The following is a 103,343-nucleotide window of genomic DNA, read 5'->3' as shown; positions in this document are numbered from 1 at the left end:
ATGATCTTGCTCCAATGATGGTAATTGCTGACTGATTGAGGAGGTAATTCCTAAAGATTGGGGTGGCTGTGGAAATTTCTTAAAATAAGACAACAATGAAGTTTATCAAATGAATTAATCCTTCCTTTTACTTGAACACTTAGAGACCATTGTGGGGTTCTTAGTTGGCTTAATTTCAATATTGTGTCTGAGTTAAGGGAGGCCCAAAGAGATAAGCTGAAATTGGATTGAGCCTTCTAAACACAGAGTTTATAACTTTTCCCTTGGCTTAGACCTTGGCATAATATGGAAAGTCATTTAGTCAGTGCCAGGTGATAGAACTACCTAGAGCAGGACTGTCCAACCTTACTTTTATTAAAACAATTATATAATATATTTTGATTTGCCATTTTAGTGAGAGTTCTGCAGTAGCTCTACTTCAGTTTACTAAAGCATTTAGTAAATCCACAGGGGGCAGCATAAAATCGCACTGTGTATGTCATCCAGCCCTCAGGCTGCATTTTGGACAGCCCTGATCTAGAGCACCAAAAGGTTAAGTTACTAGTTTAGTATGTGTAATAACAGAACTTAAACATAGATCTTCCTGGCTTTAAGGCCTAGTCTCTGTTCATTTTAGCAATTAGAATTAATGGATCTCTGAGGAAAGGTTTCAAATTTAAATGAAGACTAAAGAAGCCTAAGGAATTAGTGGGTCATAATTAGAACAAATTACAGAAAATTGAATAATTTCATGAAAGAAAATTACAATTAGTGAAATAGTATGCACAAACTTTTGGAATCAGCTAAAGTAGTCCTTAGGGGAAAATAAGAACTCTGTAAATGTTTTCATCAATAAAAGTTAAAACAGATGAATTGGACATGCAAATAAAACAATTAAAAAAGAAAAATTCTAAACACTAAAATATTGAAAATCAAATTATAATTTAAAGAAATTAATATATTTTTAAAATTAAAGGAAAATATTAAGTTGATAAATAAAAGTAGGAACCTTCTTTTTCTTTTTTTAATTTATTTTTATTAAAGATATTATTTGAGTTTTACAATTCCCCCCCCCCCCCCCACGGAAAGCACTCTGTCAGTCTTTACTTTGCTTCCATGTTGTACCTTGATCCAAATTGGGTGTGATGAGAGAGAAATCATATCCTTTAAAGAAGAGAAGTCTCAGAGGTAACAAGATCAGACAGTAAGATATCTTTTTTTTTTTCTAAATTAAAGGGAATAGTCTTTGCACTTTGTTCAAATTCCACAGCTCCTTATCTGGATACAGATGTCACTCTTCTTTGCAGACAGCCCAATATTGGAACCTTCTTTTTCAAGGCAATGGAGTTAAGTGGCTTGCCCAAGGCCACACAACTAGGTAATTAGTAAGTATCCGAGGTCTGATTTGAACTCAGGTACTCCTGACTCCAGGGCCGGTGCTCTATCCACCTTGCCACCTAGCTGCCCCCTCTTTTTCACTTTTAATAGTTATTTTTTCCAATTACATGTAAAGATAGTTTCCAACATTCATTTTTGTAAGATTTTGATTTCCATATTTTCCCCCTCCCCAAGACAGCAAGCAATCTGATATAGGTTATTACATTATATAATCATGTTAAATTTCCTTATAAATCAATTTGTGAAAGAAGAATCAGAACAAAAGAGGAAAACTACAAGAAAGAAAAAAAAAGAAAATAGTGTGCTTTGATCTACATTCAGACTCCATTGTTCTTTCTCCAGATGTGGATGGCATTATTCATCATGAGTCTTACTATTTCCTTTGATCACTAGATTGCTAAGAAGAGCTAATCATAGATGAGCATCACACAATGTTGCTATTACTTTGTATAATGTTCTCTTGATTCTGCTCACTTCACCCCCAGTGTAGTTAAAAATTAAAAGGAAAACTAAACTGGAAAAAAATCTTCGCAGAACTTTTTCTGATAAAAGTTTTTCATATATAAGGAATTGATTCAAATTTATAAAAATCAAAGCCAAGTCTTAAGTTAACAATTATCTGAAAAAATGCTCTGAATCACTAATAACTAGGTAAATGAAAATTAAAAGAATTTTGAAGTTCACCTTAAATCATTCTAGCAAAGTATAAAAATAAAAAATTCTAGATGTTGGAAAGACTTCTGGGTGGGGAGAAATGGTAAGATAGTACACAGATGGTAAACTTGTGAAATGATTCAGCTATCCTGAAAAGCAACTTAGAATTAAACCCCAAAAGTTATAAAAATGTGCATACCTTTGGACTGAACAATGCCATTATTAGACCTGTATTACATGAAAATCAAAGAAAGGGAAAGGACATGTACAAAAAAAAAATAGTTCACAAACAAAAATTGGAAACTAAAGAGGTATTCTTTTATGGAAAAGCTAAATCATGGTACATGAATAGAATACCATGCCAAAATATATTAGGCCATAAGAAATGTTAGGAAGAGTTTCTGAAGAAATTTGGAAGATCACTATGAGCAGATGCAGAGTAAAGTGAACTAAACTAGGAGAAAAATTTCTACAATAATATTATGATGACAAACAACTTTTTTTTTGTTTTGTTAGGTATTTGCTAGGCAAATGGGGTTAAGTGGCTTGCCCAAGGCCACACAGTTATGTAATTATTAAGTGTCTGAGAATGGATTTGAACCCAGGTACTCCTGATTCCAAGGCCGGTGCTTTATCCACTGCGTCATCTAGCCACCTAGCCACCCCTACAAACAACTTTCAAAATCTTTATGTAACCCTAGTCCCAAAGACCATGTCTTTGTGAGGGGCAGAGCAGTATTGGGGAAGACAAGTGGAGAAGAAGAGAGGAGAGCTCTTGAATTTTCATCAAATTTTATTCCAATGCTTTTCAAATTTTAAATCAGAGAAGACTCCTTTCCCTTCTAAAAATGTTGTCCTTCATCAAGCTGAAGTGGGGATGGCCTTCTCTCTCCTTTCTTCCCTTCCTACTTTCATTTTGCCCCTCTCCCAAACACAACCACATACACTTCACAGGAGCTTGGGACATTGATCCCCACCAATAAGGTGGAGAATAATTTGGAACTATGCCCAAAAGGCATAGTTTATGTGTTTATGCCCTCTGGCACAAAAATATTTATAATAGCTCTTTTTGTGGTGGCAAGGAATTGGAAACTGAGGAAATGCCTATGAATTAGGAAATGACTGAACAAGTTGTGGTATATGACTGTGATGCAACATTATTGTGCTATAAGAGATTATAAAATGTGTTTTTTCCTACCTTTTGTTCTGATTCTTCTTTCACAAAATAACTAATGAAAATATCTTTAATATGATTGTACATGAATAACCTATATAAGATTGCCCTTTGTCAAGGAGTGGTAAGAGGGAAATAGAAAAATGTGGAACTCAAAATCTTACCAAAAAATGAATGCTGAAAACTATCTTTACATGTGAAGGGTGAACAGTTAAATTGAGATCTTCTCTATCAGCCTTCATGGTTCAAGGAGAAGGAACCTCCTGAGCACACTGATCAAAACATGTTCTGGGATAGGGAGTGCTGGGGATCATTCCTAATAAATGTGTTTTGGGGTCCTTACCTGGGGACTTGGCTCATCCCTAGATGTTTACCACAAGACATCTGGAGAAAGTGATTGTAATCAGGATCTGAGGGTGTTTTGGCCAAAACTCACAGATCATTGAGTTCAGTCCAGAGCCCATTGATCACTGAGTTCAGTTCTATAAACCCTTAGATCTGTGCCACTTTTGTGTGAGCATTGTAAAGGTCTTACTTGGGAAAGTGGGTTTTGGAAGTCCATTCCTTCAGTCCATCCCCTCTACAGAGGGGACTTTCCTAGTAGAGACCCTGGAGTCTGTGTCTTGACATCTAGGGATGTCCCCAACCAGATTTCCAGGTTTGGCAGAGCCTCCTCAGCTGGGTGACTATTCTTTCTCCTTTATCTATGCTGATGTCTTACATTTATGTAAGTGTGTTTAATCTTGGATTATAAGTATATATATTAATCATTAAAATCTGATTTAAAGACTTAAAAGAGAAAGCATGTCATTGTGGGACAGATTTGGACTGATTAAATTAAAAATCTGTATACCACATAACCCTTTCCATTACAACATGTAATTAGAAAAATAAAATAGAAATTTTAAAAAAGAAATAATGAAGTGGATGGTTTCAGAAAAATTTATATAAGTTGAGCAGAACTAGGACAACAGTAACAGCAATCTTGTAATGACAGTTAATTGTAAAAGCTGCTCTAATCTTACAAAAATCTAAGACAATTAGAGAATTGTCTGTAATTGTAGTCAGTCTCTGAAATTAAAAAGGTAACCATAAGCAAGAGTTAACATTAGAAACATCAGGGCTTCGGCAAAGATGATGATTGTCTCTAGAGAATTCTCTCTCCAGAACTATTGAACAAGGAGTGCAGATTGAAGCATTTTCTTTCATCTTTATTTTTTTTTGCTTTTATTCCCCCATTCTGCAAGATAATTAATGACAAAATATATTTTGTCTGACTTTATATGGGCTATCAATTTTTACTTTCTCAGTGGGTAGAGCAGGGGTGGAAAAGGAGAAAAATTAGAAATTGAAAATAAAAATTTTTCATTAAATTTAAAAATAAAATATTAAATATTATAGGAACAAAGGTATATTTCTGTAATTTGATAAACAGTATCTATTAGAAACTTAGAACTAGCATTATCTGTACTGTAGAAAGAGCAGAAAACTTTATAATCAAAATGGATAAAACAAGGTTGTTCAATGATACCACTATTACTTGATATAATTCTAGAAATGTGAATGAAAAGAAATGAAAAGATTAAACAGCAAAAAAACAAAATGTTTGCTTTTTTACAGATGATATAATAGTTTATTTAGAACACCCTTAGAAATGGAACTCAACTAAAATTAACAGAAACAAGCAACAACTTCAGTCAAGTGGAGGATAGAAAATAACCTATAAAAACCATAAGCTTCTTTGTATATTATCAACATAATTCATTGGGAAAAGATTTTTAAAATTCCACTAAAATAACTATAAAATGTATAAAATATCTGAGAGTTCACCTACCAAAGCACACACAGGAAGTACAAATATAACTACAAACCACTCTTTACATAAATAAAAAAAGACAAGTAATTAGAGAGATTTTAATTGTTCATGCTTTGTCAGCACAAATACAATAAAAATCATAATACTACATTATTTTATTTAATATGTACCATATCACTCAATCTGTCAAAGAGCTCCATGAAAAAATGAAGAGTACTTCTTTATCTGGAAGAGAAAAGTTCAGGAATCTCAAAATAAAATAACAAAATAGGAAGAAAAAGGGTCTCACAGTACCAGAATTCAAACTATACCACAAAACAACAGTCAACAATTACAGGTACTGGCTAAAAAGTAGAAAAGTTGAACCCTGGACCAAATTAGATATGCAAAACCCAGATTAGATGAGATGATATTCCAATATAATAAATTAGATTAATTAGCATAATATTTGATAAATATGTAGAACTCCCAACTATTGGAGTCAAGACCTGCTATTGGACAGAATCTTCTGAAAAATTTGGACTGTTTGTTTTAGAAGAATTTAGATTTGGCCTACCTTCTCACCAGAACAAATTCCAAATAGAGAAATGGTCTTGTTTTGTGCTGTACCCAACTTAGGTCAGTACCAAGATAGTTTAGGTTGGATATTAGAACAAAATGATCATTCACTATTTAGCAAAAGAAGATTTTATTTAACCATAGAAGAATTTTATTAAACAAGGAGAGTGATTGAGGACACTTCAAATTGAGCTGCCCATTTTTTTCTACCAGCCAAACAAGAGAGAGAACTCCTAGAACTCCTTGTGTTTGTTCCCCAATATCCAAGAAGGATGTCAATAGTCTGAATCAACCAAGTCTCCAGAATGTAATACCTTAATATATTTCAGGAAAAACTAGCCTAATTTAAGTGGGGGGGGGGGGGGAGCAGGGAAAAGAGGTACTGCTCTTACTATACTCCTTCCTTTAATGGAAGTTTTTTTTTTTAGGCTTTTTTTGCAAGGCAAATGGGGTTAAGTGGCTTGCCCAAGGCCACACAGCTAGGTAATTATTAAGTGTTTGAGACCAGATTTGAACCCAGGTACTCCTGACTCTAGGGCCAGTGCTTTATCCATTGCACCACCTAGCCGCCCCCAATGGAAGTTCTTTAATATCTTCTAGATGGCCTTCTAATTTAAATTACTTTAGGGCTGTCAGGGTCAACTCTGATCTCCAATATTTAATAAGCCTGATATAGATAGTACTAAAGGAAGAAAAGAAAAGCTAAAACCGAAACATAGCAAAAACAAAATGAAATAACAGATCCCCAAAGAAGTGACTAAATCCAGGAAAGTCCTAGGAAGAACTGAATCTTGGGTTTAAACAATTAGATCTATATGGCAGGTGATGCCATATCTAACAGTTTGTAGTCAGTCTCTGAAAGTAAAAAAGTAACCATAGGCTAGACTTAACCCCAGAAACATCAGGGCTACAGCAAAGATGATATTTCCTGAATAATCAATCGTTGATTCTTTTTCGAAGATCATGGAGAATTGTCCTCTTCTACCACCAATGTAGTTTCTCTGACTCAGTAGCCAGGAACTCCCTCTTCATTCCAGAACAAACCCCCTCCTAACAACCGGACCCTATGGGTCTTTCTGGCCCTCTCTGAGTGTTCTACTGGAAGCAATGTGGAGGGGTCAATCATTTATACATTAAATTAAGCAACAGGAAAGCTTATGAGTGCTGCTACCGATTGAGACCTGATCATCATTTCCCTCTATGATGGGCCAAGCACCCCTGACTGTTCCCCTATAATAGATGAGATCAGGAACTGCCAAATGGGATGACTCAGGGACTTTCAAAAGTTTCTGAGTAGTCATGCCAGGGCTTGGTTTCCTTTTCCTGTCAATGAACATACTCTGAATGAAAGAAATTCCTTCAGCTTCCAGTTGATTGCCACTGAAAGACCCAGAAGTTCCTGACTGCCACCAAGTTTAGGGAAAGACAAAACAAACAAAAGATACAAAGATACTCACCTAGACTAGTATATAAACTGTATCTGCCATTTGAAATTATTTGAGGGAGGATACTTGCTTGTGAGTTATAGTTCATAATTCACAGTTCACAAATGGAAACTTCCAGTTGATGCGGCTTCCTCCCTGTCCTCAGCAAATTGGTGGTATGTCATTGTCAAATCCCCAATTTCAGAAATGTCTCAAAGCTCTGAAATAAGTATTGTCTTTTCATATTTCCCCCAACGGCTTGCACCAAAACAAATTCCATATGGTACAATTCCAGCTGACCTCTCAAATACCAAATTAAAAAAACAATCAAAACTCAAACATTTTATTCAGCACAGTCTAAATTTCAGAAATCTATCTTGTTTTGCATTCTAAGTTGAAATTCTTCTTATCATCCCTAAACTTGCTGACTATGTCCAGGACTGCTTATTTAGCTGTCTTGTCATTTCCAAAAAAGTCAAGTTCATTCGATTTGCAAATTACTCAACTTCTCCTTCCCCAGAATGACATCTTTGTTCCTGCTTCAGATTTTCTGTCCATCTATTTTTCTGTCTACCTACTTATCTACCTAACTTTTGGCAATGAGGATATTTTTATTTTTTAGGGGTTTTTTTGCAAAGCAAATGGGGTTAAGTGGCTTGCCCAAGGCCACACAGCTAGGTAATTATTAATATCTGAGGCCCTATTTGAACTCAGGCACTCTTGACTCCAGGGCCAGTGCTCTATCTACTGCCCCACTTAACCACCCCACCCTTTTTTTTTTTTAAATAGACCTAGCAGTGACATTTCTGGATCAAAGGGTATGTTCTTTGGTCACTGTTACAAATTGTTCTCCAGAATTGTTGGATCAGGTTATATGTCTACTAAGAATGCATTACTGGGGCAGCTAGGTGGAATAGTGGATAAAGCACCGGCCTTGGAGTCAGGAGAACCTGGGTTCAAATCCGGTCTCAGACACTTAATAATTACCTAGCTGTGTGGCCTTGGGCAAGACAACCCCATTTGCCTTGCGAAAACCTAAAAAAAAAAAAAAAAAAATGCATTACTGTCCCAGTTTTCAAAAATCCCTTCTAAAATCCACAATTATCTTTTTTTATTATATTAATTAATCTGACAAGTGTGGTATCTCAGAATTGTTTTAATTACCATTTCTTTCATCAATAGGGATTTAGAAGAGCTTTTCCTATAACTTTAGATAGCTTTGATTTCTTCATCTGAATTCCCTGTTCATATCCTTTGACCATTTATCATTTGGAGAATGAATTGTACTTTTATCAATTTGACTCAGTAGTCTATATATTTTAGAAATGAGGTCTTAGAGATCTTGTTGAAAACATTTTTCTTACTTTTCTGCTTTCCTTTTAATTTTGGTTGCAAAGTTTGTGCACAAACTTTTTAATTTTATATAATGAAAATTATTTTACATTTTGTAATGTACTCAGATCTGACAAATAAACTATTCCATATTTTCTTTATTTGCTTATGTATCACCCTTTAATGTCTAAATCGTGTACCATTTTGACCATATCTTGATACATAGTGTGAGAGGTTGATCTATACTTAGTTTCTGTCATACTGTTTTCCAGTTTTTTCCCAGCAGTTTTCATCAAATAATGAGTTTTAATTTCAAAAGCTTGGATCTTTGAATTTATCATAGACTAGATTACTATGGTCATTTATTATAATACAATATGCACCTAATCTATTCCACTGATCCACCATTATATTTCTTAGCTAGTATCAGATTGTTTTGAGTCTTACTGCTTTAAAATATTTTGAGATCACATATTTTTTCATTGATTCCCTTGATATAATTGAATTTTTTCTCTTCAAGAAAAATTTTTAATGTTATTTTTTCTATCTCCATAAAATAATTTTTGATAGTTTGATTAGTATCGTATTGAATAAACAGATTAATGTACATAGAATTGTCATTTTTATTATATTGGTTCAACCAGTCCTAAGCAATTGATATTTTTCCAGTTGTTTAGATCTGACTTTATTTGTGTGAAAGATGTTTTATAAATATGTTCATATAGATTTCTCTTGGCAATTAGACTCCTAAGTATTAGCTACAGTATATTGGCTACAGGTATTTTAACTGACACTTCTCTTTCTATCTCTTGCTGCTGGACTTTATTGGTAATATATAAAAATGCCAAAGATTGACATGGGTTTATTTTGTATCCTGAATTTACTAAAGTTGTTAATAATTTCAAGTAATTTTTAAGGTGACTCTAGGATTTTTCAAGTGTACCATCATATCATCTGCAAAGACTGATAATTTTGTTTCTTCATTAACTGTTCTAATTCCTTTAATTTCTTTTTCTTCTTATGCTAGAGCTAACATTTCACAGTACAATATTAAATAATAGAGATAACAATGGCATCCTAGCTTCACCCCTGATTGAACGGTGAAGACTTCTAGCTTATCCCCATTACAGATAATGCTTGCTTGCTGATGGTTTTAGACAAATATGATTTATCATTTTAAGGTAATAGCTGGGTGGCTAGGTGGATAAAGCACCAGCCGGGAGTCAGGAGTACCTGGGTTCAAATTCAGTCTCAGACACTTAATAATTACCTAGCTGTGTGGCCTTGGGCAAGCCACTTAACCCCATTTGCCTTTCGGAAAAAAAAAAAAAACACCTTACAGTAATAGCCATTTATTTCTGTTTTCTAGTGCTTTTAATAGTGCTGCATTTTGTCAGAGACTTTTTCTGCAGCTGTTAAGATAATTACATGATTTCTATTGGTTCTGTTATTGATATGGTCAATTATTCTGAGAGTTTTCCTAACACTGAACCAGTGTTCCTATATTCCTTGTATAAATTCCACTTAGTCATGGTGTATGATCTTTGTGATATATCAGTATCTCTTTGATACTGTTATATTTAAAATTTTTGCATCAATATTCATTAGGGAAATTGGTCTATATTTTTCTTTCTCTGTTTTGGCTTTTCCTGATTTGGGTATCAGCATTATATAGGTTTGTGTCATGAAAAAAATTTGATAGGATTTCTTCTTTTTCTGTTTTTCTGAATAGTTTATATAGTATTGTGATTAATTGTTCCTTACAGGGATTGTGGGTAAGAGAAGTTTAGTTAAATAATTTTTAAAACGCAATTTGATGCTGTTAAAAAAATCCCTAATACCCTAAATATATAAAAGAAATTAGGAAAGTGCCCGTATATGAAAAATCATTTACAGTAGTACTTCTTATTAAAGCAAAATTTTAGAACCAAAGTAAACAGGGAAAAGTGAACAAATGATGGTATGTGGATATAATTGTGCCATAGGTATTGATAAAAGGGACAGTTTTGGGGAAATCTGTAGGACTTGAATGAATTGATGCAGAATGTAATCAACAGAAGCAAAAAGAACAATTTATACAATAACTACAACAGTAAAGAAAAACAACTGTGAAAGAGTTAAGAACTATTACTAATTGAATGATCAATAATGACTGCAAAAGAAATGACAAATCATGTTGCCCTCTTCTTTAATATCTTTTTTGTTGTTGTTGCTTTCTGGTCAGGCAGCTAAGTATTTAATGTCTGGGACCAGTTTTGAATTTAGGTCCACCTGACACCAGGGCTGGTACTCTATCAACTGTACCTTTGCCTATTATCTCTTGACAACTGATGATGAACTAGAAGTACAGAAAGACATAGTTCTGTGAAATGACCAATGGGCAAAGTGACTACACATATTTGTTACAAGGGAAGATTTTTATTTATTTTTGATGGTGGAGAATTATAGAAAAGATTGAAGGTTATTGAGAGACATAAGGGGGGGTGACAGGGAGAGGAGAAAGACAGACAAAGAAACAGAGACAGGGACACAGAAAGGGAGATAGAGAAAAGCTGAAGGAGGTTCAGTAGGGGATATAGACAAGTAAAGCAATGCTTGAATAATGTTGGAATAGTGTTGAACTAAATATATAATTTAAAAGAACTAGTCATAGGTACTGGAGCTTTATGGTGTTGTATACTATCCTCTTTTCTTTTTTTATGTAAGGAAGTGTTTGTGTTTCATGATAATTGTGAAAAATAAAGGCCATAATGACAAAGTTATTGTCATTAAAATTATATAATTCTATTAAAAATTTTTCTAAATTTTTTTAGGTTGTTTTTTTTTTTTTTTTTTGCAAGGCAGTGGGGTTAAGTAGCTTGCCCAAGGCCACACAGCTAGATAATTATTGTGTCTGAGGCCGGATTTGAACTCAGATACTTCTGACTCCAGGGCTGGTGCTCTATCTACTGTGCCACCTAGTCTCCCCGACTCTATTAAATTTAATAAATTTCAAAATAGAGTGATAACTCAATCAACAAAAGAGAGCAAATATTTAATCAACAAGATTACTATTTAATAAATCTAAAGAAAATAAAAATTATAGAAAAAAACATATCTTATTGTCTGATCTTGTCACCTCTTAGACTTCTCTTGTCTTCTTTAAGGATATGATTTCTCTCTTATCACACCCAATTTGGATCAAGGTGCAACATGGAAACAAAAGTAAAGAGTGCTTTCTGTGGGGGGGGGTGGGGGGAGGGAAGCAAGATGGGGGGAAATTGTAAAACTCAAATAATATCATTAATAAAAATTAATTAAAAAAAGAAAATAAAAATTAGAGAAAGGATTCATTGCTTAACAAATGTTCTTGGGGGGAAATTGATAAGCAATTCATCAAGAAAGAAATATAGAGCCTTTCCCCATATTTCAGTGAATTACTGTTGGATAAAAACTTAGAAAATAAAAATGATGGAAGGTAGAACAATGGATTTACTTCAAATGTGGAAAGGGAGATAACTTCTATTAAAATTATTAGTTGCAAGATAAATTGACTTAATTACATTAAATGTAAATTTTCAATACGATAAACATAAAATCAAAAGAAAAATAGCAAATTGGGGAAAATGTGATAAAAATGAGAAACTTGACATCTAAAATAAATATTTACTTTTCAGGAATCACAAAAGAACTAAAAATTGCTCCAAGATATGCAAATTAAATAACTGAAATATCACCTTATATCCACTAAGAAATTAAAAGAAATTAATTCTGGAAAGATTGTGGAGAAACAGATACCTTCATTTATCTTTTTTTGTTGTTTTAGTTTTTGCAAGGCAAAGGGGTTGAATGACTCGCTCAAGGTCATACAGCTAAGTGAGCATTATGTGTCTGAGGTCGAATTTGAACTCAGATCTTCATGGTCATTTTTTAATGGTGGAATTTCAAAATTTTTTTGAAGAGTTAAGAGACAATATATACCAAAGTTAGGATTAATAATCTTTGTTCTTTATTTTTTTTTTAGATTTTTGCAAGGCAAATAGGGTTAAGTGGCTTGCCCAAGGCCACACAGCTAGGTAATTATTGTCTGAGACCAGATTTGAACCCAGGTACTCCTGACTCCAAGGCTGGTGCTTTATCCACTAAGCCACCTAGCCGCCCCTTGTTCTTTATTGTTGAAAAGGACCATGACATCAGGAAAATGATGCCATAACATATATGTCAAATGGATTTGATTGAGGAGGTGCTAAGCTATTTTTCTCCTCCAGAGCAATCTGGGTCCAATGGCCAGATGGATCAAGATGAAGCAGGACCATTGAAGATGGCCCTGAATAAGAGGTCACACAGCTAAGTAAGCTTTAAGTATTTGGGGATGGATTTGAACTCAGGTTTTCCTGACTCCAGGGTTAGTGCTCTATCCACTGCACTATTTAGCTGCCCCAAGAATTAGGATTAGGGTTGGGTTAAAGTTAGGGTTTTGGAGCCAATTAATAGAATAGTACTATGAAAGATAACCAGGGCAGCTAGATGGCACAGTGGATAGAGCATGGCCCTGTCGTTAAGAGGACCTGAGTTCAAATTCCACCTCAGACACTTAACAATTACCTAGTTGTGTGACCTTGGGCAAGTCACTTAATCACACTGCCTTGCCAAAAAAAAAAATGAAGGAAAGATAACTGATATGTCTTTAGGCAATTTACTAATATCTAAACATTTCTGCTTAAAAAGGAGAAATCCAATCAGACAGAATTTCCCCTAAAATACTGATTTTGCTGACCCAAAGTATTGTTCATATTACATAATAAACATGAAAAAGACAAAATTCATTAAGATAAAACAAAGCTACAAAGTTTAGATTTGAGTTTTTTAATTTATTAAGAAGAACTTTAATAATATTAATGTCCAAGTGCTCCCTAGAAGATGATCCATTTATTTGGGATATTTCCTTTATTTAATATTAATTTAAGGATTAGGATTATTTACTCAACCTATTTACTATTAAAAAAACAGATTAAATATTTGATTCTAGTGAGAGCAAGAATTTAAGACAGGGAGACAGTCACAATATTTTACAACATAATTGAGGCAGGCCTCAGAGGATATACTTTCAAAGTACAGTACATTTAAAATCAGCAAGTATGAGGAATATAAAGAAAAATGGAAAGATTTTTTTGGAAAATGCAAAATTGAAAACGTGAAGAGAATACACATTATTTAAGGACATAAGTAAGAATGATTGGATAAATAATTTCCATAGATACTCACAGGGCAAAGTTGCAAGTTTTGTGCATCAAAATTCATTGATTAAAATATAATAATGTAAATCAGGTTTAATTAGTTATAGTATATGTTTAATACTAGATTGATAATAAAATAATCTTAAAATAATTCATAACTCATCTTAGGAAATACAAGACCCATAGCTGAGAACATTTTATTTCAATAAAATGAACAGAGGCAGAAATAGAAGTAATATTATCAAAGTACAACATAGAAGAGATATATCAAATATTTAGTTAGCAGGCCTCATTGGACCCACAACTCTCCTGAGTGCAAACTGAAGTAGATTAAAATTTAATTGGGAAAAAGTTAATAAAATAAATACAAATACCATAAAATACATAATATTGCATTTTTAAGACTAAGTCAATTTACAATACACAAAACTCCTTATGGATGACTTAGTGGTCCCCAGTTTGTGTTTGAGTTTGACATTGCAGCTATTTGGCCCCAAGGAGAAAAGAGACAAGAGTTTGAGAAACAGATCATAAGCCTCCCATGAAAGTATGATATAGTAATGATTATCTGGACATCTTCTGGCAGCCTCTGCCTAAAGTAGAACAACCTAAGATTTCTTTGGACTTGTCTTATATAAATTACAGGAAGGTAAGAGAACTTAATTTTTTCATTGTTTTAAAAAATTATCAATAAATTTTGTTTCAAATTTTATATTCACCCCCAGTGAGCTCTAAATTTAATGTTCTTTGAAGTACAATCTTCCCTAACAGTTAAGTAAAACAAAATAAACAAAAAATTGTGTATATGTCTCATCCAAAGGGAAACTACTAGCAGGAATGCCTGCTAGGCTGCTCTTGACAACTGCCCCTTCTCTCACTCAGGGCATCTCTACTGATAAGGAAAAAGTATTATACAACTGGTTAGGAGTTATACATGAAATTTTAATAATTTTCTGTTTGTTAAAATCTAGGTTTGTTTTGTAAATTAGCCCCACAATATCTAATATTTTTAAAATATGAATTTTCTTGCCATTTATCATCATTTACAAAGTTTCAGAATTTGTGAGTATTATTCTATTGGTTTTGTTTAGTTCAGTCTGCTTTACAAACCTTCCTATATTGCTTTGAATTTTTCATATTATTTCTTATGGTGCTATAATGGGGATCACAATAGATTGAGTGCTCTAGTATCTTTAACAAGAAAACCCCCAAATGGGGTCACAAAGAGTCTGATACAACTCTAACATTTTATTCACATAACACAATTTGTTTAGTCATTCTCCAGTTATTGGATCTAATTGTTTAAAAATATTTTTATTATATGTAGAGTCACTATAAATAGTTTCATGAATATAGGTTCTCTTTGTTGTTGACAATTTCCTTAGGTATATAAATGCAACAGCGAAAATACCACATCAAGATATATGAATAATTTTCTCATTTTCCTTGCATAATTCAAATTTTTTCCTAAAACATGTTCATTTTTCAATAGCTTCACTCACCTTAAATTTTCCCGTCTTTTACTATTTTTGTTAGGTGTTGCGTTAGTTTACATTTTTTCTAGTTATTAGTAATTTTCAGAATTTTATTGATGGTTGTTGGGAGTTTGCATTTTCTCTTTCGAGAGCTGTTCTTTGTCTTTTGAGTTTTTCTCACGGAAAAGAATTTATTAAAGAATGGTTCTTAAATCTTAATAAATTTGTGTCAGTTACCTATACATTTTGCTTTCAGACTTCTATCATTTTTTGTGCAAAGATTTTCTTCAATTTCTAACTTTTTTCTTACCTCAGCTATTATTTGTGCAAATTTTTTTCTTTTAATATAATCAAAGTAGCCTGGAATGTCTTTTATAATATTCCCTTTGTTGGCTATAAATTCAGCAGTTCAATTTAGGAGCACTTCTAGCCTTTAGGAAAGAAGGGGACTTTTCACTCAGTCACATTGGGATCTTGCCACTGAAACACAAATGGTTATAGTAGAGATGTGAGGTTTACATGCAACCTGAGAGGAAAAATTAAGGAGGTGACTTCCTGAGAAGAGAGGATCAAGAAGAGACAGAATATCTGGTCAGGAGATTCTACCATACTCTTCAGGAGCAGAACTAGAGCTTTCCACTAGGGTAAGAGCTCTAGTTCTTTCTGAAATAAGCCTAGCATCTCCTTAGTCAAGAGCTTCAGCTTGGCCAAAAGGGTTAAGTTTCAGAAGTTAAGAACAATCCAACAGGTCAAGTGAGCCCAGAGGAGCTACATGCTCTGCAGAAAGCAGGTCCAATGAGACTGACTGGACATGTGTAGCCCATATGTCTTGCGCAGTGAGGAGGATGGTAGGGATATCAGCAGAGGACATCAAGGGCCTGGAAACATTAATGTGTAAGTTGCCTCTCCTTGAATTTTAAGCCCTTGTGGTCCATTCCTGAATGATCTCAGTATTTGCTTATTCATCCCAATGATGGTGTCTATGTTTCCCAGGAGCATATTACTTGAAGATGAATGCTCCACTCTCATTCTAGTAAATGTCCTATTTCCTCCAGGACCAAATATAAAATCATCTGGCTTAAGAACTTGGCAACCTGATCCCTTCATATCTTTCCAGACTTTACTCTCTTTATAACTCCCAATTCTGGACTCCAAGCCTTTTTCTTGACTGCCACCATAAGTGCAATATTCTCTCTCTCTCCTTATCACCACCTTCCTTCAATGCAAATTCTAGTTTCTGTATGAATCCTTTGTTTCATCCACTGTTAGTGGCTGATCAGAGATTATTACCTTCCATTTATATTACATGTAAATTGCATATATATATATATTTTTTTCTCCCTCTAAAAATGTTCCTACTGGTTCCCCTGGGAACTCATCTCAAATCTGATCTTTGTGTGGAGGCTTTTCCTAGTTTTCAATTACTGTTCTGAGATTACAAATCTTTTCCATACTTAGTAGTTTGTTTTTTTTATTTAAGGCAATAAGGTCATACAGGCTGGAGTTGAACTCACATCCTCCTGATCCTAGGTTCAGTGCTCTATCCACTGCACCACCTAGCTGACACCCTCCCCCCACTTAATAGTTTTATATCTTAAGTCTTCCAATATATCAGGAGCTCCTTGAAGGCTGGGACTATGTTTTGTCTTTTATCCCTAGAGTTCAATACAGCCCTTCCAACATAGCAAGCTCTTCTTTTTTGTGGGGCAATGGGATTAAGTGACTTGCCCAAGGTCACACAACTAGTATTGTGTCTGGAGCTGAATTTGAACTGAGGTCCTCCTATCTCCAGGGCTAGTACGCTATTCCACTGCTCCACCTAGCTGCCCCATAGTAAATTTTTAGATGACTGCCAGCCACAGAAACTTTGCTATTTTTTTGAAACACATTTTTATTCTTACTAGTATATATTTGAGTGTGGTTTAGGAATCTCTCTACCCTCCCCATCTTCTCGATTTTAAGAAATATTTTACTTCTCTACCTCTTCCCATCTCTGTTCTTTTCCTTTTCAAAAATATCTTTTTTTTTCAAATTCTACACCTTAGTTATTTCATCTTCTAGTAGATGAAATATTACACTATCTCCTGGGTGTATCTCAGAAGCTCCAATATTCTTAATTGCCTCCTTGCAGCTAGTTAACTGATTTTTATATCTTAATTGCATTCAATCTAGATTACCTTTAAGTTTCCGGGGGTGGCTAGGTGGTACAGTGGGTAAAGCACCGGCCCTGGAGTCAAGAGTACCTGAGTTCAAATCCGGCCTCAGATACTTAATAATTACTTAGCTGTGTGGCCTTGGGCAAGCCACTTAACCCCATTTGCCTTGCAAAAACCTAAAAAAAAAAAGTTTCTGAACTCAGTGGAGCTCATTTTTTTTCATAAAAAATAAAGCTATTTTGCAGGATAAGTTACCTAAGGTAAACCTTTGCTATTCTGTATATTTCATTAAATCCTATTTTTGAGACACTGGTGGTATAGGGATTAGAGCTCTCAACTTTGAATGTCAATCTTTCCATTCTGTCTTTAATATTTTAGTAGCTGTCTGACACTAGGCAAGTCACTCACCTAGGGCATCATTTACTCATTTGTAGAAAGGGGATAACAGAGTTGTGAGGATCAAGTCACTTAGTATTGTTAATTTTTTTCCCCTAAAGGAGTAGTCTTATTCTATGAACTCGAGAGAGGGATGAGAGTGGGGGGGGGTAGGGCTGAGGTGAGATAAGTCTTGGTCTTCAAGGAGTTCACATTTCAGTCTGAGTGTGGGGAAAAACAGTATTGCATTGGTTAGTGCATAATAAAGTAGCACCTGATATCATGGGATCCAACATTTAGAACTGAAGAAAAAGTAGGCTTGCCCAAGGTCACAAAAACATAATAATATTCAGCAGCCGCTCTGTGCAAGGCACAAATTGGAAAACTTAAAACCATCTAACAAGTAGCGGTGGAGCAGGGAGTCAAAGCCATGGCCCCCGACTCATCCAACTTTCTGGAGACGGCGGCATGTGCCTGGGACTTGTGAGCGAGAAAACCCCCAAGAGCTAGAGCCGGATTTTTATTTGTTTACTTGTGTACCCGTTAAGGAAAGCCGGGGGGCTGGGTTTTTAATTGTCCCTGCGGCCTTCCACTTGGGCTCTGCCACGTTCCCACTGCACTCACACAAGTTTCCTGTCCCCCAGAAGCGAGGCTTTCAAGGATGACGTGTCGTTGAGGCCAAAGCCGGCGACGAGGCCGCTGGGCCCCCCGTTGGGGCCGGCGCCGCGCCGCGCCGCGCGGCTCCCTCCGGTGGCTTTCGTCCGCCCGAAATGCACCACTCCCCCGGGACGACCCCAAAGCAAGCAGCAGCCAGGCAGCGGCGCCCCTTCTCGTCGGCCCGCGCCTGACGGGAAGGGGCGGGACGGCCGGCGCGGAGTGACGGGGCCCCGGCCCAATGGACTGCCGGAGGCCGCGGGAGGGCGCTCCGGGACGTGACCGAGAGGCACCAACCAGGAAGCAGGGAGGGCGGGGCGGGGCCGCGGGGCAGAGACGCGCCCGGCCGTGTCACACTCTCGCCCGGGCCGGAGTCCGGCCGCCAGCTGCGTCGCCGTGCCGCCGGCCGGGAGGGGGCTGCGCGAGGATGCGCGCGGAAGGGGCGCGGGCTGCCTGGCGCCGCGGCGGGGCAGCGGGCCGGGGGCACTGAGGCTGCAGCACGCTCCTTCCTGCGCCGCATGGCGAGGGCGCGGGGCGCCGACCGCCGGCTCCGCTAGCGGCTCAGCCGCCGCCGCCGCCGCCGGGGGGGAGCCATGGGCCGCGCCGAGGCGGCGTGCGGCCGCTGAGCGGGCCTCCGGACGGCCCAGCCCCCAGCGCCCGCCGGGCGGGCATGAGCTAGCCCGGGGCGCTGCGGGGGGCCTGGCCGCTGCTGCGGGCGGGCACCGGCGCGGCCCAGCGCCGCCGGCCAGCCGCTCCCTGCGTCCCGCCGCGGCCCGGCCACCATGAGGCTGCGCATCTACAAGCGGAAGGTGCTGGTGCTGGCGCTGGCGGCGGCCGCCTGCGGCGTGGTCTTCTGGAGCAGCAACGGGCGGCCACGGAAGAATGAGGCCTTCTCCGGCTCGGCGCCCGCCCCGGCGCGGGCCGCGGGCCCCGGCGACCTCCGCAGGTTCCCCAACGGCACGGCCGCCGCGCCGCCCGAGGTGGACAACATGACGCTGGTGTACCGCTCGCTCGTGTACCAGCTCAACTTTGACCAGACGCTGAGGAACGCGGCGGCGGGGGCGGCGGGGGCGGCGGGGGCCGCAGGCGCCGCCGCGGGCCCCGCGCCGCCCGAGCCGGAGCTCGTGCTGGTGGTCCAGGTGCACAACCGGCCCGACTACCTCAAGCTGCTGCTGGACTCGCTGCGCAGGGTCCAGGGCGTCGGGGACCTCCTAGTCATCTTCAGCCACGATTTTTGGTCGGCCGAAATCAATCAGCTGATCGCCGGGGTAGATTTCTGCCCCGTTCTGCAGGTCTTCTTCCCCTTCAGCATCCAGCTGTACCCCAACGAGTTCCCCGGCAACGACCCCAAAGATTGCCCCCGAGACCTGCAGAAGAAAGCCGCCTTGAAAATGGGCTGCATTAACGCCGAGTACCCGGACTCCTTCGGCCATTACCGAGAGGCCAAGTTTTCCCAGACCAAGCACCACTGGTGGTGGAAGCTGCATTTCGTGTGGGAGAGGGTCAAGATCCTCCGGGACTACGCCAGCCTCATGGTCTTCCTGGAGGAGGATCACTACCTAGCCCCAGACTTTTTTCACGTGCTCAAAAAAATGTGGAAACTGAAACAGCAGGAGTGCCCCGAGTGTGACGTGCTCTCCCTGGGCTCCTATTCTGTCAGTCGCAGCTTCTTTGGCAAAGCAGACAAGGTAGAAGTGAAAACTTGGAAATCCACAGAGCACAATATGGGCCTAGTGTTGACTCGAGATACATATCAGAAACTGATTGAGTGCACGGACACTTTCTGTACTTATGATGATTATAACTGGGACTGGACTCTTCAGTATTTGACTACAACTTGTCTTAAAAATTTCTGGAAAGTCATGGTTCCTGAAGTTCCTAGGATTTATCACGCTGGAGACTGTGGTATGCACCACAAAGATCCCTGTAGACCATCCACCCAGAGTGCCCAAATTGAATTGCTCTTAAACAAAAACAAACAGTATCTGTTTCCTAAGACTTTAAGTATTGTTAAAAAGTACTCTATGGCTCCTCTCCTCCCACATGGGAAGAATGGAGGGTGGGGAGATATTAGGGACCATGAACTCTGTAAAAGTTATAGAAGACTGCAGTGAAAACTGCACAAATCAAAATGACAAGTTTTTTTTTTTAATTGGATCTTACTGGTCTAAAGGACACAAACTGTATAAAATGATTTAGGAACTGGTTTCTGCTTTAATACAAATAAACATTCTTGTCAAAAGTGTTAAAAAAATAGTAATTTTTTTAATCATATCTTCTACATTTTCAAATGAAACGGATTCTATTTTTGAGGGTAGTTACTACAAGGTCTAAAATCCCAACTGCAAAAGGTAACAATCAAAAATTAGAAGGTCTGGGGAATAGAGAACACATTAAAATTCATCTGTTGCAATTTTTTTATCTGTGAATTTGTGAATAATTTTAACACTTTCTTTTAAATACTGAAGCTTAAATTTTTTAAATTATAAAATAACCATCGCTTCACTGGTTTTATAATCCACACATTTATTAAATACCTTGTCAAAGAACATTTATTTTTCAGAATGGCAGATAACAATGGCAGGTAATGTTACCCAAAGACCTGCCTGTTCAGAACATCTTTTCTTTTGTATTGTATCTGATATTGTTTCTACTTTAATGTAGAGATACCAGGTTTTTTAAATGCTGCCAAAAAAGGACCATTTTTCCTTAACCATTTTTAGGTTAGTTATAACCTCAGTGCCAAAATTTAGTTGATAAAGATGTTTTGAAAAAAATCATTGTATTTAAAAAAATCTGATGTTAATCAGCTCTTTAAAAAAAATGGGAAATTAGAGGACTTGGCCTCTGTGTAACCTCTCCTAAGCCTCAATTTCTTCATCTGAAAATGAGGAAATGTATATTACCTACCTCATGGGGTGGTTAAGATCAAAATGAGCATGTGCATGTGAGTTTGAATTGTTAGCTATTAAAAAAAATTTTTTTAATGTGTAATTAAATTTTAAATTTCAAATAATACATCCCTCCCCAACAAGAGTACCAATGAATCAGTACCTTTTGGAAGAAAACATTTATCTTCCAAATTACTCAGTCACAGAAAATGAACAGTAAAAAGACTTTAATGGAAAAGAAACATAATTTTGATCACAAAGCCATGAGGCAAAAGTTTAACATTTGTTTAACACTTAAAGCTGGAATTTCATTTTTAAAAATTACACATCAAAAAGACTAGGAAACAGAAGCTTACTTAAAATAATCATATATAAAGATTGTTTACAAAGAAAATGCTAGCAACCTTAATAAACAAATTACACAAATTTTAAATCTTAATCACATATCCAGCTTGGGAGAATTTATGTTCCATTTTGTCTACCATCCCCACACCTCATTGCCTGTAGCTATCATAAGAGATCTGATTTGCCAGTTTTTGTAGATCGAACCTGAATTCTTATTTCAACAAGTTTTGAATAGTCCAGATCAGTTTTCTGGGTTTTTAGACTGCTCAAGGGGTCTTCAGCCACTATGTAGAATTCAAAAAGTAGACTTGGACTTGGGGACAGCCAACAACTTCTTTCCTGCTGTTCCATTATTTTTTCATTAAGGCAGGGTGTGCCTTGCTTCTCAGTCTTGTTCAAAGTTTTTACTAGCCTTTTTGAATGACACCAGACTATACTGCAGGAGATTGAAGAGTATTCAATTTCTTGGAAATAGAAAAAAAAATTTACTTTAAATTGTTAATTAAAAAAATACAAACTGAATTTTGTATAATTAATTACCCAAGCTACATAGTTTGTTTTGTTTTTGTCTCTAGGATACCAAAATTTTTCCAAATTTTTAAGACTTCTTGAAAAAAGTTAAACGAATCCAAAAGACACATTCTAATACTTCCATAATGCATTCTAAGAAACACTGATAAGTTCTTGAAATAACTGTTAATTAGAAACAATGTCTCTGATATCTATGGAAAGGAAAAGAACAAATATTTTCAGAGCTAAAGGAAAAACACTATTTTGCTCAGAAATAGATGATACTTCTTTATAGAGCTTGAGTGGCTGCCAGAGGGGTTCATTTTAATCCCTTCTGAGGTTCTAGAGCAGAAATTCTTGAGAATATAATGCAAGTCCAGAACAATTAGATAAAATCTGGTTTAAAACATCTAACAGAACTCTGCCCTATGTATTGCTAGTTGATGCTTACCCTTGAGTACTCTTTAATGGATAAACATTCCAATTTTATGAATATTTCAAGACAAAGCAATGGTCAACAAAATGTGCTATGAAGAGGAAAAAATATATAGTATTAAACTTTACTTTTAAAATTCAAAACAGTCAATTTAGGAAAAAAACAGGAAAATTGGTAAATCCATTTCCTCAGTGTTTATTGGTATTTGCTTTCAAAATATTGAAAAATTAAAAAAAGAATAATGTAACTATAGGTTCAAACTGCTCAGCTATATAATTAATTTAAAAAAAATCATCTCTGAAAGTACAGGTTTCTGCCAAACTGTGAATTCAATGCTTTTCTAAGTGAATCTAGATGTTCTAGAGACACCATCTCTATTTTAAATCTAAGAACTTTATAAATAACTCAAATCTCTTAAATTGAAATCTCCAAATTAATCCAAGTCATATAACAAGGAATTTTGAAAAGTAAATGCACATTTAGTCGCATGTTCTTTAATAATCTGTACACTTCCATCCTTCATATTGGTTTCTTTTATATTTTGAAGTCTGTGATCTACATTCAGTTCTTTCTCTTCCATCAGGGCTGGTTGTTTTAAATTTTGTTTTTCATCATTTGAATTGAAAGCAATTTTTTCTTCCGTGAAAAAAGATTTGGACACTGAGTCAGGTTGTTGAGATTTTCCAGTAACCTCTGTAGAAGCACTAGGAGGGTCATGTTGCAGGCAGGGGACTGACCCACAACTGTTCTTTTCTAGTGCTTTAACTGCAAGTTTGACGTCTCCTTTTGTATGTTTTTTTTCAACATCAGTTGTACTGTTGTTGTTTGAAGTATTTGCTTGAAGTATATTTTCTTTTTCAGTTAGATGGTTTCTTATATTAATTCTTTGTTCATTTTCATTAAGCTGATCGTGGACATCTACGTCATGTGACTGTCAAGAGAAATAAATGGATTGTTCTTTGAAACAAAAAGTTTAATGGTAGAGCTTTGTAAAAATGACCAAATATTAAAACATGTAAAATTATCTCTAAAAGAATACATTAGGGACGGCTAGGTGGCGCAGTGGATAGAGCACCAGCCCTGGAGTCAGGGGTAGGGGGGGGTTCAAATCCGGCCTCAGACACTTAATTACATAGCTGTGTGGCCTTGGGCAAGCCACTTAACCCCATTTGCCTTGCGGGAAAAAAAAACCTAAAAAAAAAATAAAAATAAAAAAATAAAAGAATACATTACTATAAATTCTGTGAGTCAAATCAAAAGATTTAGACCTGGATTGGCAATAATATTTCTCTAATAATCTATTAGACGTGTAATCTAATTGCCTCCAAATATGAAGATGCCAGCCTGTCAATCCTCTTTGGTACTTTTGATTATATCCTCTCATATATTTGCAATATAGGGTATTCTTAAGTGCTGTGAGATTTTCTTGATGATATAATACCAAAGGGAACACAAAGGCTATTTAAATAAAACTGCAGCAAAATGTGTGATAGTTAAGGAAATAAGAGGCTCCAGTTTCAGCAGCCTTGGTTTTTATCACTCCTAGGTTCCCATCAGTTATCTCTTCTAAATCTCCTCCAGGCTACAGAGATGGTTTAAATTTTACTGCCTTAAGTGTACTATTTTTCAACTACTGAATATTATTTTCCTATTTCTTCCCTTGTCTTTTTTTTTAAAGTTATAATCTTTTACTCTATTTAAACATGTAAATCTGAAAATAAGAATTTTTCTTACTGGTTAGTAAGGAAATAAAACCAAAAACAACCCCCCCCCCCCAAACAAATAGGATCTAGTCATGATGAAAAATGAATGTAGATATAACAAACTGAAGTCAGTTTGGAAAGTAGTTTATGCCTATGTCTTCACTTAAACATTTAAAGAGGATAACTGGGCAGGTAGGTGTCAAAGTGGATAGAGCATCGGCCCTAGAGTAAGGAGAACCTGAATTCAAATTTGATCTCATACACTTAATAATTACCTACTTATGTGACCTTGGGCAAGTCACAACGGCATTGCCTTGCAAAAACAAACAAAAGAGAACAAAAAAAGTAAATCAAAGCAAGGAAGAAAGCTTACAATGTGAGATTAATTCAGTTAAGACAATTTTTAATAAACACAAGTTTTTAAATTGATTGGATTCTAAACACAGAATTCCAGCATGAGGTAGATATAGGTTTCACCACTTCCAAGATGAGTAGAATCTTGAGGCTTTCCCAGAAGATATCTCCTGTTGTTATTTCCAGGTGTAGTCCACACCAGGGTCAATATCACTAAGTATTAGTTCTGTTGTACTTACATTCTTTGACTACCCTTGACCTTTATGAATTATTGTTTTTGTTCTTTGGAAGCTGGATGAAATAATCTTTATAAATACTTTCCTATCTGGCTTCTAAAAGTTTCTTCCTCTATGAATAGATGGAACTCTATCAGTCTTGGAAAGGTCTACAGAGTCTAACCCCGAGGACCCTTAATTTTTCCCATTTTTCTTTATGCCATGTTTACATATTTTCTCTGGTAGCCACATTAAAAAGAAGCCAACAATCCATGGTTACCTCTTTGTGCTGCTCACTATTTGCTGTTTGAGAGATATTTCTGGCTCTCAGCTAATTTTCAGAAATGTCAGATATATCCTAGGCTCAATAAATGAATGATAGAGTTAGATCCGATTACCAGCCTCATCCACTTCAACCAGTTCACTTTAATAACTCATTTTTTTTGGAACCTTTATTATTGTAGCCATAATTTTACAACATCAACAATACTTTTGAGAGATAATAGTGACAGATAGAATTTTCATAAATGAGAGTAAAGAGTTTTGCAGTACAGCAACAAAAATGTTTTTTTTGTGATTAATCAAGAGGTCAACAAAAGGTTTTATTCATAATTCTTTTTTTTTTGTTTTTTGCAAGGCAGTGGGGTTAAGTGGCTTGCCCAAGGCCACATAGCTAAGTAATTATTAAATATCTGAGGCCGGATTTGAACTCAGGTATTCCTGACTCCAGGGCCGGTGCTCTATCCACTGGGCCACCTAGCTGCCCTTTATTCATTCTTGAAAAAAGGTGCTAAACAGATCTCAAATGGGTTTAAGTGTCTAATTCTTAAAAATTAAAACAAAAATAGCAAAATATAATAATTGTCTAAATGATTACTTTCATTTCACAATGTCCAGACTACTTGTTCAAGACCTCTGTGATGCTGGCACCTTTATGGGTAAGGAGTGCCCTGTTATTGTTTATTTTATATGAATAGGCTTTGTAGTTATAAACCCTTATTAGAGGAAAATTAATCAATCACTTCCCCAATAGGAGGTTGTGAATTCATCAACCTAATTATAGTAAAGTGTGATGGAACAGAGAAAGATGCCAATTGTCTACTGACCCCAGAAGTGGCTGTTATCTCAGTTCTTCTGACAAGTTAGGAATAGGTAGCAGAGATTTACAACCAGATTGGAGAAGTTAGGAAAGTTTAGACTAGGATGAGGAGAATCCACCCCTAACAGTACAGTGGCTTGAAGCTCAGGGAAGCTGGAATCCTAAAGGCAACAATTCTTCCTTCTAGATCACAAACTCTCCGGAGAAGAGGGGGATCATTACAGTTTTATCAGTTAAGAAAAACAGTTGAAGAAGTCAACACTTTGCTGTTAGGATGGAGGCAGTCTTTATGTCAGACTAATAAATCTACTTCAGGCAAATCATTCAGGAAAGAGATTCCAGGTCAATATAAGAGAAAAATTCCTGATCATAGAGATATTGAGATTTCAAGTACAAGAAAAGTCTAAAGTCTAGAGGAATAATTTTTGGAGGACAAATAGGGAAGGTGCTTTGCCATCATATAGCAAGGGAAAAAGGACATGGCTTTCATGGCTCATCATCAATGATATGATGTTTGAGAGAGGTGACTGAAAAATCTTTGCAGATTGGAAACCCAGGAAAGGACTCACTGGTGAAGCAAAAGAACAAGAAAATAGGTACCTCCTAAACCTGAGAGGGGCCATAACCTGTAGAAAGGATAATACTAGAATATAAAAGGAATGTCTATGTCTTATCTAACTTGGTGCTACACATAGCAAATATGTTTATTGTATTTTATTAGACACTAAGGTCAAAATGAAAGCAGATAATATTAACTCTAATAACAAAATCTAGAATTCAGTCGAGAAGAAAAGCTAAGAAAAATCTGAGTCTCTTAAAAGTTTGATTATCTTTGTTTTAGATGTGAAAGACCATCAACTAAGTATTAAAATCTGTGTAGAGACCATAGGATTTTGATTAATTTGTTTAACATCAGTTAAATACATCATCTTCTCCCCTGACCTCCCTGGTATGAAAAGCTAAATGGGTTCACATGGCATGTGGATAAAATGCCTGAGGACATTTCTCAGGATAAGTTCTTCACCTGAAATTTCAACTGTAAAATGGAGATAACTATAATCTCCATCTCACAATGGGTCTTCAGAGTTTCAAATGAGATATGTGTAAAGCTCAATGCAAATAGACATACATGTACATTATAATTTGTGGACAATTATAAGGAACTTATTTAACACCTGTCACATGTTTTTCCTAGAGGAAACTATAAGAAAGATTTTCTAATTGCTTCTTAACATTGGAAGTCAACATGGGAGTGGAATGAGAAACTGGACTGAAAGGTTAGAGCCCTGGTTTGGGACCTAACACTAATTTTCTAATTTCTACTCCTTGGGCCTCAGTTTCTTAATCTGCAAAATAAGGGAAATATACTAGATGACTTAAGTCCCTTTCAAGTTCCAAAATTCTACGTCCCAGGAACCTGAGTTCTGGGTCAAGTTCTAGCTTCTTTTTTTTCCTTTATTTTTATTAAAGATAGTGAGTTTTACAATTTCCCCCCAATCTTACTTCCCTCCCCCCACCCCCCACTGAAAGCAATTTGTCAGTCTTTACTTTGTCAAGTTCTAGCTTCTATTGTATACCAGTGCCAAATTCTATTGAAAGATTTAAATTGTATGAAACTCAGGAATAATTTCTACTTTAAGATTGATAATCAATCAAAGAGCATTTATTAGGTGTCTGCTGTGTTCTGGTGCACTATGCTAAGCAAGTTACTCAAAAATAAATATTAATAATTATTAAAACAAAGAATTTTATAACTTAGTAGGACAAGATTCAGGATTAGAAAAAAAAACCTAGGTAGTTATAGCATCAAGGACTATGCATTTTTCTTATAACTGATATTTAAGTGCAATTTTTATTTCGTTATTGTTTAGATGTTGCATACATTAAGAGACATTAAAAGGATAAGAATGAGATTGTTAGACTTTAAATATTTCACAAATCTTTCCTCTAGAGAGTTCAATAAAATTTTACCTTTAACTGAATTTGGGTCTTCTTATCACTAACTTCAAGTACTTCAATTAAGGGCTGGGTTTTAGGGGCTGACTTTTTAAAATTCAAGATGCCTTCAAGAAATTCATCAACATTTTCTTCAATGACAAAAGACTTTTCCTAAAAAAAAAAAAAAAAAAAAAAAAAGGAAGAAAAGCAACCTGTTTAAATGTCCCTTCAGTGTCACACATTTCATTTATCGTTTAATTTGATTTGGGTTCCTCATCTGTAAAATGAAATAATAAAAGCACTTCTTTTCCATAGTTGTTATAAATATAATATGAAATAATATGCATATAACCTTTGCAAACCTTAAAATATTACCTATTATTTGAAAAAACCTGCATCTAAAAGCTCATGAAAAGACAAATTTTAAGATTCAGAGTCAAGGACAACTTTTTTTTTTTTTTTTTAGTTTTTGAAAGGCAATGGGGTTAAGTGGCTTGCCCAAGGCCACACAGCTAAGTAATTATCAAGTGACTGAGGTCACATTTGAACTCAGGTACTCCTGACTCCAGGGCCTGTGCTCTATCCACTTCACTTACCTAGGGACCCTTCGAGGCCAACTTTTAAAAAAAAATAAATATTTTTGCTATATTTTTGTTTTTATGTCATAAAAAATTCTCAATATATTTATCTCCCTCCTCCCCCCAGAAGCTCATCCTTTATAATGAAGAATAAAAAAAAGAGAAACAAAGAGCAGTAAAGCTATACTTTTAGACTGGACTGATATTTTGGTTAGTCTGGCCAAATTGTTCCTTTTTTTGTTCCTTGTTGGCTCCTGAGGAAGGGAAATAAACACAAAAAGTTTAAAACAAAAAAATGTTCCTGGGTGGGGGGTGAAGAGAAGGCATCAATAAAAATTAAGTAGAATAAATTTTATTCCAAACTTTTGAACTGAACATCTTACTACCACCTTCCCTCCACCTTACCTATGGCAACAAACAATTCGATTAAAGGCTGTAAATGTGTTTAACATGATTCCAAACCAGTCATGCTGTGAAAGAGGAACAAGAACCAAGAAAGAATATAAAAGAAATTTTAAAAAGTGAAAATAGTATGCTTTGGTCTTCATTCAGACACACTAACTCTCTTTAAGCTTCTAAACAGAAGATTTTCCAAGTGGTCCTGGGCATAATGAGTCACTAGAGTTATTCAAGTGTGGGACATGGTTAGAACAACACTTTAGAAAAAACTCTCTGGAAGCTGTGAAAAGGATGGATTGGAATGGAGAAAGTCCTCAGGCAAAAAAGAGCAATAGTCAAGTGCTGGGGATACAAAGAGGAAAAAGAAAGATAGTTTCTGCCCAATATAATATAATGGAGAAAGACAAATCACTAAAGAATGCTGAAAAAGGAGACCATGGGCAGCAGATGGTAAATGTAGTAAGCTGGAAAAGTTCCAAGTCCTCTATAATGGACTTGAGAGTTCATTGCTCAACCCTCCAATCAGAAGAGAGAGGTTAGCCAGCCACTAGTGGATAGAACTCTAATGTAGAATCAGACCTGAATTCACATCCAGCTTCAGACACTTACTGGAAGTCATTTAACCTCTGTCTGCCTGCGTTTCCTCACCTGTAAGATGGGAATAATAATTGTACCTACCTGGAAGGGTTGCTGAAAGGTTTAAATAAGCTAATAAAATTGTTTACCTGTAATTGGGGAAAAATACATGTAAAAAAATTTTATTAGCTTATTTAAATTTTAAAATTTAAGTAAATTAAAAATTTTTTAAAGGAAGAAAAAACAGCTAATAATTGTAAAGTGGTTCCTGAATACTGTCAGGGCTATAAATATTAGTTGTTATTTATTATTATTATTAACTGAGAGTGCATCAAACCTGAGTCAATCTCCAAGATAATGAAATTTCAGGTGAAGAACTTATCCTGAGAAATGTCCTCTGATCTTCCTTCTCTTCCTTTACTTCCCTCCACAAATTCTAGTCATTGAATCATTAACATCTCAACTTTTCAAGGCAAGTCATCCAATAGTCTTGAATCAACCCAAAGTTCCGAATCCATTTGACTGTATTATCTAATTCTTATCTTCACATTTTTTCCACTAGAATAGCCTTATCAAAAACTTTGTTAAATTCTATGCAAACTTTACTTCTTCAATTAGTTCAATAATCCTATTAAGAGAATGAAGGGGGGGGTGGCTAGGTGGCTAAGTGGCTAAAGCACAGGCCCTGGAGTCAGGAGTACCTGGGTTCAAATCTGACCCTCAGACACTTGATAATTACCTAGCTGTGTGGCCTTGGGCAAGCCACTTAACCCCATTGCCTTGCCAAAAAAAAAAAAAAAAGGAGAATGAGTTTAGTCAGTGAAGGTGTTTTCTTGATGCTGAGTCTTTCTAATCACTATTTGCCTTTCTAAGTGATCTTCTAATCCTTTTTTTTTTCAGTTTTTATTTATTTAAGGCAATGGGATTTGAGTAACTTGCTCCAAGGCCACACAGCTAGGTGATTATTAAGTATCTGGGCTGAATTTGAGTCCTCCTGACTCCAGGGCTGGTGCTCTATCCACTGCACCCCCACCACTTGTTTTTTAGTTTTTTTGCAAGGCAAATGGAGTTAAGTGGCTTGCCCAAGGCCACAGGGCTAGGTAATTATTAAGTGTCTAAGACCCAATTTGAACCCAGGTACTCCTGACTCCAAGGCCAGTGCTTTATCCACTATGCCACCTAGCCGCCCCACCACTTGTTTTTAATGATACATTTTAGACTTTTTCTAAATGTCAAAGGCAAATTCACTTGCCTATAGGCAACAGCTTATGTTCTCCTGTGCCTTTTTCCTTTCATGTGATATGCTCCTTCTATTTTTCATGACTTTTCCAATATTACTGGTAATAACTACGCAGTCACAGCAGCCAGTCCTTCCATGACCCAAGAAAGTCACTGGGGTCACTCAAATTTAACAAGGGCATCAAAAAGCTTCCTTACAAACTCCTCACTTATCCTTAGCATCAGCTTATTAGTCATTTTTGTTTTATTGTTTCCAAAATAAAGACCATTGTTCTTTGTCAAGAAAATAGAAACTAGACTTGCTTCTCTCTTTCTTTTGTAGTTGGTCATCACAGTCTGATCTGTTCCCAGTAGGGCAAAGGTCTATCTATCTATTCTGAGCCCTTCTCCCAGTAAAGCAAAAAACAACAAAAACTCTTTATCCTAAACTTTCCCCACTAGACTTAGGCCCTCATCTGAGGATTAGGAATGTGATTTTTTATATTCAGGTTCGGTTTCTTGTCCTTGCTTCCATTTTCTGTATATTTCTTTTTAAAAACCTAAGCAGACACTATTTGCTGTTCTTGTTTCAATGTAGAGACACCATACATTCTCACCATTGGGAAATATAACCTTTCTGCAACCTCCAATCTGCATTGGTACTTTTTTTTACTTCTTTGTTAGCCCTTCTGATTGGATGATGGAGCAATGAACTCTTCCTCCTCTCTTTAAGGTATCAAGGAGGGTACAGATCATTTCCCCTCCAGCTGATTAAATAAAAGTTTGAAGCTTGGTATTCAATAATACAGTTCACATATAGATGGGGGGGGGTTTAAGGTCCACAAAATACTTTATAAACATTAGATCTTCTTGGATCTTTTTCAACCTACATCTAGAGATTCACTTGTCACTAATTTAAATGTAGGGGACAAATTTTCTAGTCAAATCCATTATACTATCACTTAAGGATTTCCAAAGTATAGTATTTTTTCAGCTTTTCCTATATCATTTCCTACCATGATCAAGTTAGACCAGACTACTCTCTGGGCCATTCAACCATTTTCATGCCTTTGTTCCTTTTTCTTTTTTTTTAAATTAACTTAATTTATCCAATTACATGCAAAAGTAATTTTTTTTGCAAGGCAAATGAGGCTAAGTGGCTTGTCCAAGGTTAGGTGATTATTAAGTGTCTGAGGCTGAATTTGAACTCAGGTACTCCTGAGATTTGAACTCAGGGGCGGTGCTCTATCCACTGTGCCACCTAGCCACCCTTCAAAGGTAGTTTTAAACATTCATTTATTTGCAAGTTTATGGGTTTCACATATTTCTACTACCCTCCCCAATCCCTTTAATGATGAACAGTCTGGTAAAAGTTATACATATACAATCATGTTTTAACACATCCTTTGCTTCTTTAGGTTTGGAATGTCCTTCCTTTTCTTTTTCCTTTAAAACTCAAATGCCAAATCCTCCACAAAAATTCACTTAGATCTCCCAATCAGCAATAATTATAAACTCTTAAAAGTCTGACATAAATGTAGGCCAGATGTTTACATACATAATTAGTTCATTTGATACTTTTGATGAATTTCTGACTTTGGGCACCCTTTCTAAGAGTACAGATTACAATTCATCCTCCTGTATGCTTCCTGTCCATGTTCTCCAAAAAATCCTCCCCAGGAGGTTTACCAGACATGCTGGAGACTTTCTCTAGAGCCTTTACTGACTGCACTGACAACAATGGAACTCTTGTTTCATAACCAGTCAATCTCCTTTCCAGTTACAATAGGATTCTTTTCCACTTTCTCTTGCACAATTCTTCACCCAGGGCCTCAGTTGGTGTCACTCTTCTAATTTCTAAGCATCTAATCTTGACTCCTCATGCTTGTTCACCCTACATATACAAAGGCTGGTTTCTACTCTCACATTTCTCTTTCAGGCACTCATCATTTTTTGTTTGAAGTATTCTTTCAATAGCCTTCTAACAGGTATCCTCACTCAAGTCTCTCTTCATTCTAATCCATTCTGTCAGCAGCCAAAAGGATTTTTCTAAAGCCTGGGTCACTTCCCTAATTCAATTAACTCCAGTGGCTGCCTATTTATCTCCAGATCCAAAGTCTTCTGTTTGGCATTTAAATCTTTTCAAAAATCTGGATCCTTCTACCTTTCCAGTCTTCTGACCTTTCCCCACTTTCCAATACTCTATGATTTTAAGCTTCACTGGCCTAATTGCTGGTCCAGTGTATAGGATGCTGGGCTTGAAGTCAGGAAGGACAAGTCTTCTGATTTCAAATCCAGACTCTTAAACTTGCTAGCTGTATGACCCTTGGTAAATCAGTCAATCCTATTTGCCTCAGTTTTCTCATGGTAAAGCACTCCAGTATCTTTGCCAGAAATCCCCAAAAAGGGATCATAAAGAATGGGACATGGTTGAAAAAAATGAAGCTTTTTTCCCTTTCCTTGGATCAACATATATTAATGGCTGTGGATATCATATAACAAGTACTTAATAATTAATCATATATTGTAGCCTACTTATGCCACCCATTTTAATTGTTTAGAGACTATTAATTTTCTGTCTTTAGAATGCATTGCTAGTTCTCTATCTCCTCTGGTTTTTAAAACCCTTTACAACCTGACCCTTCTTACTTTTAGAGTTTTTTAAAACATTACTATTTCCTACATATTCTGCAATCTTGTGACACTGGTCATTTTATTGTCACATAACACACTTCACCCAACTCCACATATTTTCAGTAACTCTCCTCCTCATTTCAGCTTCCTGACTTCAAGTACCAGCTAAAATCCCACCTTCTAGGAAAAGCCTTTTCTGATCTTCCTTAATCCCTGTCTCTTTTCTCTGTTATCTCAAATTTATCCCATATAAATATAAATGTGTATAATGTTTGAAAATAATTGTTTTCATTTTGTCTCCCCTGTTGAGGCAGCTAGTTGGTGAAATGGATAGAAGTCTGAGTTTAAGATGATCTGAGTTCAAATCCAACCTCACTAGCTGTGAGACTTAAATTCTGCCTCAGTTTCCTCAACTGGAAAATGGGAATGATTACAGTAGCACCTACTTCACAAGGTTTTTATTAGGATCAAGTGAGATATTTGGTTCATAGTAGGCACTTAAAAAGGACTTATTCCCCTTTTTTTCCCATTAGGGAATAGGGGAAGGCTAGCTCTGAGATCTTTGTTTTTGCCTTTCTTTGTATTTCCAGTGCCTAGAATCCATTAGGCACTTAAATGTTTGTTGACTCTACTCCATCTACCTAGGCAGGGGTGCTCTCAAATTAAGTTTTCTTATTCTTATGTTTATAGAATAGCTTTAAGTTATAGCATTAATTGTAAAAAAATGGAATATTTTACCATTCTCTCTAAAAATATTGAAATTGATTACTATAAAGGATAGAGCTCTGGATGTGGAGTTGGAGGATCTGGCTTTGAATTCCAGCTATTGGTTACTATTCTATATTATACCTTGGGTAAGGGCAAGTCAGAACTTCCCTAGGCCTTAGTTTTCTTATTTGTAAATTTTGACCTCAGACTACAGTTGTAAACAGGATGACTCAATAAAAGATAGTAAGGCGGGCAGCTAGGTGGTGCAGTGAATAGAGCACCGGCCTTGGAGTCAGGAGTACCTGGGTTCAAATCCCACCCCAGACACTTAATAATTACCTAGCTGTGTGGCCTTGGGCAAACCACTTAATGCCACTGCCTTGAAAAATCTTAAAAAAAGGATAGCAAGGCTGATGATTTTTTGGAAAACTGCCACACTTAAATCTAAATCACTTGCAAGTCAAGACATCCCTTGTGATGTTACTGGTCCTCTTGGAAAGGAAAGCTTGAAGAACAACAACAAAGGACTGTCAATTAACTGATTTATCTCCAGGAAAAGGTCATTTATGTACTTAATATATGAGATGCAAAGATTCCAAACCAGGTTTAAGCTTAAAAAGACTAGACTCCTCAAATTTAAAAAAAAGTACCATTCCCCAATTGACAAATGGTCAAAGGATATGCAAAGGCAATTCGCAGATGAGGAGATCAAAGCAATCCATAGTCATATGAAAAATTGCTCTAAATCATTACTTATTAGAGAAATGCAAATTAAAGCATCTCTGAGGTACCACCTCACACCTCTCAGACTGGCCAACATGACCAGAAAAGACAATGATCATTGTTGGAAGGGTTGCAGGAAATCTGGAACACTAATACATTGTTGGTGGAGCTGTGAACTCATCCAACATTTCTGGAGAGAAATTTGGAATTATGCCCAAAAGGCAACAAAAATGTGCATACCCTTTGATCCAGCAATACCACTACTGGGTCTATACCCTGAAGAGATGATGAAAAAGGTAAAAACATCACTTGTACAAAAATATTCATAGCAGCCCTGTTTGTGGTCGCAAAGAATCGTAAATTAAGTAAATGTCCTTCAATTGGGGGATGGCTTAGCAAACTGTGGTATATGTATGTCAGGGAACACTATTGTTCTATTAGAAACCAGGAGGGATGGGAATTCAGGGAAGCCTGGAGGGATTTGCATGAACTGATGCTGAGTGAGATGAGCAGAACCAGAAACACTGTACACCCTAACAGCAACATGGGGGTAATGTTCAACCTTGATGGACTTGCTCATTCATCAGTACAACAATCAGGGACAATTTTGAGGTATCTGTGATGGAGAATTACCATCTGTATCCAGAGAAAGAACTGTGGAGTTGGAACAAAGACCAAGGACTATTAACTTTAATTAAAAAAAAAAACCTGATGTCTTATTGTCTGATCTTGCTATCTCTTATACTTTATGTTTCTTCCTTAATGATGTGATGGAAGCAATGTAAAGACTGGCAAATTGCCTTCTGTGGGAGGTGGGGGAGGAAGCAAGATTGGGGGAAAATTGTGAAACTCAAAATAAATAAAATATTAAAAGAACAAAAATAGTATAAAAGACTAGACTCCTTTCCTTGCAATTAACTCTGGAGATGAAATTTTCAAAAAATAGGTACACAGAAACTTAAACAAAAAATTCAATTTATCCTCTCCTGCTTTAAGGGATATATTCTTTGCTTTCAGTTCTCTATTTGCTTCAGGTTTTTTTCATGCTGGATAGACAGTTAAATAAACCATGTAAAATACACATATAAAAATAGATACATTGCATTTCCTCATAACTTGTATAAAATATTTCAGAATGAACTGGGAATGCATGCTAATTTTGAAAAAGGCATTATTTTTAAAGTTATAAAGTAGAAAAGACGCTTGTTACCTGCATACAGTTGTTGCTTAAACCAAAATACCACTTTCTCCAGTGGCCATAACTCTCTGGAGATTTGGCCAATTCTATCACTGTATTGAATGAAGATATATTAATTTTTGGTTCTTTGGTGCTCAACTTATTTTCAGGAACAAATTGCAAAATGAATGAATAAGAAAGCAAATTTTGTGTGGAGAAGCAGAGTGTGTATTGATGGGGCCTCAAATCACCCTGAAGGCTTTGCGGGTGGACTTGAGGTACTTGGATTAACAAAATAAGAGATTCTTCATCTTGACTACACTGCAAAGGAGGGCACAAGGGTTCCCCTCTCGTAGTCTCTGTGATGCTAACTGTTTGGGCTTTATTCGGGCTCTCTGGGAGGCTTTCGTTTCCAGAAGTTTTCTCTTTGGGTTCCCCCGGAGAACCTGCATTTCCGGGGGCTGGTCCTTCGCTGCGGCCCCCGGCCCCGGCCCCGGCCCCGGCCCCGGCCCCGGCCCCGGCCGGCTCCTCTGCTCCGGGGCCACGGCGAGGGCCGGCTGTCCTGACCCCCGCGGGACCAGCATTCCCAGAGCGCGGCGTCTCTCCGCCGCCCCCGGCCGAGGGGCCACGCGGCCGGCCGGACGCTGTGCTCATGGCAGAGCCCCGAAGGGCCCGCTCCGGGCCGGCTCTTATTTCTTCCCCAGCCCGGGCCCAGGAGTGCTCGGGGCGAGGCTGCAAAGGAGCGAAGGCTTCCGATGAGACTCCTCGGCTCCAATCCTTACATGTCCTCGCATCCCTTAAGGGCTCCAACGACGGGCTTCCTAGTCCCTCCGGAGCGCAAGCGGGCCCAGACACATCCGCTTCCGGCAGGTCTTTAGACGCTAAAGGTCCCTCCAACTCCTCCCCCTGCTCTGGCTGCAGGAGCCCGGCTCCCGCCCGTATTTCCTCTTCTTTCTCCTCCTCCTATTTTCTCCTCTTTCTCCTTTGTTTTCTCCTCCTTCTGCTTTACTTTCTCCTCCTTTATTTTCTCCTCTTTCTCCTTTGTTTTCTCCTCCTTCTGCTTTACTTTCTCCTCCTTTATTTTCTCCTCCTCCTTTCCTTTCTCCTCCTTTTTCTCCTCCTTGTCCTTTACTTTCTCCTCCTTTATTTTCTCCTCTTTCTCTTCCTCTATTTTCTCCTCCTCTCTTTTCTCCTCTTTCTTCTTTGCTTTCTCCTCTATTTTCTCCTCTTTCCCCGCCTCCTTTCCTTTCTCCTCCTCCCGTATTTTCTCCTCTTTCTCCTTTGCTTTCTCCTCCTTCTCCTTTCCTTCCTCCTCTTTCTCTTCCTTTCCTTTCTCCTCCTCCCGTATTTTCTCCTCTTTCTCCTTTGCTTTCTCCTCCTCCTTTCCTTCCTCCTCCTCCTTTCCTTCCTCCTCCTCTATGTCCTGTTGCTCCGGCGGGCCGCCCGGGTGCGCCACGCCGTGCTTCGGGGGCACCACGGGCAAGGTGACGACCAGCTGCCGCTTGGCCTTGTTGAACCGCGCGCTGCCTCGGCTCTCGTCCACGGCGTAGGGAAGCGGGAGGCGGAGCCTGTAGTCGGGTTTGCGGGAATCGAGCGACAGCCGCTTCCCCGTCACCTCCAAGGCGGCCCGCGCGGTGGAGCGCAGCAGCGGCAGCTCAACGGTGAGCACCAGCTCCCGCGGCACGGTGCTCGGGCCGGAGTCCCGGGAGCGGCGGTAGTCCTGCAGGTCCACGTGGTGCCGCTGCACTAGGCGGTGCCGCGGCACGGTGGGGGCCGGGGCTGCGGGCTCCTCCCGGGGGGGCGTGGGGCCCTGGGGCTGCGGGGCGGGAGGCTTCTTCGCCGCCGGGTCGGGATAGGGGGAAGGATAGGGGAAGGCGGGCAGAGGGCCGTCCCCAGACGCCTCCTCCCCCTCGGGCACGGGCGGCCGGCCTCCGGGGAGGGGCGTCCGCAGCACGGCGGCCTCCGGCGTCCCCTTGTACTTGGTCTTGAGCGTCCTGGCGTTGCGGCGGTCCAGCTTCACCCCGAATTGCTTCTCCACCGCCTCCAGGGCCGTGGAGTCCACCATGCTGCGGAACCTCGCGTGCCGCTCGCCCCACGACAGCGTGTCCGGGTGGAAGATGACGTCGTAGACCTTGTAGCGGGCGCCGCGGCGGCCCAGGTACTCGCGGCCCGGGGCCAGGCTGTAGGGCAGGGACCAGAGCTGCCCCCGCGAGGTGCCCTGCGGCCCCCCCGTGCCCGGCTGGCTGCTGGGCCGGCCCACCAGCGGGTTGCCGCACACGTTGACGAAGCATGGCTGGGCCCCGTTGAGGCTGGTGCGCAGCACGTGGCCCGGCTCCGGGTGCACGAACCGCACCTGCACGCCGCGCTCCCGCTCCAGGGCCGTGATCTCCTCTTCGTAGCGCCTGCGGTTCTCCGGGTCCGACAGCTCTGCGGCATACTCGCCGAAAAGCCGCCGGAACTCGGGGTCCTCGAAGGCGTGGGTGAGCTTCTTCACCTCCTCGGAGCTAAGGTCCAGGTCCCGGAGCATGGAAGCGGGGTCCTCCGAGGCCATGCTCTTTGTGTCGGAGCAGGGGCAGCCCCCCTTGCCTGCGGGCCCAGCGGGTCCTGTCCGCGGCGGAGAGAAGGGGCTGGGGAGACTGCCCGAGTAACCGCCGGGGGGGCGTGGCTGTTGTCCTGTTGTCATGGGGATGAGCGACAGCCGCGGCCGCGCTTTGTGGGCGGGGAGAGCAGGCAGGCGGAGCCAGAAGGCGGGCGGCGCCGGACCGTTAGCTCGTCCCCGGGAGTGGCTCTGCCGGCATCTCTGCCCAGCCACTCATTTATTGTGATTATATTTTAATTCTACAAACCATCACCTTTGGGCTCCACCAGAGATTCTCCACCAAATCATCTATTATTTTGCAATTTAAAAAAATTTGTGTAGAAAACTTAGCTAACTTCCTGTGTTTAAAAGAAAAATCAGTCTCTTTTGTACATTTGCATACCAGTCAGTCTGTCAATAAGTATTAAATGCCTATTGTCCTAGACACAATGCTAAGTATGCCTTGTGGGTACCATTAAAGTCGAAAAATAATCAATTCCTTCTAGGAGTTAACAAAATAATGAAGAGAAGAAAGCATATAAAAAGCTGAAAAGGGTAGGGAGGATGCCCTCTAAGAGAGCCATAAGAAGCACAACAGGCTGGTGGGCAATGAGGACATGATTCTTTTTTCTTCTTTCATTTCTTTATTAATTTATTTTCTCAATTGCCTGTAAATGTAATTTTCAACATTCATCCATTTGCAAGTTTTGAGTTCCAGATTTTTCTACCACTCTCCCTTCCCTCCCCAATCTGGTAAAAGTTGTCCTTGTAAATTTTGTGTTAACATTTCCAAATTAGGTTGTGAAAGAGGAATTGGAGCTAAAGGTGGAAAACATGTGAAAGAAAAAACAAAAAAAGTTTTAAAACTTGAACAGAGGGGCAGCTAGGTGGCCAAGTGGTTAGAGCACTGGCCCTGGAGTCAGGAGAATCTGAGTTCAAATTCAGCCTCAGACACTTAAATAATGCCCTAACTGTGTGACCTTGGGCAAGTCACTTAACCCCATTGCCTTGCAGAAAACAAAAAAAAAAAGTTAAAAAACTTGAACAGAGTGTGCTTTGCTCTGCATTTATAGCCTCCGTGGCTTTTTCTCCAGATGTGGATGGCATTTTCCATACCAGGTTTCTCAGCATTTCCTTTGAACACTGATCAAAGACAGCTGCATGCATTGGTCAACTTTCAGTATTGTCCATGTTAACAGAGCACTGGTCTTTCCCGGCCCTTCTGAAGTCAAGCTGCTCAGGACTTCTGCCAGAATAACAGTATTCCAATAGTATTCAGGTACCATAACTTGTTTAGCCATTCCCAATTGATGGGAATGTCCAATTCTTTGCCACTACAAAAAGAGCTCCTATAAATAAACATTTGTACATGTGAGTTTTTTTACCCTTTTTCATGTTCTCTTCAGTGGTAGTGGTAGTGTTGGATCAAAGGGTATGCACAGTTTTATTGCCTTTGGACATAATTCCAAATTGCTCTCCCAAACGGTTGGATCACAATGCCAGTGCATTAGTGTCCCAGTTTTCCCACATCCCCTACAACATTTACCATTTTCTCTTTGTCATAAGTCAATCCAGCAGGTGTGAGGTGGTACCTCTGGGTTGCTTTAATTTTCATTTCTCTGAGTAATGATTTAGAGCATTTTTTCATATGACTGCAGAAAGCTTTAATTTATCCAAAAACTGCCTGATCATATTCTTTTATCATTTATCAATTGGAGAATGACTTACGATCTTATAATTTTTTTTTATTTAAAAATTTTATTTGAGTTTTACAATTTTTCTCTAATCTTACTTCCCTCCCCCACCCCCCACTCATAGAAGTTAATTTGCCAGTCTTTACTTTGTTTCCATGGTATACATTGATCCAAATTGAATGTGATGAGAGAAATCATATCCTTAAGGAAGAAACATAAAGTATAAGAGATAGCAAGATCAGACAATAAGATATCAGTTTTTTCTAAATTAAAGTCCTTGGTCTTTCTTCAAACTCCACAGTTCTTTCTCTGCATACAGATGGTATTCTCTATTGTAGACAGCCCCAAATTGTCTCTGATTGTTGTACTAATGGAATAAGCGAGTCCATCAAGTAGCTATTAGTGTGTACAATGTTCTTCTGCTTCTGCTCATCTCGCTCAGCATCAGTTCATGCAAATCCCTCCAGGTTTCCCTGAATTCCCATCCCTCCTGGTTTCTAATAGAACAATAGTTTTCCATGACATACATATACCACAGTTTGCTAAGCCATTCCCCAGTTGAAGGACATTTACTTGATTTCCAATTCTTTGCCACCATCATCAGGGCTGCTACGAATATTTTTGCACAAGTGATGTTTTTACCCTTTTTCACCATCTATTCAGGGTATAGACCCAGTATTCACCCTATACTTTTTTTTATATTTATTTTTTTATTCTCATTTTGTACAAATGTTTTTTTTACATTAATAAAATATTCTTGTTTAAGAGTAAACGAAACACCCCCTCCCCCCCATAAATATAGACTTGCTTGAGCAATAAAGGGAAGAGAAAAAAAATAAAATTAAAAAATAATACTAATAATTGTAGGTATGGCCAGGTGGCACAATGGATGAAGCACCAGCCCTGGAGCCACAAGCACCCAAGCCCACATCCAGCCCCATAGACCCTATAATCACCCAGCCGTGTGATATGTCAGCCACCCGATCCCCACTGCCCTGCAAAAAACAAAAAGAAGAAAAAAAAAGACCCAAAATAAAACAGTAATAATAGTAGGGGTGGCTGGGTTAATCTTATAAATTTGATTCAGTTCTCCTTCATTGGGGAATGGCTTAGCAAACTGTAGTATACTTATGTCATGGAACACTATTGTTCTATTAGAAACCAGGAGGGATGGGAATTCAGGGAAGCCTGAAAGGATTTGCATGAACTGAAGCTGAGTGAGATGAGCAGAACCCCCCAAAAAACACTGAATACCCTAACAGCAACATGGGGGTAATGACCAACCTTGATGAACTTGCTCATTCTGAAATGGAGAATGCCATCTGTATCCAGAGAAACAACTGTGGAGCTGGAAGAAAGACCAAGGACTAGTACCTTTAATTTAGAAAAAAAAACTGTTATCTTATAGTCTGATCTTGTTATCTCTTTTACTTTATGTTTTTTCCTTAAGGATGTGATTTCTCATCACATTCAGTTTGGATCAGTGTATACATGGAAACAATGTAAAGACTGGAAAATTGCCTTCTGTAGGTCATGGGGGGAGGGAAGCAAGAATAGGAGGAAAAATTGTAAAACTCACAATAAATAAAATCTTTCTTTAAAAATTTGATTCAAGGGGTGGCTAGGTGGTGCAGTGGATAGAGCACTGGCCCTGGAGTCAGGAGTACCTGAATTCAAATCCGACCTCAGACACTTATTACCTAGCTGTGTGGCCTTGGGCAAGCAACTTAATCCCATTGCCTTGTAAAAACTAAAATAAAAAAAATTTTTTTTGATTCAGTTCTCTACGTAGTTTGGAAATGGATCTTTTTGCTTTTGCCGCGCGGCCCCGGGACCAGCTGGTTGTGCTTCTGGAAAAGACGCAGAGGCCCAGAGGGTTAAAGTGATGGCCATTAAGTAGTCCCTGACCCTACCTGCAGTCAAGTAAATTTCCTGCTTTATCCCAGATTTAGTGTAGCCATGGCTCGTGGTCCCAAGAAACATCTGAAACATGTAGCAGCTCCAAAGCACTGGATGCTGGATAAGTTAACAGGAGTATTTGCTCCAAGACCATCTACAGGTCCCCACAAGTTGAGAGAATGTCTCCCCCTCATCATCTTCCTGAGAAACAGGCTCAAGTATGCCCTTCCTGGAGATGAAGTAAAGAAGATCTGCATGCAGCGATTAGTCAAGATTGATGGCAAGGTCCACACTATCACATATCCTGCTGGTTTTATGGATGTCATTAGCATTGAGAAGAACATTTCCGTTTGGTATATGACACAAAGGGATGCTTTTCTGTTCATCGTATCACAGCTGAGGAGGCTAAATATAAATTATGCAAAGTGAGAAAAATCTTTGTGGGTACAAAGGGTATTCCCCATCTGGTGACTCATGATGCCCGTACTATCCGTTATCCAGATCCCCTCATCAAAGTGCTCAGATTGATTTAGAAGCTGGCAAAATCACTGATTTCATCAAGTTTGATACTGGAAACCTATGTATGGAGACCGGTGGAGCCAACTTGGGTCGAATTGGTACGAGTACAAATAAGGAGAAACATACTGGCTCTTTTGATGTTGTTGTTCATGTAAAAGATGCCAATGGCAATAGTTTTGCCACTAGGCTTTCAAACATTTTTTGTTATTGGCAAAGGTAATAAGCCTTGGATCTCTCTTCCCAGAGGAAAGGGTATCTGTCTTACAATTGCTGAGGAAAGAGATAAGAGATGGGCAGCTAAGCAGAGCAGTGGCTACATGATTGTAAATCATGAGAGAATTTGTAGATTTTCAATCAAATTAAGATTTTAAATTCAGGTTTTTAAAATGATTATCCTGCAAGTATATAAATTACACCAAAAAAATAAGAATCTTAAACAGTTCATTTTTATAAAGCAAAATTGAACAAGCCATAATGCTTTTCTCTTCTTTCCTTGAATTAAGAGTATATGACTTGCATAAAATGGTGTGGAAGATGTACCTCTATTGGTTTTGCTTAACTTCTTTGTTACATGGGAAGTCTCACTGTGATTGGAGGATGGGGAGAGGAATATTAGAAAATGGCTGATGTTAAAACAAAAGATATTAATAAAACTTAAAGAAAAAAGAAATGAATCTTTTTTCAGAAACACTATGAAAATCGTTCCCCAACTTTCTGCATTCCTTCTAATCTTGGCTGCATTGTTTTATCTGTGCAAAAACCTTAATATAGTCAAAATCATCCATTTTGCAGTTTATAATATTCTCTATCCTGGGTCACCTTCTTAAATGGAGTATCTGGTATTTTTAAATTATCTTACTCTTAGGTAGTTTCATTTTTTAATTATCTTATTCTTACATCTTAACTATCTTACATGGGCAATTAATCCCTCTCCAATTTTTGTCAGTCTTTGCTTTTGAACAATATTTTACAATTGTGTTCATTATTTCTGTATATTTCTTAGTAAATGAACTCCCCAATTTTTTATATATGTTATTTTGAAACAATTATCTTTCCTATCATTATTTCATTTTAGTGGCAATAATATAGAGACTGATTTTGTGTTTATTTTATATTGTGCTACCATGCTGATGTTTCAGTTAATTGGCTCTTTCAGTGGTATCTTTACATTAAATTGTGAGAATCTGTTTGCCTACTTTTAAAGATGTCAGTTTTAGTCTATCTAGCAAGACTACTTGGATCTTTTCAAAAAGATTAAAAAAATAGTATGAAATCTATAATAATAAAGAAGCTGAAGACTGTGGAAATAAAGTGAAGACATCTCTAGAAGAAATGATAATCTCGTGGCTTTTTGAAAATAAAACCTTATTTTAAAGGGATTTTTTTGTATTTTTTTGTTATTAAATTTTAAATTTATGCATGTTATTAAAAGTATAGTTTTGAATCCTGTCTGGAGATAATGAAGCTATTGAAACCACTAAAAAACTGTTTCATTAATTTGAACCCAGAACAGTAATGACTTTATTATTTTCAAATATAAAGTACAAGATAGCTCACTAGTGACTTAAATATTTGGATTCTATTAATATTGTATATACTTATTTCAGCTATTTCATGAAAAACATTACATTCACCATTTTAACCATAAAATTATAATGCTTTATATTTGTTGATAAAGAGTTCAGGATTTTCAAAATAACTACATTTTCCATCAGCTGCTCCACTTGGTTTCAACTCCATGGAATAATATGGTACTCCTTCCAGCTCCCTTTTGGATGTTGTCTTCCTCCATCAGATTGTCCTTGAGGGCAAGGACTGACTTTCTTATTTGGATCCCCAGAGTTTATCAGTGTCTGACACATGGTTGGCACTTATATGCTTATTGCTGAAAACGTTTCTCCCATAAGATTTCCTTCTAATGTTAATATAATTCTTATTGCATTTTAAATAAATATAGCATTTTGAATTAAGCTGTTAAGCAAAGTTCCAAGTAAATTTAATTTCTTCTTAGAGAATCCCAGAAACCTTAAAGTTTGCTGAAAAATAGAGAAAAAAGTCACTTCATTCAATAAAATTAAGTATTTGATAACTGAAATAAACTATATCCTTTGTCTTTGTGATCCTGACTGTAATACTTTTCTTCCTCCCAAATTTCAATTCTTATAAATCCAGGCTTCCTTTGAGACTCAGCTCAACATTTGACTATATTTATAAAAGGTGTTTTGTTTTCTAAAAGACAAGGTTGATCTTTATTTCAAGCTCCACCTCCTCCAGGAGGCCTTTCATGGCCTGCTAGTGCCTTTCTTTCTAAACCTCTTTCATGCACTCTATATAGTTTGTATGAAACTATAGGTATGCATGTCATCTCTCTCCTTAGGATGAAAGCTTCTGGAAGAAAGGGACTTCTTTGTATTACTAATGCTTTACATAAAGCCTGGCACACAGAATAGGTACTTATTAAATACTATTTTCTTCAATTTATTTCTGTTCTTTATAATCTCTTTTAAAATTTAACTTTATTTTCACTAACTTCCCATTCCATTCATTGAAAAGGCAAGAAAAATAAAGCCTGTTACAAATTTTAAAAATACTTAATTGACCTACTCTACAAATATTAAGGACTACTTTGTAAGACATATATAGACTCTGTATAAGATACTATGCATGGAAGATCCAAAAACAACAGTTACTTGCTCCATTCTGAGAGCTCTACTCCATCCTAAAAAAAATGTAAACCAATATGGTAAAGTAGATAGACAACTGGGTTTGGAGCCAGAGGATCTGGGGTCAGATTCCATTGTGGTCACTTACTACTGGAGGAACCTTGGGGAAAAGTAGTTTCACCTCTTGACTTTAGTATCCTTATCTGTAAAATGAAGGGGTGGGCCTTCCAGCTCTAAACCTATGATACTATGAATATATATATACAATATAATATAAAGTAAAGAGAAAAAGGAAGAAGAAAATGAAAGAAAAGTTACTTATAGGACATTACTAACTAACCGGACCACTAAAGGAAGAAAAAGATTCCAGAAAGAAGAAACAGGGAGATAGTGCATTCTGGACAGGGAATAACTGGTATGAATGTAAGTAGTTGCAAATGCAGTATTGGCTGAAATGTAGATTTTACAAAAATAAAATGATTGAAACAAAGTTCAGGCAAATTTGAGCTAGTATTTAAACCTAGAAGTGTTAAGGAATCATCAAGAATATAAAGGAATTCATGAAAAAAGGGACAAAAAGTGATATACATAACTAGAATTAGAAAGTTTAGAAATAGTTCATTTCAAAGGATCATAGAATTAGAGAATCTCAGAGATCTTTGAGTTCAACCTCTTCATTTTACAGTTGAGGGAAAATGAGGCTCTGGGAGGATTAAGTGATAAGCCTAAGGGTATAGAGCTAGTATCAGAGGCAGGTTCTGAACTCTTGGGTTTTTCCTCCTTGGGCTCCACTGGCCAGTGTCCCAGCTACAGTACTACATAGTGACAGTTGGAAATGCACCATCTGATTAAAGTTATTTTTCACCTTTTCCCTTTGAAAAAGATTGCTATTACATGCCCCAAAGATAGCTGATGCCCTAAACTAATTGGTAACAGAATCCTAAGTACACTCACCTGTCTTCTACTGTCTTATTAGAAGGATAGAAAACCTTGAATGAAAATCCACTTCTTGGAAAAGAACCCTTTAAAAAATTTAAGTGAACATTATTACATTTAATTAACTGAAACAAATTTCATTTTGTAAAATAAATACTTAAGGTCAAACACAATCAAGTAGTTAGGCTTTTGCTAACAATTATTTTGAAGAAAAATCTATATTATTTTGCATCAGCATAAATATGTGGCCATTATTTAGAGGAAAAATCAGATTTTATGTGAAATTAAATCTGCAAGTGACACTTGATATTTTAATTGAATTGAAAAGTATCAAGAGCTGTTTCTAGGGGCAGCTAGGTGGTGCAGTGGGTAGAGCAACGGCCTTGGAGTCAGGAGTACCTGGGTTCAAATCCGACCTCAGACACTTAATAATTACCTAGCCGTGTGGCCTTGGGTAAGCCACTTAACCCCATTGCCTTGAAAAATCTTAAAAAAAAAAAAGCTGTTTCTGATTGACACAAGAGGTCTAAAAAAGGAAGGGAAGCTGTTATGTTTATGATGAATAAAGTGAGTTTTTATTCATACTAAAGCATGTGGAAAAGACAAAAAATTTAGTTCATTTAAGAACTAAGGATAACGGATTTATCTATTATCCTAGATACAAAATCATTAAGTTTTTAAACTATGCTAGGAAATGTTTTTTAAAATGTTATTTTATTTTTTCAATTACATGCAAAGATAGTTTTCAATATTCATCCTTTTGCAAGCTTTTGAATTCCACATTTTTCAACCTCTCCCCTCCTCCTGACATTGAGTAATCTGATATGGATTATACATGTACAATCATTTTTAATATATTTTCATATTAATCATGTTGTGAAAGAAGAATCAGAACTAAAAGGGGGCAAAAACTATGAGAAAAAGAAAAAACATAAAGCAAGTTTTAAAAAGTGAAAAAAGTATTCTTTGGTCTACATTCAGAGTTTATAGTTTTTTTCTCTGGATATAGATGGTATTTTCCATCAAAAGTCTTTTAGAATTGTCCTTGATCGTGGTGGCAAATAGGAAATCAAATAAATGTCCTTCATTTGGGGAATGGCTTAGCAAACTGTGGTATATGTATGTCATGGAACATTATTGTTCTATTAGAAACCAGGAGGGATGAGAATTCAGGGAAGCCTGGAGGGATTTGCATGAACCGATTATGAGTGAGATGAGCAGAACCAGAATAACACTGTACACCCTAACAGCAACATGGGGGTGATGATCAACTTTGATGGACTTGCTCATTCTATCAGTGCAATAATCAGGGACAATTTGGGGCTGTCTGCAATGGAGAATACCATCTGTATTCAGAGAAAGAACTGTGGAGTTGGAACAAAGACCAAGGACTATTACCTTTAATTTAGAAAAAAAAAAAACACTGATTATCTTACTGTCTGATCTTGCTATCTCTTTTACTTTATGTTTCTTCCTTAAGGATTTAAGAATGTGATTTCTCTCTCATTCATTTTGGATCAATGTATACAATGGAAACAATGTAAAGACTGGCAAACTGCCTTCTGTGGGGGGGGGGGGGAGAGGGAAGTAAGATTAGGGGAAAAATTGTAAAACTCTAAAAAATATAAAATCTTTAAGTTAAAAAAAAATTGGCCTTGATCACTGAACTGCTAAGAGAGCAATGTCCATCATAGTTGATCATCACACAGGGTGGCTGTTAATGTATCCAATGTTCTTCTGGTTCTGCTAACTTTCCTCAGCATTAATTCATGCAAGTCTTTACAGGCTTTTCTGAAGTTAGCACAGAATAATAGCCCTCCATCACATTCATATACCATGACTTGTTCAGCCATTCCCTAAATGATGGGCATCCCCTCAATTTCCAATTCTTTGCCACTACAAAAAGAGCTCTCCTAAATAGTTTTGTATATGTGGATCTTTTCCCCTTTTATACAATCTCTTTGGGATGCAGAACAGGCATTGTTATTAACTTTAGAGGTATAAATATAAGCAAGCAAGGAAATCTCTCCCCTTGGAATTTAGGTTTTAATGAGGGAAGGCAACAAAATGTTTTCAGTCAACACAAAATTCATAGCAGTGGTTGGAAAGGCAGGTTTATGCATCTGTTGAGACAACATTTATTTTCATGTCAAAAGGTCAGCTATTACTAAAAAGTTAATTTAAAAGTATATTCATTCTGAAAGAAAATTTGAATACAGAGAAGTTTCTCAAAGTCTGCGTTACTTATGTAGGAGATAAGCAACCAAAAAAAAGGAGATAGAGAAACATTTGAAATTCTTTTTCAAATGAAACTGAACAAAATTCTTTCTGAAAAGAATTTATGATGGATTTTTTGATCATATGAATAAAAAATCAAAGTCTACAATGGAAAAAACATAAAGGATTTCACTGACTTATTTCTCTGACATTAAAGGACAATGCTTATTTGATATTCATCTCCTGAAGTCAGAATTAAATCAAATCTGAAGCATTTGTGAGATGCTGTGCTATAAAGGAAAATTAGTCCAATATATTACCCCATATTTGGCTCACATGTTTTATCAGGTTTTTAAGATTTTTTATTTTCCAGATGTTATCCAATTTATCTTCAGATGATTTCTGACAATTTTAAAAAATTAAATATACTCTACAGAGTTTAAGAATACTTTTTATAAAGTGCTGGGAAAAACTCTGGAAAGTCTTACATGAGTTAATACAAGTGAAATGTACTGTATACAAAGTAATAGCAATATTGTGGAATGATTAGCTGTGAATGACTTTGCTTTTCTCAGCAATAATGTGACCAAGACAACTCTGAAAGACTTATGATAAAGAATTGCTATCCATCCCCAGAGAAAGAGCTAATGGTGTCTGAATACAGATCGAAGCATACTTTTTCTTTACTTTTTTTTTTAATAATATGACTATTATATCAAATTACTAAATTACTTGCTTTCTCAGTGGGGGCTTAGAAGAGGAGGGGTTGGGTTTGGGTAAGAACTCAAAGTTTTAAAATGAATGTTCTTACATGTAATTTGGGAAAAATATTAAATAAATTAAAAAAGAAAAATAATCCTACAGACAAATTTCTAAATAAAAATATTTTTAAAAATATAAAAGTTTTGCTATGTTTGTAAAAATGTGGGGTGGATATCATGATTTAAAAGCCATACCTGAAAAACATATTCTTAAATGGGTCATATTTTTAATTTTTAAAATTAAAGATTTTTAAAAATATTTCTAATGGTAGCAGATAATGTAATGTTAAATGAATTCTTACAGGGTTTATGCAAAGGCAATCTGTATTAGTAATAGTAAAAGGATCATATTTGTCTGCAATAACAAGAAGATCAGGAACAGGATACACTCTCAAAGTATGATCATATGCCCAGTACACTGGACAGACGTAAAGTGGTAAAGGAGTCAGATGACCTTGTGATAAGAGAGTCTTTACAAACTGCAAAAGAAGCAGAAAAAAGTATGATGTAAGAATAAAGGACTTCTGTTTTTTTGCTTGAAAAATCTAATCTAGACAAGTTATTTCAAATCAAATAAGAAACAAGTAATATAAAGAACCAAAGGGACTAATGCTATTAAAAAAATACTGGTTGAGGGCAGCTAGGTGGTACAATGGTTAGAGCACCAGCCCTGGAGTCAGGAGTACCTGGGTTCAAATCCAGCCTCAGACACATAATAATTGCCTAGCTGTGTGACCTTGGGCAAGTCACTTAACCCCATTGCTTTATATAATTTTTTTTTTAAAAAGTACTGCTTACCATCTGTATCCCAACAAAGAACCGTGGAGTTTTGACAAAGTTCAAGGACTATTCCCTTTAATTTAGAAAAAAAACAACCTGCTATCTTATTGTCTGATCTTGTTATCTCTTATACTTTGTATTTCTTCTTTAAGGATGTGATTTCTCATCACACTCATTTCAGGTCAATGTACAACATGGAAACAATGTAAAGACTGACAAATTGCTTTCTCTGGGGGGGGGGAAGTGAGACTGGGGGAAAAAATTGTAAAACTCAAAATAAATAAAATCTTTAATTAAAAATTAAAAAGTAGGGGCGGCTAGGTGGCACAGTGGATAAAGCACCAGCCCTGGAGTCAGGAGTATCTGGGTTCAAATCCAGTCTCAGACACTTAATAATTACCTAGCTGTGTGGCCTTGGGCAAGCCACTCAACCCCATTTGCCTTGCAAAAACCTAAAAAAAATAAAAAAATAAAAATAAAAAAAAGTGCTGCTAAGGATAGAGACAAGACACTCTTCTTATAAACTTCTTATATCTGGTAGGTAGTATACAATCCTCTCAACAAAAAACACAACTGACTAAGAATTGAAAATATACTTAGTAGCTTTAAATATCTAAGTTCTTAAGTTTCTCATTTTACACTGAAGATTTAGCAATAAAAAATATATAACTTTTTTTAAAGCAGTTCTCAGGAACCCATGTTTGAATTTGTGACAAAGAAATATTTAAAAAAGGTAAGAATTATATGAGTGTGGTACAGTCATTTTTATTTAATTCAATATAACATAGCTTAAGAAAAAATATGTTTACTTACATGATGAGGAATATCCACATTGCTGCTAGGAAAATGGACACAATTTCTGCACATTTTATTCACCAAGTCTTCACGAAAGATAATGATTTCTTGTGTACAATATTGAATTCTAGGAAGAAAATATGGGTTGAATTTTGGATACTTAAAAAGGCTTTTATTTATTTAGTTAGTTTTTGTCTAGGGCTAAGAAATATACCTAATTTTATTGGTTTAGGAAATTCCCAACTGAAGAAATGTTTTCTACTACCATCACTCACACCTCCACATTTTATAGTCTTTGAAAGCCTGCAAAAGGAAGGGCTTGAACCAGTCTTCCTGGCTTCAAGACTGACTTTCTACCCATCACATGCTTTCTTTCTTTGATTTTTTTATTTCAAAGAAAATTTCATTTTGCAACAGTAAGTCACCCCTTGCATTAATCTTGTAGAAAATTATACTATAAAACACAATTACAGTCAGTAATATAGACAGCAAATGTTTTGTAATATTTCCATTATATATATATATATATATATATATTTTTTTTTTTTATTTAGATTTTTGCAAGGCAAATGGAACAGTTAAGTGGCTTGCCCAAGGCCATACGATTAGGTAATTATTAAGTGTCTGAGGCCGGATTTGAACCCAGGTACAGATCCTGACTCCAGGGCCGGTGCTCAATCCACTTCATCACCTAGCTGCCCCAATATTTCCATTCTTAATAAGCTTTGTAAAAGAGTAGGTTAAAAGAACAATTAATTTGTGCACACATAGGCAATAATACCAGATATTTTCAATAATTTATATCATATATAAAATGCTACTCTTCACGAGAATAAGTTTTAGAACTAGAACAGACCTCAGAAACACACCTCAGAAACAAATTCAATCCCCACATCATACAGATGAAGAAATTGAGGTTTAGAATGATTACAAGTGATTTAGCCAAGGTCACATGTGTAATACTTGAACCCAGTAACTCTGATTCAAAAGTTCTGCTATTTTTACTGTACTATATACTTCCTCACAACTCTGTTTTGAATTCTATTAATAGTACCCTTTCTTCTTCACTTATGATGAAGACATTTTGATTCAGCCACTTAAAGTCAAATATATGATAAACATTTTAATGAGGTCATATATTTCAACAAGGGAAAAAGAACTGCAACAAAACACACAATAGTAAAGTTTACCTGCAGGGATTTGTAGTGAAAACTGAAAATGGTATCCGTTGCCTAAATTCATTAGTGATACTTTCAGCAAGTGGTGGCCTATAAAAACAATTTGCACGGTACAGATTACATGTTAAAAGTTCCTCAAATTTCCTTTAAAGTTTTTAGAAATATGGCTTTAATTTACCTTGGTAATATAGAGCCAGGTCCAGGATCCTCTGGCCCAGGTACGAACACAAAACGACTGCTGTAAACATGACATGATATCATATGTTATTTTTACAATTACTAAACAATGTCAATAACATAAAAACAATCTATTTTGTGTCTGTAATGATTTAAATTTAAACTTACAATTAAAAAAAATATTGCCAAGTCTGCTTTTGTCATAAAAGAAACAAAGTAATTTTGGAAAACATGTCCCTTAATATGTAGAGAATAATGTAGAGATTATTGCACATCAATAGATTATTGGATGATTGGATTATCAAATAAGATATCTTTTGTTTTGAAGGATTTTTTTACAAAGCTAACATTTAAATTAAATTCATATATCTGTGACAGGTGACACACTCTGGAAAAACCAACATTCTCTAGCAATGGCTGTTAAAGTCAAAGAACTGGCCCCTTTTGCTATTAACCTTTGAATGAATGAATGAATGAATGAGCATTTTTTTGCTCACTAGTTCTTTAAAAGGGTGAATCCTTCAAGAATGAATAAATTTCAGACTTCACCTATTTGTAGCATATAAAGCATTTGCAAGATGGTTTAATATGATCTCAGTTACATATCCTAGTTCAAAATCAGAAAATGATAGGATTTTATGAGTAGAGATAGCATTAAAGCAGTATTATCATTTACTTTGCTGTAGCACCTAAAGGATAATGGGACCTTTCCATTTGACTTGCAGGTAGCAATCTTCCATCTATATATATGTTGTCTTTCCTTTTATATGGGAGATCCTTGAGAGCAGAGATTCCTTGTTTTGCTATTCATAACCACCTTGGTACTTTGTAAAAGGGGGCACTTATTTAATGCTTCATTCTTTGATTCATTTATCCCAACTGCACTCCTCGATGTTTTCCAACTCATGGTCTTCCTAAAATGTAGTATCCAGAACTGTATCAGTGCTATAAATGTGGTCTCATGAAGACAAACTAACCTTGGACAATTACCTCCTTATTCCTGGAAACTATGACTTTCTTGGCAGTCTTTGCTTGCTATCTCACACACTCATGTTGAACATATAGTACACTAAACTTTCTACATCTTTTTTCACATGAAATCCTGTAAGTAAGGCTTTATCTGTACAAAGTACAACAAATTTTACCTCATTTGATACTTATAGCATTATCTAATGAATTACACAATACAAGCTTTATAATCCCTGTTTTACAGATAGGGAAATTTGAAATAGTTGTCCATGTCATGTCAGAAGATCTTAGACTTTTCCCAAATTATGGTGGTTACAGTTTGCAGACCCTTTGGTCATTCATTCTTCCTCAACCAGGTTCAGACTTCACTCACTTTCTTTTTTTCCCAATCCTCAACTTCTGTCCTTATATTAGGAGATATTAATAGTCACAATATATTCTCTCAAGCTCCATAATTTCCTTAAACTCCTTCATTTCCCTGTGGGCACACCCAGGGTCAGTCATACAATAGGTCTCACCATTACCCATTAATGTTCCAATTCCCTAATTAGAAAGTCTGGATGTCCCCTTCCAGATTAGTTTCAGCCTTCTCTATGCCCCACTCCTCCCTTCTCTCAGCAGCTTCTCTAATCTTTACTTCTGCTCCAACTCCCTCCCTCCTTTTCCAATCTCTAATTGTTAATCACTTGAACTCTCAACTGTTCTCTGCTCTTGAATCTCTTTCCCCCTTCTCTTATTGCTATTTATCTACTACTTATCTCTTGAGAAACCTCAGCCCTGGATCCACCCTTGGCAGTCCTGGAGGAAGTCTCACAACTGTACTGACCCAGTACATTACAAATTCATGCTGTCCCACTTCAACTGGACCTGTGCTGCAATAAAGTAGTCCTTTAATTCCTTTCTAATAGAGTCCATGTCACTGCTCACAGAAGTTATTCCAAACCTTCCCTTGCTTCAAGCCTCCTCTACCTCTCCCTTTGCTCCTCTTAGCTGAGTACTTTGGCTTCAATTTTTTCCATAAAGAGGCATTCTATGTGATCTTTCTTTTCCCATTTTCATCTCAAAGTCCTTTGATCTCATCTCCTATTCAGACAGAGAAGTGGCCCTTTTCCTAACAAAGTTAATCTTTCTACAGTACACTTGAGCCCATGTATTCCCATTTTCAGCAGTTGGCATCTGCAGGGATGCTCTCTCTTACTCTCAAATCTCTAACCTCTTCCTAGTTACTGGTTTCTTCCATACTGCTTTCAAACCAAAACCTCACCCATCCTTAAAAATTTTCCCTAGAGGGGGGCAGCTAGGTGGTGCAATGTGTAGATTCAGGAGGACCTGAGTTCAAATCCAACCTCAGACACTTAATAATTACCTAGCTGTGTGACCTTGGGCAAGTCACTTAACCCCATTTGCTTTGTAAAAACACAAAAAACAAAAAAAAATTTCCCTAGACCACAGTCACTTAAAGAATATTAATGATTAACTGCTTGTTATAGATATTCAAAGGATCACAGATCTAGAGCTTAGAAGGGACCTTAAGAGGCCATCTAGTCCAATTTTCTCACATTACAAAGTTTAGGAAACTAAGGCTCAGAGAAATTAAGTAATCTGGAAAAGGTCACATAGCTAAGTGGACTTAGGTGTCAATGGATAGAATGTTGGACCTGGAGTCAAAAGATCTGAGTTTAAATCTTGCCTGTATGGCCCTTGGGCAAGTCACTTAACCTTATTTGTCTCAGTTTCCTCATCTGTAAAATGAGCTGGAGAAGGAAATGGCAATTTGCACCAGTATGTCTTCCAAGAAAATCCCAAATGGGGTCACAAACAATTGAACATGACTGAAAACAAGTTGCTTTTAAATATATTTATCTCATTTGGTCCTTATAACTGCTTTGTGAGGTAGAGACAGGGCATGCAATGTTATTTCTATTTTATTGATGTGGAAACTTTGTATCAAATGACTGAGCTGTGGTTTGTTTCAAAATGAAACATATTTCCAAACACCATTATCATACAGTGACTATAGTTAGAAGGGAAGGTATTTATTTGTCAAGGGGTGAAGGGGAGAGATTGCTAGGGGGAAGTGGAGTGCAATAATAATGATTAAAGAAAAGCACATGAGTTACACATTAAAAAAGCAGAGCCTAGAGGAGTTCAAAGGGCAATGTTTGTTCTATTACTTTAAATTATGGTATGTAAAAGGAACATATACATATGTAGATTTGCAGTTGCATGTATAATCAATCCTAACTTTTAGGCCTTTCTTGTGTTTAGAAATGTTCATGTTTGTTGATGATTTTCTAATTTGTATAAAATCTAGTACTAACTAGATTATGGGAAACAGCTACATTATTACATAGGTGTAGGCAATACAAATTAATGCTATGAAACTGATATATTTTGACATGATAAAGGAAATAAAAAGAGAAAAGCTATTTGTATGCAGATGTTACAACTGAGTTACATATACAGTAATAAAAATCAAACAACCTAAATGTTCAATTATTAGAGAAATGATGATGGGACCATGGTGCAACAATAAAATAGATATACCACCTTAAAAATGACAAAAAACAAATTATGCTATTATTCAAAAATAAGGTCTGTGAAATAATGACAAGTTTAAAAAAATTATAAATATTAGATACATAATAACAGCTCTATAAAAATGTATATCATGTACATTAAAAGGGTATACTTTTAAATGTGCAATCAAAGATAATAGAAGTCATGCTATTTCTTTTTGCAAGGCAATGGGGTTAAGTGGCTTTACCAAGGCCACACAGCTAGGGAATTATTAAGTGTCTGAGGCCGAATTTGAACCCAGGTACTCCTGACTTCAGGGACAGTGCTCTATCCACTGTGCCACCTAACTGCCCCCATTTCTTTTTTCATAATATACTTTCATTAGTTTTTAATTTTAGTTTAAACCATCACTAATAAAATTGTTTTGTTGAAAAACAAGAAAGACTACCAAAGTGGTAGAGTATGGAAGAGTATGTCATTACCTTTGGTGAATATTAGGGTATTCACATATTATATCTGCGAGAGCCTTCAGGGAATCTAAAATTGTAAAAGAATATTAAAATCAATTTTGTATGCTTCAAAATATGAAATGAAATCACATCAAATTCTGCAATGGCCTAAAGCTTTTAAATTAATGATTCAAATTAAAGTAATTTACAATTAAATTTAACATAAAAAGGGTTTTATCTGTCAATTAGCTATTTGGAATCTGGAACGTTTTTTCCCATGTTACAAAACTGATAGTTGCTCAAACTAATTCACAAAAATCCGTTTAACTCATAATCAAGCTCAAGTGTGGTACTTTTCTTTGTCACAACTCTGGCCCTCAGCTTATTATATTTGAGCTCCTGTCTCTAAAGCAAAAACCAGTGTAATATTTTTTATATTATTATAATAATGACATTGTTGTGAGAGTAAACATAACCCCCCCCCCAAAGATGAGAAATCACAAGAATAGTAAGAGAAAGAAAAATATACTTCAGTCTGTGTTCAGATTCCAACAGCTTTGTCTCTGGGATGAGTTGCCTTCTTTATCATTAAGTCCACCAAAGAAGCTGCTTCACTATTTTTCCCATAGTTGCTATTACGAGCTGCATTTCCCTCCATTCTAATCTTCCCCACTCTCATTTGTTCTGTTCACTCTCTCCTTTTGTTCTGTCCCTGATCAGAAGTGTGCTGTTTCTGAGTACCCTCTCCCATGATCTTCCCTCTCTTCTATCACCTATTTCCCCCCTTCACTCCTCCCATTCCCCCTTATCCCATCCCTTTCCTCTCATTTCTCTCTGGGGTAAGATAGATTTCCATATCCTATTAAGTGTGTATGTTATTTCCTTTCTGAGCCATTTCTGATGAGAATGAAGGTTCATTCATTCCCCCTCGCCTTCCTCGGTTCCATTCCATTGAAAAAGCTTTTTCTTGACTCTTTTATGGGAAATATCTTAGCCCCTTTCTTCCTCTCCTTTCCCTTCCTCCCAGTACTTTTCCTTTAATCACCCATTGATTCCATCTTTAAATCATATTCAGAATAATACTTTTTAAGGGATTTTATGTATATTAACAAAAAAGGAAAGAGACAAGGGATAAAATACAGGGGCTAAGTGAAAGTCCTATGTAAGTATTAATGTGGTAAAAATACTGTAAAAGGAAGATAATAAAATTGTCATTTTTTTTGTTGTAAGGCAGTAGGGGTAAGTGATTTGCCTAAGGTCAGCTAGGTAATTATTAAGGGTCTGAAGTCACATTTGAACTTAGGTCCTTCTGACTCTAGGGCCGGTGCTCTATCCACTGTGCTACCCAGCTGCCCCCCCATTATCATTTTTATATTTCATTAAGATTTACAAAACAATTTACATGTTATCTCATTTGATCACCACAGCAACTTTATGTGGTAGGTGCTACTATTATTCACATTAGAAAAATGAGGCTGAGGGGCAGCTAAGTTGCATAGCGGATAGAGCACTGGACCTGGAATCAGGTGGACCTGAGTTCAGATTTGACTTCAGACCCTTAATAATTACTTGGGCAAATTACATAACCCCAATGCCTTGCAAAAGCCCTCCCCCCCAAAAAATGAAGCTGAGAGAGGTTGCTGCCCAAAATCAAACAGATTTTTAAGTATGAGCCAGAATTTGAATTTGAGTCTTCTTGATTCCAAGTCTAACATTCAAACCACTGTACCACCTAACTGCTCAAGATATCCAAACTTTTTTGACTTTGCATTCCATCAGTAAAATATATATGGCTATAATCTTACAATATGTGTATATTTATTTTAGAACCATATATAGTATACTAATATTTATTGTACTTTGTAAGCTGTATACATGACAAGAAGAAATTAAAGAACAGCTAGGTGGTGCAGTAGATAGAGCACCCACCCTGAGTAAGGAGGACCTGAGTTCAAATCTTGCCTCAGACACTTAATAATGACCAACTTGGGTCACACACTTAACCTCAATGTCTTGCAAAAACTAAAAAAAAATAAAGAAATTAGAGGATGAGGTAAAGATGAAATAATATTTCATTTAAGAGTCAGTAGGAGCTACTGATATCTACTGAGTAAGGGGATGAAATGATCAGATCTCTCCTTTAGGAAAACCACATTGGCAGCTCCGTGGAGAACAGGCTTGGAGGTAAAAGGCTAGAGGCAAGGGGGTAAAAGAGTACGCTATTGTAATAGTTCAGGTCAGAGTGAATGCTGGCTTGAAATAGGGTAATGGTGTTGTAGAGATAGAAAAGCCAGGATTTGGTGATCAGACATATAGGAAGACTAAGAGTAAGGAATTAAGGATGATAGTATAGTCACAAACCTAGACAGTGTCACCATTAATTATGAGAAATTTTAGAAGAAAGATTAGTTTGGGCGGGGGGGGGGGATAATAAGCCGGTGATATGTTTCAAAACCATCTTGTGAGGCATATCACATGGAAATCAAAAAGGGGAGTTGAATGGTCCTCTACTTGACTGCTACTACCCAGAGCACAGAGCATCAAGGTACCTGTCACAGACAGCCACAAGGTGATCTAGGGGATCAGTGAACAGGAAGGGATGGGAATGGAGGACTCAAAGAAACAAAAACAATAAAGGTTTCCAGATGGTAACTTCTTAGTTGGTGCTTTTGGTAACTTGGTAGTTAAAATGCCTGATATACAAATGTATCAAAAAGAGTTTCATGAGGGGCAAAATGGGTGGATGAATGTAGGTAAGGTTGGGTAAGGTCATGGTTCCCTTGCATTTAGGCCATGGCTCCCTTTATGGAAACCACTGAGATAGAGAGAAAAGATCATTCATTCATTATTTGTCCTTCATTCTCAAAGAAGAAAAGTGACACCAGGAAGGTGATGACAATACTTGCAAGTAAATGGAATTATGTGAGGCAGAGTTCTTTAAATCTCAGCCTCTTTCTCCTCCAGAGTCATCTGGGTCCAGCAGCAAGATATATATACAAGATATATATATGGGGGAGGGGGGGCGTGCAGAGTCAAGATGGCAGAGTGAAGACAGGAATCCCCATAAGCTCTTCCCCAGACCACTGCTAATAGCTTTAAATTATGACTAACCAAATTCTAGAGAGGCAGAACCCACAGAAAGGATTTTCCGGCTCAAGACAACTTGGAAAATCTGCAGAAGGGTCTATTCCACCAGGTTTGGAAAGGGCCATAGCCCACAGCCCAGGCCATAAAGAAACAAACTGGCTCCAGCCATCCAGAAACAGCCCACAGGGTACCTGGGTCAGGGGGTGGTTTCTAGACCTCTCAGCCTAGTGATTGCTAATGATAACTTGGAAGGTCAGTGGAAAAACTCTGCTGCAACAGAGTGAGCATGGAGCTTAGTCCACTGCAGGCCTCAGCACAGATCCAGACCCCAGGAACCAGAAGCAGGTCACCAGAACCACCCAGCAGCTGCTTCAAGAGCACTTGGATGAAAAATGATTAAATGGGTCAGGAGAGACTGCAGAGGTCTCTCTGCTATCCCTGGGGCAGGACTCTGTTGCTTTGCCTATACTCAGAACCTGGTCACATACTGCCATAGCAAAGCAGGGATCCTCCTCACAGCTCTAGGACAGAGTGCTTGTGGTCATCCACAGACCAAAGCACAGGCCAGGAGAGCACACTGAGCCTCTCCTAAGACCTTGAAAGAATTGAGGTCCCAGAAAACAGCTAAAAAACTCTCAAAAACTTGGGAAAGTGAATCCTCCACTCTGGAAGCAGGACCCAACCTTTAAAAAAATTTTTTTAAATTTATTTAAGGCACTGGTGTGAAGTGACTTGCCCAAGGTCACAAAGATAGGCAATTATTAAGTGTCTGAGACTGGATTTGAATTCAGGTCCTCCTGATTCTAGGGTCAGTGCTCTATCCACGGCACCACCTATCTGCCCCAAGCCCCACCTTAACAAAGAGTTAAAATATAGGCTGGGGAAATGAGCAAAATACAGAAGAAAAAAGAATCTGATCATAGAAAATTATTTTGGTTCCATGGAGGATCAAAATACACACTCAGAAGATGACAAAGTCAAAGCTTCTATACCCAAAGCCTCCAAGAAAAATATGACTTGGTCTCGGGTTATGGAAGTGCTCAAAAAAAGAGTTTGACAATCAAGTAAGGGAGATAGAAGAAAAACTGGAAAGAGAAGTAAGAGCAATGCAGGAAAATCATGAAAACCAAGTCAGCAGTTTGGTGAAAGAGAGATACAAAAAACTGGGAGGAGAAATGAGAACAATGCAGAAAAATCATGAAATCAGCAGCTTGGTGAAAGAAATACAAAAAAATACTGAAGAAAATAATATGCTAAAAACTAGTTTAGGCCTAATGGAAAAAGCAAAACAAAAGGCAAATGAGGAGAAGAATGCCTTAAAAAGCAGAACTGGCCAGCTAGAAAAGGAGATAAAAAGCTCTCTGAAGAAAATAACTCCTTTAAATGCAGAATGGAACTAAAGGAAGCTGATGACTTTGCAAGAAATCAGGAAAAAATAAAACTTTTCCAAAAAATTAGAAGAAAATGTGAAATATCTCATTGGAAAAACAACCAACCTCAAAAACAGATCCAGAAGAAATAATTTAAAAATTATTCGGCTATCTGAAAGCCATGACCAGGAGAAGAGCCCAGACTTCATTTTTCAAGAAATAATAATACAGCAAAATTGCCCTGAGATCCTAGAAGCAGAGGGTAAAAGAGAAATCAAAGGAATTCACTGGTCACCTCCGGAAAGAGATCCCAAAAGGAAAAACTTCCAGGAATACTATAGCCAAATTCCAAAACTCCCAAATCAAAAAGAAAATTCTAAAAGCTGCCGGAAATAAACAATTCAACTACTGAGGCTCCATAGTCAGGATTACACAGGATCTGACAGTATCTACATTAAGGGCTCTTCAGGATTGGAATATGATATTCCAGAAGGCAAAAGATCTTGGTTTAAAACCAAGAATCGACTACTCAGCAAAACTGAACATTCTCTGGGTGAGGAGAACTAACTATGTGGAACTTAATGATATTGAACTGTTTGTATTCCTTCATGGGAAGAAGATATTGATAACTCATATGAACTTTCTCATTTATAAGAGCTATTAGAAGGAGCATATATAGACAGGACACAGGAAGGAGCAGAAATTTTACAAGAGTCAAGAAATAGCTTTTTCAATGAAATGGAAATGGGGAAGGTAAGGGGGAATGAGTGAGTCTTCATTCTCATCAGAAATGACTCAGAGAGGGAATAATATACACACTTAATATGGTGAGGAAATCTATCTAACCCTAGAGAAAAATGAGAAGAGATGGGATGAGGGGAATGGGGGGAGGGAAGGGGAATAGGTGATAGAAGAGAGGGAAGATTGAGCGAGAGGGTACTCAGATATGACACACTTTTGGACAGAGCCAAGATGAAAGGAGAGAGAATAGAATAAATGAGAGTGGGGAGGAACTGAGTGGAGGTACAGCTAGAAATAGCAACTGTGGGAAAAATATTGAAGTAACTTCTCTGGTGGACTTATGATAAAGAAAGCAACTCACCCCAGAGACAGAGCCATTAGAATCTGAACACAGAGGGAAGTACATTTTTTTTCTCTTTATTCTTGAGGTTTCTTCATCTCCCTGGGGAGGGGGAAAGAGGGATTTATGTTCACTCTTATAACACATTCAATTTCAATCAATGTATAGCCTGGAAACAATGTAAAGACTATCAGACTGCCTTCTATGGTGGGGGGGGAGGGAAGGGAAGGTGGGTAAAAATTGTAAAATTCAAAACCTTACAAAAAAAATGATAGGTAGATACTATATCTATATCTATATCTATATATATATATATATATATATATATAGAGAGAGAGAGAGAGAGAGACAAGGCACAGGAGGGAGATGACTATGAAGTATAATATAAAGATAGAGTTAATGGGTGAAAAAGAAATGTACTGGGAGAAGGGAAAGGAGAGGTAGAATGGGCTAAGATATTTCATATAAAAGAGGCAGGAAAAAGCTTTTGCAAAGGAGTAGAAGGGGGAAGGTAAGGGGAAATGAGTGAACTTTTCTCATTTGAAGTGGTTCAGAGAGGAAGTAACATACATACTTAAGAGGGTATAGAAATCTATAAAAAAGGAGAGGAAAGGGATAGGAGAAAGGGGACAGGGGAGGGGGTTGTAGGTGATAGAAGAGAGGAAATAAAGATTGAGGGAGAGTGGTAGTTAGTTATAATATACTTTTCAGAAGGGATAGCGTGAAAAGAGAAAGAACAGAATAAATGGGTGTGGGCAAGAATAAGATGGAAGGAAATTCAGTTAGCAATAGCAACTATGGGGGAAAAAATATTGAAGCAACTTCTCTGATGGACTTGGAATGTGATCCATCCCAAAGACTGACTGATGCAAACTTTTCTCTCTCACTTTATTTTTCTTGAGTTTTCTCAGTCTTCATGGGGGAAGGGGGGGATTATGTTTACTTTTACAACAAGATTATTGGAGTAATGTGAAAAAGTAAATGAACAGAAGAAGTGATTACAACAACAAAAAAGAGATATACATCAGGATGACTGCCATTGGCCCCCAGAGGGAAAGAAAGAAGGCTAGGCATGGTGAAAAAAAGTAGTGGTATCGGAAATTTATTATTTTTGTTTCCAACAAAAATTATCCTGATAACACAAACTATATGGAGATACTAGATAGCTGTCTGAAGGGGGAGGGGGGGAGTGAACTACTAGGTACTGCAGTAGGAAATGAAAGATTTCTATAACCATCAGCCATCCTTAGGTTCAGAGTTGAAAGGGATCTTCATTACCAGCTATTTTGCAGATAAGGAAACTCAGAACAAGGAGGTCAGTAAAATATAAGCCCCTTGAGGGAAAGCACTATGTATCCTTATGTGGCAGTCACCCTCTAGTCCTAAACATTTTGAAGTACATTGTAGGTGTTTAATGCTTACCTTGATGTACAAGGTAAAAAAGATGATGAGTAGAAGAACTCGAATTTGAAACTAGGAACTTTGACTTCAAATCCTAGGGCTTTATCTATTATACAGCTGAAAGTCAGGGACAAGTTACCACATGTCACCAATTTGATTTATAAAAAAAAATGCATCTAGTCTTTAAAAAGATTTTCAATACCTTTCAATGACTGAACATGATTTTTTCCATATGGTGCAGATGAAAAATTTCCACAGAAAATGAAACAGGTTGGAGGTACAGAAGAATAACCTAAGAAGTATAAGAACAGATAAAGATTACTTCTCAATGCAAGAATTCTATTTATAAATAAATGAGCATATATATCATGAAGTTATTTATAGCATTAGGTAAAAATATTTTTCAAATCTAATAAAATTTATAAACTAAAATATGAAAAACTTATCCAAACTGCTATTTTTTAAGGACATTAACAACTATACTTTGCTAAAATCTGGAAAAATAAACGTCAGTACTTTGACACAATAATCCATCATTTCAACAATGCCAGTAGGCATTTCTTTTATCAACAGATATTAATCCTTTTATACTTCGACAGTAGCTTTCATAAGCTGCCTAAATAAAGCTAATAAAAATCTCCAATTTCTGGCCAACCTAAGGCTACTGAATCTCTCTAACTCCAGAAAGGCTATTTCCTAAAGAAGTGACATACACAACAATGCTGTCACTTTCCAGTTTGACAGAACCTGCTTGTCCTCTGATGTAAAAACCCATATCACCATCACTCCATGATGAGACATTACTGCACAACTTTGGGAGAAATTTCTATTATTAGCTTAAAAAAAAGTATTTTTAAAAAATGTTTTATTGGGGCAGCTAGGTGGTGGAGTCGGAACAAAGACAAAGGACTATTAACTTTAATTTAGGGGGGGAAAAAGATATCTTATTGTCTGATCTTGCTATCTCTTATACTTATGTTTCTTCCTTTAGGATATGATAGAGTACCAGCCCTGGAGTCAGGAGGACCTGAGACCTCAGACAAATAATACTAACCTAGCTGTATAACCTTAGGCAAGTCACTTAACCCCACTGCCTTGCAAAAAAACAAAAATAAAGTTTTATTGCTAAATCACTATAAAATGGAATGCTCAAAGAATATATTTTCTAAGGGTTTACAGACTTAAGAAATTAAGCATCAAGATAAGCATTTGTGAATTAAGAACAATGAAAAATACATACCAGAAAACATAACGTGAAGCTTTTCTAATACTTCTACTTGATCCAGCCAAACATCAGACACCAATACAAACATGGTGCCTTCATTCTCTTCTTCCAACTGTTTTAGTTTTGCAGATGCTTTTACAGATGTAGCAGTTGGTCCACCAAAAAAATTTACATTTCCATAGTATGCCCTATGTAATAGAAATAGTATCATCATTTTCTTATTCTTCCCTACTACACTCTAGATCTATTACTTCTTCCCTACTACACCGCTTCATTTAATACTTCACTCTTATTCCAAATGGGGGCTTTCCCAACAATGTATTTCAAGAAAATGTATAGTCTGTAGAAATACAAAGATAAACTAATTTACTGCCTGTACAATTTAAAGGTGCGAAACATTAGAACATTAAAAGTATATATATTTTGTTAAAATGGTGTTCATTTTAAACAATCCTAGGATTACTTTTTTTTAATGCAGTTTTTACTTTGTTGTTACTCTATGCTAGTTTCAAAAGGAATAAAATAATTTTGAAATATAAGAGTATACATTTAAGTTGAGAGATAAAAGAGAAAAGTATCATTTAAAAAGTGGCATGAACATGGGGGCAATGATCAACCTTGATGGACTTGCTCATTCCATCAGTGCAACAATCAGGGACAATTTGGGGCTGTCTGCAATGGGGAATATCATCTGTATACTTAGATAAAGAACTGTGGAGTTGGAACAAAGACAAAGGGCTATTAACTTTAATTTAGGGGGAAAAAAGATATCTTATTGTTTGATCTTTCTATCTCTTATACTTTGTTTCTTCCTTTAGGATACAATTTTTCTCTCATCACATTCATTTTGGATCAATGTATATCATGGAAACAATGTAAAGATGGGCAAATTGCCTTCTGTGGGGGTGGGGGGAAGGAAGTAAGATTAGGAGAAAAATTCTAAAACTCAAAATAAATAAAATCTTTAAGCAAAAAAAAAAAGTGGCAAGCATGAGTTTTGTTTCTTCCTCTATTCTGTATTGCAAAACTTCTCTAGATCAAACCCTAAACTTTTCTCTGCTCTTGTCTCAGGAAGATGAGGCCACCCCTCTTTCTAACAGCTTATTTAACAGCTTGACTCATTAACCTTGCACTTCCTTTTTTTAAATTATCATTTATTTATTCTTATTTTGTACAAATAATGTTTTCGGGTTTTTTTAGGTTTTTGCAAGGCAAATGGGGTTAAGTGGCTTGCCCAAGGCCACCAAATAATGTTTTTTATACATTACTAAAATATTCTTGTGTAAGAGTAAACATAATACCCCCCCAAAAAATATAGACCCACATGAGTGATAAAGGGGAGAGAAAAAAATTCAAATTCAAATTAAGGGGCAGCTAGGTGGCGCAGTGGATAAAGCACCGACCCCAGAGTCAGGAGTACCTGGGTTCAAATCCAGTCTCAGACACTTAATAATTACCTAGCTGTGTGGTCTTGGGCAAGCCACTTAACCCCATTTGCCTTGCAAAAAAAAATTAAAATTAAAAATATAACAATAATAATTGTAGGTATGGCCAGGTGGCACAGTGGATGGAGCACCGGCCCTGGAGCCAGGAGCATCTGAGCCCAAATCCAGCCCAAGACACCCAACAATCACCCAGCTGTGTGACCCTGTGCAAGTCACCCCAACCCCATTGCCCTGCAAAAAAACCACTAAAAACCAAAAAAAGACCCAAAATAAAATAAAATAAAATAGTAATAGTAATAACAATAACAATGATAATAATAACAATGATAATAATAATAATAATAATAGTAGTAGTAGTAGTAGTAGTAGTAGGGGCGGGTGGCTGGGTGGCAGACAAGAGCACTGGCCCTTGGGCCAGGAGCACCTGGGTCCAAATCCGGCCTCAGACACCCAACAATCACCCAGCTGTGTGGCCCCAGGCAAGCCACCCAGCCCCATTTGCCTTGCCACCCACCCCAAAATAATAAAAAATTGTGCTTCAGTCTGTGTTCCAACACCACCAACTTTGTCGTGGGTGGATCACATTCTTTATGATAAGTCTATCAAAAGTTACTTCCATATTTTCCCACTGTTGCCACTGCTGATTGCAACTCCCTCCATTCATACTTCTCCACTACCATGTACTATAGCTTCTATCTCCTTTCACTGTCTCTGCTGTAGGGTAGCTGAGTGGCACAGCAGACAGATCCTCGGCCCTGGGGCCAAGAGGCCCCGAGCCCACATAACACCCCTTAGGCCCAGCATGTACCTGGCCCTATGGTCATAGGCCATACAACCCCAGCCCCTTGCAAAAAGCAAAAAAGAAAATGTGTTATATCTAACCACTCTCCCCCCCATGGTCCATCCTCTCCTCCATCACTCACATCCCCCCCTTCCCCCGTCTCCCTTGTCTCCTTACTACAGATGTCTATACCCTGTTGAGTATATATGCTGTTTCCTCTCTGAGCCACCTCTGATGAGAGCAAGGATTCCCTCACTCCCCCTTGCCCTTTCCATATCATTGCAATAGCTCATTGTAATAAAGAAAAATCTTATTATATGAAATATCTTGGCCTATTCCTCCTCTCCTTTTTCTTTCTCCCATTACATTTCCTTTTTGACATGTTTAGTTTCTCTTTTTCTCTTAGCTCCTTTCTAATGCCTACAAATATGATCAGGCTTCTCCTCTAATTTAAAAATCTTTTTGATTCTGCTATTCCTTTAACTTTTCATGATTAAGGAGAGAACTTATGCCTTATCTTCAATCTTTCATTACTTACTCTTTTTTGGTTTGTTTTGCAAGGAAATGGGGTTAAATGACCTGCCCAAGGTCACACAGCTAGATAATTAAGTCTGAGGCTGGATTTGGACTTAGGTCCTCCTGACTCCAGGGCCCATGATCTACCCACTGTGCCACCTAGTTGCCCCCTTGCTTATTTAACTCTTCAACCGTTTAAAATCTAACTTTTGACTCTACTATTCTAATGAACCTGGTTCTCAAAGGTGGCCAAAGATCTTTTAATGATAGCTTTTTCTTAGTAATCTTTATCATTCATAGTTCACATAGTATATAATGCCACACTTCAAAAATTACAAACCACTTTCCTCACAATAATCCTTTCCTTTTGCAGGGAAGGAAAGTCAGTATATGAAAGATGACTAGCCCAGTCATAAAGATAGTAAATATCTCAAGCAGGCTACCAACATAATTCTCTTGATGACTTTTCCAACTGTACTATATTGCCTTTCAATTTCCCTTATTTGTTATCATCCTCTTCAGTTTTATGCAACTTTTAGTACAGTTGCTCACATTCTACTCCTCAACACTTTCCCTTCATGTGATTTCTCTGAAATTGCTGTCCACCATTCTTTCTTAAGTCTCATTCTTTGGTTCATTATCTGTTTATTGATATAATCTCCCACAATTGGGATATACGCCCTCTTCATTTCAAATTTTTCCTCACCTCTGTTACCAAATACTCTATGAAATGTCTTCCTGGGTGTTATTCTCTATCCCCACTCTTAAATGAAAGCATTCTCTCCCTGCTCAAATTTTCACAGATCATTTTGTCTGGATGTTTCCTTTACTCCATTAGTCTCCACTTTATATTTATCTATGCTTGTCACAATGCTTATCTATGCTTCAGGTTTTCTGAATGCATAGTATTCTCCCCAATGCAAGTACTTTCTTTTTAAATGCCTCTCTACCACTCTAACCACTAAAAGACTACAAGAAACCTCCTATAAAGGTTACATCTGACTTCCTCTGAGTAAAATGAGGGCTCTGGCTGTAAATATATACTATTTTTAAAAAAATTTTATTTAATGGGGTTAAGTGACTTGCCTAAGGTCACACAGCTAGGTAATCAATACAATAATAATTTCAATAATGTTAAAAGTAGACACTTCTATAACACTTAAAAGTCAGCAAAGCACTTGGTATTTATTTTCTCATTTTATCCTCACAACTACCCTCTGAGATAAATGCCACAATAATAATGATACTACTTTACCTTTTCGTAACAACTTATACTTTTCAAGGCTATATTCACATTTATCACCTCATTTGATCCTCTCAATCCCCTAAAGTATGTAGGATAAGTATTTTTATGTCCCTTTTACAAATAAAAAAAAACAAAGCTGGGGTCCAGAAGTTTTTAGGAATTATCTCTGAAACGAAACTAAGTAAGTTTAACTTCCTTTTCTCAAAGATGCAGAAACAGGCCCAAAGGCATTAAATGACTACCCAAGATGACAAAGTTAGGAGGCAGAAATAATGCTAGAACTCAAGTTCACTGGATCCAAAGACTTTTGTACCAGGTGCTAACCTTACATACCTACTACAAAGGTAATGGTAATATGTCTGATAATATCGTGCCTCACATTTGCTAGTGCCAAATTTATAAAATCCACATAGTTGCAGATGGGTCAAAAAATAAATTATTACCTGGTAGTGCTGGAAGGTTCAATGGGAGGAAATCCAAAGGCATTAACATGAAAAATCTGATCTTCAAACCAACCTGAAAAAGGTTATATTAAGCAGACACAATCAGCTGTATTCAAATTGGAAAAAAATAAAATTAAAATAAAGCTGGTCTACATGCTTAAGATCCAAGCCAACTAGGTTTTCCTTCCTCTCCAGGCTGTACTTTCCCCCACAGAGCCTGGTATACCCAGCTTAGCAACCTCTCCCTTCCTTATTTCAGGTTCTTTTTAGGTGTCTTCCCCCATTAGAATGTACATTCCTGGGGCAGCTAGGTGGCACAGTGGATAGAGCACTAGCCCTGGATTCAGGAGGAGCTGAGTTCAAATCTGGTCTCAGACACTTAATAATTACCTAGCTGTGTGACCATAGGCATGTCACTTAACCCCCACTGCCTTGTAGAAAACAAAAAACAAACAAAAAGAATGTATGTTCCTTGAGGGAAGGCTTCCTATTTCACTCTGCTTGTTTTTGCATTCCTAGTGCTTCTCACTATGCCTAATACATATGGAGTGTCAGAAAAACAAACATAAATGTTTGTTGGCTTGTCTTCAACGTAAAAGAGGATTCAGGCAGCTGAGTGGCACAGTGTATAGGATGCTGGACCAGAGTCAGGAAGACCTGATTTGAGATCCAGCGTCAAAGACTGAAATACACAGCTGTATGAGCTTGGGCAAACTGTTTGCTTCAGTTTCCTCATTGGCTAATAAAAGCACTATCTTTCAAATTTGTTCAGAGGAGCAAATGAGAGGATATTTGGTATATGGTAAGTTCTATGTAAGTGTTAGCTCTCATTCTAATAATAATTATTATTTCCCTCCAGAAATACAATGTAACATTTTTAAGGGGAAAAGCTCTTTATCTTATCCTGCAATCTTTTCAAGTTATTATCCTATATCTATTTTCTTTTTCATAGACACACTTCTAAAAAAATCTATATGCACTCTATCTCTATTTCTCAACTCCTACTCACTTCTCAGTCTTTTAGAATCTGCTCTCAAATCCCATACCTCATTTGAAACTGCCCTATCAAAGATTACTGCAATTTGATTCTTCTGTCACTGCTGACTAACCCCATCTTGGTTATTCTTCTCTTGGTTTTTAATGGCACTGATTTTTTTTTTGGTCTTCCTACAATTTGACAGTTCCTACTTAGTATTTTTTGTTCAATCAATCAATTAATCAATAAGCATTTGCTGAGAACCTGCTGTGTCAGGCACTGAAAATATAAAGAAAAAAATGAAACAATCTTTACTTTAAAGGAGTTTGTAATCTACTGGGGGGAAAAGACAACATGGTACATATGTAAAGATTCACACACATATGTACACACATAAACAGTACAAATTTAATAAATAAATGGGAATAAAATACAGAATAGTTAGGGGAGGCACTAGCAATTCAGAAGATCAAGGAAGGCTTAGAGTAGAAGGTGGTGCTTAAACTATATCTTGAAGGAAGTCAGGAATTCTGTGAGTGAAGTTGCAGAATTAGTCCATTCTAGGCATGGAAGAACAGCCACTGCAAAGGCACCAATTTGTGTTGTGTCTTCTTTCTTCAGGCTTTCTCCATGATCTCATAGTCTCCCATCAGTTCAATAATCATTTTTATGCAGATGACACCCCACAAATCTATACATCTAGCCCTAATAGTTCTGCTGAGCTCCAGCCCTATATCACTGACTGCTGAATCCTACCTGCATGTCTCAATGACATTTCATATTCAATATATTCAAAATAGAACCTGTCACCCGCCCCTCAAGTTCCATCCTCTTCCAAATTTCTTTAAAAGGAACCAACATCCTTCTGGTCATATGCAAAAACAATCTTAAAAAAGTCACCATCAGCTCTTTTCTTTACTACTGACCAAAAATCAATCACCAAGTATTGTCAATTTTCTACCTTCACAATTTGTCTCACAGCTTTTATCAGACCACCATTCTAAGTTCAGGTTCTCATCAAATCTCATATGAACTACTGCAACTGCCTCCCAGTTTGGCATTCTCACCTATTCTCCATATAGTTGCCAAAATAACCTTCCTAAAGCACTAGGTCACTCCCTGGCTAGAAAAATCTTGAGTAGTTTCTTATATTCCACCAAGGCAGTTTTATGAACCAGAAGCCTTTTTTGATCTTCTTATTTATTAGTCTTCTTAAATCATCCTACACTGACTTATCTCCCACCCCTAATTAACAGTTAGATTTTCTTTCTTTAGGCTTATTCAGGATTATTTTTCATTTGTTTTTGCAGCTCTGATGCCTGGCACAGTGACTTGTAATAAAGTCTGCACTTAAATGCCTATTGTCTAGACAATGGAACAGAGTTGGAAGGTCAGTCCATTGATCTAATACATCAATACATATAGAGTAAGAACTGCAGATGGCCAATGAGAGGGTCTAGTATATATCAGAAGTTGGAGACCAGTCTGTGAATTCATTGGTTTGGGAATACCTTTCACCAAGGCAGCTGATATGACAGCAGTTCTGAAGAAAGTAACTGAAACTTAGAAGTCAAATAACTTGCCCCTCAACAGTGGGCTGAACATAAGTGAAACTGAACTCAGATCTTTCTGATTCCACATCTAGCACTCAATCCATTAGAGAATCGATTTCTTTGATTTTGGTAAAATTTGCCTGCAAATATTGCTCCTAGGGTTTTCTTCTTTTGGAGTTCATCTACGGCTCAATAAGTTTGTTTTTCTTAGATTGTTATTTAAATTCTCTTTCTTGTTCTGATATTCTGGTAATTTTAGATATTTGCAATGATTCACCATTTAAGTTGATAGTTTTATTAGCAGTGTTGGAGAAAACAGTTTCTAAAAATTTCTTCTAATTCTGTCTCCATTTGTTGTGAATTCTTTTTCATTTCTGATACTGGCAATTTCTTTTTACTTTTTAAAAATCATATCAGCTCATGGTTTTACCTATTTCATTGATTTCCAAAAAAGGTTTAGTTTTATTTATTAATTCAATGATTTTTTTGTTTTTAGCTTTATTCTCTTCTTTTTCAGAATAACTTTGTTTTTAAATTTTATAGGTTTATTTTTTTAGAAAACCAAGAGGGTATTTGTTAATTTTTTTTAAAATTTAGAACAGTTTTATTTAGAGTTTTACAATTTTCCCCCCAATCTTACTTCCCTCCCCTCACCCCCCCACAGAAGGTAGTTTGTTAGTCTTTACATCATTGCCATAGTATGCATGCATTGATCTAAGTTGAATGTGATGAAAGAGAAATCATATCCTTAAGGAAGAAACATAGTATGAGATATAGCAGAATTACATTATAAGACAAAAAGTTTTTTTTTAAATTAAGGGTAATAGTCTTTGGTCTTTGTTCAAACTTCACAATTCTTCCTCAAGGATACAGATGGCATTCTCCATCACAGATAACTCAGAATTGTGCCTGAGTGTTGCCCTGTTGGTATGAGCCAAGTCCATTAAGGCTGATCATTACTCCCATGTTGCTGTTAGGGTGTACAATGTTCTTCTGGTTCTGCTCATCTCACTCAGCATCAGTTCATGCAAATCCCTCCAGGCTTCCCTGAATTCCTATCCCTCCTGATTTCTAATAGAACAATAGTGTTCCATCACATACATATACTACAGTTTGTTAAGCGATTCCCCAATTGATGGACATTCCCTCAGTTTCTATTTCTTTGCCACTACAAAAGAGTTCAGAATAACTTTGAATCCTTTCAATGGACCTTTACTGGATATATTTTTATTGTACTGTGGTCAATAAAGGAGGCACTTAATATTTTTGCATTCCTGCACTAATTATGAGGTTTTTATGCCCTAATACTTGATCAGTTTTTTTTAAATTGTTTTGTGAATTTTACAATTTACAATTACATTGTTTCCATGCTATACATTGTTGATCAGGTTTTTAAAAGATGTCACATGCAGCTTGAGAAATGTGTTTCCTTTCTATTTCCTCTGTAACAGTCAATGACATCAGGGTTCTGAGGGGACAATTGTTTCTATTCCCCTTGTTAGAATATAAAACTTCATCCTTGTAAAATATAGTCCCTTCCAACTGTTCAAATTGGTAAATTATGCTGAAATTATGCCTCTTCTGAATCCTTCAAAGTTTTCATTCAATTCTAGATTTTTATCAGAGTGCCTGGAAGTTCTACATTCTATTAAAGACCCATTTTACCCTCACAGGATTATATAGATTTTGCTGGGTAAATCACCCAGTTGACAGAATAATAGGAGCAGTCTACTGCTTCAACTAGGGAACTTCAACTAGGGACAAACCTGTACTTTTGTTACCCAGGCCCAAACCAGCCTTGGAAGTTGTAAAGACCAGAACAAGCAGGTAAGCAACCAGAAGTCATACTAGATCCAGCTTCTCAGAGGATGCTGAACATTTACATGAAAGAAAACTGGAATGTGAAAGAGAGTGAAATCCAATTAATAGTTCCTTTTTTCCCCTGGATCTTTCCAGATTTTAAACCCTTTAAGAAACCCCTCTCAGGGTGGCAGAGCCAAGATGGCAGCATGAAGGCAGCATTTCCCAGAACCTCTTCCCCCCCAAACTCCAGGAAGTCAACAAATTATGACTCTAGCTGAAATTCAGAAGGGCAGAACCCAGAGAGGGGCTCAGTGATACATTTTCCCAATCCAAGATAACTTAGAAGCTCTGCAGAAAAGGTGTGTTTCACCAGGACCAGGGTTGGAAAAAACTCATGGCTGCAGCTCAGCTCAGCCCAGCTCAGGGATCACTGGCAACAGCTTGACCAGGTTGTGAGAGAACTCTGCTACACCAGAATGAGTGTGGAATGAGGAGCACCAGCCTCAGAGCAGCCCCATGGCAAGAAACTGCAGCGGGAATCTGGGGAAACCAGCCTGCACCTTCAGAGTATAGCCCACAGAGGGTAAGGTGGTCAGGGGAGACAGAGTAAAAATCTCTCTGCTCTCCCTGGGGCAGTACTCTGCTATTTGCCCACACTCAGATCCAGGTTGTAGTTTGGCCTTCCATAGGATAGCAGGGCCCCTCCTCATAGCTCCAGGGCAGAAGAGAGTGATTGTTGTCATCTACATATCAAAGCACAGACAAGAGAGCATATGCCCTTGGAGCAATGGAAGTTTGAATAAGTTAAATTTTGGAAGAAACAGATGGGGCAGTGGATAAAATACTGGCCCAGGAAGTTGGAAGTTCAAATATGGCCTTAGACACTTGACACTTAATAGCTGTGTGACCCTGGATAAGTCACTTAATGCCGATTGCCTCATCCCTCACCCCCCCCCCCCAAAACTGGAGAAAAATATAGTATACATACTATATGTATGTATACACTCTATATATATACTTATATTCAGACCAACAAAATATTATCAATATTTTGTGATATGACCCTAATGAAATCAAAATTTACACATTATTTACTTGAGTTCAAGTTCCCCAGATTCTTATTTTTTCTTATTCAAACTATTTTATGATGCTTTCTTAATTTAATCCACCTAGAATAGTCAGGAGAAAAAAAGTACACTTTTTACTTACCTTCTGCCAAGACAAAGCAGGAGTCTGTATATAAACCACTATGAAACTGGTATTCATTAGTTCAGAAAAATAACCAAATCTCTCTTTGGGGTGATGGTGAATCAGAACTTATGATTTTCCCAGGGAACTTCCAATGTGAAAAATTATCATTAGAGATGTAAATGAACTGTGCAGGTGTCCCTTGCTCCAAAGCCAGTCTATTATGCCATGTCTTCTCAACTAATAAAGGCATCACTAATGGAGATATAACTATGGTCTCAACACAAGTGTAATCAAACTAATTTCAGATACATGTCAAATTCATAATTGTGGATAAACCACAGTCAAAGAAAATTATATGTGTGCATTTGGTACCACATCCTAAGAAGTCTTGCCTTTTCAGGATGATAAATAGAATTCATTTCAGATTAACTTGTTCAGTTTCCCCAGAAAAATTATAGGGTTATAAAGCATATAATATGATATCTTGCTATATCTGTGGACAAAATGATTTTATTCTCTTTTTCTATAGAACTTATACTGATTATCCAGAGAGGTCTTTCTGTGGAAGAAATATATAATTAATTTTCGCAATTCATCAATAAGTTCCTCTGAAAAAATATTGCTTCTTTATACATAAAGGATATGGCTTTACTAAGATTCAGTTGCACTGTTCCTGTAGGATCTTCCAAGAAATATTTCCCCTAAAAATATTAAAAGAAAAAAGTAAAAGTATATGCAAAGATGAATATATAACTGCTTTCTAATAAAAAGTAATAATTATCATCATGTAGTATAAGGGAAATGACATTGGACTAGTAATCCAAACATCTAAGTTAAAATTCCAGATCTGCTACTTTATAAGCCATGAGAGCATGGAAAATTTATTTGATGCTCAATTTCCACATCAATAAAAGAGATAACACTATATTGTCCTGTCTTTACCTCACAAGGCACAAATGAAATAATATATGCAGAAACAACTTGTTCAGTTAATTGTGGCCACCTCTTGATGACCCCATCTGAGGTTTTCTTGGGAGAGAAACTGAACTGGTTTAGATCATTTTACAAATGAGGAATTGAGGTAAACAGGATGAAGTGACTTGTCCAGGGTCATACAGTTAAGTAAGTGTCTGAGACTGGATTTGGACTCAGATAGTTTTCCTGACTGAAGGCCTGGCATTCTATCCCCTGTACCACGTACCTACTAGAAACAACTATAAAGGTAGTATTATTCTTATAATTAATCAAACAAAATTAGCATGCAAAAGCCTATTTTTTACACTTACTGCAATGTCCAATTCATCTCCCCTCAGTACTCTTTGAGGTCATCACCCTCCTTCTTTCCCAATCCTTACCATGTGCTTAACTAATTCAATTCCATTCTGTTCTCTACTCTCAAATCCCTTGGCCCTCTATCAAGATCATGTTTTGTCAAAATCCAAACCTGATGTCCTTTCACTGATCATGTTGTAATTTCACCACTGACTACTTGCTGAAAGTCACTCAAATGGATACACTAAAAATGTATGTTACTTCTATACTATATGTATATATGAAAGATACAAATGTATGCATGTTTATGTATATCCACATATGTAGCGAGAGAGAGAGAGAGAGAGAGAGAGAGAGAGAGAGAGAGAGAGAGAGTGAGTTAGTTCACTGGGTCCACTAAAATGTAGGTTAGGTTATCTACAGTGACCATATACAATTCCAGAGTTGATTCTGATCCTGGATACACTCTCTTTTCTGAACTTTCATGGCACTTTCTCCTAATTGTCCTCCTATACATCTGAAAAGATCTGTTATTTTGTAGGTTCATGATCCATACATCACACACTCTAACCATAGAAATATTGCTAAAATTCTGTCCTGGAGGCCCCCTCTAACTACACTATGTCATTTGGTAACCTCACCAATCAGTTAAAAAGCATTTATTTTAACTATATGCCAGACATTTTGCTAGCCTTGAGGCTACAAAGAGCTCCTACTAGTGTAATTATCACCTCTCTGAAGATGATTCTTAGATCTGTATATCTAGACCTAGTTCCTCTCCTGTTCACTATTTCCAGTTGCCTACTAAGTATTTCAAAGTGCATGTTCTGTAGGCAACATCAAACTAAACATTCCTAAAACTGAATTCATTACCTTCTCCACCCTCAACCCAACCTAGCCCTCTTCTCCCAAACTCTCCCAATTCTATTGAAGACACTACCTTCTTTCCAGTCTCTCATGCTAATAACCTCATTATCCGACTCTTCACTACACATCTCCAAATGTTATTTTTATCTCAACAAACTCTCACATTTGCCCTCTTATCATTACTCATACAAGCTTCTATCCTAGCTTGTATCTCTTAACTGAACTTATGCAACAGCCTTCTAATTTGTCTCTCTACCTCAAGTCTCTTACCATTCCTATCAATTTTCCATCAGGAGCCAAGGGGATTTTCATTGCAAAGTAAGTGAAAATCAAAAATCACATTTACTGCTACCTTACTGCCTTAGGATTAAATACAAACTTTTCCACTTAGCATTTCTTTAACATAACCTCAACCTACTTTTGCAGTGTCTTAATCTCTTTCTCACTCTCTATAGCTTGCCAAATTCTCTTTCTTGTGGTTTGTTGTAGACAATACCCACCACCATTCCACATACTTCTGTATTCACTATTCCTAGTACTTAGAGCATGTTCTCTCCTCATCTCAGTCTTTCTGAATCTCTTCCTTCAGTTAAGACTCAGCTCAAGCACTGCCTTATATATGAAGTTGTTCTGATTCTCTAAACTCTACTACCCTCCCTTCCTAAACTACCTTGTATTTTAAAAACAGATTTCTATATTTTTAAAGATGTGCATTTTGTCTTCTCTAATAGAATATAAGCTCCTTGAGGGCAGGAACTATTTCATTTTTGTCTTTCTATTCTCAGGGCTTTAGGGCAGTGCCTGGCCCAAAGTCAGTAAAATGTGTTTATTATCAATGACTGCAATGAAGGCTGCTTATCATATCTGTAGATGGTATGAAGTTGGATGCAATAGTTAAGAGATATGGTTATAATTAGGATAAAAAAAGTCAGAGTGGCTAGGTGGCACAGTGGATAGAGCACTGGCCCTGGAGTCAGGAGTACCTGGGTTCAAATCTGATTTCAAGACACTTAATAATTACCTAGCTGTGTGGCCTTGGGCAAGCCACTTAACCCCCTGCCTTACCAAAAAAAAAAACAAATAAAAAATCATAATCTTGCAAGAATGATGCGACAGATAATCTTATGGATAAACAGAAGTAAATATCCCAACTACAATTTCCTCAGCCATAAATGAGGATAATGACTGTAGTACTTAATTCATAGCACTGTTAAAAGAATTAAACTAAAATAATAAATGAAAGCTTTGTAAATCCTAAAAAACAACAGATGTTATCTACTATATGGAGCCATCACAATATAGTAGAAAAATGGTAAATCCAAGAGTTATGAGCAACCTATATTAAATCCTACTTCTGACACTATTAGCTAAGTGACCATGGGCAAATTACCTAATTTTACCTGAGTCTCAGAAAATAATATCTGTAATGCCAACCTCACAAAACTTTGGGAGGGTCAAATGGGATTCACAGATTCACTGATCAAGAGCTGGAAGGGATCTCAGAAGGTAAAATATTATTATTAACTATCAGTTACTATTATAGACTGTAAAGTCCATAAGTTCAATGATCATGTCTTATCTAACTTCATTCCACAAGGACCCATATGCTTAATAATATCTGTAGACTAAGTGAGATGAAATTGGACAGAGATAAATGTAAAATCCTACATTAACTTTTAAAAAATCAGTTGTGTAAGTTAAGAATAGGAGGAAGTGATTAGACAATAGTTTATATGAAAAAGGCTTAGGTTTTTAGTGAACTGAAAGTTAAAGAATCAATCAAAATAACCAATAAAATCTCATGCACTCTTAGGTTGCCCTGATAGAAATATAATAGTCAAAACCTAAAGCAAAGCAAGTAGCAGTTTCACCAAACTCCACCTTGAAAATATTCAATATTACCCATCCCTACACCAGATAACAAGAAGCCATGTCCAGCTGTCCATCCATTGGAAATTCATGCTTTTACCCAGTCTTGTCCAATTCATGCTGCTGTGTTACAAGCCCAGAGGTAGTTTGCAGGGGGGGCCGGGGTGGGTGGGGGGAAAGTAATTTAAAAAACTAAATCTTTGAAAAGAAAAAAATCCTTAGGAACATCCATCATTTTGTAATGTTATTTATGTTGGGGGGTGGGGTGGGAGGGAGGGATTGAGACAAGGAAAATCAGTGATGTACAACATCTGAACCATTTATATTTTGATCACAAAATGAGTCTATGTTCTACTGATTTTTTTGTTCACTGTATTACCCATCTCGGAAAAAAAGGTCCAAGTGGAAATTCTCTCTTTCTCTGAGGCCTTCTGACCTAATGCTACTACTCCAAGTGAGCTGCCTAGAACTGTTCAAATCTGAATCAAGCTTTTCCCTTTGGTTTGGAGAGGACCAGACCAGAGCCTCCAGACTATTTGAAATCTACAGGGGCGCATACTGAGAACAAAAATAAAAGCTGTCTATGAGAAAAAAAAAAAATCAATATCTAGAATATATTGTTCTAGATAATTTTTGAAATAACAATTTCAAGTCAAACACACAAGATTGTAGCCTATGAAAATAAGTTAAAGGGACTATTTAAATGACTGTAACTTGTAGAACAATTTATCTTATTTTGCTTGGTCCAAGAAGGCAATAAAAATTAGCAAATACAAGTATTAGAAAGAAATATTTCAGCTCAACATAAGAAAAACCATTCTAGCCATATTAAGTAGTGAGTTTCCTCATACTGAAGGTTTTAAGTCTGGATATATGACTACTTTTTGAGGGTGTTATAAAAGTGATTAATGCCTCAAGTAGGAATTGGACTATATGATCTCTCAGGCCCTTTTCATCTTTTAATAGTCCATGATCTGAAACTTCAAGGATCATAGAAGGTTTTTAAGGAAATTCTTTTTATATTTTTCTTGAATTAAAAACTTGCACATTTCATTTTCTCCTCAAATTCACCTTGGAAGGAAGGTACCATTTATTATTCAGTTTTATAGTTGAGGGTCACAATGATTAAGCGACTGAACCACAGACCCACAGGAAAGTATTTGTAATGGAATTTGAAATGGAATCTTCCTGACTTCAAATCCAATATACTATCTTTTACACCAGAGATGTAAAAAGGGTCAATGATCAAAGGTGTAAAAAGATCAGAGATCAAACTCAGTCAGCAAAGTTCTCTAGTGCTGTCCTAACCAGATTAAAACATCACTGGGAAAGGTTTAACAGAATAAACAAAAATAGAACATATTTAATGTTAATTTATGGTTTTCTAAGTCATTATGCAACCCACAGGGATCCTTTTCTAGTTGAATTTACTTTACACTGCTTTATAAAAATTGCCTTTTATCCAGATAGATAATATTGAATGCATATCCTGACTGATTCCTATATTTCCTAGATTCAAGTATATGTATATTTTCCTTTTCATAATTTAGGCAGCAAGAACTACATGGGGAAAGATGACAGCACTATATGTCTAGAGAACTAGGTTCAACAACTAACCTCTTTGGGCTTCCTTTTCCTTTCATATAAAATTAAAGAATTGGTCCAGATGTCAGGTTCCTTTTGTCTTTGACTTACTATATAATGATAATAATATAATTCTAGTTTCAGTTTTTCAAGATTCTGGTCATGCCTCTCAATATGAGAGGTAAGATAATTTAAAGCCTTATGATTTATGGTACACATTTATTTAATGGCTAATTCTAGCAACATTTAAGATTATGCTTTCATAGTAGCTCAATTAGGATCTTGCAGTATCTCAGGTCTGGATACTTTATAATCAATTTTAAGAAGAAAAGGTTAAGTAAAAGACATCTAAGAAAAAAAGAAGTATGAGCTATGAGGAAGATTTGTACAACTGACATTTAATTCTACCAATATTTAAGATTATTCTTCCATATCAGTAATTGGCTCAATTAGGATCTTTTATCTTAGTTCTGGATGTAACAGATATGTGAGAGACAGAAAAGGAGGAATTATGAGTTATGCAGAAGGGTTCTGTACAACTGACATTTAAAAAAAAAGTTTCTCTAAATCAGAATGTTAACTGTAAAGCAGTTTAAGTTTAACCTACCTCTTTCATTTGGGTTATCATCCCAAGAACAATCACTTCTCCAATTTTGGCTGTACTTCCCAATAAGGTTTCAATTGTTTTAAGCTAAAAGAAAAAAAATTTCTCAGATTTACAAATGAACACAGTCCAGAAATTTTCTTCTAAAAGCTAAATATTTTGTACAATGTTGATAAATAATTATTAAAATTATATGATGATCTATTTTTTAAAAATCCTAAACCTCCACTTAGGCTTTTAGGACACTGTCTGTTAAAAAGTTTTTATAATAGTCAAAAGCTAAAGCAAAGCAAGTAGCAGTTTCACCAAACTCCACTTTGAAAATATTCAATATGCCTTCAAAAATCTTTTAGTCCAATGTTTCAACATCATATGAATGTGATCTTGATTTCGTAAAAACTATTTTTCAAGGCCTAGTAGGTCTTACCATATTGTAAAGTCTTCTGCTACAATCTCAGCCACAGAATGTGTTTTTTGGGTGAGGACTGGCATAGCTAGTGCAAAGAATCAGGCTGGTCACTGGTGAAAATTTTTTGGCTATAAAATAGTTCTCAAGTTTGTGCTTCTCTACTAATATAGGCATTAGAAGAAAAGAGTCTACCTAAATGTGAAATCTTTGCCCAATGACCAATACATGTATATGCTACTGAAAGAATTTATCTGAATCAGTCTTGAAATTCTTAATATAAATGAAATGTGAAAACAAAAATAGGTTGCAGTTTAATGGTTCTTCTTGAGAAGGCAAATAAAAGCATCAAAGAAGTTAATTTAATCACGTGCTCAAAGGCATTAAGAAAAATAAACTCTTGGGACATTTGGTCTCACATTGTAGAGATCATTATGTGAATTTGCAAAAAAAGTCAAACATAAAAAAAGAATTACTGCAGACGTATTATAATGCTTGCTGAAATAGATGAAGAGTTGGATAAATTCTATGAAAAATTTGATAAGATCCTCCAAGTTAAATCAACAATTACTTTGATATTTAGTAAATTTGATGCAAAGAAGGTATTAAGTAAATATGACTAAAAATGCTGGGAAATATATCAGAATAAGGAATGAGTAAAATCAAGGACTCGTAGTACCACATTCAAGTCTCATGTGGATATCACAATGAGTAAAATCAATAACATTTTAACAGACATGAACTGATTTGTTATTGACACTAAAAATTAAGAGGTAGCTAGAAGAAAGGACATTGATAATTACATACATACACACCACATGTGCACACACACACATCTAATGTGTACAAATATAAATCAATTGCCATAATGAAGAAGCCAAAAGAACCTAAAAATCACCTTAATCACATGATTTATTTGCTCAAGAGAGAGAGATGGTAGCAAATATATTGGCTTAGAACATAAACTCAATGATAAAATCTTATGAAAAGGACAAACAGAAAATAACTTGCTGTATCACCAAGCTTAAAACTGCATTAAGACTTTTGGAATACTATGAGATAATTCTTGAAATGATAGTTAATAGCATAAAGCATGAAAACAAAAATCAAAGGCTTAAAATTTAGCAAAAAAGTAGATAAAACTACTTATGTATTGATTTTTTTCTCTAATTTTTTTTCCAGTTTCAATTTGATTCTTCTTTCACATCATGATTAATATGGACATATTTAGCATAGATTTATACATATAACCTATATTAGATTGCTTTCCATGGTGGGGGAGGGGAGTAAGGGGAAGAGAAAAGGGAGAGAAAACTGTGAAACACAAAACATTACCAAAAAACGAATGTTGAAAACTATCTTTGCATGTAGCCAGAAAAATAATTAATATATTGAAAAGTAGACAAAATTATCCCTAATTAGAAGACAAAATATTGGTGTGGTTAGAAAGCCCTAGAAAATCAGCAAAGAAACTAAGATAATAACCATAAAAAGGTTAACAATGAACAATAAATTCATAAAATCATTAGCATTTCTATATAGTACTAAAATTAGTTGGAAGGAAAAATTACATTCAAAATAACTATAAAATGCATAAATTACTGGAGTTTACTACCAAGTAATACACAAGATTAATTTCAATAAGCTATAAAATACTTTGACAAAAATAGAAACAAATAACTTGGAGATACATGTGATTTGGGGATCTTTCCAAAGTATAGCAATTGATAGTTTGGATTTTTTCTTTAAAAACTGCCAGTTCATATTTGTTGATCATATTTATCTTTAAAATAAGACCCCTATCAGAGAAATACCACAGATTCCCCACCTCTACCCCAAGTAATGTTTTCCCTCTAATTTTAACTGCTTTAATTTTGTTTGCCCAAAACATTTTGGACTTTATGTAATTAAAAATTGCCCATTTTATATTCTGTGAGTTTCTCAATTGTCATTGTTTAGTCATAAACTCTTCCCCTATCTGAAAGACATTTTTTTACTAGCTCCTCTAATTGTTTAGATTGTTTATGATGTCATTTTTTATGGCTCTCTTTCTGACAAGAGTTGATTGGAAAACTATAAAGCAGTTTGGTAGATGTTATTCTACAAAAATCACAACACAAATACATGACCTGAATTACAAGGTTATACCATAAAGTACATAAAGTAAATTAGAAGATAATAGAATCAGCTATCTTTTACAGCTACAGTTAGGAAGAAAAGACTAAAAAGATAAGCTAGGTAGTTTTGACCACATATTAGCTTGAAATAAAATTATTTGAAGCATTAGTGTAAGTTAAAAAAAAAACAAGAATGCCTGATAGTTTATATACATGTATGTATACATGTATATATGAACATATATATACATTCCATGCATATATGTATTAACATAAGACAGAAGGAACAGAAATAATTAAGACCAAGAACAAAAATCCGGTAGACAAGTGGTCAAAAAAATGTGTCTTTTCAAAAGATTTGTGAACTATAAAATGTCTCCCTGAAAACATGCTCATTTTTGGTATATGTTACGTATGTTAAAAAGATGAACTTAGGGACTGGGCATGTAATTTCATTGGTAAACTCTAACAATGCATATTGCTATTTTTTTCTACAACTTAAAAACACTGATTTGTCCAGGGATATGTCAGGGGAAGGACTTGTACCCTAGTCTTTAGGAGCATTAAGACTACTATCTATTTACCCCTGAGATTTCACCTTAGAAGCAAATTGGCAAAGATTTAAAAAAAAAAGATGTTTGAAGAGAATTTGGGAAGAAAGGTACACTGATATGCTTGTTGGAACTATGAAGTTGCTCAACTGTTCTTGATTACAATTTGGAATTATGAAACAAAAACCAAATTGTTCAAATTCTTTGACGCAGGAATCCCACTACTAGACAGATGAAAAACAAACAAAACAGCAACACTTTGTGGCAATTAAGAAATTGGGGTGAGTGGAATATTCTCAATAAAACTATTTCAGCGTTGATATTCCTAATGAAGAGTCCTCTCAGGATTAAGAAATATTAAAGAAAGAACAAATTATATTCTAAATTATTTCTAGAAGAAAGCCCCTTGTATTCCAAACAGGTGGCACCCTCTCCTAACTTCTGATAAGACTACTTTTACTAACTACTAGAAAGATAGTAGCCTTTTTCCCATGAGAAAAACCTTGCATTCCAAAGAAGCTCATAAGACTTCTCTTGTCTGATGATAAGAAGACTGTTCAAAGACAAGTTACATTACTTCAATAAGATAGTTATAATACTGAAGGTTATTCTCACCATCTGGATGGTGAGGTAATATATTATGAAAACCTTTCATTCTTTTCTTTGTTTCTGGGGTGGATGCTCACAAATAGAATGTAACTCTGAAGACTAACCAATGAGTTGACAGAGAGGAATGATAGGGAGGAGGAGGAGATTGCATTAGGCCATATAATCTTGCTTGACTGTCAATTCGGGACAGCTCCTTGATCTTCACTACCTTTGTGAGACTTGAAGTGTGCCCTCTTCTCAAGAAAGGCCAAAATAAACTTTTTCATTTAAATTGATTTAAAACTGCCATGCAATGTCTTGGATAAGGCAAAGAGGACTCCAAAGTGTTTCAGGACTCAACATTCAATTTCCATAGACATATAATTGCACTCAAATATATGATACATACACACACACACACACACACACACACACACATTTTCTAAAACTTCACAAATGAATTTGGTCTCTAGTGAACTCTTCTAATATATTTTAAGGCCCTAAAGATGAAATCTTATAATTATTATTCTATCTTCTCTTCATCTTAATGAACAGGACAATAGAATAATGATTAATAAAGACCAGTATGTCATTCAATTTCCTTTAAAACACAAGAAATAAAAAAAAAGAGTAAATAGGCTACTCATTCATTCATTCCAAATTCCTAATAAAATAGTCTAACCTGGAATTTGCTTCTGCTTTCATCAGGATGAGCACCTGTTGCTAGAGGAGTAAACAATTCATGTCTTTGTGTTCTCTATGAAAAAAAAGATTTGCTTGGGTTAATGAGGAAGATATTTTTAATACTTGAGAATTCATCATAGTAGTTTGCTTAAAATGTATTGTTTATTAAATAATACCAATTATAAAATAATTTGCTTAGAAATTATTTTATAATTGATATTATTCATAGTAACTAAAACAATCCTAAAGGAGTAAACATAGGGAGGGAAAATTTCTGGTAAAATAAAATCTTACTAGTCTGTTCAATTTAAACGATTAAGGGAAACATATCACTTCTTTCAATTAACAACTTTTAAATTTTTCAAGGAATGTACTTTGTAAGGGAGTTTGGAAACTACTACTGTATCAAACATAATTTATCAAAATTGTTTTAAAATAAAATTATTTAGCATTAAAGCTTGATAAATTTGCAATTTCAAATACCAAAGTTTAAGGAACTCAAGAGAATTAACTGCATGGCTTATCTTACACTAATATTCAGTTCTCTAAAGCTGACTAAAAACATGCTAGATGCCTCAGCTAATACAGAAAAAATACCTTTAAATTTTTTTCCCAAAATTTATTTTTTGATGTATTTTTTTTTACTTTAGACAAATATAAGAAAAAAACACTATCAAGTATACAGCAGTAATATAGAGGGTTTATAATATAAAACAATACATTTCCATTTTAAGAAAGCCTATACAATAAATACTATACATTGTGTTCAAGCTTGTCCATCTTTACTTTGCTTCCTTGTAAATTTTTATCAGTTCTCTGCTGTATACTATTTATTTTTTCCCTTTTACCCCCAATCCCCCAGGATAGCTGCAATTAAGCATGAATATATATATATACACACACACACACACACACACACACACACTCATCATTATCTACTTATTTGGTTTATGTCTCTCTCATTTTTATATTGCCTGAAAGAAATAAGCCCTCCTCATTCTTCCTTTATTTCTACATACTACACCTTGCCCTCCTATTCTTTAATTGCTCTTTCAAGAATTACTCATCTTTCTATAGCCTCCTTCCCCATTAATCTACACACCCTTCTATATACCTCCTTATCCTGTTCTCTCACCCTCTAACACAGTATATCCTCCCTATCCCCTCCTTGGATTTCTGAATTTAAAAGGTTTTTAATACCCTTATTATAAATACACACACACACACACAGGTGCTCCCCACTTTTAACCCATTCCTCATGAGAGTAAATTTCCAGAACTACCAGTTCTCCTTCCCCACCTAATTTCACTTCATCAGTTCTTCCTCTCACACCTCATTTGTAAAAGACAGTAACTTTTTTCCTTTTCTTTTCCTACATCATTTTACTCTTAACAATCCTAACCTATATGATTTCTCTCTCATCACATTCAATTTGGATCAATGTATACCATGAAAACAATGTAAAGACTGGCAAACTGCCTTCTGTGGGAGGTGGGGGGAGGGAAGTAAGATTAGTAGGAAAATTGTAAAACTCAAAATAAATAAAATCTTAAAAAAAAACCTATCCTACTCAGTTTTAACCCAATCTTTCCCTTGAACTATCTAATTTACTAATAATAACTTGGACATATGGTTTATATTTCCAGGTATAGACAGTAAAGAATTTGATTTTGAGTCCCTTGTAATTAGTTTTGATGTTTACCTTATATTTCTCTTAGTCCAATTTCTATTAAGTTTAAGTCTTTTTGCAACAAAATCCTGAAAGTCTGGCAATTCACTGAAACGCCCACTTTTTTCATTCAGGAGTATGCTTAACTTTTTCTGGGTATGATAATTTTGCTACATCCCCAGACCTTTTCATGTAGTATTCCAAGACCTTTTAAAGTAGCCACAGCTAGTCTTATGTAATTTGTAATTGTAGCGCTGCCATATTTGAATTGGCCTTTTTTTTTTTTGGTTGCTCTCAATATTTTCTCCTTAACCAAAGGGTTTTGGAATTTGGCTGATATTCCTGTCAATTTTCCTCCTAGTTTCCTGTTCAAGTGGTGATGAGTGAATTTTTTCCATTTTTACTTTTCCATCCTGTTTTAACACTTCAGAACAATTTTCTTTATTTTTGGTATTTTGTATCGATTCTTTTTTTTTAATTGTAGCTTTCAGATAATCTTGATTATTCTTATATTTTCTCTTTTTTGATATGTTCTCCAGATTGGTTGCTTTTCTTAGTTTGTTTGTTTTTTTGCAAGGCAATGGGGGTTAAGTGGCTTGCCCAAGGCCACACTGCTAGGTAAGTGACTGAGGCTGGATTTGAACTCAGGTACTCCTGATTCCAGGGCCAGTGCTCTATCCACTGTGCCACCTAGTCGCTTTTCTTATGAGGTATTTCATATTCTCTTCTATATTTATATTCTTTATTATTTCTTGGTCTCTTATAACTTCCCCGGCTTTCCCTTGGCTAAATCTAATTTTCAAGGAATCATATTCTTCCTTAGATTTTGAACCTTTTTACTTTCTCCCCAATCTCTATTATTTGATTTTTAGTCTTTTTTGACTTCTATTTATTCGATTAGAGCAAGGAGCCATTTGATGTTACTCTTTGGGGTAGTAGAAGCTTTGCTTGCTTTGGTACCTTTCTCTGAACTCGAACCCCAGTCTTCTCTATTCTCAAGGTAACAGCCTATAATTGGATTCTTTCTTCTCTGTGTGCTGGTTTTTCTTAAAGAAATATTTTAGCAGGTTAAAGTGTGAGGAATGGTGCCTCTGGCCTCAGGAGCTTTATCCTGGGCCTAACCTCTACACCCCTTTCCCCTTCAAAGCCACAGCCTTGGGGGGGTGGGGGGTGGAGTTGCCATCTCACACCATGCTAGAAATGATCTTACTCCCTAAGAAGCCCCCAGTGGCAATAATCTTCAGTTTTCCTGAATGAGTCCACCAACAGTAGCATCCCTGCCCCACTGCTTCTGCACTCCTAGATCTTGTGCTGGTTCCTTCTTGCCAAGGACTGTGTCTTGGAAGCACAGCTGGGCCTGGAATCCCTTATATAAGAGAGGCAAAGGTGCCCTCTCTTCCTCAGAAATCCAGCTACCCACACAGCCCTGGAGGTGAGAATGCCTGAGGCTAAGGCAGGTTCCACTTCCCAACAGACTGCCTTGGGGCTTGCCTCCCGAGGCTTCAGGAAGCCAGCCTTGAGGTGTTTACACTTCCCTCCCAAACCAATCTTTTCCCAGAAGGACCCAAGTTCTGCTGAAACGCATTTATTTTCGCTGTTCTATGTCCACCCTGAGGAGCTTTTCTGACTAGTTTGTGGAGGAAATCTGTAGAGCTTGAACTTTTCTAACCTACTCCACCATCTTCCCAGAATCTTCTCTAAAGTTTTATTAATTTTGTGAGAAATTATAGGGTGTTTGGTTTCCACAGGATGTAAAAAGGAGACTATTAGTAAAAAAAAAAAATCTCACAGGTATCCACCAGAACAAAGGCTAGAGTCCTAGGTTATTGTTTTACTGAGCTGGATGAGAGTCCTTCTCCCCCTCTATTAAGTCACCTTGCTCTGGAGGAAGTCAAAAACTAGATCCAGCCAGTCCTGGGCTGATCTAAGGTTTCTGACCTTTGCAAGTGAACTTGCTTAATGAGATCCACTCCCCCTGTGAAGACTGGGGTTCATCAGCATAACATGCATTAGACCAGGGTGGGGAAAATGTTAAAAGGGATGTTATGAGGTAGGTGTATTTTCTAGATTGTACCTCCAATGATGAGGACCTAGCAGGACTAAGAGGACAGGGAAATTAAAGCATTCCTATATAATATCAGACACTGGCACAATTTGGGGATTTTTCTTCTAGGGGAGATTGCCCTTTCCTGCAGGGATGTTAATTAATAAATAAAAGCTATTCAACTACTCCAGATTAAGTTTTGTTAATTACAGGCCATTTATAACTATTTAATCTTGGTTTTTGTAAAGTAAGGGGGTTGAATGACTTGCCCAAGATGACAGAGCTAATAAGTATCAAGTGTTTGAGTCTGCATTTGAACTCAAGACCTTCTGACTCTAGGGCTGATATTCTATCCATTGCACCACCTAGCTGTCTCCTAAAGTTTTCAGTCATGGAGTCTATGCCTGACAAATTTGTTCTGGTCATATCTGGTCTTGATTTAGATAAAGAATTGTGAACAAAATCTGGAGTTTAAGAAGAATATCAGAGAGTGAATTTGGAGAAAAGAAATGTGGAAATATCTGTAGAGACACACTGAAGACCTTGAGATAAAAAATAAAAAGGATTAAAAGACTTAACAGAAGGACCTGAGGAGGTAAAAAAGAAAAGCAAAAATACTCAAGTTAAAGGAGAATATGAAATGAAGTACTTAAAAAAAGTTACTGTTCAATAATTCTATCACTGGAAATATACCCTTAAAATATTACAAAGTAACAACAAAGAACTACTCCTTTAAATACTGCCAAAGCATAATTAATAGAATTGGAAAGTGAAAAAATACCCATTAGTTATTGTTTATTCTTCATTCTGAAGAGGACAATGACAAAGGTAATGTCCTGACTTGCAAGTGATTTAAGTGATGGAAGGCTATGCAAAGTCACCTGTCTCAATTTGTGCTGAGGAGCTATTTGGGTCGTGGCAAGATATAGAACAGGATGTCTGGAGATGGCCCTGGACATAATGGAAGACTAGCTTTTTTTATGCTAAGGTCTTTCCCAGGCAATTGACTGAGGTGATGCCTATTCTGTGATTAAGGCTGAAATTAAGAAATGAGACAAAGAATGGCCTCTTTTACCTATTCAAAAAAAAAACAACAACAAACAAACCCGCAATTTGGGAGGGGAAGATTCTCAGAATTTCTGACCAAAACACAAACAATTGCTTTTTTAAACTCCCTCTGAGACATCAGGACTGAAATGATGACCAAGTAAGGCTTGGACTGTGACTTAGTGTTGGCCAATCAACGTGAGGCAAAATGATTTGGGTTTAAGGCTTTTTGAATAGAAAGAGAACATATGTGAGAAATGTAAAGATTGGAGTAAAAAGATCTAGAAATTAGTTAGATACAAATTTACAAACCTATGTGACTAAAGGATGGCGTGTCCTTAACAGAAACAGGTAAGTTTAGAAAGGGTATCAGGGATGATATGGTGGGGAAAGATAATAAAGTTCTGTTTTGAACCTGTTGTGTTTGAGTTGCCTACAGGATATCCAGTTCAAAATGCTCAATAAGAATTGCATATCAGACTGATACACAAAAGATACACACACACATATACACACACACACACATATATACACATGCATATGTATATATGTATGGAGGTAGAGAGAAAGAGATATACAATGTCCCAAAAGTCTTAGCGAAATTTTAAGTTAATAAACCTAGGACAGATCTATTTAGGGATACTATACAGATCTTGGAGATATCTTCATAGAAATACTAATTAAATTCATGGGAAATGATGACAATGATCAATAGAGAAAGCACAGAGAAAAGAGGTACAGAGCCTTAGGATACATTCAATATTAGGAAATACAGTGTGAATGATGATACAAAAAGAAAACTAAGAAGTCAAGAAAGTAGGAAGAGATCAAAGCAGAACAGTATCATGAAAAACCAGAGAAGGAAAAATACCAAGGAGGAAAGAATGAACAAAAATGTCAAAAGCTACAAAGGTGAAGACCTTTCTACTCAAAAAGTCAAGTCTTAGCTCAGCCCCTTACTGGATTTTTTTTACTTATAGCCTCCAAATTTCTCTCCTTGGGTCAAGTCCTACCTTGTTCTAACCTGTCTTCTAGACAGGCAATTTCCTTAATTACAGGTTATCTCCCCTTTCCTCTCATTAAATTCTTGTGGTTCCCTATTTATTATCATAATCTCTTATAAGTATTTGACAATTAAGAGATCATTAGTGGCTTTAGAAAAAGTGAAAGAATTGGAAGTCTAGAAAGAGTGACAGAATTTGAAGTTAGATTGAAGAAGGGAATATTTATGGTAGTCTCAATTTTCTTGGCAAGTACAAAGAAGAGAAAGAAGATTTATAACATTTTATTCTAGCTTTTTTTTTTTACTTTCTTCTTTTATAAGGTAGTCAGAATGAGATTGATTGGACTAGATGATCACTAAAGTTCCTTTTTAGCTTTCAAATTCTATGATCCTATAATTAGCTTCAATAGTAATTTATATAATATTTTCTGGAGAATTTTCTAAATATTTTCCTGGATAACAAGAGTTTAAGGTTGCTAAAGTTAACAAAGTATTGGGGTTTTTATGTAATAAATAAAAACAATAAACTAATTCTATTATTAAAAAAAACAAACTGCCTAATCCTTCAATTAAGTATATAGTTTTTAAAGTAGTATTTAATATCATAAATAAAGTATTTTCTAGGACAACACTTAAGTTTATAATAAAAAACTTCAATTTTATAACAATTTGAAACACTATCATGAATACTTGAGTATTTCAGGATCTACAATTTTACCTGCTATTACTCCCTTCAAGTGATCTAGCTCAAAATCACCTCCATATCTAAATAGAAAATTTTATGAGTTGTCATGGTTAAAAAAGATGCATTAGGGGTGGCTAGGTGGTGCAGTGGATAGAGCACTGGCCTTGGAGACAGGAATACCTGGGTTCAAATCCCGTCTCAGACACTTAATAATTACCTAGCCATGTGGCCTTGGGCAAGCCACTTAACCCCATTGCCTTGAAAAATCTAAAAAGATGCATTATATGGCTATGCTGAGAATCTCCAAATGTAGTCAGGAGGACCTGCCAAGTAAGTGTCTCAGACACTTAATAATGCCTAGCTGTGACCTTGGGCAAGTCACTTAACCCCACTGCCCTAAATAAATAAAATTTTTAAAGTTAGGTAGCCCAATGGATAGAGCACTGAATCTGGAGTCAGGAGGACCTGAGTTCAAATCCAGTCCCAAACACTGAATAATTGCCTAGTTGTATGACCTTGAGCTTAACCCTATTGCCTTAAATATTTTTTTTAAAAAAAGAAAAAAGAGGATCTTCAAATGTAGCTGGTTCTTAGGTGATAGATGTACAATGTGTCCCCAGGATTGTGTACTATAGATACCATAGAATTTTGTTTTTTGTAATAAAAGGGATGAGAGGCACAATCAATGCAATCTATTATCAGAATTACAATTTAACAGACCTTCAAATAGCATCTATCTATAAAAAGCTAACAGGTACTTAAAAAGATTACTGCAGCATTACAGAATATTAAGGTAGAAAGGGACCTTATAGCTAATTGTGAGAAAACCAAGATCTAAAAAGGTTAAGTGATTTATTTTTCCAAATGTCAGATAGAAAGTCTTCTCTAAAACACAAAACAGTAAATGAATACTACCTCATACTATACATCATTTTATTATCAGAAATCTTAACATTCTGAAATACAATTCCCCAAATTTATCTTAACAAATATATTATGAAAACTGTCGAGTCATATTGTAAATACCGACCAATGACCTACCTGCCTTTTTTAAAAAAAAAACTCACCTGCTGTAAAATGGTATAACGTTCACGAAATACTTCCGCTTTGTCTCTTGCTTTCCCAAATAAATTTGAAGGATGACTAGTCATTGATAGCCTGGAAAAAGAGAAATGTCTCTACACTTTCAAAGTAACTATCTTGGGTCCTGCATGAAATGAGCACACATAAATGGATATATCACAATCTGTGAAAGTTAATGTGGTAAATAGGTCAAGAGCATGGGGATCTAAAGTAGAAGAAGTGATTTCAATTACTAACTTCCATGGGGAAGTCCTTTAACATCTATGAGCCTTAGTTTCTTCATCTGCAAAATGGAGATAGCTCATACAGTTGAGTTTGAGTTCTGTTGAAGGAATTAAGTATTTAATATGCCCCACAATCTTTGGGTGGGAATTGTAGTAAAATTCCAAGACTTTTATAGAGTAGTAATTAGACACTGACCCTTTGAAGAATTCTTACGAGTCAGTTTGGCTGTCCCCTCAACCCTTCTCATGCACAACCCCGACCCCTGGCTTTGGTGTACATAGAGGGATGAAACAAAGTGCAATATAGAAGAAAAAAAAAATTTTGAAATCTGCAAGGGCCATATAAATGTGAGGCATTATTTTTATATGAAAACTAATACTTAAGAAAACTTACGGTAGAAATTTCTTTCTTTCCAGATTATACACAAAGTGTGGAATATCAAATGCTCCAATTATATTAAGAATATGTTCTCTGGGTTAAAAAATAAAACACAAAATACATAAGATCTTATTAATAAGATTCTACTTCAAAATAGCAACTTGTTTCATGAAAAATACTGTTATATATTAAACTTGGTTTTTTTTGCCATTTAGCTATATATATATTTCAAACAACAAAGCATTATCAAGTACTGATTATAAATCAGATATCATAGTAGGATCTGAAGATAAAAAGACAAATAAAATAATCCTGATCTTCAAGGAATGTTCTGAGGGAAACTTTATGTACATATTTCAATATAATGAAAATAAATGCAAAGTAAAAGGGGGAGGTCTTGGTTAAAAAGGCTAATTAACAGCTGAGAAGAATTAGGAAGAGGTTCATATAAGTGTTGTTTAAGCTAAGCTTTGAAGGAAACAAGGGTCTATAAGAGGGGGGGACTGCATTACAGGTCTGGAAGACAACCTGACATGTTGATGAGGAATGAAACATCATGTGTGAGGGAAGCAAAAAGGTATATAGCCAGAATGAAGAGTACATGATGGGGAGTAAATAATATGTAGTTAAGATTAGAAAATGTTAAATTGGAGCCATATTGTAAAAAAGTTATCTGAAGACAAATTGAGGAGTTTCAATTTGCAACAAGGTAAAGGCAAGCCACTGGAACTAAAGGATGAAGCAAATAACATGGTCAGAACTATGCTTTAGGAAAATCACTTTGGTTGCTGTGTAGAGGAAGGATTAGAACAAGGTGAGAGTATATAGGCAGAGACAAATTAGGAAGATACTGAAATAGTCAAAGTTGTGGGGAGGAAGTAATGAGAGCACAACTATTTTGGTGTCTGAGTATAAAAACAAGGGAACAGGATATTTCAGATGTAAAAATTCAAGAAACTAACTAAATTTTCAAATATGGGTGACTGGAAAGATGGTAGTGACCTCAACCAAAATCAGAAATTAAGAAGAGGGGTAGGTTTTGGGGGGGGAGGATCAGTTCATTTGGACATTCTGAGCCCGATTTGCAGGTTTGAAAAGTCCAATGGGTTGGTGAGAAGAGACTAAGACTATAAATATAGAACTGCACTGAAATGATTAAATTCATTTGAGCTAATAAAGTCATGAAATGAGAAACAAGGGCTTCCCTTATTTGAGGAAAAGAAGCAGTTTTCACTGTAAATTATTAAATTATCTTTTATCTCTTAATTTGAGTTAAGTGTTTTCCTGAAGTCTAGCCAATGGAAAAACTACCCAGAATATTACAGCTCAAAAGAACAGGGTTTAGAATACAAAGATTCTCACAAAAAACATGATGAGGTTCTAATTCAAAATTACCAACCTAATGGATGAATTTAATAGCAAATTATCTTTTTGGATGTCTAAAACCAACTGACCCAAAAAATTGGGTCACCAGCAAATCAATAAAAAATTGTAATTTCTACTTCAAAATGTATATGACACTTAATAATAAAAATATTAGAAACCTTAAAATCCAAGAAAAATAAGATAAAAAAACAGAATAAAGTCCAAAATAATGAAAATGTTTAGAAATAACTGTACCTCCTATTTCAGACAATATTGAACACTACTTCTTTTCCTTTTTTTTTTAGGGTTTTTTTTCCCAAGGCAATGGGGTATGGGGTTAAGTGGCTTGCCCAAGGCCACACAGCTACGTAATTATTAAGTGTCTGAGGTGGGATGTGAACCCAGGTACTCCTGACTCCAGGGCCAGTGCTGTATCCACTGCGCCACCTAGCAGCCCATTACTTCTTTTCCTAAGGAAATCAAAAAAAATTAATTTTCATTAACGTAATAAGATGATACTTATGTCAACATACACAGTTTCATCTACTGACTGACTGCATTCCTGGACTGCTGCTTCCATTACAGACCGTTCAATCATATTTGATGACACTGCAAAGACAATTTAAAATTCATATTTTAAATAGTTTTTAATTTTTAAACATTTTAATATTTTTTCTGAAAAATATTCTTTTTTATAAATGCAAAATTTTATTTATTTTGAATTTTACAATTTCCCCCCTAATCTTGCTTCCCTCCCCCCACCCCCCACAGAAGGCAGCCTATTAGTCTTTACATTGTTTCCATGGTATACATTGATCTCAGTTGAATATGATGAGAGAGAAATCATATCCTTAAGGAAGAAAAATAAAGTATAAGAGATAGCAAAATTACATAGTTAGATAATGGGTTTTTTTTTTAAATTAAAGTAATAGTTTTTGGTCTTTGTTCAAACTCCACAATTCTTTCTCAGGATACAGATGGTATTCTCCATTGCAGACAGTCCAAAATTGTGCTTGATTGTTGTACTGATGGAATAAGCAAGTCTATTAAGGTTGATCATCACTCCCATGTTACTTTTAGGGTACACAGTGTTTTTCTGGTTCTGCTCATCTTGCTCAGTATCAGTTCATGCAGTCCTTCCAGGCTTCCCTGAATTCCCATCCCTCCTGGTTTGTAATAGAACAATAGTGTTCCATCACATACATATACCCATTTTATTAAGCCTTTCCTCAATTGATGGACATTCACTTAATTTCCAACTGAAAAATATTCTTAAAATTATTTCAAGTTTCAATATTTTGATAACCATATTTTAATGATTGTTTCTTCTGTAATCTCATATATTTTATGCATTTAAAAGGCATTTTTCTGAGAAGTCCTTTGACTTCAACAGATTTCCAAATGACTCAATGATATAAAAGGGTTAAAAGTCTTCATTCCTTTTCCTGATTAGTTCATAAAAAAAAAAACACCTGGGGTCATTTTACTCCTCTATTTTATTTTTGGCCACTAAAATATATGTGCAAAAGTGGCTCCATTAGATCTACTGATCCTAAAATGAGATAGAGGAATATTTTCCACCTCTATTATTGTAATATTTTCTGTATCACAGATTTGATTCTCTTCCTTTTGCAATAGCAGCAATAGGAATGGATAAGAGAACACTATCATTGAAGACCATAGTCTGGGAATTGACATTACAGGTTTGTGGCTGTTGTAATGACAATAGCTGATGCACATTTAGAAAAACCAAGATGAAAAGCATGAAAATATTTGATTATTGTCTGCAGTTGAAGAGGAGATATTTTAGAGTTAAATGGGCATCCAAGGAAAGATGGATATCTAGGGATGCTTCTTAAGTTGATAGCAACTTTCTTGAAAGTCTGGTATAATACAATTATTTCCCTCTTAGTTCTAACAAAATCAAAAGTGAAAAGAAGGTGAGAAAAAATTTCTCTAAGAGCATTAGCTATGACTTACACAAATAAGTAGGGTCCTTACAGGTTTAACACTTTGGCTACTGTCAAATCAGGGAGTGGTGATAACCTGTAAGTATGTCTAATAGGTAAAGCACTATATGCTATAACAAACATAAATTACCAAATTTAAGGATCAAATTCAATTTGTAACTAAGCAATTTAAGAGTTACTTACAAGGCTGTTTTTCAACAGCATCAATTACACTTTCCAGTGCATCTTCAAGCTCTAATTCAGGGATAAGCTCAAGAGCTTCAGTGAGGTATTTAGTGGCTTCACTAATAGAAGGAAGAAACAAATAGGAAATTGATTTTTAAAAATAGATAATGATCAAATTACTTTTTAATAGGAAAAACAGCATTAAATTACTGGACCAAAATCCTTTGTTCCTTTTCACATTTTCCTTTTCACATGTGCATGACTTTTGCTCACACTATTTCTCATGCTAAAGCAGTGGAGCAAAAGAGGAGGCAGCATGTACTAAGCAAGCCAAACCACCACTTTGACTACAATTAGTCAAGGACTCTGAACCAAAGGGTCTCGGGAATAGTAGTGCCCACTAAACAGACTTGTTTCTAGCTCAGACCTAACTGCCATTATCTGGGGATACCAACCTTCCTACCTACAGGGCAGGTAAGCCAACTGAACTGAAACAGCAAAGCACCTTGAAAGAGAGAGAGAAAGGAGCTATTTGCCAGGCACATAAACTACAACTACCTCACACCACATTGATTACCATCTCCCTTCAGTATCTGATGGGGAAAACTCAAGACTGATTCTAAAAGCTTAGGGAGCAATGACACTGAACAATGCAAAAAGCAAAAACATCTGATTTTGCCATTGCACTTTAAGGTTTGCAGAACTTTTTCAGCTGTTTGTAGTTGAAACTTTCTGTGTTGTCTTCCCCATTAGATTGTGAGTTTATCTCCTATGCTTTGCACATAGTAAGCACTGAATAAATGCTTTATTCCTTTATTTTAAATAGAACTGAAACTGGAGATCATCCAAAAGGGAATGAAAGGGTAGCTAGAGAGGGTCTATACAAACTGAAATATACTTACTATAAACAAAAACCAAAAGGAGCAATATAAAACGTATCATCAAAGAAATGTATCCAGAAAAAAGTGGATTCATTAATTAATGACTGGGAGGGGTGGCTAGGTGGCACAGTGGATGGGGTGGCTAGGTGGCACAGTGGATAAAACACTGGCCTTGGAGTCAGGAGTACCTGGGTTCAAATCCGGTCTCAGACACTTAGTAATTTACCTAGCCGTATGGCCTTGGGCAAGCCACTTAACCCCATTTGCCCTGGCAAAAAAAAAAAAAATTAATGACTGGGAGAGATAACCAAAAGGCAGCCCATATACTCCAGTAGTATCCATATAATATCAAGAGAAAAAAGTACTGGTTCCTAACTGGGTAGACTACCTAGAGTGAATTATGGGGAAGCATGTGAGTCTGTAACACTCATGTGTCATTGAAATTATATATATCCATTAGAGAATCAGAGTGGTTGAAAGAAGACTTACTTATATCAAATAAGTTTATAATTAACAATTCTTTTCAAATGAGTATAAAATAATATCTTTTTAAAATATTTTGCATTTTAAGATGAATTTCTTATAACTAGGAATTTTAAAGACACAGGTAAAAATCAAAATTAAAAGCCAAAAGTTCTCTTAAAAAATAAAGAGTCTAGGGTCAGCTAGGTGGAGTAGTAGATAGAGCATCAGCCTTGGAGTCAGGAGGAGCCGAGTTCAAATCCAACATCTGACACCTAATAATTACCTAGCTGTGTGATCTTGGACAAGTCACTTCATGCCATTGCCTTGAAAAAAAAAATAAAAAAATACTTTTATTCACAGTCTAGGGGTCAGATAGCTATTTGTTAATTCTATACAAAAGTGAATTAAAATATTAAAGAAATTCACTCATCCTCTCTGAATTTTTTTTAAGATAACCTGCCAGACATATGATTCTATTTCTATAATATGCCATATGTTCATATATTCCAACATTTTCTGTTTCTTCCTCCTAGAATCCCTTCCCATAACCTATTTGACTTTTTAAGGTACAGATCCAATACCTGCATAAAGCTTTCCCTAATACCAACAGGAAATAACATTTTCCTCCTCTGAACTCTCACAGAACTTTGTAACTTCTTATGATACTTTATTATATTCCTACAATGATTATGAATAATAACTCATATCTGTATAGCAGTCTACAGTTTACAAAGGACTTTCATTAGCAATCTGACATTATTCATTATACTTTGCAGCCAATATATATTGATATTCATTATTTGCTGTAAAGAATTGTTTTTTAACTGTCTCATCAACAAAACTTTTTCTTACACTGAGTTATTTTACATTATTTTCCTTAATCTAAGGATTAAGTACCTAAGAGTGCTAGGAATAGTCAAAATTTAAATAAAAACTTGTTGATTTAATTAACAAACCTCTAAGTGCCTATACAAGCTGCCTTGCCCAGAAAAGAATTCTTCACAATAAAAGAATTATTTAATGCTGTATTTTCTTGGCTTAGCCAAGGCATTTTAAAAAAATTAGTGTATGCTGCCAAGGGGAAGGGAATGGTGATGTGGTGGCAAATCTATCCCTGGATGTACAAGCAGGTCTTTATGTTCCCTGCAAGATGTTTGAGAGATGTTGTTGTTTCGTCGTTTCAGTTGTATATGACTCTTCACGATCTCACTTGGGGTTTTCTTGACAAAGATACTAGAGTGCTTTGCCATTTCCTTTTTCCAGTTCATTTTAAACATGAGAAAATAAGGCAAACAGGGTTAAGTGACCTGCCCAGGGTCACACAGCTATTAAATGACAGAGGTTGGATTAGAACTCGGAAAGATGCATCTTCCCAGGCCCAAAGCTCTATCCACTAAGCAACCTGGCTGCCCCAAAGGGTTTCCTAAGGTTGGCCCGTTACTCTTACAATTCAGTGAACTTTCAGGGCCTTCCTAAAATAGAAAATCTGTTATTTGCTTTCAAAGCCCTTCCCTACCTCCCCGTTTTTCTCCTTGTTTCCTCTGCTCTCCTACTCTAAGGATCCAGTGTCCTGGGCCTCATTCCATCCCCGGCCGGAGCGCCTGGGCCCGAGCCGTCACCCGCGCCCGAGCCGCCACCCGGCCCCGGGCCCCAGCCGCCACCCGGACCCGGGCCCGAGCCGTCACCCGGACCCGGGCCCGAGCCGCCACCCGGCCCCGGGCCCCGGGCCCCAGCCGCCACCCGCGCCCGAGCCGCCACCCGGCCCCGGTCCCGAGCCGTCACCCGGACCGGGCCCCAGCCGCCACCCGGACCCGGACCCGAGCCGTCACCCGGACCGGGCCCCGGACCCCAGCTGCCACCCGCGCCCGAGCCGTCACCCGGCCCCGGGCCCCAGCCGCCACCCGAGCCCGAGCCGTCACCCGGCCCCGGGCCCCAGCCGCCACCCGCGCCCGAGCCGCCACCCGGCCCCGGGCCCCAGCCGCCACCCGCGCCCGAGCCGCCACCCGGCCCCGGGCCCCAGCCGCCACCCGCGCCCGAGCCGCCACCCGGCCCCGGGCCCCAGCCGCCACCCGCGCCCGAGCCGCCACCCGCGCCCGAGCCGTCACCCGGCCCCGGGCCCCAGCCGCCACCCGCGCCCGAGCCGTCACCCGGCCCCGGGCCCCAGCCGCCACCCGCGCCGCTCCCACGACTCCCCCCCCCCCTCCCCGGGACGACCTCCATTAATGGGGGGTATCTTAAAGCTTCCCAAGGTCGGACTGCCCCGGGCAGCGGGGCTCGGCGGTGCCCTTGCTCCGTGCCCCCGGCAGTGGGCGCTTCCCGATAAAAGGTGCAGGATGCCCCAAGTGTTCCTGCGTCTCCTTCTTCTAGGGGTCGGGCTCCCGCGGCCCGGGCCCGCCGGGCTTAGGTCGGCGGGGCAGTGACCCGGACACTTCCCGGACCCGCTTCTTTCCCATACCACCCCCTTCAGGAAACGCACCCCGTGGGAACTCACCCCCGAAGCAGATAGCCCCGCAATTTAAAGGCAGAGACCACTTTACTGCGAAAACGATCCGGCGCCATTTTCAGATTTTGGCGCCAGAGCAGCGCTGCCTCCGCCTCCGCCTCTTCCTCCCCAGGATCCGCCCCCTGCCCCCCACGTGACTAAAGAATAAGCTTTCCCCCTCCCCCACAGAAAGTTGGGTCAGAACTTTTAAACTAGAGTTAATTGCCGTATCCTTGGCAGAGCGTTCCAATCCCTGGGGCCTTAATTCTCTCTAAAACTTCCTAAACTTAGACCTCCACTCAAAAAATGTTTCGGGGATTTTTTTTTTAAACTTCTAGTGAGACTGGAAATCTTGCCCCTGTTAGGTGTGTGTTCCTACACCCCTCATGAACACATGCATATACACACATAGACACATATGAATACAGATACAGATAGGCAGTGGTCATCTGGGTGCCAGGGATTGTCCCATTACTCTCTCTTACACAGACTGATCTCTGACTGGCCATTTTGATACTCCCTTCAAAAGGGAAAAAGTATACTTTCTGGGAGGCAAGCCATATAAGAGTGTGAAACCAGAATGTGGGTACCTCATTGGTTCTTTTCCTTCCATTTATCCTTCAGATTTGAACTTTTCCTGCTTTATGAGAGCAATATTAAAAATTTGCATTTATATGGTGCTTTAAAGTTTGCAAAGTATCATTCTTGACCTAGGGAGACAAGTACTATTATCTGTTTTATAGAGGGGAAATGAAGCAGCTAGAGCTTAAGTGATTTGCCCAAGGTCATTCAGCAAATATGTTATTGAGGCCAAATCCGAACCAGCTTTTTATGGCCAGCCATATTAAACTTTTTGGGGTAACTTGCTTGCTTAGTGGATAGAGCTTCAGGCCTGGAGTCAGAAATTCTTTAGTGAGTGAGATACACTCTCTTAAGAGTTAATATTCCTAGTGAAGTCCTCTCAGGGTTAAAAATCATTAAAACAAAGACTATTACTCTTAAACTATTCTTAGAAGAGAGAGAGACAGAGAGAGAGAGAGAGAGAGAGACACCTTGCATTCCAAGCCAAGTACCCTCCCAATTCTGTTAGGGAGGAAATAGTTGACTATTTCCAGAGAGACCTTGCATTTATAGTCAACTATTTGATGATAAAACTACCTTAACTTCTCTCATGGAGAATAATAGAATGTTCCCATGAGAAACCTTGCATTCCAAAAGCTCATAAGACTCTTTTTGTTTGATGATAAGTAGACTGCTACTTCAATAAGATAGTTATAATCCTGAAGGTTATTCTCACCGTCTGAATGGTGAGGTAATATTTTATGAAAACCTTTCATTCTTTTCTTTGTTGCTGGGGTAGATTTTCACAAGTAGAATGTAACTCTGAAGATGGACCAATGAATTGACAGAGATGGATGACAAGGAGGAGGAGGAGGGGATTGCGTTAAGCCATATAATCTTGCTTGACTGTCAATTAGGGCAGCTCCTTGAGACTTGTGAGTGTGTCCTTTTCTCCAGAAAAGCCAAAATAAACTTTTTTTTTTGTTCAGAGGAGTCTCTATATTTTTTAAGTGGATTTTTATCCCACATAGTAGTAAGGTGGCTAAGTTAGTCTCTCTTATAGGCAACCCATCCCAGAGCTAGAGATGATACAAGGCCTTGCTTTACGCCACGGCTCACCCAGGGTTCCCAGATCTATCTGCCAGGATCTCTCCTTCACTGGGAGCAACATGGGGAAAGAGAGCGATACAAAATCTTTGCCCCTTTAGAGACCTCTCTGGAGGGGTTATGTTTTTTTTTTTACAGGAACTGGAAAAAAGATTCTCCTTCACTTTCAAGTATCAACTTTTTCCCATATAATTCCATATTAACTATAATTAAGCAGAGTCAGTTTTACCTCCCTATGAATGAACAAATAAAAAATCATTTATGAAATATTTACTTTGTGCCAAGCACTATGTTATGGGCAAGGGTTAGAGATAGAAAAAGTAAGCCAGTTCCTGCTTTCAGGGACTTTATATTGTAATAGGGGGAAGATAACACAAAAGACAGTTCAGCTATAAAGTAAGATGGAAAGGTTCAAAAGTTCTCGGGGTGATAGAACAGATGGCAAGGCCCAGAAATACTTAGGATACATAAGTAGGACAGATGACAGCACTGAAGACTGTTAGCTCAGATGGACCTCAGGCCTAGAGGACCTTAGGTGGCAGTGGCAGAGAAAATGAAAGACCCATTGATTCTGGCATTGGAAAGCAAGACATCCTCTACAACCATGTCCCCCAGTCCTCCAAAATTCCTTTCTGGGAAAGAAACTGTCCAAACACACTGTGAAAAGATTTGCCAGTTGAGGGCAATCTGAACCACTGAGACGTGAAAGACTCAGTAACTCCATGGTGGAGATAGATAAAAGAAAGAATGGAAAGAAAGAATGTCCCTAAATAATCCATCTTGATTGGTTAAGTATCATGAGAGACCAGATCCAAAAAGCTTCAAGGCTGGAAAAAGTCTCCTTTCCAAAGATGGAATCAGTTTGTCAAGGATATGGCTTCTGAGAATAATGGTATCAATCCTGATAGTCAGATCATGATGATGAAACTGCTATTCCAAGATCATGCTTAGAGGCAAAGCCAAAATAGCAAATTAAAGTGTTGCATTGCCTATAACATGGTTCTGGGCCACAGTTCCGGCACTAGAAGAAGCACTAGCAGAATCAGAAAACCCTGGACACAATTCCGGGGTGGAAAAGAGGGCTTGTAATCACTCATAGACCCAAACACAAACCAGTAGTCAAATCACACCTTAAATCATGCTACTACCTTGGAAGAACTGAAAACTTACAGACTACCAGAACTAGTTCTGAAATAAGTAACTTGAATAATTAGAAACTTGGCATTTCCTCTACTCTGGGAATGTCAAAAATAGATTGGAAAAGTGAGCAAACAACAAAAAAGAATCTGATCATAGAAATTTATTATGGTGACAGGGAAAATCAAAAGACAAACTCAGTAGACAATAGTGTCACCACAAAGAAATATATGAATTGGTATTAACTCCCTTTCCCCAACCCCCCCCCCAAATTCTGGAAAAACTCAAAAAGAATTTTTAAAATCAAATAAGAGAGGTAGAGAAAAGAAATGAGAAAAGAAATGAAAATGAGGCAAGAAAACTATGAAGAAGTAGTTAACAGCTTGGCATAAGAGGTACAAAAAATGTCAAAGAAAATAATGCTTAAAAAACAACAGGTCAAATGGTGTTTTTTTAAAAAAAGGATTCATATCTTTTGAAGAAAATTTCTTAAAAAGCAGAATGGACCAAATTGAAAAAGAGGTTAAAAAAATTTATTGAAGAAAAGAACTTCTTAAAAAGTAGAA

The 103,343-nt window shown here is 37.0% G+C and overlaps 3 protein-coding genes and 1 pseudogene across 7 annotated transcripts; 2 read left to right on the top strand and 2 right to left on the bottom strand.

The window, feature by feature from the left end:
- Positions 1–18,843: 18,843 nt before the first annotated feature.
- MGAT2 (alpha-1,6-mannosyl-glycoprotein 2-beta-N-acetylglucosaminyltransferase) lies at positions 18,844–21,617 on the top strand. Its single transcript, XM_074236019.1, has one exon. The coding sequence runs from the start codon at positions 18,994–18,996 to the stop codon at positions 20,323–20,325; it is 1,332 nt and encodes a 443-aa protein (XP_074092120.1). The 5' UTR covers positions 18,844–18,993; the 3' UTR covers positions 20,326–21,617.
- A 3-nt stretch (positions 21,618–21,620) lies between these two features.
- DNAAF2 (dynein axonemal assembly factor 2) lies at positions 21,621–38,405 on the bottom strand. 2 transcript variants are annotated; one of them, XM_074236020.1, is made up of 5 exons: positions 37,085–38,405; positions 36,848–36,880; positions 35,749–36,678; positions 27,736–27,873; positions 21,621–23,324 (listed from the first exon to the last, which is right to left on the bottom strand). In XM_074236020.1, the coding sequence occupies exons 1-5, from the start codon at positions 38,396–38,398 to the stop codon at positions 22,827–22,829; spliced, it is 2,913 nt and encodes a 970-aa protein (XP_074092121.1). In that variant the 5' UTR covers positions 38,399–38,405; the 3' UTR covers positions 21,621–22,826. The 2 variants fall into 2 exon arrangements, with proteins under 2 accessions (XP_074092121.1, XP_074092122.1); XM_074236021.1 differs by lacking the exon at positions 36,848–36,880 and having other exon boundaries at positions 36,953–38,405.
- Positions 38,406–38,546: 141 nt separating this feature from the next.
- LOC141522521 (small ribosomal subunit protein eS4-like) lies at positions 38,547–46,566 on the top strand (annotated as a pseudogene).
- POLE2 (DNA polymerase epsilon 2, accessory subunit) lies at positions 43,892–100,096 on the bottom strand. Of its 4 annotated transcripts, XM_074236015.1 has the most exons (19): positions 99,982–100,096; positions 96,163–96,263; positions 94,543–94,618; positions 92,660–92,737; positions 92,026–92,116; positions 84,509–84,583; positions 80,168–80,251; positions 74,614–74,669; positions 73,987–74,036; positions 68,446–68,518; positions 64,030–64,202; positions 62,992–63,081; positions 55,884–55,938; positions 51,914–51,973; positions 51,748–51,825; positions 50,576–50,684; positions 49,285–49,461; positions 46,023–46,090; positions 43,893–44,441 (listed from the first exon to the last, which is right to left on the bottom strand). In XM_074236015.1, the coding sequence occupies exons 1-19, from the start codon at positions 100,047–100,049 to the stop codon at positions 44,432–44,434; spliced, it is 1,572 nt and encodes a 523-aa protein (XP_074092116.1). In that variant the 5' UTR covers positions 100,050–100,096; the 3' UTR covers positions 43,893–44,431. The 4 variants fall into 4 exon arrangements, with proteins under 4 accessions (XP_074092117.1, XP_074092116.1, XP_074092118.1 ...); XM_074236016.1 differs by lacking the exon at positions 92,660–92,737 and having other exon boundaries at positions 43,892–44,441; XM_074236017.1 differs by lacking the exon at positions 49,285–49,461.
- Between the last annotated feature and the right edge of the window lie 3,247 nt (positions 100,097–103,343).

This window comes from Macrotis lagotis, chromosome 4 (genome assembly GCF_037893015.1).
Source record: "Macrotis lagotis isolate mMagLag1 chromosome 4, bilby.v1.9.chrom.fasta, whole genome shotgun sequence".
Classification (NCBI taxonomy): Eukaryota; Metazoa; Chordata; class Mammalia; order Peramelemorphia; family Peramelidae; genus Macrotis; species Macrotis lagotis.
The sequence above is the reverse complement of the archived record's forward strand: the minus strand, read 5'-3'. Positions and strand labels throughout refer to the sequence as shown.

What these genes read in the sequence shown, in the direction of transcription:
- POLE2 (XM_074236015.1), bottom strand. Translation starts at nt 100,049, where the DNA reads ATGGCGCCGGATCGTTTTCGCAGTAAAGTGGTCTCTGCCTTTAAATTG. An exon ending in TGATAACCCAAATGAAAGAG is followed by an intron (nt 74,670 to 80,167) that starts GTAGGTTAAACT and finishes TAATATTTTTAG; the next exon opens with GGGAAATATTTCTTGGAAGA. An exon ending in ATTGCCTTTGCATAAACCCT is followed by an intron (nt 46,091 to 49,284) that starts GTAAGAATTCAT and finishes AATTTTTTAAAG; the next exon opens with GGTTCTTTTCCAAGAAGTGG.
- MGAT2 (XM_074236019.1), top strand. Translation starts at nt 18,994, where the DNA reads ATGAGGCTGCGCATCTACAAGCGGAAGGTGCTGGTGCTGGCGCTGGCG.
- DNAAF2 (XM_074236021.1), bottom strand. Translation starts at nt 38,398, where the DNA reads ATGACAACAGGACAACAGCCACGCCCCCCCGGCGGTTACTCGGGCAGT. An exon ending in AGGAGGAGAAAGGAAAGGAG is followed by an intron (nt 36,679 to 36,952) that starts GCGGGGAAAGAG and finishes AGGAGAAAATAG; the next exon opens with GAGGAGGAGAAAGAAGAGGA. An exon ending in AGACCCAAATTCAGTTAAAG is followed by an intron (nt 23,325 to 27,735) that starts GTAAAATTTTAT and finishes TTCTCTTGACAG; the next exon opens with TCACATGACGTAGATGTCCA.